Source organism: Dermacentor silvarum, chromosome 10, assembly GCF_013339745.2.
Source record: "Dermacentor silvarum isolate Dsil-2018 chromosome 10, BIME_Dsil_1.4, whole genome shotgun sequence".
In the NCBI taxonomy this organism is placed as follows: domain Eukaryota; kingdom Metazoa; phylum Arthropoda; class Arachnida; order Ixodida; family Ixodidae; genus Dermacentor; species Dermacentor silvarum.
In genome coordinates this window covers 110,584,766-110,728,944 of record NC_051163.1, presented here as the reverse complement: position 1 = coordinate 110,728,944, position 144,179 = coordinate 110,584,766, and the positions used below count along the sequence as shown (strand labels likewise).

The 144,179-nt window shown below is 46.7% G+C and overlaps 3 protein-coding genes across 5 annotated transcripts; 1 reads left to right on the top strand and 2 right to left on the bottom strand.

Annotated features, from left to right (window-relative positions):
- Positions 1 to 16,270: 16,270 nt before the first annotated feature.
- LOC119466476 (RPII140-upstream gene protein) lies at positions 16,271 to 44,288 on the bottom strand. Its single transcript, XM_037726990.2, has 7 exons — positions 43,903 to 44,288; positions 41,755 to 41,914; positions 39,200 to 39,288; positions 34,090 to 34,157; positions 27,016 to 27,094; positions 21,015 to 21,116; positions 16,271 to 16,409 (listed from the first exon to the last, which is right to left on the bottom strand). The coding sequence occupies exons 1-7, from the start codon at positions 44,043 to 44,045 to the stop codon at positions 16,352 to 16,354; spliced, it is 699 nt and encodes a 232-aa protein (XP_037582918.1). The 5' UTR covers positions 44,046 to 44,288; the 3' UTR covers positions 16,271 to 16,351.
- A 6,800-nt stretch (positions 44,289 to 51,088) lies between these two features.
- LOC119466475 (RNA-binding protein 5-B) lies at positions 51,089 to 114,805 on the top strand. Of its 3 annotated transcripts, none has more exons than XM_049656955.1 (21): positions 51,089 to 51,286; positions 51,445 to 51,616; positions 51,717 to 51,849; positions 51,919 to 52,221; positions 56,279 to 56,348; positions 63,445 to 63,518; positions 71,550 to 71,669; positions 71,865 to 71,925; positions 72,465 to 72,524; positions 72,981 to 73,208; positions 75,511 to 75,550; positions 75,879 to 75,936; positions 82,936 to 83,052; positions 89,879 to 90,146; positions 93,978 to 94,093; positions 98,953 to 99,169; positions 101,093 to 101,277; positions 103,438 to 103,491; positions 106,913 to 107,019; positions 113,063 to 113,192; positions 114,584 to 114,805. In XM_049656955.1, exons 2-21 carry the CDS (start codon positions 51,489 to 51,491, stop codon positions 114,707 to 114,709), a joined length of 2,595 nt encoding a protein of 864 aa, XP_049512912.1. In that variant the 5' UTR covers positions 51,089 to 51,286; positions 51,445 to 51,488; the 3' UTR covers positions 114,710 to 114,805. The 3 variants fall into 3 exon arrangements, with proteins under 3 accessions (XP_049512912.1, XP_049512911.1, XP_037582917.1); XM_049656954.1 differs by adding an exon at positions 78,754 to 78,780 and having other exon boundaries at positions 51,089 to 51,616; positions 82,963 to 83,052; XM_037726989.2 differs by lacking the exon at positions 82,936 to 83,052 and adding an exon at positions 78,754 to 78,780 and having other exon boundaries at positions 51,090 to 51,616.
- A 13,827-nt stretch (positions 114,806 to 128,632) lies between these two features.
- LOC119466469 (uncharacterized) lies at positions 128,633 to 135,705 on the bottom strand. The gene is made up of 2 exons (XM_037726982.2): positions 135,395 to 135,705; positions 128,633 to 129,462 (listed from the first exon to the last, which is right to left on the bottom strand). Exons 1-2 carry the CDS (start codon positions 135,470 to 135,472, stop codon positions 129,181 to 129,183), a joined length of 360 nt encoding a protein of 119 aa, XP_037582910.1. The 5' UTR covers positions 135,473 to 135,705; the 3' UTR covers positions 128,633 to 129,180.
- Positions 135,706 to 144,179: the final 8,474 nt, after the last annotated feature.

The window sequence follows — 144,179 nt, the reverse complement described above, 5'->3', positions numbered from 1 at the left end:
TCCATAACTCACACCGGCGGTCGGCGCCACTCGAACCTGCCGAGCTGCCCACGCCGTCTCGCTCCCGACCCAAATACTCCCGAAAAACTCCCTTCTCCAGATGCCTCTATAGCGGCGCGCCGTGCGATTTATGGCGCTCGCAAGACCCATTGCGCGAGAAATCCTGCCGCTCCCTTTTTCGCCGAACCCCGTCCGGCCACCGCCGCTCTGCAGGCGCCCTCGGGAAGCGACTCCGGTCGCGAGCTAGCCGCACAACATCGCAAGGAAACAAATACACAAACACAGAGACCCCAGAGAAGGCGAGCGACCACGCATTCCAACTAAACACAAAGACTGCATACATGAGTCAACTAAGGCGCATATTCACAACGACCTTACAGGAGGTTTTATCACCGTCATTGCAATGTTGCACCATACCAAGTGATTGGAATGTGGGGAGTGGTTCATTTGCATAAATCAGGTGTTTCTCATTCTCCACTAAACTACAGACCGATATCATTAACCTGTATACCTTGAAGCTCATGGAACACGTCATCTATTCATAGGTGGCATGTTTTATGGAATCTAACTCATTTTTCTCTACATGCCAACATGGTTTTAGAAGATGTTTTTCTTGTGAAACGCAGCTTTTGTTATTTACAAACGACTTATTTAACGGTCTTGATAACGGTTTCGTTGTCGACTGTGTTTTTCTAGATTTCGCTAAGGCATTTGATTCCGTCTCACATCAGCTACTCTTTCTTAAACTTGATATGTTGAAGCGCAATGCCAATGTCCTAGGTTGATTTAAATGCTTCCTTTTTAACGGCTGTCAATATATTTCGCCTAACGCTCATGGTTCTTCTTTCGCTTCAGTAACATGAGCCTCCGGGTTCGTTTTTAGGACCATTATTTTTTCTCATATACTTCAACGATCCTCCTACCAAAGTTTATTCTTCTATAAAACTGTTCGCTGATTATTGTGTAATATACCGCATAAATTCTAACCCCTGTGACCATACTGCATTACAGACCAACCTCGATATTATTTCCCGCTGGTGTTCCGATTGGCTAATGAAACTTGCGCGGAAATGGAAAATCATGCGCGTGTCCCGAATGCCTTACTCAACTAATCCTGCTGATTACAGTCTTAATAACACTCCCCTAACCACTGTGACTTCTTACAAATATCTCGGCGTCATTATAGCCCAGAATCTGTCGAGGACTTCGCATGTAAACTATCTTAACAACGCTAATCGCATGCGAGATTTCTTGCGTCTGAACTTCTCACGTGCCAATACAGTAAAGCTCACACTTTACAAGACCTTTGTCAGACCAAAACTTGAGTATGCTTGCTCAATTTGGGATCCTGGCCAGGTAACACTGACAAACCCTTTAGAACTTGTCCAGAATCGCAGCACCCGGTTTATACTTTCCAACTACAGTCGCTATTCTAGTGTCTCCTCAATGAAACTAACCCTTGACCTACCAGACCTCGCTGTGCGCCGAACGTCTTCTCGACTGTGTCTCTTCCATAAAATATTTTACTCCTTGCTCCGGCAACGCTCCTCCGCCGCCACTCCAGCGATGATGTCACTGCGCGTTGCATAGCGCAGCTTGCAACACCGACACCGCATCCAATGCCGACACCGCGTTCCAGCAGACCCGCTCCGTCAATGCGCTCACCTAGCAATCACTTACCCAGCTTCGCTCAGCCATTTCATAGCTTCGCGCCGCAATTCTTGCTTTGTTTAGTCATTACAGCGCTTTGTGAAGTTTGGTCATGATGTCACACTGATTATAAAGATCATGTCACCGCGACGTCTACACACACAACTCTCGTAGACTTCGCACTGAGTAAATGTAACATGGGACAGCCGAAGAAGTACAAGACTTCCGAAGAAGAAGCCGCTCAGATGGAAGCTCGTCGTGCCGCCAGCCGAGAACGAATGCGACGATTGCGTGCTCACCCGGAGTATCATCCAGAGTCTAGCAAAACTTAGCCGAGCCTAGCGACACTGGAAGAAGCTGTGTGATCACCAGCTCCGCTGTTTCTCCAGCCTTGCACAACTTAGCGCAAGCTGCACTAATTTTTTACGGCGTGATTCCTTCGCTATAACCAGCTATTTTCAAATGGATCACTACATCGGAGCTTAACGCTTTTATATTGTGTTGTATAGGCTGATTCACACTACGCCGACACAAAACAATTTTAGTCTGCCGGCTGATGACGCGAGCAGTTTACAGGACGGAAAACGCTGTGGCCAATGGTTTAAAGGAAGGAAAACGCTGTCGCCAACAGTCGGCAGACCAAAGTAGGTGCCGTGTCGGGCTAGTATGAATCCGCCTTATGCGACGCACATCTCCGCGCAGCCGTACAGCTGAGAGTTCCGATGGCCTGTACAGGGGTGCGTTGCTGGCTGTGAGCTCAATGACGCCGGCTACGTGTTCTAACAAATTCCTTGGCCATGTACGGCCGCTTCGGGGCTTCGAGGCAGGTTGCGTCGTTGGCTGTTCTATGACTGAAATCTGATACCATTCAGGAGGTAATGGTGGACTAGTCGATTGGCCATTATCACTACAAAAACGCAGCGCACTTGTTGATCCCTGAAAGCACACGAACCCCCGTATGAATAAATTCATGTCAACTTGAAGCCCCTACTCGACTTGTAGGAGTGTTCTGCAAGTGTCCACCTAGTGCACATGTTGATTTCGTCTGAGGCTGAAGTTCGGATTGGCTGGGCTGGATTACTCATCAGAATTATACAGCCGCTCGATCAAAGCCAATCAGCACTTGAGCAGCAGGCGAAATGGACATGTCCACTAAGGGAAGGGGAACACTTACAGAATACCCTCCCCCCCCTCCCCCACCACTCCTGGTCTATGACCTGGGGTGCTATAACGTAAAATGATTCCAAACTGTTTTGATTCCAAACTCCTGACGTCAAATTTACGTAACCACCGACGCAAGCATCAGGCGGTGACCCGCAGCGTTGTCTGAACAACCCAATCAAACACTCTCCTCGTTTATAGGAGGTCACCTTTGTTCGCTTTTAAAACCAATAACATTGTCTGCACTCAAAGGTTTTTCTTATCTCATTGGCTGACAAGAGGCGAGGAGCCCGCTCTAGTGGAGAGGGTTTCGATGGGGCCGAGCCAGCACAGTGAAAATAGATAACCGCATGAAGAGGGTCGTGCCTGCTTCTCCGATTGGTCCGCTTCGCCTTACTTAGCTTGCGGGGGCTGGTCGAAAATCGCGGCGGCGTGCAACGGAAGGATAAGAATGCCGCTAAAACGGATCCTCAGTGAGGAAGAGTTGGCAGAGCGATGTATGCATGCCGAAAGCGCTCGATAACGTTTTGCTGCCACGCAAAAAGGTTTATCATGCGCAAATAAATACATGCTCATCGGCAGGTGCGAGTAGCGAGGGCCTGAGCGATCGGCGGGCAGCCATCTTGTATTCCTTTCGAAACGGGGCAGTCTGTGGCTATTCAGAAAAAAATTTCAGTTTTGTTCGGCATATTAATGCGTTTTTTTCGCGTACACGTCACTTTGGCGTGGTGAGTTTTCGCGGTGTTGTGAGGTCGCGTGACAGACATGCGAAGTAGGCGTAGCCAGAAAACATTAGACCAATAGCAGAGGGCTAATGGTGAAAAGGCGTCGAATCAGGAATGATTATTTTTTGTGCGGTTTAATCATGCACAATCAGTGTGTACAGTCTATATCAGATGGGGAGCTATCGCGGTTTTCGTGACGTCGCGTGACAGACAGGCGAAGTTGGGAGTGGCCCGAAAATGTTTTGACCAATCGTGGAGGCTGATTTCAGAAATTTGAATCAAAACAGTCTTGAATCATTTTACGTTATAGCGCCACTGATCTAAATGGCGTGAACGTGCGCAGGACGCTCATTGCGTTTACTTAGGCGCGTTTAATCCGGACGTCAATTAAAACAAATCAAGCACGGGCTCCAATTTAAGATGCTTTTCTAAATATGGTGGTAAATAACACAAAAACGGGACTTTACCTGATACAGTGTTGTGCGGTTTAGTGATTTAATGATAATCTGACACCTACAACACCACTGCCGGCATCCGCCACCACCACACAAGAACCGTTGCGGAAGTCGCCTTAACAGCTACGCTATAAATGGTAGTTCACACGAGTGCGTATTGACGATGGCAATGACTTCGCAGGAAAGAATGGTAATGTAATTTATTTACCATAATATGTGAAACAGCTTAACAAAATAAGAAATTTCACAAAATTCAGCAAAATACTCTTGCTTGTTCAATCCCTAGGAAGGCGTAGCTTCGCCGTCTACGCCGCGGTGTTCATTTTCCAAGACGAGGGACACTGCAGTTTCTTATGTGCCACGGGGCGCCCGTATCCAGTCGGGCGTGAATCCTGGCGAACTGTTCGCACACCAGACTAACCGTGTCCCGGAGCGCGTCGCGGTCGTTCGGCCCCGCCGAGGCCACAGCCTGCTCAAGCTTCTCGCATGCGGCGCCCAGGTTGTCAAGCAGGGAGCGAGCGTCCGAGGTGCGGAGAAAGACTCCCGGTCTGCCGCTGCATGCAGGGTAATATGGCTCCGCATGTCCTTGTGGACAACGGTGCCTCCGCACTTTCAGCACGTCGTCGGGTACAGGGCGCAGCTCTCCCGCAGGTGTTCGTCCAAGGCGCTCAGAGGTCCAACTAAGTGGCAGCCACTGTCCGCGTTAACGCATCGTACTCGTTTGTCACCAGGGTGCCCGGCTTCCAGTTAAAGCTGAGGAGAGTCCATATGCCGTCCACAGCATTCAATCCAGTATGACCGGCTGGTACAATTATACGAGACATGCTTGCTTTTGCAGAGTTCACATATGACGGGCTGACATTTCAGCCGAAAGTTCCCGAAACATTTCTAAACACACACAGCCACACCAGCTGCAAAACTGCCCACACACTAGTTTGTCCATAAACTCCACTGTCTTCATTTCCACGTGTCTTCCGAAGCCGTGTACGCTGTGCCTCCACCTCTGCATCGAGCCGGCCATCTTTGCCCAGCGGTGAGCTGCTTCGCAGAGGGTGACTTCAGGTCAACTCGGGTCTTCGCAGAACGAGCTGCTGCAGTCGAAACGGTCCACCACGCGGCAGCCTGCAGGAAACCTGACGATGTCTTCGCAGTAGACGCCGCAATGAGCAGCATCAAAATCCAGCTGGCCCACGCTGCTCGATGGCGGTTGCAATATCAGCGACTGATGGCGGCTATATAAGCTGCGTCGTAGTGGCGCCTGCGCCGTACCGCAGTCTTCGCAGCAATGTTTTTGCTCCACAACGACGACCGCTTTACGCGCAGAAAAGTAGCAAAAGTTGCTTGTGCGACCAAATGCAGTCAAATGAGTGACACTGCGGGCCGAAAGAGTTTACAACGATCTTATATTTTCCCAAGCAAGCGTAAAGCGATCGAGGCGCCTGAAACACGGATGATGCTAGTTTTATCAGCGGTGACGCTTGTGGAGAAGAGAATATGCCGAACACAGATAACTTTGCAAGCGGAACCGCTTATCAGTCTCTTGGTTCTGATAACGGCATCAGCGCTTTGTGGCCTCTTGAGGCCGATCGCTATTCTCCTGACGCCTACGCTGTGGCTACATTATAGACTATGGCGTTTCGGGAAACCGACCATACAGCTCGGTGAGAGGCGCGGCGGACACCCAGCATGGACGACGCCCGGCAGAAATTTCGCTACCGCGTGTGTGGCTTCGGCGACCACACTGAATGGAAGACTGTCGAGTTCATGGAGGAAATCGACGACGAGCAACGTTGCAATTGGTGCGGCGTGGTGTCGGCGAAATTAGTCATACTGCCGTGCTTACACGTGGTCTGCGAGGAATGTCACACAGTTGCGTACAAAGCCGCCCTTCCCGTGTGCTGGATCGACAAGCAAGAACTAAGTTCGGACGCCAAAGACATCAGCAGTGTACTGAAGGACAGGCTGCGATGCAGGACCGTGCGCTGTGTGAACGTCGGCAGTGGCTGCGTCTCTACCACTTCCCTCATTGATATGAACGAACATTTGCTCAGTATCTGCGCTTTCTACCTAAAGGAGTGTCCGAAGTGTGAAGAGGCTGTGGCCTACAAGGACTTAGTCAACCACTCTAAGAAGTGCAAAGGCGTGGCAGGCGTCTTTCTGCGGTCCGCAGACGCACAGTCTCTCCTGGAGGAAATGGGAAACGCCCGCAACGAGCTGCAGCAGACGTTACCCTCAACAAGTTTGAACGTTCGAGACGCCGTCGGCTTGCTGACGGAACAGCTCGAACTACTTCGATGTCAGTTGACAGCGAGCTCGCAAGGTAAATCGGATGATGTGATGTTGAACGACTGTAAGCAGTGACGCGGTGCCAAGCAAGAACGCTGACAGAACCGTGAGCCTCTTGTGTGCTTTTGCGAACTGCTCTCTCTTCGTGGAATATCAGCGAGCTCATTATTTCCATTGCATAGTTCTGGTTATTTCATGTTTGTTTGTTTGTTTTTCTAGCATTCCTTTCTTAATATAACCACTTTAATGAACTGCTGGATGTTCATCTTCTTTTGTCATCCGCGTTGTTAAGGAGGGGGGGAGGGGTAGTTTTTTGTTGTATTGTTTTCCGATGAGCAACCTTTACACAGCACCTTAGCAGACAACGCATGTATCTGGTGGGTATCGTATCCGACGTTAAGCCCGAGCACGTCGCCTCAGAGATTTTACAAAGCACCCGCCGTGGTTGCTCAGTGGCTATGGTGTTGGGCTGCTGAGCACGAGGTCGCGGGATCGAATCCCGGCCACGGCGGCCGCATTTCGATGGGGGCGAAATGCGAAAACACCCGTGTACTTAGATTTAGGTGCACGTTAAAGAACCCCAGGTGGTCCAAATTTCCGGAGTCCCCCACTACGGCGTGCCTCATAATCAGAACTGGTTTTGGCACGTAAAACCCCATAATTTAGATTTTACAAAGCGCCGTACGAAGGCCGCGGGCATTGCCCAATGTCAAAAGTCATGCCGAGCAACCACGCGTCTTCTCCCATGCGTCAAATTTGGCGAGCCGTAATGGCGGTGTATTTTTTTTTTTTTTTTTTTTTTTTTGCAGTTTCAGTAGCAAAAGCGTCTATAGATGCAAACTCTTCGTAACGCATCCGCTCTTGTTTAAAACGTAAGATTTGGAAAGGACGCTGCTCTACATCCACGCTATCTGAAGCAAGTCTTTCTACGCGCTCACAATTTTGTTGCAGTTGGCCCTTAACATACAAAGTATGTTAAGCAGTGTCTACATGGCATCACGCCAATTTATTTTATTTAGTTCCAATACTGCTACCATGTCAGCCTCCTAGAGGAGTGTGGAAAACAATGCGCGAGAACGTACAGTACAGTATATAAAGTGAAACACAAGAATAATATTGTTACGCGAACGAAGGATTAAGTACTGGAGACTATTTACAAGTATATTTACAAAGGATAGCTGCAGCGCTGGCCAGATCAGCCGACAGCTCGAGAGCCAAGAGCAGTTCTTCGTCTGCGCGCCCGCGCGCATCGTCCAGAAGAAACACGCAATATGCATGTATCATTATCCCCGGCGGCGGAAGCACCATCCCGGTGCGTCTAAATATCAGTGGGAACAGGAGGGTAATATGGTTTTGGGCCTGCGACATGCACAACGTCAGTGGAAGGCGGGGCAGACGAGGACTGGTACTGACTGAGGCGATTTCATACGTTACTGGAGTCACGGCACGCAGCACTCGATATGGGCCTGTGTACCGAGGCAGGAGTTTTTCAGACAGGCCAACGTGACGAGTCGGTGACCACAGGAGTACCAGAGATCCAGGCGAAAAGTGAACCTCTCTGTGATGTAGATCGTACAAACGCCCTTGGTTCTCTTGGGAGGTCAGGAGGCGAGCGCGGGCAATTTCGCGGGCTTGGGCTAGAGCACTGCACGGGCCCGAGCTGACCCGAAAGCCCGGGCCGGGCTTGAGGCCGCGGGCCCGGGCCGGACTCAGGCTTGAAGCCACGGGCCCGGGCCAGACTCGATCCCGCTCATTGAAGGGTCTAAGTAAGCCTTCGAGCACACGCGACCATTATGCATTGCATGGTTCAATGCATTCTGTGCCAAGCTGAAGTGATACGTGCAAGGTGATTGTATATTTTATCAAAGAAAATAGCAAAACAGATGAAGTGCTCATGTTTAACAGCGGAGCTGTTTCAGCCGGGCGTAATGTGTCTGCTGAATCCAAAAAAGTGGGCCGATCCTGACAGCAGTGCAGAAAGGGTCCAAGCGCAATGGCACATACACCTGTGAACTAGCGAAGCTGAGCCTGGATAAGTCTAGCTAAGAATGGTGGGGACTACTTAAACTTAATCTGTTATCGATAGGCAATTGATAGCCAATCAATAGCTAGTCTATAATCAATCAATAATCAATAAATTCCAGGAAATGCTGGGGATGACTTGGTAGTGCTTAGCCTAGCCCAAATACGTGGCCAATATCTTGCGATAGACAATCGATAGCCAATCAAAAGCTAATCGATAACTGATCAATAATAAATAAATTATAAATAAATTCCGGGAAATGCTTGGGATGACGTGGTAGTGCTTAGCCTAGCCCCCAAGCTAGGACTAGCTAGGTGCCCATCAGCTCCGCTGTCTCTTTAGCATTGCGCCGCCAGTATACGCTGCGCTAATTATTTTTTTCTTTTCCACAAAAACGAACATTGTTTCTGCGTAAGGAAAAATAAATTATACAAAGAACCGCTCCTCAAACCATTTCCATGTTACCGTTTTTGCGATTGCACTATTACCAGTGTCGATAATATTGCATTATTTTAACGCTAGGGCCAGTTACTTTTGTGCTTCAATGCATAAAAGAGCGTTTTCCTCAAAAAGTAACTGGAACGCCCGTGCATTTCGTCGGACACTTTGAAAATTAATATCTCGAAACTGGTTCGGTCCTGAGAATTCGTTCCAAGTGGATATGCCTTGCGAACTCAGCGGCTACAATTGGTAGATTGAAAGATGTGCCGTAAAATAATAAATAAGAGGTTAATTAGCGGAATTACGTTAATTCTTCAATTAGGCGTTTTGATTTCTCTTGGAAGTAATGGCGGCCTCATCGAGTAGTTTAGATCAAGGATTATGATTGTGCATTCTGCCACAGGTAATTTAAAAAATTTCGTTCAGCTAAAATGAAACACCCTGTATATACACCGTGGACAATTTCTCTGGCAAGCAAAATAAGCCTTTATACGAAAGTTCTACAGATAGTCTAACGAACAGCTTGCCAAGACTTTGCATGCTAAATGACATCATAGAACCATATCGTACAAATCAAGGTTAGTGCATGCGCACCAGCGGAAAAATAGCAGCACAGGCAACAGGCCGCATTACTGATGTTCCCGTGGGAGAAACAAAGATTTCGGTCTTTTATTGCCACATCTCTTCGCTAGTCTTCGTGGGGAAGATGTGGAGGACTGGCTGGATGACTACGAGCGCGTAAGTTCCGCTAATCATTGGGACGACCCCCACAAGCTCCGCCACGTCTCTTTCTATACCTCACGGGTGTGGCGAAGACATGGTTCTTCAACCACGAGGTAGACTTTACTGACTGGGCTGCCTTCAAGCAGCAGATCCGCCAAGTATTTGGTACACCGGCTGTTCGTTCTACCATCGCAAAGAAAACCTTCGATACTCGCCTACAGCAGCCAGGCGAGTCTTACACATCGTATATCGAGGATGTTCTTGCGCTTTGCCGCCGTGTGAGTTCATCTGTCAGAGTCAGACAAAGTGCGCCACGTTCTCAAAGGCATATTAGATCAGTCGCCTTCAACGCCCTTGCCATCAAGAACCCCGCTACAATCACTGACATCGTCACAACGAGTCAGTGCCTGGACGAACTTGAGTCTGTTCGCCTTCAGCCGGACGTTGGCGACTATTCTTCTACGGCGGACCCACATCTGCGTGTCATGATACGAGCTATGATACGCGAAGAATTACAATCCATGGGCTTGTCATCACCATCGGGGTGCCCTAGTGCGCCTTCTAGCACGGCCTTGCGTGACATCATCAGGGATGAACTGGCATCCTTGACCTGCTCCACGCGCGTGCAACCCTCCGTCTTTCGTCCCCTCCCAACGTACGCGGAAGTTGCTGCCACGCCTCCAGGCAACGCCAACTCCACGGTGCCGCTACCCACGTACGCGTCGGTTGCTGCCGCGCCTCCAGTAAACATCTCGTCGGTGCCGCCCGAGCTTTCATCGGCCCATTTGAGTGCACTGACTCCCGGAGCACCTAGCCCCCTGTACTATCCGCCATGGCGTCTGTCACGTCCCACGTGCTATTACTGCGGCTATCGCGGCCATATTTCACGTTTCTGCCGCAAGCGCCAGCAGGACGAGCGTCGGGGATACGACATCTCCGAACGCAACTTTTCCAATGAAGCCTCTTCCCAAAGCCGGCGTTTCTCTTCACCTCCGCTCCGCTCTACTTCTCCGCCCGCATCGAATGAAGACCGCAGCACTTGCCGTTCAGCCAGGCGCCGCTCCCCTTTGCCATTCCGCCGCTCCACGTCACCACTACGGCCCGTCTCCCTCAACTCTAACATTCGTCCGGAAAACTAAGCGATGCAGTTTTTGGAGGACAAACTGCATACGACACCAGGACTGAATTTCCTCCAGCGCGCCCGTCCAATAGGCTCTCGGTGTTTGTCCAAGGAGTGCCCGTCGATGCTTTGGTGGACACAGGCGCGACAATTTCCGTTATTTACGCAGATTTATGTTCCCGTCTCAGGAAAGTCACGACGCCATACGATGGACCGACACTAGTTGCAGCCCAAGGGGACACTTTTCGACCTTCCGCTCTTTGTACTGCCCGCGTCGTGATTGGTGATATTCGGCACCATATAATTAGCTGTGCTGTCACCGTGCGCTCATCCACTTATTTTAGGGTGGGATTTTCTGTCTTCTGCTTCCGCGGCTATTTGTTGTGGTCAGCGCGCGTCGTGCATCTTACGGACACCGACTACTTACTTGGGGAAGACACGTACACGGCGTTGCACCTGATCGCTGCGGAAGATAACGAACTGCCTCCCGGCCGACAGCGCATTATTACCATTATGTCGACCGATACCGACCATGGTGACGTCTTGGTCTTGCCCTCTTCCCGTTGTCTTCATAAAGGCATCGCTTTTGCACCAGGTGTAGTTCGATTTTACAATGGCTCGGCGCTTGTCCCCGCCACGAACGCGAACGCGACATCGGAGAAAATTCTCCTTCCGCAAAACAGCACAGTGGCTTGCGCGGCCGACCCAGGACCTGTATGCGTCGTGCCCCTTGCAACTATGTCTTCCAAAGACTCTTCTACTTGTGCTACTGCTTCTCCCTCTGCCCTTACTGCAGCCATCAGCGGTGACTTGCCACCTTCACAGACGCAGCAGCTGCTTGCTTTGTTGAACAAACACGCAAATTTATTTGATGTCCATTCGTCGACTCTGGGTCAAACCACAGCTGCAGCGCATCGCATTCAGACAGACGACGCGTCCAGAGTGCACCGACGCCCGTACCGTGTGTCCCTAGCCGAGCGGAAAATCATAGAAGAAAATTTCGCGGACATGCTACAGCAGAAGGTCATCCGGCCCTCAGCTAGCCCTTCGTCATCTCTAGTTGTTTTGGTGCGAAAAAAAGACGGTTCCGTGCGCTTTTGCGTCGATTACCGGGCCCTCAATAAGATCACTCGAAAGGACGTATACCCTATGCCTCGCATTGACGACGCCCTTGATTTACTACAAGGTGCAGAATAGTTTTCAAGCCTCGATCTGCGCTCCAGCTATTGGCAAATCCCAATGCACGAAGACGATAAAGAAAAAACAGCGTTTGCCACCCCTGATAGACTTTATGAATTCAACGTCATGGCCTGAAATGGAAAACTTGCCTCTGCTACCTGGATGACATTGTCGTCTTTTCATCAACATAATTACATTTTCTCAGCACGCTCAGATGAAGCTTAGATGCAACGCTTAGATGAAGTTCTGACGTGCCTTGCCGACGCTGATCTTCAGCTCAACACGAAGAAATGCCGTTTCGCCAGTAGATCTATTAAGGTCCTGGGGCATGTCGTGAGCAAGGAGGGCATATGTCGTGACCCTGACAAGATTGATGCTGTCCTTCGCTTCCCTCGCCCAGAAAGGCCTAAAGACTTGCGAAGCTTCCTTGGCCTCGCTTCTTATTTCCGTCGCTTTATACGGAACTTTGCCTCCATCGCTGCGCCGCTACACAAGCTCCTTGCTTCCAGTGTACCCTTTCTCTGGTCTCAAGAATGTGAAGCAGCCTTTGACATGCTGAAGGGCGCCCTCACGTCTGAACCTATGCTTTGCCATTTTGATGAGACTGCAGTGCACCGACTCTCTTGCACACAGACGCTAGCGGCCACGGCATCGGTGCCATTCTTCTGCAACGCGACAACTCTTCACGCGAGAGAGTCGTTGCATACGCCAGCCGTGTAATCACCGATGCCGAGAAGAATTATACGATAACTTACTGCCTATTCCGTGTCCCACCGCACCATTTGAGGTTGTTGGCATCGACCATTACGGGCCCCTTCCTGTTACTGCAGCTGGCAATCGGAGGATAGTGACCGCCATCGATTACCTGACGCGCTACGCTGAGACAACATCAGTGATCACTGGCTCAGCTCCGGAGGTTGCCGACTTCGTCCTTCAAGCTATAATTCTGCGCCATAGTGCTTCTCGGCTACTGCTAAGCGACCGTGGAAAGGTCTTCCTTTCGCAACTTTTAAATGAAGTCTTGCGCGCCTCTGGTACCACCCACAAAACAGCGTCGAGTAACCATCCACAAACTAACGGCTTGACAGAGCGGTTTCATCGCACGCTTGCCGACATGCTCTCCATATATATTCAGCCTGATCACAAGAATTGGGACAAGCTTCTACCATTCGTAACTTTCGCTTACAACACGGCCGTTCAGCGTACCACCGGCTACTCGCCATTTTACCTAGTTTATGGACGGTCGCCTACTTCCCTTCTAGACGTTTCTTTCTTCGATTCTCCTATCAACCAATCTGCATCGTCTAGCGAAGAATTCGTTTCACGACTTGCCCAGTGTCGCCAGCGTTCTCGCGTAAACACGGCGGCCTGACAACAAGACCGGAAGATCATTTACGACACCTTCCATCGTGTTGTGTCTTTCCGACCTGGCGAGGAAATACTTCTATTGATGCCCCTTCTCACGCCTGGTTTGTGCGACAAGTTCCAGCCGCGATTCATCGGGCCCTACATAGTCCTGGAGCAGACATCGCCCATCAATTATCGCGTGACTCCTGTTGTCGCCGCAACAGACCGCCGTTGTCGCAGCACCGAGGTCGTTCATGTCTCCCGCATGAAACCCTTCACGCAGCGTTCTTCGTCACCTTGACCTGCGGCCAGGATGGCCGCTTCCACGTGGGGGGGAAATTAGTCTGGGCGTTTATTACGCACGTCTTCTTCATCTGTATAATTATCATCATCATTCTACGTTGCTCTATCCTCATCTTCAGTTATGTGTGATCATCATCATCGGGTGTGTGCCTTTGCTGGTTCGCTCCCGAGTACTCGGGCTGAATAAACGTCGTGCCAACAGAGACTTCATAATATCATCATCATCATCAGCCTATATTTAAGTCCACTGCAGGACGAAGGCCTCTCCCTGCGATCTCCAATTACCCCTGTCTTGCGCTAGCGTATTCCAACTTGCGCCTGCAAATTTCCTAACTTCATCATCCCACCTGGTTTTCTGCCGTCCTCGACTGCACTTCCCTTCTCTTGGTATCCATTCTGTAACCCTAATCGTCCACCGGTTATCCATCCTACGCATTACATGGCCTGCCCAGCTCCATTTCTTCCGCTTAATGTCAACTAGAATATCCGCTATCCCCGTTTGGTCTCTGATCCACACTGCTCTCTTCCTGTCTCTTAATGTTACTCTTAAGATTTTTCGTTCCTTCGCTCTTTGTGCAGTCCTTAACTTGTTCTCAAGCTTCTTTGTTAACCGCCAAGTTTCTGCCCCATATGTAAGCACCGGTAGAATGCAATGATTGTACACTTTTCTTCTCAACGACAGTGGTAAGCTCCCAGTCAGGATTTGGCAATGCCTGCCGTATGCACTCCAACCCAATTTTATTCTTCTGCAAATTTCTTTCTCATGATCAGGGTCCCCTGTGAGTAATTGACCTAGATAAACGTACTCCTTTACAGACTCTAGAGGCTGACTGGCGATCCTGAATTCTTGTTCCCTTGCCAGGCTATTGAACATTATCTTTGTATTGCTTATATACTGCAGCTCGAGAAGGTGAGGCTGACAGATTCGGTACAATCTGTAAGTAAAAAAAGATTTTTTTTTCTTATAGGTCGAGCCTGGTCCGGGTCGGGCCCGGGCTCAGTAACATGGGCCCGGGTCGGGCCCGGGCTTGGAACCACGGGCCCGGGCCGGGCCCGAGCTGGTCTCAGTCATGTACACTCGTGCCCGGGTCGGTCTCGGGCTTTGTATTACGGGCCTGGGCCGGGCTCGGGCCAAAAAATCAGGCCCGTGCAGTGCTCTAGTCAGAATTATTCGCGCGACATAATGGCATTGGTGTGGCGCTGCTAAGCTCGCGGGCACGTATTTCGATGGACACGAAATGCAAACAAAGTGCCCGTGTATCTGCATTGGGTGCATGTTAAAAGAACCCCAAGTGGTCAAAATTAACCCGAAGTCCTACACTACCGCATGCCTCATAATCATATCATGGTTTTTGCACGTAAAACCACAGAACTTAATTTTAATGCATTCACATTCTTTGAGTACTTCACGCACGTTCCCGAGGCTGTGTATTTATGCACCGCGCCGAAAAAAATCTACAGCAGACCACGACCCAACTGAACAGTCCCGGTCTAAGGGGACGGTCGCTGTACACGGGTTCTCTTTAAGCAAAAGCAAGCCTTTCCAGGGACCTGATTTCGGCAGGGTGACGAATGCTATAGACGAATTGACATTGCTCCTAAATAGTTTCCCTTTTTAATCCTTTCTTTTATGTTCTCGCTCCATGTTGTCTGTGAGCTAGGGTTGTTCATTGTTCAAACGCAATCATCTTTACGATAACCTTTCCCTCTTGAGTATTGTCAACATTGATTCGCACGGTAGGAATGATTCTGGCGCGCCTTGGAATTCAGCCATGATGTCCGTCACCACAAGGTGCGCTCAAAGATGGTGGTTGCCGACCGGTCGCATCCACTCCCAGATCATAGATGGCCAGATGTGGGTCGCAGCTTGTGCAACTGAGTGGATCGTGCTTTTGCGAAAGCCAGAAGAGCCACACTTGCTCTGGATGTTCAGTGTCTATCAGCGTCAGGCAGTGGCATCTTGTGCATTGTCAGTAGGCTGCCATGTGGACCATTCTGCAGGTCAGTTCTGCTGTTGCTGGAAGCATGCTGGTGCTCACATGTGGAGAACAGCAAAGCATGGAGGCATGAGGGCAGTGTTGGTCTGCACTCTCCAAACACCCGCAACCGCGCAAGGTAGAGTCCTTTCCTTTTGGAATAAAGGCGCGCATATCAGCTTTCCAGCACGCTTTGACCAGAAGCCCGGCTTCTTTGTGGTCGTATTCTCTCTCACTGCTGCAATCGACAACACTGGTATATATGCTGCAGGTGCTCTACAAAATGCCTACAAGCCATCAAAAGTTTTCGTAGCATGGACGAATGTTACTAAGTGTAGCTTAACGCTGCACTCATGGGAACGATGATGAGTTGCTTATCAATGTCACAAAAAGCCACTTCATATTCACGGCTTTTGGCAGATGCAATATGACTTCGTAAAATTGCTCCAGAAGAAGATCCGTGAGGCACTGACCTCTTAGAAGAAGTCTCAGAGCCCCTTTAAATAGCTTGGTCAGTCATCAACGCAGTCAATCTTTCCAAGATAAGAATTAAGACCTGAGTGAGCTTAACAGCCAACTCTGCCAGAAGCACTAAAGATGCGTGTGGCACCCTACACCTAATCCGCACCACCAAGTCTGTGAGAAGTAATGCTATTGTGTAGCTTATTTGAAGACCTCTGTATTGTTTCCCTTCTGCAGGAAAGCAAAGTCGAGGAAAAGGCAGGCTACACAGCAGCCCCACCAATACCCCTAGTATGTGAAGCAAAGTTATGTGCATCGTGCTCAGGCTCGAGGTTACACCGATTGCTTGTGACACATCATGACAATGCAGTTTCAGCAGTTCCTGCTATGCCACTTCATGCCACATGAAAAAGCACACGTATGGGTACAATAACCTTTAATACACAATTCTAACTAAACAACTATACAAGGTCTTCTGCTTGAAGCTTTCTGCACTGGACTTAAGATGACTTCGAGCCTTTTGCTGCTTGTTCTTTCTGCCATAACGCCTTCTTTTCACTGCAAAGTTCAAAAATAACACTTTTTCAGCATATCTTCAACATAGACTTGTTCACAAGCCAAGGTTAAGGGCCAGTACTAGATCACAACGACAAAAAAAAAATGCAAGCGAAACACTGAAGGCATCAGACGTCAAATGCTCCAAGCAAGTACAGTCAACTTCTGTTACTTCAACCCCAACGGGACCAACAAAAGTGATCAAATTATCCGGTGGGTTGAATTAAACAAGATGCAGAAAAAACGACAAAACACTTTTTTGGTAGCATTTGCCTGATTCTAACATGCCCACTTTAGAAAGTGAGCGGCATGTTAGAATTACCCGTCAGATTTTAAATGCATGCCCGCTTTCAATGTGTCCAGAGTAGAAAACTAACATAGAAATAACGGTAAAGCTCCTAAACAAAGTAAAACTCTAATGCACACCCGATTTTTGAACAAAGTAATATGCAAGGGTCTAATATGTGTTGCACAATGAAGGCCGGTTTTCTAAGTTCAGCTTCGCCACAATACATGTTATGTGGTAAAGCATACAAATACTGTGAAGGTGGTTTTGGTTTCATATTCGATTGCACCACGCAAACAATTCCCGGCCCAATTTTCTTAGAAGAAAAAAGAAAAAAAAAGGCACACATTAGAATCAGATAAATATCGTAATGAGACAATGTGAGCTACGGTTATTGATAAAAAAATCTTGTAAGAGCAGGCTGAACATAGGCGTTTTAAACAGGAAAGATGACATGTGTTCAACGCATTCACTAAGCTCCCCTAAGCTCCACCAAGACAGACGCTGCCACTAAAGGGGTCACCATAGGGTTGAGGCTCGTGCGTGCTGACTATTCAAGTTGGAACTATCAGGTGAAAGCCAACGTTAGGATCGAAATAACGAAACCTTGGTCCAATCAAAATGCATGGGCACCAGCCAAGACCTTCAGTCGGGATCCATTTAATCGAAAAATCAAGTTAACCGGAGTAAAATTAACAGAAGTCTATTGTATTTTTAAAAAGGATTAGGACAGCGATTTTGACAATTCCTGCCCACTGCCTTCTTGCTGATGGCCCACTCTAGTATGGGCACATGATGTACCAAGGAAAGCATAGTTGATTCACTCGCATACATGAGTGTCAACCACACTTTGCAAACAAAAAGCTCTCGTAGCATGGTGACAAGTTTTAGCACCTCAGGAAGGCAATAGCAGGGGCACAGGTACTTGGAAATGAGGCAGGATTGAACACAGTATGAACGAGTGCATTTGTTTACTTTGAGAGACACTTGCCACTGCATTTATTACCTGTCACCAAGTACTACAGCTATGTTCACTTAGCTGAAACCCACAATAACTTTGCCCATGAGGCATACTAAATTGTCTCTCCTTGAAATCATAAGCATTATATTTCACGAACTGCTTTGTAATGGTTCCAGGCAAGCTTCAATCTGAATAAAAACAAACAAAGAAATGTTAAGCTGTATCAAATAACAACAATTATACTAGATTTAAATGAAGTATGCTAATTAATGACCCTATAAGTCTAAGCAACAGTTTGTACTAGCAATGTGCTGAATGCATGTGTACGTTGTATGATTCTGTAGTTTGTGTAAAGTAGGAATTTTATGTAGTTGTGCAGCAAACAAGACCATAAGACGGCACTGCAATCGAAATCCTATGAGACTCCGATATTTTACAAAATATTTATTTCAACTTATTTCAGCATTTTTATGCGACATAAACCATCTTACAGGAGTTGCTGAGGAATCTAAAACAACCACTTCTCAGACCAGATGAAAAAAAGACTCACTAGGTTCGCCCTTTAACATGGTAACCTTTGTGAAGTACAGCGCTGATTGCCTATAGCATAAGTTGCCGGAGTTGCGAATATCCGTACTATGAGCGGTACTGCACTACAACCAAAACAACATTTTTCAAAGGCTGCACACGTGCAAACCATGTAGATCAAGCAGTGGCGTGTATCTGAGAAACGAAGCATGTGACCAGGATGTTTTCATCCATTTAAATTTACGAATGTGGAAAGGTTAATGTCTGAGGACCCGCAGCTGCGCATGAAGCAGACAAAGTAACAAAAAAAGGACAACATAGCGGCAAGTAAGTCACTGACCAAATTTTCAGACCTGCTCGATTATTTGAAATTCCCTGCGGCACCACCACCAACTCCACAGAACAACCGAAATTTTGAACACCGCACAGTCTCTCGTTCAATTTCTCGGACTGATTCGTGAGCCCGCAGTTACAAAAACATGGCGACCGCAAGCCAAGCTGACGCCATTCGAGTGTTGCTCGTGCCCCCTGTGCCCTCATTTCCATTTTTGAGGTGGTTCCTCCGCTCTTCAGGTGCCGTATAGCCACTGCGACATGTTTCATTGACTCGGCCCCAAACTGCAACTTTGGTCGCCGACTCCCGACAAGGAGTGCTGGTTAGGCCTAGCTTGCGGCAGTTGATATGTTTGTACCCACAGATGATTACATAAAGATGGCGCATGCGATCATGTGCACGGGTTGAACTGACAGTACTGCGTATGAAGGGGAGTTTGATTCTTAAGCGATCAGCCACGGCAACACAGCGAACGCCTACCAAGTTGCCTACTTGTGCACGTACTGGTAGGAACAGTGGAAGCTCACACGTGGGCATAAAGCCTAAAGGCTCCGAACTAAACTTGCAGAGCACCGTTTAAACTGACCGAAGTCAAGGTCGCGTGGGCGTTACCTGCACTTCACAATGATGGACATAGCAGCAGGCACACACAGACTGAAGAGCTAAAGCGCGCCAAAGAGCGACAATGCCCAAGCGTTAAGTGCGAAGGGCGAGCCACTGATAAGCGGCCGAGCAAAGGCTTATCCGTCACCTAGGCAACCCTCGCACGCCCGCATCGCGCTGCAGTTTTTTTTCCCTGTTCTTGTACTTTTTTTCTTGTTTTCTCGCTCCGCATCACCTTCGTCGCTGTCCCCTCCTATCAGCGGGCGCGCTCGTTACCATGCTTGTGTTCGCGCTTTTCCTGCAGAAGCCGCATTATAACTGGTATTTCGTCTCACACGACTACACTTAAAGTGGTATGCATATAGTAGTACATGGAGTCCTATGGGAGGGTAAATGCGAGTCAGAAAAGGTTGCGTTATAGCCGCGTCTGCACTATAGGCAGTTATGTTATAAGTGATCTAAGCTGTACTGCGAAAAGTGTTATAGTATTTATATAGTAATCAGGGAAGAATGCCTGCAGAAGGGATGTGCTTGCTATATTTACAGAAACATAGAAAAATGCTTTAAGAACAACTTGATGGTTTTCAGGAATGCTAAGCTTGTGTGCGAAAAAGAAAGGCCATGAGGACTAAAATTACAATTACCATATAACTGCCTAGGTCAACCATGAATGCATTTTTTACAATAGGCAGCATGCATGCTACAGTTTTTTGCAAGGTCACTTAAAGGTGCTGTCCAGATAACCAGATTGCCACAGATAGCCGATAAAGGTAAGTCCCTCTATCGAAATGCTGGCTGCTGGCCACAATTTTCTTTGTTTGCCCACTGCTCATCAATTCGAGTTTTTGCTTTCCTAAGATGACTACCTTGTTTCACTTTTATTAATGAAAATACAAGTATAGGAACAAGGCTATTAGCCAGTATGTATGGGGCGCCAGGGCCATAATGCAGCTTGCAATGAATAGCCTGTCAACCTAGAACAGCACTCTAGCACTCCACTGTCACCTAATAATAACACTTGCACAAAACTTTCGCCCTCAATGTCATTTGTAATCGCAAAACTTAACTGGACAGTTTGAAGGTCACACTTTCATCCAGCTCCATCCTAAACTTTACTTCTACACTGCTATAAGTTGTGAAAGTGCCGAAAGAAAAGAATAAGAACCATTCACTTATGACAACAGAGAGACATTCTCTTTTGTTCCCATTTTTCATCAGGAAGGTCAACTTTGCCATTCCTGTCAGCCAGACAAGTGATGCTTATTGTTCTGCGTGGCGCATTTAATTAAGTCATTATGCCCGAGTGTACTTGTAAGCTGCCGATGCAGATCTCCGGCAGTGACCAAGATAATTCGTGATCGTGAAACATCCTCAGACTAGTTAGCACCATAAACTCAGAAGTTGGGTAAACTAAAATTATGTGGTAAGTTCTTGTTTTCGTACAACACGTGATGCGACAAAACTTCTCTTTTTTTTCATTTTCCAACACAGTTTATTGGCACAGAAAGCTCGCGCATTTTTGAACAGCGCAAACATTCAAGAGCTTTGAAAGACGTAGAAATTGAAGAATTTCGTAAGAACTTTGATTCAAAGGACTTCGATATTGATTGTGAGGTGTCTCTAAGGGACCATGACAAGACAATGAAGGCATGTTGCCTGAGGAACACTAATTATCCTGATGAAGATCATTAACGAGCACAAGTCACAATTTCTTATTAAATTTTTCAGATTTCAAGTCCTACTTAAACAACGCAACATTTCACCAATAAGTAGCACTTGAGTTTAAAGCCTGCTAACGTGTTAATTAGAAATTAAAATTGTTGCACTGCGGAAGAACACTTGACACCCAAAGGGTTAATATACTGATGCCACCAAACATGCCTCTCCCGGTCCTACCTGTATTCCTGCATCCAGTAGTCATGCTGCCAATACCGAAACTCTGGCACTGTAACCCCCATCACCTTGGTGGTCACACTCAGCGTCGCACCCGATAAAAACCTGCAAAAATAAAAATAAGTTAAAATTACACCAAAGAGAAACACATAATAAGTATAGACTGACTAGGTATTTTACAAAAACTCTACTTTCGTTCATTTCACAATAATATAGCATGTTATTAGAAGAGAAAACGAAGGTCAACATTACATTTCCTGAACTTTGCGCTGAGACACTAGCTCCGACATGTCAGTGTGACATCCCAGATTTCATGGTATCTTTTTTTTATTTGGGCCGTGTTGGCTCAGTAGCAGTTTCCAAAATTTGCCATGTTCAATGTTTGGCTCAAGTAGCAAGAACTGGACGAGTTGGAATGCGTTCATGATCTGTCAGCGCAACAATTAGGCAAGGACAAAAAAGAAGAGACGATCACAGGCGCTAGTCATCTGTTCTTTTTCATTTTTTTCCAGTTGCACTGACAGATCATGAATATTTGGTTCCTCTAGAGCACAATGTAGTCTATTTTTAGAGATAAACGATTAGGCAGGCCCTATTAGACACAGTCAAAATGCATGACATCACAGTAAGCTAGTGCAGGAACTTTGAGGCAGCGTTGCCCCCCCCCCCCCCCCACCTTCCCGTCCTTCTCTATTGCATCTCCTCTAGCTTACCAAGCGTCTTCTCGTGGTAAGAGTGAATTTTTAAGTATTGTAGAAGGGTAATTTACTAATACTACAGGTGAAATAATTTTCCTTGTAGTGACCCTTTAAAATGTGGTGCAATCTCTTCACTGCTGAAACGTCATGGGCTTTCAGGGCGTCAAACTCTGCTAACTCAGCATCTGCCTGGTCCAGCACTGTCCAATGAAATGGGTGAGGCATGGCCTCCATACAAACACTGATTACATGTCCGCCAATACTGTAAAACCGTAATACTGCAAAATCTTTGCGTACCCTTAATCTCCACGAATTTTGCGGTCGAAAATTGTTGGAAAATAAGGGCACGCAAAATTTTCAGGGAAAAAATGTGGACATTATGCTAAAAACTAAACATTTACTTTGCCAGCTGGTCTGGATGTCTGTACCCGTGAAAAAATGGCACACTCGATTTACGTGGCTACGCAAGCTTGCACTGTGCCAGAAAACAAGAATGTGTGCAAAGGAAACAAGAAATGACACTACTTTGTGCATGTTGTAAATAAATCTTGACTTGAATGTGCATGCGAGCATGCCAATTGATTTTGCACTAGCAAGCCAATGCATCTCTCAGGCCAACAGTGATGTATTAGAAATCATGCCTGAAGAAAATGTCCGAATCACATAGAAGCCTAAACAGACCCCACTGTTTTGGAAAGGAAGAAATGGTGAAAAAAAAAAAATAACACAAGGAGCTTTCCTGGCCCTAAGTGAGCCGTATGGCTAAAACCCCATATCGCAATGTTTAGTAGCCGCAACTATGCCCAAATTCCTCGCTTCAAGAACAAGTGAGGCCACGAAATTATTGGGTTGTACAGTATTGAGCATACTAGCCCACATTGTACAGCTTTTAACTGCCAATAGTCTTGAAATTTTCGAACCTTCCCGTCCCGTCATCTTTTCTGTCTTAATCTGAAGTGTCTCCTAAAGCGCTGAATGTCTCGGATGTCAAAGTTCCAATTAGCCCAATCTTCTACCTTAAAGGTGCTATATCTTTTCTCTCAAAGACCTGCACCTATATTCAGAAATGTTTATGCAGAAACCATTAAAGCTGATTACATAAATAAGCAAATAGCTTGCTGAACCCGCTTAATTATCCATGCAACTTTATGGATCGCTGAAATGCATTTTATGAACCGGCAGGGCCATGAAGATGGCATGCTTAACACTTTAATGACGTTTTGATGATTAAAGCATCGTTTAGTGATGTGTAATGCTTTTGGACTAGTAAAGGCGAATCTATGCATTTTTTTTTCACATCTATAGAAGCTTTTCTTTTATTGGGCTTTAGAGGTTGTGGGAATCCTCGGGTCCCATGACCGCCGCACGCGCGGCTGAACATCACGTTGGGCGCATGCAAGACAGCGAGGGTGGGGAGAGGGGAAGCTTTCCTTTCGCGGGCAGCGCACGGGAATCGCAAGCGCTTATCAGCGCCACCGGGTGGGTCACGTGAGGTCCCGCTGACATCGCCCGGGTCTCTTTGGTCCCCAGCAAGCGGCGACGGCGGAAGTCTCCGCCGCCGCTCCCGTATTCCTGCACGTGGTTAGTCAACCGCGTTCTTGCCGCGGCAAACGCCGCAGCCGCCCGTATTCCACAGTTGGTAAGTCGGAAACCCTTCTTTGCCTAGTGTATTATTCTCTTCGAGGGAACCCTCAGCGATGTCAACTATGGCTAGCTGGCCTGCTCGAAGTGTTAGCTGCAGTCGTAATAAATGCTTTCCGAGTGTACACGTAGTTGTCGTCTATTGTTTCCTCGAGCTTGTACCGGACCGCGGTTGATGCGCAGGCATGCGCCAACCGCGGGGCTCGGTGTGTTGAGGCAGAGGGCCGTGGGCATCCCCCTTATCCCGACATTTTGGCGCCCAACGTGGGGCAAGCTCTTGGGAAAACGGGACGACGATCGGTTCGGTGCGAGGAAGACTTTATCCGGACCAACGTTAGGCCTCACCTAAAGGCGTGATTGCTAGCTAGATTGGGCGTGGGCTTTCTTGAGTGCGAGTTAACGCTGCGCCAGTGTCGCCGAACTCGTGTAGATGCTGAGATTTGCAGCGAGTTTTATCCTAAGAGTACGCCCGAAGTGAGTGAGTGCAGCAGCCGACGCGGTGGTCGATTTTCCTTGTAAATATGTAAATAGCCTCCTTTCTGTATGTTTGGCTCTGGGAGCGGGCACCGGAAACGCTGGCTAGGACGTCAGTGGGGCGCAGTCCCAGGAGTCGGCTCGGAAGCTGCGTGTTGAGCAGCGAGCGGGGACCACTTAGCTAGGCCTGCATCTCCTCACAGCGGCGCATTGGAACCTTTTATGGATCTTTTGTGGCATTGGTATCCTTCATGGACGCGATTAGGCCTAAGGCTCTGCGGAGCTGCCGGTCGCATGTTCGATGACGACCATGCCGTGACATTTAGCGGGTGCAAACGGATTCGCTAGTTTTACTATACTCGCCCGAGCGGAGAAACCTTGTTCGAAATAGGAAGCTAATTTTGTTCAGATGGACTCAATATTTTGCGGGCGGAATAACAGAAATCTCGGGGGATGATAGAGCGCTTTGTTCATACGAGCATCGTCCACTTTCACGCTAGATCGGACCGGAAAAATTCGGTCGAAGCGAATAACTTCATTCAAACGAACTGGATTGTTTTTGTTTTTTTTTCGTTGCCGCGTAAAGCTATGCGGTAGACGGGTAGTTCAGCATCGTGTCAGACGGCTGACACTGCGGCGGCCTCTACTGCCTTAATTCTAAGTGTTTGTGGAGTGCATTTGAGCGACTTTGCAGAACAAGTGAAGCCGCCTGGACTTATTGCTGCCATCGTCCACGTCCCTGCCTGCTGTCTCGGCCCCTCCCTGTTCGCGGTCCGATGCAGCAGCACATGGCAGCCACGCTGAGGGAGGCCCACCATCATACACTCCCACGAGGATGCGTCGGTGCGAGGTTCATCGTGCCGGCGCGCACGCCGCTTCGAGAAAGTCTTGACCCGCCGTTTCCAGGAGGACATTGCGGCGCGCATCTTGAGGGCAAGCCATCTTCAGCGTGGTTGACATCTGGGCGGCCACCACACAGGACCGTGCTGCCTATCGACGCGGACGCTGCCATTTCTTGCGAGTTTACCATCGCATCTGCCCGGACACTTCGTCAACGCCGTCCTCCCAGCCATTTCTCCGCCGTAGGGGAACATTTAAGGGTGGTGGGATGTGGGAATCCTTGGGTCCCATGACTGCCGCATGCGCGGCGAACATCGCGTCGGGCGCATGCGAGCCAGCGAGGGTGGGGAGAGGGGAAGCTTTCCTTTCGCGGGCGGCGCACGGGAATCGCAAGCGCTATCAGCGCCACCGGGTGGGTCACGTGAGGTCCCGCTGACATCGTTGGGGTCTCTGGTCCCCAGCAAGCGGCGACGGCGGAAGTCTCCGCCGCCGCTCCAGTATTCCCGCACGTGGTTAGTCAACCGCGTTCTTGCCGCGTTCTTGCCGCGACAAACGCCGCGGCCGCCCGTATTCCACAGTTGGTAAGTCAGAAACCCTTCTTTGCCTAGTGTATTATTCTCTTCGAGGGAACCCTCAAAGAAGTCAACTATAGCTAGCTGTTAGCTGCAGTCGTAATAAATGCTTTCCGAGTGTACACGTGGTTGTCGTTTATTGTTTCCTCGAGCTTGTACCGGACTGCAGTTGATGCGCAGGCATGTGCCAACCGCGGGGCTCAGTGCGCCGAGGCAGAGGGCCGTGGGCATCCCCCTTATCCCGACAAGGTCATCAAAAGCACAAAATTCCAGTGCACAGCTTGTGTTTTTTTCCACTAATGTGGAACCCACACGAGACCTCTATCTATACGTGATGCAAGATGAACACTGGCAATGCCGGAGACTGGACGTGAGAAGGAACGCCATCATTGTTTCCCAGTGATGAACCATCCAAAGAATGCGTAGCTTCCTCGTAGCTCATCGTGCAGCTACACAGCCAGCCCACCATACACAAACTGGAATTCCCGAGTATGCATGCATTTGGCCAGACACAAAAAAGAAAATAGGCATTCAGGGGGACTTTCAAAGAACGCTAGTGGTCACTTTAAAACCAAATGTAGTGTTTCGCTAAAGCCATCGTGTTAGTAGACACCAGCAGTCAATATACTGTATTTACTCCCATAATGAATGCACTCGCGTTATGAACGCAAACACCCTTTTCCAATCAAGAAGTGGATTTTTCTTTTCCTCGCATAATGATCGCACCATGAAATTGCTGCCGTGAAGTAGGAGAGACACGGCACGATTCGGCATCCGATATGGCATTCAGTGGGTACAATTGTATCAGACGTCGTATCAGACGCCGAATCATACCGTGTCTCCTACTTTGATTAAGATAGGAATTATATGGACACTCCAGGCACATTTTGCCATCAGGGCCAACGATCTTGCCTCAATCTCCTGCGTTCGAGGAAGGAAAGCGGGGAGGAAACGTGCCATATTCCGTCGTGCACGTGGCACCGGGGGGAGGGGAGGGAGGTGGGCGGCGCAGCAACTGCACATTTGGCGAAAATGCGCAGCTTATGTTGAAAGCGATCTCCGTCGGGGGCCGAGTCTAGGTGCGACGACGGCTTATACCTTCGTTCACGCTCCGTTCTCGCCACTCAGTTTGCGTTGAAGCAATACACAGCACGAAGGTCACTTCACTCGCTGTTGCTGCTGCGCTTCCTCATGCCAACGTTTTGACAGCGAGTGTCTGCAGTCATCGAGTGTGATGTGTTCATGTTTGCCTGTGCGCGCTGACACCTTGCTTGTTAATTTACATAGTTAGCGAATGCCTGCAAATTTAAACGGCCAACAAAAATTATATGCCTGCAAATTTAAACTGCCAACATGTAGCTGTCTATGCATTTGCTATCGCATTCGATGCTTCGCCTTTCAGGCGAAACTGCAACATTTTTAGAGGTGGTCATGGAAGGAAAATTGCTCAAAATTTTACCCTGCATAATGAACGCACCCCCTAACGATGTGCATATTTTTGGGGGAAAAAGTGTGCTCATTATGCAAGTAAATACGGCATACTGTTTATCAGGCTGGCTGTTTGCGTTTTGTTTCTTTGTCGGGATTGTCAACATAGCATCAGCTGCTGACCAAAGCAACACGTCGAGAAATGCCACCACCGTATGATGATGCTTTATGGACAGATGGATTTTGTGAGTGTCCTCACTGAACTGGAAAGGTGGTTGGCATCGCCAAACCCATTCTTTCAACCAACTTGCTGCACTTGCTGCAAATGGCTGCACTGTGAACATGACTCACCCAAGTAGGCTTCCAAGCCCAGCGCCTACAAGTGAGCCACGAACACCCATGTTGAGTTTGTAGACGAAGCCTGCGAGTGCTGCGTAAGAGGACGCCACAGTTGAGACACACAACGCCACAATCATTTTAAAGCCAACAGACACTGAAGTCAAGGAAAGCATAAGGGGCTTTAATTGTTATGTTTAATTGAAATGTATAAATCATAACAAAAACGAAATGAAATTGCAGTGTAACCTCGATGATACGATTCTGCGTAATACATTTTTGGGATGATATGGTTTTTTTTTTCTTTTCACGATAATACAATTTGGTTGGATATTACGTTGGATGATACGATTTTCGGATAATACGCTTTATTTTCCAGTTCCCGTGAAGATCGTATCAACGCGATTCCACTGCAGATGAAAAGAAAATTTACTCCCTCCGGCATATCAAATACACTAGTATGGGCTCTACATTTGGTTTTAAATCAGTGCTTAAATCAGAGTTTTTAAGCATCAAATGCAGTGGATCAAAAATGATGCGTAGGGCTTTGTGGGGTTAACCACGTTCATGTAACACCATGGGAACGGCATCAAACTTTAAGGCATTAAGTAGTTAAGGTCATTTTTTTTTGGACGCATGAGGCACAGGTATGAGCAATTAATTTCAATTTCTTACAAATAAAAGCTTCATTTAGTGCACACATCCTGTTGATCACTAACCACAGCACTGAAAATGCATCTAGCATTGACATCCATGCCGGACATTTACAATAGTCTCACACCCAGCAAATATCAATTTCGGTAAAATTTTGATATTGATACGATCTCGTCAAAAAAATTTTTCAAATTCGCTGTTTATCAAGACTGGCCTTATTTTTGTGTTTCAGTCTCTCAAAGTTTGGCAATCAAGATAGCTGAATAAAAGGCCTCAAACCCTTTCAAGCCATGTTTTGTGGATTTTCGTTCTAAGGTCCATTTCTGTGTATTCTTATGAGAATAAACTCCATTGTCATTGTCAAAAAGACCTCACAGGCAATTAAACAACAGCCGGCATCTATTAATGACTTCTAACATTGCTGAGGACATGTGTTGTTACTAAACAGGCACCAGGGTCTGCCCAGTTCCTGAAAGAAAAATAAACTCAGCAGTTCTCATGATTCACATGTACAACTGTAATGCACTCGCATTATGAGATCCTATCATTGAATGGTTACCTATCAACATTCAAATGATTCTTTTCCTATGCCACGATCCCTGTGAGTTATGATATAATCGACTGCTACTGTCTACGAGTCTACATCACCGATGACCAATGGAAATGCAACAGCACGACTAGTGCTTTTTGTTTGTTCCTCTTACACTCGCCAACCGGTAAGTCAGATTGCTGGACGCGCATGAATTTGGGTGCGACCTGGTCAGTCTGCATTTCAACTGCTATCGTGCTGTCGCTACAGATCAAAGAAAGCACAGCCGATGCATGCACCGCATTTCAGTTCCCTGACAACTTAAATGCCAGCTGCAAAAAAATTTTACTTATGCTACTTCGGTTATAAATGAGCAGTATATACTGCTGAAGCAATCTTGGCGAATTGCTGGGCTGGTTGGTAATTGTCTAATTTCCTTTAGGCCTTTACATATGATGCCTTTACATAGCACTGAAGCAGACGACACATGCAGCTGGTGAGTGGCAGGTATGATGTTAAGTTCCAGCATATTGCCTCTGAGATTTTTAGCGCATAGGGGGAGCTCAAAGGCAACAGCCAATCTTGGAGGTCAAGCTTGGGAGCACGTTTTTAGTCGTGCGTCACTTCCAGCGAGCGGTAATGGCGATGTTTTTTTTTTTTCTTTCTTTTCAGTTTCGGTATAGAAGACATCTATACCAAGCCTTTCGTGACCAAGCCTTTCGTGACACATCCACTAGCATTTCAAACATAATACTATTTTGCACTGAGGCAGCTCTATATATACGTTATCTGAAACTGAACTTTTTGTGCAGACCAAAATTTTGCCGCAGGTGGCCTTTAAACAGAGATCGAACATGCTCCAATAGCTGAATGGTTGTGCGATTCTCTGCGACGATCACTGTCTGTCACTTCCCTCGCTTTATAGCTGCCACTGTTGGTGCAGACATTGAGAGTGGAGTTGGCACCACTCGAAGCTGCACGGTGATTCTGAGCTAAAAAAATTTGTAGTACAGTCAAACCCACTTATAACGTTTACGATATAACGATCTATCGGTTATAAGACCTGCATTTCAGTGCGTTCATGATATTTTGACCCTGCCTATTGAAACGGCTTTCAGATATAACGAATGATTTTCTTTTTTAATCACCGTACTGTTACGGTGAACGCATCAAACCCGGTCACTGTAAAAAGAGGGCGCCCGTGAAGTAGCAAAGCACGGAAGTGTGCCCACCGCTCCAGTCCAAATGCGACAATGATACGGCCTTCGATATGAGCGAGCGACCGCCGCGCGTGGGTTTCAGAAGCTGCAAAGAAGGTCACTCACTTTCAACGCACACCTCTAGAGAGGAGGCGAACAGCATAAACAGCAGTAAAGGGCTATTGGAGTTTTGGTGGCAGAAAAGTAGGGAGACCAATAACATCAGAGGCGTACAAAAACAAAATTCCCAATAACGGTTCAGAAATTTTGATGCTAAGGTTTTTTTTTGCTGTAAAAAAAAGGGGGAGGGGGAGGGATACGTAATAAATTAGGCACAATAAGAAAAAAAGCTTGGTGGTGCAACCCACTGCCCCGTTTTTAAGGGGACGCTCATACTATCCATCCAAACAGCATATCGCATGCGCCAGTGCGATACTGGATGCCACGACAGCGGCGCTTTCATTTTTGTGCAACTGTCCGTCCGGCACCACATGCATTACGCCTATTTCAACGATTTGGAACAATCATCTATGTCCTTCCATTATGGGAGTGGCCACTCAAGCGTTCCTGTCGTTACTGTCGATATTCACGTAGTCCAAGTCGGCGAGAACGCTGGACCACAGGCCGCCGCCATGCAATGTTGCAAAGGATCGGTAGTTACTACACTGTTATCAGGAGATCACGGTTCGATGACGCTTTGTTTCCACATTGCCGATTGCTGATAACTGTCCGCAGTGACGTTCTACTATTCGAACAACGCATTTTTTCCCCACCCGAAGCGATACCGTAATTTTACGGCTCTTGTGTGGCTGACGTGCAGTCGTAATGCCGAGACCACGATGTTCGAGGCCTTCGCAGGATGGCGGCATGCCACCGTAGTTGCCGAAGTTCGGGCTTCCTGCCAACTAGAATGCTTCGCTCTCTTTTGCAGAATACAGCCGTGTCAACTGGCAGTAAAACTTATCACAAGCTCTCGAATAAAAAATGGCAGCTGCGCTTACAGTTTCAAAATGACAGAGGATTGGAACAGGGCGCCATTTTGAAAGAGCTATACGGCGATGCCTTTTGTTCTTTTGCAGCGAGGTGTGGAAACGCACTGAGAACAAAAATGACACTGAAAACTTGGTTTTTGAACCAAAATGCTGCCGAATTGTAATTGCTGATGCCTGCTTCAGTGTGCTTAATTTTTTAGCATTTTTAAGGACGAATCAATATAAACCAACTACTGCTATGACAACCATTTTTCGGGGAATTATCGAGTTCATTATAAACGGGTTAGACTGTAGTAGTAATAAATGAAGTCTACCTGGACCGTGCCGCTATTTCAAATATTAACAAGCACTGGACACACAGAACCTGCAGAACAAACCACAAACACAGCCTTTACAACTTAGCAGCTTCATTCTTCTTGCATTTTGGGTGCATCGGTAAGTACTGGCTTGACTAACCTTCTCTAGTTACGGATTCCAGGAGGCGCCAGCAACGTGGCCAATGACTATGCAGGTGATGTATCAAAACCAAAACATAACTATTTCTGCTCGACTCTGTGGCCAAATCACATATGGTCGTGCAGGCAGAGTTCAAATTATTAAACAGTGTGCTGTAAGGTGTCCAAAATTCAGATCGTCCTTGTACACTACAGCTTTGGGACAAGTGACAGTGCCGCAAAGCTGTCCAAATAATTGCTTATGTCCAAACTATCAGTGAGCAACTGCATACCACAAACATGCACCCACTACTATGAACACACCACAAAATTAACATATCAGGGTGTCTACTATGTTGGCATTTTCAAGCTCCCTGATTGTTCCAAGCTTTCCTTCACTGTTTATGAAAATTCCCTGGCAGTCTATGACACTAGCGCTTTAGGTGCAAGAAAAGAAAAATGGTGGTGCCAGCTGCAAATTTTGAACTACTACCAGAAGGCTGTAAGTCAGTTCAAATGCACTATCAGAGTCAATTAAATCTTATGCAGCCACTGTAAGTACCAAATTTCCCTGACTCAAAGCAATCGAGGTGAAAATTCCCTGTTTTCCCCCTGAAAATTCCAGGCTTTCCCTAATGGCAGACACCCCCCATACCTACTGATACACACATACATGTAATTTAAGCAAACCACAGATAGAGGCTTATTACAACCCCTTTAACATAACAAAGTAGCCGAAGAGCAATGCCCAATCCAGCGTGGCCATCGCACACCCGTTGCCACTTTTTAGGTCACCTGCCCCTTTATGTTGCACCATTCCACTGCTCCTACTTCGGTGCTCCATCGCTTCGCCAGTTGCTCCACCAAGGATATACAAGGGTGTACCCGAAAACAACCGAAAAGTTTTCAAGCTGAATAAATTGTTTCAGGTTTGTCAATCACATGAACTGTTGCGACTTTCCCTGAATGTGCGCCAGGCAGTGTGTCTCAGTTTTTAATTATTGATTTATTATTTCTGATAGCTTACATGTACCCATTAAATGTGTGGTCATTTTTATTAGTCTTTCCTTTTGTTGGCTTCTTCCTCGCTTCTTTTCTACATGTATTTTTTCGTAAAAGTCTCAGCATTTTATGGTGACTTTATGTAATAACGATTTCAGTGGTCATGTGGCCACAAACTGACACTAAGTGTCAATCTCTGATCCAGTAAGTGTCCAACAAAGGTACCTTTCTTTGCTGACAAATCCACAAACATTCGGTAACTCGACCACCATTACAACACTATGCTTTATCGGTTGATTCCATACAGGGTTTGTCTTAGAGTTAGCACTATTTTTTCTTATAAGTCAACAACATGTTAGTTTGTTTTGTGACAAAATTTCACCTCATTTGGCATACACAAAAGGACATGTACAATAGGAATCAGAATTTTTCTCTGGCCATGTTGACACATATAAACTACTTCAGGTTAGGTTTAGGGTTAATCACAAAACATATTTGCTGGTACACATCCAGAAATTTATCACATTATTGCCAAACATGGCTTGTACGCTTAGACTAAATGTCGACCACAAGATGGCCATCTTGTTCTAAATCTGCTGCACTCCTGAAACTTCTGCAGAATGTCCTACACTAACAGCGGGTACTGTTTTGTTGAAGGAACAAAGCATCCTTGTACAAGAAAAACATTCCAGTTATTTTCAGGTACACATCTCCCTCATACCTCCCTACATCACCAAATGCCAAGTTTCCATTTGTATAATGCTACTGTATTAAAACACCTGTAAGAACACATACTGTTCACCAATGTTCACAATCAGCTTAACCATATTAAAGCTTCTTACAAGGATTCATGTTCTTCAGTGGTAGCGTAATAGGCCCACCCACACTGGAGCCCTTGCAAGCATTAAGTTTTCTACAAAAAAAAAATCACCAGCTCTTCTCCTGTTGAGTAAATGGGGGTAAGCAAAGCCTGTCGTATGTGTACCTGACCTACTACTTTTCCTTCCTTTTCGTGCAACTTTTCCTTCTGTTGCGTTGTTCGATTCTCTGCTCGTCGCCGCTGTCACTTGCGTTCGATGTCTCGAGTTTGCTCAACATCGTGGTTAGCAGCATTCGCCTTCCATTGCTGCTTGAAATTCTTCGAAATTAAATTACTTCAAAATTAAATATGTCCGTTACGTAAGACAGTGAATGGCTCATACCCTCTAAAGCAATGGCTCATACCCCCGTAAATGGGGCTTCGCCATTATGACGACAGAAGAGAAGTGAACACTGGAATGATGAGCGGCAACGCTGCCAGCTGTGGAAGAAGACGACAATGACGAATGCAGGAGCAGTGGCACGAGCGCATGCCAAGCACAAGCCACCAAGGGGCGTCAACGAGCCAGCTGCGGAAGAAGACGACGACGCTCGAGCCAATCCTGATGGTGATACCACGTACGCGTACACCGACCCCGACACAAGTGAGCTAATACAAGCTTCGCTTAAAATCACTAGAAGAAACTGCAGTGCTAGCGTCTACGGGAACTGCAAGCATGGTGGTCCAGCCAACACAGGAATGACGGGCTTTGTACACGGATTTGCCTACTATTGGTACTTGTGGCTTCAAATGTGGCTTTGTGACTTAGCAAATTGATCACTTTCAACAAACTATTACGTTATAAATGCAACAATTCGCAGTGATTATGCGTTGGCACAGAGAATCTTGTTGCCGTCTTCATTTGGAGAAATATAATTGCTTCGAAATATATATGCCAATAAAGGCACACAAAGCACAGTAAACAAATTCCAAAAGAGTGCTTGAAGCCACAAGTAAATAAATTAGACAAGTCCACGTGCAAGCTGTCATTCCCCCGGTAGTTGATCGATCACAGAACCAGAGTTCACTCTAGTAATTTTAGTAGGAAACGCTGTGCTTTCAAGCACACATTCTGCTCTAGTACAGTCAAACCTCGATATAACGAACATGAATGTAACAAATTATGGGATATAACAAAGCAAATATACATTTTTTTCCCCCAGTATCAGTGTGTAGTGAATATATGCTTATAACGAATATTGTATATAACTAATGTATTTTCGTGTCAGACCTGAATTCATTATAATGAGGTTTAACTGTACAATGATTGGCCTACACCAACTTTACACTCCTCGTGTGATTGCCCCATGTTACCAGCCCATGTACAGTGCGGTGTTGACCTTCAAAATGCTATTGCAATAAAATGAGCTGTGACAGCTACAGCCAGCTGTGCAGATGTTCTGAGAGAGGTCCCACTTACTTCCAGCAGCAACATGCTCGGTGATGCCAAATTTATTTCTGTACGTGAACCCTGCCACTGCAACGGTCCTGCAACAGAAAAAAATTAGCAGCACATTCATGAAAGGTGCACCCAGTGCACCTATGTAACAAGTATGACAGACTAAAGAAGTTTCAAGGCACAATAAGCAACCAATGGAAGGATGTCTCTCCCAGCCTACATCACACTAAGAATACTTTTCAATCAATCAAACAGTGAGCTCACAAAAACGAAAGAATATTTACAGAAACATTTGGACGAGTTATCTGTATGTCTAGTTATTAGTCTAATGTAATACACATGCTTACCGCATATGAGATAGGTGTATGAATGTAACTGTAATAATTGGGTTACTTATATGCAGGTATAAAATACGTTACAACTATGTAACTTTATTATCAGAAGAATAATATTGCATGTTGCAGTAGAAAACATGAAATATGTGTAACCATGGATTATAATATCCAACGTACAAAAGAAACCACCAAGTGCGTATTACATTCCCCATTACAAACGAAACTACAAACATTTCAGTATTTTGGCACTACCCCTTCAAATGCTACACAACTTTATTTGAGAAATGTAAATTTGCTGAAATTCCCAGATGTGTGAAGAGAAGCAGCATGCAACTGCTCCCAACCTATAGGATTCCCTAGCTAGCACACATCCTCATACAAAGATGGTTGAAACAGAAAAAAAAAACAGTGTAAATTATAACACGTCTTAGAAGTAACAGCTACGGCATGAAATTCACAGAGCCACATAGGTATACTGTTGCAAAAGATGGTGCAGGCACCAAGTTAGTTGAAGGAGTGCTGACATATTTCTGAAGTTGTAGAACCTTTTCTACACACTTCTTGAACAAAAGAATGACACTTGGCGGGTTTAGGGAGCTTGGGGGGAACACAAGATATCTTGATTTAAAACTAAATGTGGTGTACCCAGTGTCAGTGACGCTATCGTGACACAAAACAAAATTTGCTGATGTCACGTAGCAATAAACATAGGTACGACATCGCTGATCATTACAAAGTAAAAGCATGTACTATATCCAACTTACCCTTGGAATCTAAATGACAAGAAGCTTGCTAAAGTTAGTGAAGTAGCAGCACTAGCAGATGACACGAGCACAGCCTCTTCAGCTGTTAGCTGTCTGCATCACGAGGACTAAGGCAATGTGTGACACTTGTCGAGTGATCAATGCTAATGATATGCACAGAAGTCTTTTGATGTACAAGTCCCTCAGACTGGCATACATCTATGAAAGTTTCTTTGTCCCTTTCGTTCTTAGTGCCAATCTCCTGATAAAAAAAAACTGTGGCAGACTTGTGCGACCTTGCAGAATCACAACCTGATTGCCAGCAAAGCTGTTTATTTTGTGCAATTGCAATAAGAATTTCAGTTGCCTCTAATTAAATCACATACAGTCAAACCTCGTTAATACGTACCGGCTTGATGCGTAATTGCGGTTTAAACGTAGTTGCCAAGATTCCCCCACCCAGCCCCCATTGAACCCCATGTACTGGCTGACCGCTTAAGCCGTAGTCGCTCATTGCCCACCAAACGGTTAGTGCGTACTATTTTTGTTTCTTATCTACATGCGCAGGCACAAAATCGGCAAGATCTCATGTGCGCAGACGTTCGATTCTCGAGTTGCGACACCTGGACGACAGTCGCCAGCGATAGTGAACTTAAAACATGGCCGCCAGTACGTATTTCCTGCGCATACAGCTGTTGCCACCGACTTGACCTGAGGGAGCCTTCGGCTCCCCCTGGCCAGTTTCTCAGGACCAATTAAAGTTCTTGTCACCGTCATACAGCTGTTGCCGATTGCCGCGCACAAAAGCATGGCCTTCGAGATAGGTTCCCGGTAACACGGAGAAGCTGCCGTTAGGGGGTTCGAATTCGCTGTCGGCGTCGGATCCAATTCAAGTAGTAACCGCGCAGAAGCACATTTTATTGCGAAGCGCATTTGTGCCGTCACCGTGGACGTCGCTTTGAGGTTCCGTGTAAAGTCCAAACACGGCAACACCGTATCCGCGCGCCGTACGCTGCATGTGCGAGTGAAAGCTTGCGGGGGTCAGCCGACTCCATCTCGCGCGCACGAGGAAGAAAGGCAGGGCGGAAGCGTGCTTCCGCGCGAGGCACGGCGGGGGAGGCGAGAAAGGGAGGCGTTTACTGCGGCTGCCACCGCCGTATCTTGAAAGCAATCTGCGACATGGAGAAAGTGTGCACCCGCGCGGGTTAATCTTCAAAGCGAACTGCAGACGAAGTGCAACTAGTGCCGGTAGCTTCGTATGCACTGTGCTTTCGACAGTTCGTGTTGAAGCGAGAGACGGCCTCCGCACTCCAGCGTTTTGAGAGCGAATTACCGTGATCATCGAGCGAGATGGGTTCATGTTTACCTGTGCGCGCATTACACCGTGCTTGTTCATTTAGTTAGTAAGCGGGGCCTCACGGACAAACTGGCTCGCGGCCTTATCGAGTTCGAAGATGCTGTCGTCGCGGCGAGGCCGCCACGGCGGCAAGTGAAGATTACCAATTTTTTGCTGCCTACCCGTCTGAGTGCGTGTGTTTGAGGGCATCATGACGTAGTTCTTTTCCGGCCGGTAACTAGCCGCTAAACTGGCATTGGAGGTTAATTCGTACATCGTTTAGTGCGTACCTAAACATCGTTCCCGGCCAACTACGTATTAGCGAGGTTTGACTGTACTTTAAAATGGTGCCCGTAAATGACTGGCGTGTTGACAACTTTTGGCTACATTTATTGCTTTCGAGCACTTCTTAAGGAATTTTGCAAAGGCAGTAATTCATCCGAAGAGAAAGGAATATTTTAGGGGGTGATTTGTCTGGCTGTGACAGCAGTGCGATAGCTCCACGGTTTAGCGAGAAAATGCAGTTTTCGTGGCAGCACAGCAGATGACGCGGCAGGCACGTTCCCATCGTTAACACACTCTTCTAAGGGTGTGACGCACAAACAATACGACATCGTCCCATATTTGTAAGTTTTCCCAGATTTCAATCAATAATGTTAAGAAACAGAAGCGACAGACATTTTAGCACTAGTAATCGCTACGTACTGCTCTAATTATATGCCGCGCAGCTCTGTAACGAGCTACCAGTAGTAACCCTGAGCAGACGACTGCCGGTGCCACAAATTCACTCGCTCGCATTCGGTGTGCGTGCGCCTGTAGGTGACCTTGGGAGGCAAAGGTCGGCTTAGTTAGGGCGCGATGTGCTCCAACGAACAAACTGGCGTGGTTTTCTTTGCAGTTTGTAGGCCTTCTGTCTCTCTTGTTGCGGGCTTCCGCACTGCACCGGCGGTGCTGGTTTCTCAGAACATGTGCACATGTTTTTCACGTTGTTACAAAGGCGAGTGCTTTCCATCCATTCCATTTGAGAATGTGGCGTAAATATGTTGAGCTGAACTGCAGCAGTGGCTATGCATCATGCAAGCAAAAGGTCGTAAAACTGAATTCTATATGCTTAGGAGCACCTAAATATGCAACTTGTTGTACAGGCCGCAATTACCCCCACAACTGTGAATTTTGACTACGCACAAACCCACAACATGCCCCTTATGTTAGCTAAATATGAAGTTCGTATAAAGTAGAGTTCCATTGAGACGCTGAGAAACACGGCATAACATTATCATATAATGCTTTCAAGCACTTACTAAAAGAATCTTTTACAAAAGCTGTGTTCTATCCACATGCATTTGACTTCGAACACAAATTCGTCATAGTTTCCCCCCCCTCGTTTTCGCTAAATGTGATCTCGGTAGCGTTTGTAGTTTTACCAGGGCAGCATGTTTAATTTCGCGCCGCTCGTAAAATACAATGATGACACTCTGCAGCCCTTTCATATGTATTTTATTGTAAGAACTGCAATAAACCCATGCACTCCAAATTTTTACCACACATTACCCATAACGTGTCTGTTACTTTCGCCAATTATTAACAAGGTGCCTGCTTTAATTCAGCAGGGACATCAGAGAAACCAACTACGAACCACTTAGGATGGATGAAAATAGAGAAATAAAACTGGGGTTCAGTAATTATTTACAACACTTTAATTAGGCTGCTAACATGAAAGTTTTGTCACATATTAAACTTAACATTTGCCTTATTTTTACATAATTTGAAATTGCTGTCTTGCACAGCTGTTCTAGGACTTTTGCTTTCTAAAATGTCTGTAATTAGCCTACACTGTTTAAACAATTAACATTCGCCACTCCACAACTAGTTTCCCTCTTCAACAAAATATAAACACTGCGCCTCGCATATTTCACCTAAGAGCCTGAGGAAAACAACTACACGCCTCATATAAAGCATAAAAATTGGATGCAGACCAGTATTCAGTAACAGTTTTGTACGCACATATTTAAGCTACACACTTCAAACTTACGGTACAAGTCACATATAGAGTGGTCCCTATTTCCTAAGAATATGAAATTTTTCCCATTTATGGTCCTTCCAGGAATATGAAGTAGCTTTTTAAGCATTTCTTATAGCACCTCTAAACGGGTCAAAAACGATGGTTTAGTAATTTTCATTTAAGCCCTATTTGATGCATAAACTTCAAAATTTGCCTGCATATTGTCCATATTATTACCCACATTCACTTAAAATATAAACTTTGTGAATACTAATGTATTTTTTTTTTCAGAAAACTGTGAGAACTAGCAAATCGAAACCTCAATATAACTAGAAAGAGCAACCTCTCCTAGCTATGTGAAAAATTTGCTTAAATGGTTCTGCGTAGTTCAAAGTATAAGAGCGAGACATTTTAATGTGTACAAAAATGAACAACACACAAGTACTTATTTTCAGCTGTGAACCGTTATTGCAAACGAAGCGGTACAGGCAATAGCAAGTCACGTTTTCATCGGTATTCTTATCTGTGGTGCTCTTTTTTCCTTATTCCTCAATTGTTTGTTTCCATTTCCGCAACATGTATACATTGTGTGCGGTGAAGATTCCCAGTTGAAAGTCAGCAATTTTCCTTGTATGTACTTGAGCTTTGTCCCCGTCAAAAAGTCGCGCTATTATACTTTGAACCTTTCTCGGCTTCAGAATAACATTTCACTTACATGTAGAGCGATGAAAAGACCATCATCCTCCAGCCAAGTTTCCAGGCACCCCTGCCGAATTGCAGGAACATTGTATCTTGGAGCTCCCTCTGTAGAGAAAGAAATTAACGCGAACACCTACATTTTAATGAAAAAAAAAAGCAATGCCCAGAGTAACACGAGTAACACGTTGCAGTAACCCAGAGTCAAAAACATGCCTGCATCACGAAAACCGACGAAGATGAGGGTAACTGAGAATTCTGTACACAAGGAAACCAGGATGAGGAGCAATGGGAGAGTAGCAATAACAACGGTACAGCCTTAACCCGTTTACAAACAAAACAAAAGATCCGAGGACACCTAAGCACTTCTCAGGAGTTGTGAATGCCCAATTGAACGCCGCTGAGCGGTCCTTCGAGTTATGAACCCCTTGCGGGCAAGCGAGTGCGCTGAGACACTTGGTACGTTTTGATTTTGCCTTACCGAGGCACAGATAGAACACAGGCAAGACCTTGCGCAGACAAGGAATGCGCGGATAACACAGGCTTCTGAGAGCGAGAGTGACGTGCTGCCGTGGCGATGCTCTCTCCCCTCACGCAATACCTGGCATGCTATCACCGCAGCACGGGTCCTCTTTCGCCCACTCTGCTCCGGCAAGAACTTCATAGTATATAGCGTGACAAGTGTTATTAAGGGTTTACCCTAGCAGTGTTGTGGTTTAGGAGTATTGGGCAATGACTGTTTTGTGTGCAATGGTGATCTCGACGATGTGTACAGTGCAGTGAATTAGTGAAGTGAAGTGAAGTGGTGCGCGGGAAGGTACCCAGAGGTGCAAATGACAAAAATGGTGAAAGCCATCAAGGGCTAATGCTACAATGACGTGTGAAGACGGCGGACATATCCGGTACAAGGAAGAAGCAGTTTTTCACATGGAAAAACTCTTGAAGGTGGGCATATGTTATGAGCCACAAAATGAAGAAAGAAAAAGAAAAAGCAGAAGAAGAGAACAAGAAGACACGTGCAGTCGGTGACAGAAATAAAGAAAGAAGAAGTTAGAAAATCAGAGCGTCTCAAAGGAATACAACATGAATGCAAAAGAAGAAGCGCAAAAATGCACGCGCAGCTACGTGGCCAATGGGATAAGGGACACGTAGCCGAAGAGAGCAGCCCAGCTACGCTCTGGGACGACGAGGGGCAGAAGGAGCTGGAGGCCGAACAGGACGGGTGAATCGCGGAGACGGCGGCAACCTAATGGAAGCTGTGCTTCAGCTGCCGCGGCCACGACCCGCGAGCTGAGCGAACGCCCCATCGGAAGCCGCAGCTACGGGCTGACGGCGCTGCTTCCCGGATTCCCTGCGGCTACGATCCGCAGGCTTGCGGAGTTGACCGGGCGATCCAGGCGCCTTGGTCACCCCATCATCCTGACCTCCTGACCAGCTCAACCGAGGGCCGAACGTCGGAATCAGCGACGCCGACTCTACGACGCATCAGCGGGCCCAACAACGTGTCGCCGGAAGCAGCGACGACGACGTGACGTGGCCATGTCAAGGGACTTCATGTAAATATTATGAACTGTTTATACGTCGTGTGCGAGGACTTAAGTTAGTATTTGTAATTATCCAGCTTTGTATATAGTTTGTTGTGTTAGGGTTTGAATGTTGGTTTGATAACGCGTGTTTTCTTAATATTTGTATTTTTCTTGTGATCATGCCCCATAAAGGCTTTTCTTAACTCAAACGCTCCTTGCGTCGCGTTTACCACCCTGAGACCGTGACAATGTTGAAAGTGAAATTTCCAAATTGAATCAAATACGAAATTTAAAAAAAGAAGGTTCTTGAATACGGAATCAAATGCTGAATATTTTCTCATTGCCAAACAAGGTGAAATATAAATTTACGTGAAGTCTGTCTGGCAAGAAAGGCTTATTTATGTCATTTTATCTGCGTACGTGATGCCATCTAGAACTGGATGTCTGGTCAACTGAGGAGCTTGTATAATTAGAAACAATTTATTTCAGCACTGCAATTCTCCAAAGACCTTCTAACCCTCCATGTGCGTGCCGCACACGTGCGTTGATACCGCAACAGCCTGGTGGCACCAGCGCACCTCAAGAGCTCATATAATTGCTATTGCAAAAATTCACAGGGTCTCTTATGTTACCCTGAGATGACTTGAAGGCAAAAGCCCAAGTGCCGACACATTAAAGACGACACATGACATACACATGCCCCTTAATTTGCTTAGTCATCCCTCTTAATTCACTTAACTCGTCCTCTTAAATCGCTTAGTCATCAATCTTAATTCTATAGCCTTTAACTCGCCTGAGTCATCCACTTAATTCACTTAGTATGAGCCATGGAGGTATGAGCCATTGAAGATGATAGTTTTTGCACCTTTCATGTCATCAATGTGTTTTCGCTCAAGGACTTTGGAGGTCGACTGAACGATGACACATACAAGGCTTTCGCCTTAATAATGATCAAAATAATATGCATATTCTCACGGTGCATAACAAAACAATATATCTGCTCGATGTCACTACACTCACTGGGAACATGCACTGCTGGTACACCCACCGTTGCCTGTTTAGGGTTGAGGAAGGTGGTTCCTTGGTTCTTGCGTATGTAGTTTTCCCTTGCAGTCCTGGCATAGTTCCATCCACCGATAAGGGCCCCTGTGCACGCAGTGTATATACATGCCGACTGCACCAGGGACAGCTCTGGTCCAAAGCCACGACTGCACAAAAAATAAGTAAATGTGAACCCCTTGCACTTAAGCAGGAGGCTGTACTCCGTTTCATACACAGCAAGCAACATTACAAATGTTATATTCGCAGACAACTTTCTGTGGCAATGAAGCAAGAGCTTTGGAGGCAAAGCACGCACACAGAAGAGCACTCCTGAAAATAGTTCCTCGTTCTCACCTGCTTCAGTTTAAGCTGGGGAATCGAAAAAAAAATACTTACTTTTACAACAGCAAAATAAGAGAGTACACCACCGAGTGTTAAATTTGACCTCTTTTTTTTTTTTTCTGCTTTGTTCCTCCGCGTTTTGGCAAATGTGCAGGTGGAAGCTACACTGATTCAGTGTCTGCTCCCAGAATCCAGAAGCAATGTCAAGCTATGCAAGACTACTTTGCGCAGTAACACACGTGCAGACAGTTTCGCTTAATCACCACAGAAGGCAGTAGTCCGCGAGTATAGAGACTCCCTTTTGCAATAGTGCGTCAGATACTAAAGGTATGCGTCATGTAATATCGACGCAATATTATATTCTCGTACCTTTACATAGCAAGGTACTTTTTTTTTTTTTTTGTGGAAGATGCCACAGATACGAAATTATTGACCAGAAATGAAGGGTTTCAGCAACCAACGGCCACAGCACATCGCTTGTGCTTGTGACCATAAACATAGTATGTCACATACCGAATGCACATTGGTGCAAAAATAATGCTTGATTCGAAGTAACCTTACGTCCCTAAGTTGTACTTTCAATATATGATGTAGTTCTGTCGTCGAAATTGTTGCAGATAAAAAGAAAAAAGAAAATGCAATGTGAAACCCACTAAGTGAGACTTCTTTGACTGCACCATTTGCATTGCCTGCCAAGTATGAAATGGAGCATAAAGCAGTGAACGTTTTGCCAAGTTGGTGGTCATGATGGATTTTCTTACTTTGGCATGAAACATGGGACAATTACCTACAGATTAAATGTCTGTGGCGTGCATTGCATCGGTTGATCGCCATTTGTTCTTATTATCTGGTTTATATTACTAACTTCCTGGGTGCTTTTTATTTGTTGAGTGAGCAATGGTTGAACTCGTTTCATTTTTGAAAGCATGTGTGCATTGTTTCTTGTCCCGTGTTTGGAACTAAGGTAACACAAGTTATTATACAATGCAAGCTGGCACCCATGAAGCAGAAATAACTTCACAAAGCAAAGAGAAAAAAAAAAGAAAGAAAGAAACTGGGAAAACAAAGTATATCTGTAACGCTTATCACTTCTAAATAAATGGCTTTCCAAGGCATATTATGAAGTGTGAATTTCTTTAAACAGTAAGTAAAGTTACATTGTATAAAATAACAGTGCACATGTACTACAAGATTAGGAAAACGGCGGTGCATGCAAAACACTGCACGCCGAGACTGTTTCAGAGAAAGCAAGCAGACCAACACGTAATTATAACTATTTCTCAATAATATCACTTTGCTAGTCATCGGATTCACCGATTTCATGCTGTTGCACCCAATAACTCGATACACCACATTCAGTGACGTAAAGCCTACTGGGTACGCGTTCTGCTCCGGCTTGTTTCCGACCTCAGTATGATACTACGGAGCTCTGATCTGCATTACAGGCAGGAAGCACCGTCAAGAACTTAATCTAATATGTAGTGGTAATTAAAACGCAGCGCGTGGACGACAGTCGTGCAACTATGATGCCGAGCATCGAGAATTTGTGCACACGATTTCGTGCTGTCGAGTGTACGAAATCACAGAAGAGTTGAAAATTGAGCTAGTTGGTACACTTTGAAACTTCTTCGGAGTTTGAAAAAGTACGAAATCAATAAAGTACGAAATCAATAAACGAGCTGTGATCACTGCTGCATCCATCGCTGGCATCACTTGGTTCTCGCACACGTAAGTGATCATCGCAAAGTGTTTTCGCAAAGTGTTTTAACCGAAGAAGGCCCCCGTTTAAATAAACGTGTCCCAGCCTCCGCACCTCATATCGAACATCGCCTTCAAGCGGTCCATGCCGGTTTCGTTCGCCAGAATTCTGCTCTCTTGAAACGCCTCCGGACGAAACATCTCACTCCGGAGGCCCTCGGGAGCGCTGCTAATTTTCGAGTCGTCTCGGAGATTCATCGCGGTGACTGCTCAACCACAACACTCGGGATCAGCGGGCGCCCCTTCGGACAACGTCCACACAACAGTAACGCAAAGCACAGAAGTCAGCAGCTCTCGCGTACAAATCCAACACCGGTGCACGTAAGGTCGCTCTTCTGTAGCTGCGAGAAAAGTCACGGAGAAACGCTTATGAACTTGTGCATGACTTCGCCGGCGCCTCGTGTTATGTTAGCAGACGGCCGTTTAAATAGCACGGCCATAGAACAATGCCTCCTAAAAATAACTATGCCTGGGACGTGAGCCGGAGACGCGGCGCCCTACCCTTTCCGTTTTCCTCCTCTCCACATAGTACAACCCCTAGAGCCTCTCGCGGCGAACGCTTGCAACACACCTGCGGCGGCGGCGGCGGCGGCGGCGGCGCGTCGCCGTGCCATGGTAACTCGAGCAGACGACGCACGCCCGCCCTTGCCTACCGTGACCTTTGCTTCACCAGACGACATTCATGCTGCATATTGTCGCGTTGAAGTGACGGTCTTTGTCAGTTGGCAAAGAGAGGAGGTGAATTGGGATAACAGTAGCCTTTATTTGGACGAACTTGTGCCCATAAGCGAGCTTCTGGCGAAACTGTTCGGCAGCGAAGAACACAGCATGCACGGTTGACCGTCGGCAGAAAGAATGCCAGCGTTCTTCAAACGCATCTCCAACGCGCTAGCGACGTGGCGCTGTACACGAGTTAAAGAAGAGTTAAATTTTGAGCGTAGCTCTCTTCGCCACGCATTTTTTTTTACCACGATTTCGCCATGCATTTTTTTTACCACGATTTTACCAATCTTGACAAAATTTTAACTCTTCTTCGAAAATCCGCCAAGTGACTGTAATGCTCAAAACTTCAAAACTCATTACACGGCATTGTCAAAGACGGTCGAAAAAAGCTTATAAAAAAGCTAGGACTTGGACTCGGCCGGCATCTTCTGCCGGACGGCCCAGAGCTGGTCTTCCTTCGAAGAAAAATTTTGTCACGCAGCAGGCGCGCGCTCTACGCCGCACCTCAAATGCACGCCACGAGCGCGCAAGCAACCGCCTGCACAACGCGTAGTTACAGTGATTCTGGCCACTGTAGCGTACTTTCTGTAGCGTAGTCAGCTGCGCCGACACAGCGTTGCCGACAGCGTCACTCCGGCAGTACAGTCGCTAGCGCCAACACGCGGCGCTCGCTCGCAACGCACGGCAGCGCACCTCCAATGGCAAAGCAAGCGACGTTCCAGGCATTGTTTTTTAGGAGGAGGCATTGCAAAGAATAACGGCCATGGCCTGCAACTATTTTCACGTCTCATTTATTCTCGTTTATTTCAGAAATTTAATAGAAAACTAGACATTACTAGTGCCATAGATTTTCGTGCGATACCTGTAAAGTTAACTCTTTGTGAGTGAAGTATTAAATTTTAAGGAGTAGTGAGTGCTCTGCTGTGACGCTACTCGAAGCTCACTCCTAGAGTGAACTAGATAGGGGTAGTGGGTCGAGGGAGAGCGGATAGGGGCAGCGCCGGCGAGGCGAAACACACGGAAATATTCGCGCGCCGTGTGGTGGCGCCACTGCGCCTTTCACCTGAAGCCGCATCCCCGCCGCGCCTTTATTCTATGGCCGCGCGCGTTCGGACCCGCAAACACAGGCCCCGACGTGTTTACCGATTGTAGTTGAACGTGCGTGGTTTTGTTGGTGGCGTGTGCGCGTTGAGTTGGCTGATTTACTGAGTTATGAGATAGGGAGACCTCGGCGAAAGAACTATTGCTTTGCGCCTGGTTGTAAGACTGGGTACATCAGAGTGAAAGATGCCCCGAAGTTGTCTCTGTTCAGTGTCCCCGAGGATGAAGAAATGCGCCTGACATGGGAGCGGAATCTACACCGCAAAGACAAGCCGCTGTATGCCACTGACGCCGTATGCGAGCTTCATTTTGAAGGAAAGTATGTACTGAGAGATTACGTACACGTGATAGAAGGCAAAGAGGTACGTACACCACGCGGAAAGCTCTCTCTCTCTCGACAGACGCCGTGCCCACGATTTTGCCTGATCTCCCCATGTACCTTTCGAAAAATTCATCGCGCGAACAGCCCACAAGGAAAAGGGCTGCCTTACATCTCCATGGCGGCCAGACAATAAGGCGGTGCCTGCAAGAGGACGACCTGCAGACCAGTGAAACTGTGGACATAGGTGACGGCGCTGAAAATCGTGCCTTTGTGCTGAGTGAAATTCCCAAACTCCATGGCGACAGAGCTGAGAGTCACTGAACAACATGGCAAGGAGTGTGGACGGTGCAAATGGCACCCCTTATATCATAAATGCACTTCTTAGCGTGAACGACAAAACTCCCAACATTTCTCCAAACAGTGTTGATGAGCTGCCCGCCCAAGGGAGGTTAGAAGAAGCTGAAGAGTCTCTAGCCATAGTAGAAGCTACCCGTGCTAGCCACTCATCATATATAGTAATGGAGAGGAGTGACTCGCGGCTAGTATATTACGTAGCTGGCAACGTAGCAAGAACGTGCGTCCTAAAACTTGACTGTTGTTTATGTGAGCACATCCTCCACGTCAGGCGAACAGAAGTCACACCTGTTAGCCTCAGAGTACACTGAGCAGTGTGACTGGTGTGGACTTTTGTATCCGTCGCAAGATTTGTATTCATTTATTGAAGCTCTTGAGAACATATTCACAGAATGCTTCAGCATTTTAGAACAGCATCTGCGATGTTGTGGCTCTTGTAAAAAAGAGTAAGTTCTTCTGCTCAAATGGTGTTGGATGCGACGCTCACAAGGAAGAAGCATGAGAATTGTTTCTTTCTATGTTCTCGCGCTACTCCACTTCTTAGTCAAAGGTATTGACAGCTCGAGAAGCGCAAAGCCACGGAGAGCTAAGCACCTTAAGCTGAGCAGGACGACCTAGGGGCCTGGTTTTGTTTTGACGCTGGTATTGTGATCTGAGCGTTAGTCCTGAATAAAATGGTTTCATACCTTCCTTCAGAGCATCTCTCTCTCTCTCTCTTTTTCTTATTTTTTGCAATCACGACGCCGGAAACGCGCCCCGGTGGTCCCCTTTCGATGTACTGGTACACCCGCGGATTTGTACCTAAAATCCCATGGCTGGGAGCTTTTGAGACAAAAATATTTATTTACACAAAGGTGGTTGCTTGGGCTAGTTTGTAATCTATGGTAACAAAACGATACCAAGCGCGAAGGACAGGAACTCAGAGAGACGAAACGCACTGCGCTGCGTGTGTGTCGTCTCTCAGCCCTTGTCATTCGCACTGTACATCGTTTTTTACTGTTTATTCACTATAGACAACACTATAGAAATATATTTATTCTCCTTTTGCTGACATTGTGAGCAATGTAAGCATTCAGGAGTGAAGCATGAGCTTCAGATCTATCGTACTCTTCCGATGAGTCCGCGGCGAATAAGCGCGCACGGCCGGGCGGTTCAGGTGAAAGGCGCGGCAGCGCCGCCTGCGGTTTCCGTGCAAACGACCTCGTCTCCCGGATCGCCCTCGTCCCACTACCCCTATCTAGTTCACTATACTCACTCCGAACGGAACCGAAACCACGGAATGAAACGCGGCTTGGCATGTGGTCGATTGTGCCGCGGGCACTTCTGTGTGCTGCCGCTCTGTGAAGACGCGGGCGACGCCTCGATCGACCCTCTTTCAGGCCGATCTGGGCGATAGAACTTCAAAAAAAGTCGCAGCTGCGCCTGAAAAAACTGCTGTTTCGCCTGAAAGGCGAAACATCAATTGCGATAGCAAATTAGTAGAGAGCTATTCGGAGTAGTGATAGTAGTTTTATTGGCTGCATAAACTTGGACAAATTCGCTTACTAACTGAATTAACAAGCGTGGTGTCAGCGCGCACAGGCAAACACGAATAGATCACACTGAATGACCGCAGACGACTGTCAAAACGCTGGCAGCAAGCGCAGCCACCGCAGCGGGCGAAGGTTCGTGCGGTCTATCGCTTCAACGGAAACTTAGCGGCGAATGCACAGCGCATGCAAAGATCAAAGCCATGTGGAGATAAGAGACGGTGCGGGCGACCGCCACAAGCGGGCAAAGTACAAGCCCAGTTGTTGGCAGAGAAGCTGCCCCCCCCCTCCCGCGCTGCCTTCCCGCTTTCTTGCTTTCGCGTTGGAGATTGAGTCGCCAGTTCCCCTTGCGCCCGGTTGCAAGATACGCATTTGGTGCCTCAGCACAGCGTCGCCCCACCTCCCTCCCTCCCATACTCCCACGGCCTTTCGCGCGACGGTCGCGTTTGCTTTCCGCCGTGCGTTCGCTCTCCGTGATAGCGCGCGTCCCCCGCGCTCTTTCACTCGCGCATACGGCGCGCGGCGACGATTTATCGCCCTTGGACTTTATACAGAACCTCACGGTGACGGCGAAGGCAGAAATCCGGTTGAAGTGTCCATATAATTGCTATCGCAATAAAAAAACATTCGCTTACTACCATGTGTCACGCAGGGCACAGGTAAACATGAACATGTCTCGCTCGATGACCGCAGAAACTGGCTGATGAAAACGTCAGAGTGAGAAAGCACGCCAGCAGTAGCGGGCAAATTAACCTTCGCGCTGTCTCTCGTCTCACTTCAACGCTAACCAACCGTCGAAAGCATAGCGCATACGAAACTACCGGCCTAACTGAAAAAACGACTTCGGCCATATGCTGGCCCAACGTGAATGGACGACCTGGACCACTTTGACCCAAGCTTGGTCAACGAGGGCGGGCCCAGTCTGGGTTGGTTACTGGTTACTGGCCGTACACCGGCCGAATTATGGCTGCCAACATAGGCCCAAGGCCGTAGGCCGACCTTGCAGACTTCATTTCGTTCGACATTAATTTCCGCCTATATATTTCACTCGACTTGCGGCTGGCTCTGCGGCTTGCGACTTGCGGTCAGCCGACGGCCGTAGTTGCTCGGCAACCGGTATTCTCGGCCAACCAATGACGGCCCAAGGTGGGGCCCTGGGTGGCTGCCAATTAAGTTGGTGAATGGTTGGTCAAGGACGTTCAGCCAGCGGTCGACTAATGATAGGGGATTAGTCGGCACCCAATGCTCAGGCGACCGAACGTGGTCCTCTGTAGCATAGAGTTTCTCACTATAAGAAACTCTATGCTACAGAGGAGGAGGAGGGCTCTGTAGGGCCATGGCTAGCTACCCACCAGGTTGGCCAGGTACTTTGAGCCAGCCGCAAGTCGTGCGAAATATATAGGCGGAAATTAATGTCGGACAAGATGATGTCTGCAAGGTCGGCCTACAGCCCTGGGCTACTTACTGTACCTGGGCCTATGTTGGCAACCATAAGTCGGCCGGCGGAAGCCAATAACCAATCCTCACCTGGGGCCAACCTTGTTGACCAAGCTTGGGCCAAGGTCGGCCAGGTCGCCCATCCATGTTGGGCCAGCGGCCGAGGTCGATTTTAAAAGCGAAGCATTTCTTGGCAAACATTTGCTACTTTGGCAGTATCTATCTATCTATCTATCTATCTATCTATCTATCTATCTATCTAGCCGCCTACGACTTTATGCTCTCATGGTCCTTTCGTTAACTTCGTATATACAAAAATATTAGCATACTATGACAATAGTGTATGACGAACATAAGTGATAGGTCATGATATAAATGACATGCGTGTCATGTAGGTAATGAAACAGCCGCCTACGTCTTGGTGCTCTCATGGTCCTTTCGTTAACTTGGCAGGTACCATAATTGCCATAGTATGACAACAGTGACAACATGATAGGTCATGACATAAATGTCAAGGCATGCGTGGCATGAAGGTCACGACAATGACGCAGCGAAAAAGATTACCCTTCAAAAACCACTGAAATGGGTTCTGACGTGGGTACTAAGTGAAGGAAACACTAAAGAATGCTGGTAGAAGTCATAGTAATGAGCGTGACTCAGCAAAAATGACAATGACTCGCGAAAAAAAATTAACACAGAGAAGCCACTAGAATGGGTTCCGACGTCGGCACTAAGTGAAGGAAACACTATTGTGGTAGAAGTCATAGTCATCACCATGACTCAGCAAAAATGACAGTGACTCTGCGAAAAATTATTGACACTCAAAAACCACTGTAATGGGTTCGGACGTGGGTACTAAGTGAAGGAAACACTTAAGGATGGTGGTAGAAGTCATATGGTCGGACGTGGGTACTAAGTGAAGGAAACGCTAAAGGATCATGGTAGAAATCATATTCATGAGCATGACTAAGCAAAAAGGACAATGACTCAGCGAAAAAAAGATTAACACTCAAAAACCACTGTAATGGGTTCGGACGTAAGTACTAAGTGAAGGAAACACTAAAGGATTGTGCTGGAAGTCATGCTACGCATATTCATGAGCATGACTGAGGCTTTTGCCTTATGATTTCTTAGGTGTAGCTAAAGGGACTCCTGAGGACTCATGACATGAATGTCATGACATGCGTGTCATGTAGGTCATGAAAGAGCCGCCTACGTCTTGGTGCTCGCGTGGTCGTTTCGTTACCATGGTAGGCTCCCCGCGCACTGCTTCGCATAACATCGATTCCCACAGGGCGTGGGATCTGCCGGCTTTCTTGAGTTGGGATTATGTAGACCACCGTGATGTAGACCATTATATTGTATGTCATTGAGTTTTTCTGTTGTCTTCCTTGTGCCACATGCAAGGCTTGCAGAAAACATCTATATATTACAACCAACTGATCTTTTAAGCTAAGCCTTGCTAAATCATTGTTTTGATTAGAGCACCGTGGTTAGAGCACGGTGCTCTGAAGGTGGTACTAAAGTCACAGAACTCCTACAATCAACTTCTAAAGCTACTGGATGTGCTTTCTTCCTTTTTAAATATACACGGATTTTAAGCGGTATCACTCAACTATAGTTTACTAGGGCATTATTCTAGTACACTAGTACACTACACTCAACGTTACGTATCACTATAATACTACGAATTATATAGACTTATATGGCTAGTGGCGCCACCCTACGGCCACGGTCTAGAGCTTTCCGCGTGAGTGGCTGCTGTTGGCTCGTGCGCGCCTGCGGCTTCCTTTCGTTGGCTTTTCGCCGTATTCGCCATTTTGGTCAATGCTGTGGCGTTTATCATTTCGCGGCAAACACCAAAACGACGCCCAGACGAACTAAAGGTGTTGCGCCTGTGCTTAATTGCCGGCGCTAAACCTGTAAAGCGAGTCTATTCAAGAAGGAAACTATCCGGCAGCATTTTCATCAAGGTGAGCCTTGCTTTCGGGGATTCCGCACCCCAGGAACCGAAGCAGCGGTGGCATAGGAGACGTTTACTAGGCACACTGATCGTCGAGATGGTCGATGCTGGGTTCTGTACGTTGCGGGATACATTATGAGCGTCTCAACCCTGGCCCGTCATCTTCAGTGCTTTAAGGAGGAGCTCAGCAGCAGCCCGCCGCCGCCGCAGCGATGAGCATTGAGTACCTGCGCGAGTACGGAGACATGGAGCCCGGCGACTACGACGGCACCGCGATGCCTGGCCCTCCGCCGCCGCCGCCGCCACCTCCACGGGACGAGCGGCAAAGGGACCGCGACAGGTGCAACGTTTTCGACAAAACTAATCTGCACGAACGTACAGGCTGTAGTGAGTCTGGCGCACCAAACAATCACGCTGCCTTGCGTTCCGCTGCGTTGCAGGGACCGACGGGGCGAGCGAAGCAGGGGCCGAGACCGCGACTACCGGGGCAGCGACCGCGGCGGTCGCGACCGGGACCGGGACCGCGACCGGATGATGGACCGGGACTACTACGATCGCCGGGACTACGATGCGGTACGTACAGTTTTCTGGTTTTGCAGTTCTGCGCCCGCCCGGTCCCCTATAACGCCCCTGAATCCACAGTCGCCGGCCAGCCGCGACATGGCAGCCCGCGATGTGGACTACCGCGATTTGGACGAGCCGCCGGACCGGTACCGGCGGAGAGACTACGACGATGTGGACCGCGAGCGGCCCCGGCGCCGCGAGCGTGACCGAGACCGGGACCGGCCGTACCGCGACCACTCGTGGGACCGCGACCGTGGTCGGGACCGAGACCGTGACAGGGACCGGGACCGGGACCGCGATCGAGTCCTGGACCGCCGGGACGAGATACCAAACAGCACCATCATGGTTCGGGGCATGCCGGTGGAGACGACGGACGCCGAGGTAAATGCTTCATTTCGCGAAACTTGCATGTTGGTGGACTGAGCCGTGGATTCTGTCAGCCGTGATCAGTAATGGCGCAGGCAATTACTCATAGAATTTAACGTTTTTATATATCTTTAGTGCGCTTACGTTTATCTAAAAGGCCGCTAACCAAACTGCTTTAGGTGACTGCAATCTCACCGCATAGGGCCATGCAATATCGTCTACGTAGATGCAGGCATTTCTTTGAGGTGTATTGTAGGTGTCATAACTACTAATGATCATTGGCTCTTAATTGTTGCTATTACAGAATATGCAAGATACTGTGTGCACTATCGATAGCAGCAACTGTAAAGTTATGAGCATAGCCCACTACCAAATTGATCTAGGTAAGACAAACAAGTGAGGGAAATTGTGCATCTCTTCAATGATTTAGCACTCTTTGCAGCTGCACTTGTTATGGCGATTAGAAGCCATTGTAGCCACTTTGAAGGTCATTATGACTTCGCAAAATACCTGTTCGTGTTGTACAAAAACCTTCTGTAGTATGTTGCATAGGTGTAGAGACAGCAGTGGTGTTTGCAAAACTGTGAGTATTTTTTTTTCTTCTTGGCACACGTGTGTCTTCTGAAAGCCGTGTATTGTGCAGAAAGCTATACACGTTACCAACCCCCGTCTGTCGCTAATGTCACGGTGTGTTGCAAATTTCATTTGCGCAGCACAAGCAACATCAACGCATCAGTTGGAGTTGGAGTTGGGATGCTTCTATACAGAATTCAGCAGGATCGTGAATTGAGTAAAATTGGAAACCATTGCCTGATAGATTCAAAGAGTAAATACTTGTACTGTGGTCAGTGGCAAGTCGAGAATGCAGCGAAGGCTGTTCCCAGCGAAGTGCTCTGTGCAGGGTGGCCGCACTCCAGAAAAAGTTTCCTAAACATTGGCCTGTGTTCTTATTCTTGATAGTTATTCTTCTTAGCTTTGTTTTTTTTTTTTCAGGTTTCTCAGTGAGTTGTGATTTCTTGGTCCACATTCAGTGAAGCACTTGGCCGCATCTTTTGTTGCCTTTTTTATGCAGAAGAAAAATGGAGGACCATGGGCATTTAATCATATTACAAATGTTTGCTATATACCTTTTACATTGGCATTTGTTCGTCTTCCTAGTGGAAGAACAAGCTGCTGCAGAGATGGGGTTTGGTTTTGTTACCTGTTAGCAGTTTGCCTCACGAGCAAAGCAGACATTGAGGCCAGCTGTTTTATTGAAAAATTTGGACCATAAAAATGCAGTCTTGTTGCGAAATTTGTGTGAGAACAAAGCAAGAAATCTTTTTTAATATATGTTGCAATAAAGATGCGTATAGACAGTGATGCACATGTTTACGATGGATGCATCGTCGTAAATAAGCAATGACGCACCCAAATGCATATCATTGTAGACTGGAGGCACCCCAGCAGCTGGGCAAAAGTATTTTGCAGTCACGTGCCATGCATACGAACTGCCAAGGTCATGTATGAGGATGCAGATGATCATATATTATGCAAATTCGTGCAAAATATACCAAGTGGATGGTACAACCCTATCAGCCAGTCTGGCTTTTGATTCTGCTACGTCAAAGTGTGCTGCAGTACGAACACACATATCGAACAGCCATTAGGACAGGGATTATCCTGACTTGCCTTCTTAAAAACCTTTTCTTCGTCATTAGCTGGGAGTGTGGGGAAGTGTTAGCACATTTCAGTCTAGAAGGTGAGCCAGAGAATGCTGACTTAATTTCTCCCCACGCATTGCAGGGAAGAAATCTTTAGATTTTAGAGGCTCTCCCGATTTTAGAACTGCAACTAAATTCTAATATGGCTAAATCGGTAATAAATCAGTAGCATACACATACGAGGGACATTGCAGAATTCAGCATTCAAGCTTGGTTACTAAGATTAAAAAAAAAAAAAATGGACCATTCGTAAAAATTAAAGAAAAATTAAATAATGCCACTGATGCCTTTGCCCACCCCCTTGGTCGTGGTCTGTCCGGATAGTATATTTTATTTCTATTTATTTCTGAATCTGTATTTCGTATTACTTACTCATTCATTCTTTAAATCTTTATATTATTTACCTATTTTTACTATTTATCCCTTTCTTTAAACTCTTGTTATATTTGGTTTTACAGGAAGGGGTCCTTTCTTTTATGAATATTTTATTTATTATATTACTCCACTTGATGATTGTCAGTGTAAATTGAAATGCGAGCAATTCCGAAGCTACTCCAATGCTTTGTTCTGTTTGCAGGTTCACCTGCATTTGCAACAGTGGCCTAATTCAGACTTCAAAAAAAACTTATACTTCGAACTACTCCTTGCCTAGAAATACTTCAAAAAAAACTTGTACTTCGGACTACTTTTTGCCTAGAAATCGGCTACACAGCAATTGCACCTCACACTTTCGTTGGGCGTAACAGGTGTTCGGATCAGTTATTTCTTGTCGACGTTTCCATTTATGCTGATTGTACACACCGAAGCAATCTTGGCAGAGCCTGCATGGGTAGTAATTGCGTTATTCTCTTATTAACAGCCTTTAAATTACACTTTAGCAGATGACGCGAGCACCCGGTAGTTAGCAGATGTGATTGAAATTCCAGAGCATGGCCTCCGAGATTTTGTGAGGCCACCCAATTTCGGAGGCCAGTAATGGGGCATTTGCCGCTGCATTCTGAACACGTCACTGCCTGCAGTGCATGTGTGCTGGGTGTTAACCTGTCTTGTCGGTATCTCGTCGTCTGCCTCGTGCTTGCTTAGTGGGCACCACAGGTAATTAGGGCATGCATTTTCTCAGTAAATGGGGGGGGGGGGTCTGTGGCATTCTGTGCCCCACTATGGGGAATGTCGGCCTTTGTAATGCTATCATACCCTGTTTCATACGTGGCAGGCAACGCTACTAACTCCAGAGGGACTGCTCGCATCCACGACCTGAAAGTAACATGTCACATATAGAAAAGATAGGCATGTGTCACCTGATTCGATGTAGCAAGTCTACCACACAGACGTCGCAAAGTGTGACATATTTATTACTTGGGAGGTGTCGCAGATCTGAACCTATTTACCACCAAGTGAGCAGTGTGGCATGTTTCTGCGACCAGCGGTTGTACCACACCGCTTGCGCTTGCAATCAAAACATTGTATATCACACACTGGAAGCACGAGGCTGCACATGTAATAAATAATTTGGCGTGGCCTTATGCCCACAAATTGTAGTTGTTATACAATAGAACCCTGTTGATATGTCTCTCAAGGGAGCGCAGAGAAAAACTGTAACAGCCAGGAAAACATAACAGTGAGGAAGGCCCCCAGATCACCACAGCAACGTCAGAAACAGCTCTGCGCGTGTGTGTAATTAAGAGGCATGTACTATGTTCCGTGGCAGTGGCCCCTTTCCACTTTTAATCTGTTTCACCTCATAACGCGTCTGTACTGCCGCGAAGTTGACTTTTAGGGAGCCGGTAAAAACTACAATCGTGCGGTGACACGCTTATCGGGACTGATACTTCCGTCATTTCGTACTTTCAGGTTTGCATCTGCACTGCGAAATTTACTTGACCACCGCATTTAAAAGCAATGCAAGATGTGTGAACGTTACAGAATGGCAAAGTATCAAATGAGAACACAATAAGGGGCTAATAGGCTTTAGGTCGGGACCGCAAAAACGCGATGTAGCAGCCGGGAAAATGCGACACCAAACATATCAGTGTGGTTTCACTGTATATGGAGTGGACCATACTACCTGCATAGCTTCCACAGCTTTGCCTTCTACGTATGAAAAGGAGTATATGGTAGTTTCAAGCCTTATATTATAATCTGTAAAATAGGTCTGGGCTTCCTTTCTTTGTCGGTTGGTTAACACCTTTGCCGTGCATACAAAATCATCTTTTTGTTTTCCCATAGATGGTTACTTTAGCATTTAACTTTGATAGTGCCTAGAGTGGATAAATGTGATGTTTTTGCTGTTTGGCCAAGGGGCAGACATGCTCTTTGGCCAAAGCAAGTTTGCAGGCAACTTTTGTTAATTCAACCTTTTGTGTCTGCAGCTTCGAAATGAAGTGGTTCGCTATGGCCTTGAGCCTAAGGACATCAGGCTTATGAAGCGCAAGGATACAGGTGGGCATCCTTTGTTATTCTTCCTTTCTTTTTGTGTGTGTTGCAAATCTGTTTGTGACAATTGATTTCGCTGTGATTGAGTGCTACTGTTTTGTTTTACAATGTTGCCATGCATTTGTACTTTTGTTGTTTCGACTTGTTTGTATTCTTGGCTCACTTTCTGAAATGACCAGTTGTAGTACCTGCTCACAGTATTACGAACTTATGGCTTGGACAAAACTGAAAATAATTTGTTAGTCAAGGGGGCAATTTGTTATGTGCACCCGACAATTGCAGTTCTGCCGGCTGTGACACATTTCTTGTCATCACACATTCCCGTCTGTTGTACCCACTGTAAACAGAGCTTAGCTTCACAGAAAACGGTGCATCGGATGTATGTTTCTAGTTTGGAGATTACGTTTGGACAAGTATTGACAAATTAAAGTACCTATTAAGGTACTTAGACATTAGAAAGGTACCTTCCTTATGTGAAGGTAATGAGGTAACATATTAAGGGCCTTCACATCTTGCATTCAAAGTCAATAATCAATCCTTGTACAGACGTAATCTCAAAAGAGTTTCATTGGGAATGTGTCTGTGTTGTGCCATTACTGCGAAGAGAGTGCAAAGTGTTTGGTCTCGCTGCTCATCGAAAGCGCATGTTTGCCCTACAGAATGAATGCCAACATTTAATAAATTTTTTTTGTAGCCTAGGGGCACTAGAGGAAAATATTAAGTCGAGCTGGATTTAAAGAATAGGTCTTCAGTAATGATGAATTCATAGCGAGAACAGAGCTTTTGTAATCGAGAAAATGATGAAACTTGAAAATGGAGTGGCTGTAGTATGGTACCTCTCTCATGGGACGTCGGCGTCCTGGATGTCTGGCACCGCCCGGAAGACTGAGGCAAGATGTGAGAGCAGGCGAGAGAGGGAGTGAGGAGGCAAGTGGGAGGCAAAATGTTTTACAGTGAGGTGGGTGGTTCGAGGAGCGACGCCGATGCGAGTTGAGAGAGCAGTGGCGATTCCCAGAAAGCGGCAGAGGAGAAGGTGATGGGGATAATACGTCTTGTCCTTGGTTTTCGTGCGGGCGTTCCAAATTGCGGAGCGAACCTGCGGTGGCAATTCGCTATGCAGCAAGTCGGATATTGGCACGCAGACAATGATAGACCTCAAGACAGATAAGTTATCTAACTTCGTTTAATATTTTCCTTTAGTGCTCTCAAAATGTCAGAATCATTACACACAAAAAGCCCTCATGTATTGTTCTGAAGTCTCACTTCTCGTAGGTCTTGTAATAGATGGGTGATAACTATAAAGGGGGTTGCACAGATTAGACATTTGTTTTGAGTTCATGTATCAGTTCCACAAACTGTCGTACAGCATAGACAGCTTATAACGTAAGTCACTGGAGTCGTGAATTTCTGCACTATAAGCGGTACTGCACTATAACCCAAAACAACATTTTTCAAAGGCTATGCATGTGCAAAACATGTAGACCAAGCAGCCGCGTGTGTCCAGGAATCGAAGCATACGACTGGGATCTACCCTCGCTTTCGTTGGCTAGGTATTTCAACTTACACGGCTGCACTATAAGCAGTATAGGTATATATTGAGTTCTTTGGGAAAGTGAAAGTGAGTCAGAAAAGACCGCATTACAGCTAGTCCGGCACTGTAAGTGGTTACGTTATGAGTGGTCTGAGCTGTACACTGCTTACAGTTGTGTCATCCGGACTTGAGATATTGCAGGTTGCTTTCGGAAAGGGCAAATAAAATAGCAACTTCTCTAACTTCATTGGAAACTTCGAGGTGCCATCATAATGACACCTTAGGTTTTACAACACTACTATAGTCGCGTTTTTAACTAGGAGTGTGCAATTATTTTAACCAAATGTTATTGGACAAATAGTTTGATTTTGTTTTTAAATATCTGGTATTTAAAAAGCATAATTAGTGCCATCAAATGTACTCATCCTGCCAGAGGGGGCTCTGGAGATTTGCATGTGACTGTGAAACAAATTGCGAACCTACATTCAATGACTGATTTTTCGGATGTGTCCGATAATTCGGATGCCTTCGCAGCATTGCCAGGTACCCCATAGAGCCAATGTATCAGAACGTCTAAAATTGCGGACGCAAAACACCTTCGCCATCTGAATTTTCGGACTTTTTGCCATGACCGCAGGTCCGAAATGGCATCAGCTGAAGCCACCGCTGTTGCCATTTTGATTATCTCACCGCCTCGTACTGGCACTCTTGCACGCAGATTCGCTGGCAGCCGTAGCCACCACCCTGGCAACGCTAGGCCTAGCTACTTCGACGTTCGCTACCAAGCGTCTCCCTGTTCAATGCCGTGTTTTTCATTGAAACAGTTGGCCGCTGTTAGTAAATGGCGCCTGTTCGTAATGGCCACCTTTGTAATCCTCGCCAATGGCTTTGAAGCTCAGAAAGCACGACGTGTTGCATAATGCTGGTTCCCGAATGTCAGCTTCTCTTCAATACATCAGTGTTACGCGGTGAAGCATACCAAGAGTGGGAAGGGGCAATTGCCACAGGACACGGTATGCATTCCTTAATTATACACGCGTGCACCTGCCTTCTCACAGTACGAGCACCGATGCGCCTAATAGTTTACTGGCAGGCCTTCAGAGCTATTTCGGACGTGCCTGGTTCGATTTACAGCCCTTGGGGGCAGCAAAAGGCAGGCATTCATTTTTTCGGCCGTACGTCCCCCAGGGAGTCCGAAAAATCAGACGTTGACTGTAGCACCATTGTGCGCTGCACTGTCAGCATCGGTGCCACATGCAAAACACTAATGCGGAGTTTCTGTAGCAGTTCATGTCAAGGTCAACCCTTGTTGCAGCAAGGTTGCTCTACTCAAAGTATTAGCATGCAGAGCAAACCGGCAAAAGCTCAGGATCAGTGTAGTACGTGAGGCAGGAGCCTTGCACCAGACTGGCATAGAGTAAGGATTCCTTCCACTCGATTCTATGCCACTCTTATCGTTCACTGTTAACGGCGGCCGGCTGATCGCATTGACAGTGTTGGCGGAGCACCTGTCTGACCACTGGCGAAGCACAAGGAATCGCATTGGCACATACTCATTACACAATCCCGACCTTGTGCGCTGACCTTTTCGCTGAGAAAAACGGAGAGAGCTGTGCATGCATGCCACTCTGCACTCCTCAATCACCAGATGAGAACCCGATGCAGCACCAGCATTGTCTGAGGTTGGATCATTACCACTTTGTATTGGGCATGCAGTTGGCTCTGTTTTCTGAGCCACTAAGGAACTGGCCTACCGATGGAGCTCGCACTGCTAAGGCTTCGGCTAGAAACAATGCGGCGTGCCAGCCCCCTATGTAAGCCAAGGCCTTCGAGATAATGTGTGCTTCCGATCTTGGAGGCTATCGGAAAGTGAACATGACAGCCGAGTAAGCAGAGTAAGGCGGGAGCAACTTTTGGAAGCCCCGCAAGCAGTGCTGCATGCATGCGCTGTTTGCAGAGCAATATTTACTGTGCGAATGCTTGTGCGTGGTATGCCTCTCCAAACTGTAGGCTACTCTATTTTAGCTGGTATGCTATTGTCACAACACTTATGGCATGTCCACCTTTATCAAGTTATCACACATAGAGCGGATTTTTTTCCACTGTTCTGTACACTTTACATGAAATGGAATGACACAACATGTAGGTGCAGGTGCACAATTATTCAAAAGAAACTAGGGGTGTGCGATTATCCAAATTTTTTAATACAAATCGAATATGTAGCTTCGAATATTGAATCGAATATCAAATAATGATATGCACATGTGGTTGGGTTAATTTGTTATGTTGGAACATTTCAATTACATTGTCAATGTTAAAAAACTAGGCTAGTGAGCCGTTATACTAAAACATTGTGTATTTGGCTCGTGTTAACTTGGAAAATTTTGTAATTCCCAGTAGCTGTCCTAGCCGGCCTGTGCCTTATTATACCGCATCAAATGCCCGTAAACTCGAGGCATCGCACTTGCTGTCAAGCAGTTAGCTCAGAATTGGTGGTGGTGCTGCAAAAAAAAGTGCACCTTCGCTGTCCACAAAACTGTGCCCCCTGCTACTGAGAGGCTGGCTTTCCCGCAATGTTTATAAGTTTAGTGGCCAAGTGTACTTTACAGGTGAAATTTCGGTAGCAGCACAAAATCAATATTCTTAGATTAGATAGAAACAAATGCTAAGAACCTTGTTTGCTCCCGCACAGCCAGCAATCTATTCGATTTAATTCGAACATGTTTGAATATCTAGTTTTTGATTTGAATATGTTTATTAAATATATAATATTCAAACTTTTCGAATATTCGCACACTCCTAAAAAGCATGACATGTTGGTTGTCTTTTTTTTTTAATTGTTTCATCATTCATTATGTTCTTTCTACTAGTTGCTATCAGTAATGCAAATAAATTTACTGATTTGTGTTTGCAGAATGTGTGTTTTCTATGCAATCTATAAAAGGCCACTCTTTCTCTAACTTCGTCCCCTATTTGTGCGGCATTTAGCCCTCTGTGTTTGTTTGTTTCTATGGGATAAGCTATGGGTTATAAAACTCATCATAACACTGCATCATAAGCACTGTTCAATTTGAGTTGAAATTTCACAATTTGCACACTCCTAGTGTTGACCCATTCACTACCAAAGCTGGCCTGAATTAGCCTTTAATATTTTGGGGGCCATATCTGGGTTGCTAGCTTGTTTTTAACCCCACAAAACAAATATTTCATTACATCGTATTCTCTGCCTCCTGTATACTCATAAGGAAGATAGTTGTCTGATAAACTTCTGGTGGCATCAACGACACTGTCATAGAACACCTTTGTACGCACTTATTGGTGCACTGTACAGTCTGCTGTTGAGGGGAACATGTAACGGGTAATAAAGCCAATATAGCTCAGGCATTTCTCTACTTCAATCACTAAGAAGCTGCCCATATCCATTGATTGTACATTTAGGCATCGCATATTAGTTTGTGGGCCTTTTGTGTCATTTTTTGGAGATAATCGACAAAGTATTAAATACGTGTTTGCTTTAATGGCGCACCGTACTGTACAGTAAAGAACTACAGATTATTCAGGTTGGCCTGTAGCCCTCTATTGCAGCATCCCTGATAGCACACCTATATCACTGGAGCGAACAACTGCATTAGTTAGTACTTACTCCAGTAGCTAAGATCAAAATGTCCAGGTTCAATTTGCAATGGATGTGTAATGCGTCTCATTCTTTATGCGTTTTTGGTGTTATGTAGGAGACTTACTTGCCATGTAGGTGTGATTGCTACGTCTTTTCAGTTAGTAATAGAGATAAAAAATTGAGCACAAATAAAATGCAATCTGTTGGAAGTCATGGAGACAACTACACATTTTTGCTTAGTGTTAAGGACAAAAAAAAAATATATATATATATATTTGAGTCATTGTTTTGGCAGTCGTGCGCAAAAGTTGGAGGGGGGTAATGGCTACGTGGTCCACGTGCACTCAATAGAACTTGCACACCAACAAGAAACTTAAGTGGCCGAGTATGCGAGAGCGAGCAATGGAACAAAAGATTATAGGCATAATGCTAGGTGTCTGGATGATGGCAGGATGGATTAGAGCAAAAAGGGGGCATTAAGGGGAAAAAATGCAGTTGTGCAGTCCTATTTAGGTGCAGAGCAGAGAGTCATAGGTCTGTTTGTGGAGCAGAATGCTTGCCAAGGGAAGGGAAGTGCATTCAAGGAAGGCAGAGGGTTAGGTGCTGCGATAAGCCATAAGACAAAGTCGACTGATGCAAAGCAGGATGGAGATCGCCTGCAGTAGACATAAAAATAGGCTCATGATCTGACACCTTTTATTATGGCGACAGACAGGCACAGTTCTAACTGTGACTTACTGTTATGAAATGCGAGCTAAGGTGCATATGCTAGGCTGTCCCACTATGGGAGTGTGTGCCATGCAAAGTAGTGAATGGGTCAAAAATAGATTCTTTCTTGGATGCCAAAAGTGGTGAGCAGAACATGTTTGCTAGATGCCATGTAGTGCCGTCTTATGTTATGTGAACAAATGTTTTGCAATTTTGGTGTAACATTTTCTCTGTACAGGAGCGCCTACTTATTTCTGAAAAGTAGAAGACTCTGCATATCATTTCCGAGTCTGACAGTTGTGAGAGGCACTGAAATTGTCAACATACGGCGCTACGTGCCTTGTGGCCATGCAGAATGAAAAGTTACAGGACACCAGCCATTGTTGGAAACCCCTGTTAAACACGCAAAGTCCATTCGATTCGATTCGCCCTGCACTTTGTGAGCTGGTTTGCTGTAGTTTCAATGCAAGTTCTGTGCTAGTACAGAGCAGGCCTGGCACTCACTGTAGAAACCTGCGCAGGATGAAACAGACTGTAAAGTGCATCCACTGGCATGTTGCACTTGTGAAACGCACAGCAATAATCAGCACCTACCATACTGCAAACATTTGGCTTAACCCAACCAATGCTTGGGCGATACACACACGGCACCTTATATGTGTTGCTCTTGTGTGCTAAGCCTAAGTTTTGGTGGTTCAGCAGGTGTTTTGTCCCGTGTGTGTGCATCCATGTTGCTCTTGCATCATGATGTTGGGTTTGGTATGCTTGATCTCTGTAGCAAGATGTAACAGTCGGCCGCTGCACAGCATTAGTGAATTCCTGAGCTAGTTCAGGAAGTGCAGGCAAATCGAATGGACCCGCGACAAAAGCAACGGACAAGCCAGACAGAGAAGCCATGCATCCCAGAGCTGTCGCATCTTGCACAGCTCGGGTTAAACTCTCTCGGGCCAAGCCTTGCCAGCAGTGTCCCACCAGCATCTGGGTTGATGACAGTGAAACAATCACTCTAGCTTCTCGTGCGGGACGAGGAAGGACAACAGACTTTGCCGTCGTACCACCAGGGGGAGAGCCGAGCACCCTGTCGGAAGCGCACACTTTGTCGTTGTTGTGGTGTTCATCCGCGGTGGTGTGGTGCTTCTCTCTCTCACTCACTCGCTCTGTTACTTTTTTTTATTATTATTTTGGTGCCCGAGTGGCAAAAGTACTAATGGTGCGCTCCCTTGGCTTCTGTGACCACCCCTTTGTAGGTGCCTCCAGGGGGTTTGCATTTGTGGAGTTTCGCTATCTCTCCGAAGCGGTTCGGTGGAAGGAACTTACAAAGGTGTCGTCCCCTCGTTGCGCCGCTTCGGCCACTTGCAAGAGTGGCCGCCCTCCGGCCATTTTCTTCGTTCCCACCACCTCCTCCTCTTCCTCGCCAACCCACTCCGTTCCCGGTTTCTCTGTGTCGGTGCCGGGAACAGGGTCTCTTTACTGAAAGCGCGCGTGCGCGTGCTTTGCGGCTTCGGCTGTGCCAGCTGAAGTGCTCTTGCCCAGGCTGCGTGTGCTATGCAGATGTCTTGCAGCGATGCTGTCGGGGGGCCGCTGTGTTGGAAAAACCCGTAGAGTTACGTACAGACTTGTACTCCGTTTCGCCAACTTTGTGCAGTGTGCAGTGCAGTGAAACACTACGGGATGTAACAGCCAACTGGAATAAAGAACCAAAAGAATGGCTCCTCCATTGTTTGCTTCTGATGGAAACTTCTCAGAAGGATCGGTTGCGCACAGCTGAAAAATGAGCTCTAGCCTTTTGCTGCACTGCACAGAATTGTTGAGACAGAGTAGAAAAGGAAAACTAGCATGGCAAGTGTTCGACTGCACTGGGAATGATGGAAAGCATAGGCTTTGTATTGAAATTGGCTTGACCACCCATCTTACTACGATGCCTGCCTAGCTGCGCTAAAACTACAGGGATCACGCAGAGCTTGCTGCATTCGCAGATGCTCGCTGCAGGTCAGACACACAGCGTGGTTAGGATGAGAGCAGCCTTTTTTTTTTTTTCTGACGCTTGTCGCAGCTGCCAGTTAAGTTGAATGTAGAAAAGGTGGAGTGGGAACCCAAGTGCAAATGTGGTGCGTATATGTACAGAAAGCTACTCTCAGCTTAAACTTTATATTGCGGTTTTAGCCTCCAGCTCTCTGAATTTTTTTAGCTTACCTTACCTTTTCTGTTTCGTACTTCAGTAGTGTTGCCCCATTGCCATAAAGGGGCTCTTCACTTTTTATTTTAAGCACCTTTACACATAATTATATCATATTGTTGCAGTGATGCTCTCTGCCATTAATGAAATGACCTTTATTGTATGAGTAGTGGAACAGCTGGTATTTTCTATTTGTTGTCCTGGATTGCCTGAGGCGCTGCTTTCAGCTGATTGTTGATGTATGCAGCTTTTTGGAAAGTTCTGGCCTTTCGAGGACAACAAGTCGAAGACATCCGATGTTTCGAAGCAAAAAAATCTTAACCCTTCAGTTAGGCTGCATTGCCATGGCATGTGTAGTGCTTCTAGAGATAACTTCTGTTCTTAACATATATAATAGAGTGCTCAAGCAGCGAGTCAGGACTGTTTTTATCGCCGCAAAGGGAACTTGGGCTGCCTTAGTTGCATTATGCTTCAATCTATTAGCCAAAATGAGCGAGTGCTTTCCATCATTTTCCTGCTTAATGAACTGCAGCTATGAAAAATGTACTTAGGCACTGGTGCCCTGCTGCCCTCAGAATAAGTTTGTATGAAACTCCATGCTGAAAGGCTGTGTTTTATTTGCCCAGTTCCACCACAGCTGTTTAAAGCTATGTTGGGTAGTGCTCTGATTTGCACCTGTGATGCCACGTGCAAGACATCTGCGGCACAGGTCACTAGTTAGAACCAATTTGGCGCCATCAAAGTCGAGTGCTTTACACTGCATTGAATTTCTCCTTGTTAACCAACAAAGTGCAAGTAGTTTAGCATATTGTTAACAGTCCTAAAGGCTGATTCATTTGCCAGTAATCTCTGGCAGCCAGTCAGTGCTTGTGAACAATGCTAGCTTTCTCTGTAAAGTGTGTTGCACTTCTAAGCATTCTTGTAATGTATACGACAGAAGCTTGTATTGGAGTGTATTTTTAAAAAAGTATTATGCACTTTGAGCCATAGATTATTGTAGGAGTTAAGAAGAGTGTTCACGTTGCAAGTGAAACAGCTGTAGTTGGCACGCAAATTTGTTTGAGGAAGAATTAATTTCAGCCTTTTTTGCACGACTGCAGTTGCAGCTGTTGCTGCTTATGTTTGCTGCCAAACAGACTTTATCAGCACAATAAAGCGACCTACAGTGGGGTAAGGAAGAGGTTTAGGAACTGTGAAAAAATAAAGCCAATTAGTGTCATCACCGTAAGTCATTGGGCCAATGAAGGTCCAGCTAGCTTACCATGCTTGCTTTCCGTTCAGACCTCTTGCCAGCTTTTTGTTAATTAAGTGCTACAGCAGACTTCTATTAATTCGCTCCTGTTAATTAGATCTTTCGGTTAATTAGATTACAGTCGAAGGTCTCGGGACTGTGCCCATGCATTTCTATAGGCTAGAATTTTGTTATTTTGGTCCTAAAATTGGTGTTTATCCGATAATTCTAACTTTACCAGTCAGCATTGCTCGCGCCTCAACCCTATGGTGAGCCCAATAATGACCCTTTTAGTGGCAGCATGTCTCGACGAAGCTTAAAGGGCAGTGAAAACGTGTCATCTCGCGTCGAAAATGCCTATTTTCGACCTGGTCTAGGAACTTTCAAGCAATAATGGTAGCTCACAATTCCTCATTTCAGTGTTTACTCAATCCTAATACACAACTTTTTTCCAATGAAAATTGGGCTAAAAGTTACCTGCGTGATACAATAGCTAGTGTGCAAAACAAGAACAGAGTTCGCGGCGTTTGCTTTACCGCATAACACGGCTGTACTGCGGCAAAGCTGACTTTTAAGATTATGCGGCGAAGCTCACCTTAGAAAACTGGCTGCCATTGTGCAACGCACATTAGACCATTTCCCATCTTTCTTGCTGAAAAATTGGGTGCTCGTTAGATTTCTACTTTGTTTAGGAGCTTTCATGTCAATTCTAGATTTGTCTTCTAGTTTAAACCTACATAAAGCGGGCTTGCGTTTGATTTGGGGTCCTGTTAGAATCGGTCAAATACTGCCAAAAGTATCAGCGGTGTCAATTGATATTCTTTCTGCATTTTGTTTAATTCGACCCGCAGGATAATTTAATCAATTTAATTGGTCCCATCAGGGTTGAATAATGGAAGTTGACTATTTCAAATGATCATGCTTAGATTGAGCGACATTTTAGTCAGGCAGGACCTTAGTTTGGAAGATGCAGAAGCTGAGGCTACTGCCCGAGTGCACTCTTCTTTAAGCAGCTCAAGTTTTTGCAAGTTACATGTTTGCTGCACGAGACTGACAAAAAAAAAGTGTTAGGCTTGCTCACTGGGCAGCATTTCTGGCACAGCCGAATGGCCCCGGAATGATGCATTAAGGCCTGTTCAAGTTTCTCACAAGTCTTGTCAAGATAGTGCTGAATGCAGGGGGTTGAAACTAGGAAAGATGTTCGTGCAGCGTACGTCAAGAATTATGGCCGATACCTCACCTGCTTGTCGGCGCCTCTGCTGTTTACTGTTCAGATGACGGCCTCTAAACATTCAATCCCTTTTCTCGTAAAAGGCCAAGCTTTATCAGGCGAATGGGTACGGGGGATCCTTGACATTCTTAAGAGATCCTTGACAGGCCTTTGAATGCATCAGTTTGGAGCCTTGCCCATCATATGCAGTGTCTCTAGTTGAACCAGCACATTATGTAGCACTCTGGCCGGAGCCTTCCTTGCCGCCTTGCTACCAGCTGTTGGCACTACAACATGCCCATTGTGGTTCTGCTCTAGGCAGAAGGCCTTGTACTTTATTCGTTTTAACTTGTGCCGCACACACTCTAAAGCCACAGCTGAAGCATGCTAGAGCTATATGCACGACGGAAGACTTTCTGTCTTCATTATCTTTGTCTGCACAGCAACTTGAGCAACAGTGGGAGAGGCTGTGTAACATACCATATTTATTCGAGTATAAGGCGAGGTTTTTTTTCCCAGAATTTTCAGCCTCGAAGTCACCGCCCACTTTATACGCAAATTTTGCTTTTAGGTGTGGCTTCACGCAATCGCAAATTTCGCCTTACAGTGTGGCTCTACAGCAGCGCGCACTGTGGTGCGGTGAAGCCACACTCAGAGGACAAATTCTTGCTGCCGTGAAGCCACTCCTAAGGCAAAATTTGCATATAACCCGCTCTCCGCGTGTTGAATCTCCCTTCCCCCCCTATTTCATGGTTGCCATTTTCTATTTTGGCTGTGTTAATAATTCATTATTTCAGGCTATCCACGTCGAATTTCGATGACAATTCGTCAGCTACTCTGTATCGCCTTATATTGGTGTGCATACTAAGTTTCTCTTCTAAGGTCCCCCCCAATTGCATCCTCGCCTTATAATCGTGACCGCCTTATAATTCAATAAATACAGTATGCAGGCTTTGGTGTGGATCTGAAGGCTGTTTCACATGCTGTGGTTTCCACCCAGCCATGTTGAGATTTCTATTGCAGAGTTACTGCTGAAGGAGTGATTGTATCTGTCAGCTCTTGAGCTTTTGAAAGGGACCCGGTGACACTTTGTGAACGTGTTAAATAAGCCTACCTAGTTCCTACTTAGGCAATGCTCTCTAGAACATTTGAGCCTCTTCTGTCACTTAATTAAGCTTCCTAATGTGCTAATAAAGTTGTGACATCATAGATATGCTAATAATGCTTTTGGCATCACAATTTGTTTTTTAGGTTAGCTTTAAAAGGACTCTTGGTGCTTCCACGGAAGCCATGCTGATTTTTGCTGACTCATCACTCCGCATTGGCACAGTGACAAAAATGGAATGTAGGAAAAAAAAGAATTGACTGTGAAGCTTTGTCTTGGGCAGCATTTTATTGCTCATAACTTGTCTCAAAACGAGACACATTCAGAAACGTATTAGAAGAAAATATTTTGAGGTCATGTCCTTAGTTTGCCAGATGCACTAAATACCTTTCATAAAAGATTTTTTTTTTTTACACTGCAGAATATGAAACAGCCTTGAGGGTAGCTTGTGTTGGGATTGGTTTCCTCCGCACGAAAACCCGTTCTAGGGGGCAGGAGAAAATGCCATGTATTTCTGCACAAATGACCACGTAAGGCGGTAACGGTCTTTTGTGGCAACACAGCATTAGAGGCAGCTGACATAGCAAATTGTGGGGATCATTCACTCATTGATGTTGATTAATTATTTCACAGAAGGTATCGTATTTATGCCAGTGAAGACGTGTTTTTGAGACCCGACCACTCTTCAATATCTCCGGCTCTACAAGCACTTGAGCTCATCAATACCCCATGCTGAAAAGTAAAAAAAAACTTAATGCTTGCTCAACTGTGTAGGGCTATTCTGGCATACATCCTGCTTAATGAGAAGCCTAGTGGAAAGTTGCGATAACTTGCGCTAGGAACACTTTATAGACTTGTTATTTATTACCCGCATTAGTGCGTTCACTGTAGTGAAACTGTGAATGCCAGAATCAGATAATGTTTGTGACAGCACTGCTTTGAATGATATTAGGTTTATCGAATACAGCAGTCACAAAGCAAATACTTGCAGTGAATTGGCACGTTTGAATACTTAAGGATAGGCCAACCTTGCTAATGAGCAAATAAAGTAGTTAGGCACAGTGTTATAGGGCACAAGTCTGAGATAGTTGTTGGCCTTTTTTCTTGCAATAATTTTGTACTCGCAAAAACAACCTTATCACGTCAAGTTAGCCATTCGGTCGTGCGAACACAGGGTGAGACGTGGTGCGTTGAAGGCCGTTGCTAAGGCCAGCGTTTACACTTGTAATCAGCACAGCCTTATCATGTCAAGTTCGCCATTCGTTCGTGCGAACACACAGTGAGGTGAGGCGTGGTGCGTTGAAGGCCGTTGCTAAGGCCAGCGTTTACAATTCTCATCAGCACAGGATCAGGCCAGAATAGTTTGTTGTACTACTGCTTGCTTTGGTTGCTTACCAAATTAGCGTCATTGAAGTAGTGCGGTACCGCTGAAAAGAACACTTGTTGAGCTTCAGTATTAGACACCGAAACACGTTTAATAGAGGGAACATGAAAACAAGACAGCAGTCTGTCCATTGTAGTCTTGCTAGCAAGCACTGGTCGTGCGCGCCCCAGTTTTTGTTGAGCAAACTGCAATGATGCTGTAGTGAGGCCACTAGCAACAATGCACTCATTGCTATCTACTACCTGACAAGGTGCTACGGTGAGGCAAGACGTACAACACATGGATACGAGGACGACGAGAAGGACAACACAAACGCAGTCTTTCTCGTTCTTATCGTATTGGTGCTTTGTATGCCTGCCTATCCTTACCACGAATTCCTACTAACTTACTCAGCTGTCTGCCATCCTTGACAAGTTGCTCTAGAGTCCGTGATCCGAGAAACCGCATTTGAATTGCTATGCAGTGGCACCTACATGGAATGCATTTCAGACTGTAATTTCAGCATGACGTATGGCATGGCTGTTTCTGTTGTATGCTGTGAGGCATAGTTTTCATCCTCGCCAGAGTGTGTGTCACATGGTTAATTAAAGCAAGAAGCCATGTGATGTGCACTTCGACCACATTATGGTGCTGCTAAAGCATGGTGCGAAATCGGCAGGCCAATGGCACTCAGAAAATGTGCTGGAAATGCGTTCCTTGGAGTTGCTGTTCGCGAGATTGTCCAGATGGCATTTATGGCGGCTGCCTTGCTGGAGTACACGGGGCGTCACTTCCTTGCAATCATGTTACACCTTATGGTGTTTGCTCATAAAGTTGAATCAAATTGCTGTTTATTGAGCAACGTCTCAGAGCCGATTTGGAAGGCATGCCTTCAAGTGATTGTAAGCATGTCAGCACCAGCTCTCACTAGACAGTCACGAGAAGCCAATTTGCTCTGTGCCGCTTATTTTGAGAAGATGCAGTGAGCAACATCGGGCATTAAAAACATGGTGCTGAGGGCAAAGAAATGACAGAGACCAGATGATCACAAATGCATACCTGCCAAGTCTTGCAAATTTTTTGAAAGTTTACGAATCAGGGCTTGTTTTACTAAGTTACAAATGTTGCGTCAAGTTTAAAAAAAGAAATCCCATTTGCAAAAAATGTTAAAAAAGGTGTGGAGAGATCGGGCGGTGCAAGGTTGCAATACAAAAACAATGCACAACAACAAAAGTTGTGATGGTACCTGCGCCACCCTCTTGTGGTAGCACGAGACACCATAAGGTAGAGAGGTACTTGCCTTGAACAAGATTATTTAGACAGAATCGCGACAGCACTGTCACCGAAATAGTCACTGAGATTTAAAAGTAATGTGTTGTCTGTCACTCTGCTGTTGCAAGTTTGCTGCAACTGTTGTCTGCGTCTAGAGATAAATCATCATTAAGTGCATATTTATCCTGCAAAAGTTGTATTTGCAGGGAAAAGTTAAAGAAATGCACGCTGTTTCCCACCCTTCCCCGCTTCCCTCATCCTGTCTACCTGATTTGTACAAATTTTAAAGTTCGCAGGTTGGCAGGTATGCAAATGAAATTGGTAGTGGACCTTGCTGGAAAACAGGCAGTTGAAACCATTTTGCCTTTAGAGTGTGAAGTCCGAGGGGCTGTCATTCTTGTCCTCAGCATTGTTTCCATCGTGCCAAAACTTTGAGTGTGAAATTGCATGTGACCAGAAGCAGATGCATTAGAGTTGGTTATTTGGGCAAGCTTGTTGAAATACAATGGGCTGAAAAAAATGTCAAGGTCTAGAAGAGGCTTACTTGTCTGCAACCTAAGCAAGGAAGAGGCTCACCTCGGGATTGACAAAGCAAGGCAGCCTGTGAGAGGCCATCTTGCATAATTTTCTATACATCGTGAACCAGAGCTGAACAGCAGCATCCTCCGACTTCAAGCTAAGGTGGGCTAGGAAGGCAATGATGGCAACATGTGCTAGTGTTACGGAAGGCTTTGGCTTGTGTGTTATTGCATGTGGGGAAACGAAAATTCTAGGGGGGGAAAAAAAGCACACAAAAAAAAAACTCCGTACTGGACTGAGCCAAGACGATTGAGGCGCCACCTCTCCTACAAGGGGTCCCCCCTATGACCGGGTGTTCGGTCCACCGCGGCGGCGGCAGCCACTGTTGGGAGCGAAAATGGACGGACGAGTGTGTGTCCCACCACAGCCCCTTTTGCTGACCTCTGGCGGTGTGCCCGTCTGCTCTTCCTTTGCAGGGGGTCATTCAGCTGGGTGACATGCGCTGCACGCTTCACTACAGCATACCCAAGGACGGATTTGGTGGAGGCATGGAACGGGGCGGTATGATGGCCCGCACCGACTGGAATTGCAGCAAGGTGGGGGTCCCCCTACTCGGACTGTTTGACGGTGGCTGATAAATTTGGGTATTCCCGAAAATAAAAGTGACCGTTACTTAGTGCAAACACCTCTGCAGATCCCGAGGTGACAATAAACAGCCTTGCCAAAGTCATGTTCTAATCTTCTCCAGCAACACCGTGCCACAAAGTCTAATGCTGTGCCTTCTTTTTCAGTGTGGGGTCAATAACTTCAGGCGCCGAGACAGTTGCTTCAAGTGCAGTGCTACCAGGGAAGGTGAGTGTGTGTAAGACAGCTTGTTGGTTTTGAAAATTAATGAATGAATGAAGCTTTATTTCAAGTTGAAAAATTCAGTACTCCAATCCAACCCACATGTCACTACAGCTATAGGAACTGCGGTACCTTTGTGCCCACTGTGCAAGTTTGATATATTATAGTACATTTAAGATGGTATAGTTAGGTTGCCATGGCCTGGCTATGAAAATCGGGTGTGCATTATAATTGAGTGTGGTATATGAGACACAACGGTGTTTAGGTTGAAACTGTAAACATGAGCAGCTTAACAGCTGGGAAAAATTGTTGTGATGAGGCAGCATATTGATGGGATGCTAGTTCATATAGTGATGTATAGTAGGAACTTGCTGGTATGCTCTGGGGAAATGCATAATCCAAATCATTTTATCTGAATGAAGTATTTGCACTGTTCTCCATCATAAATGCTTGTACAAATCGGTGGTGAATCTGTGACATTATATTGATGCATCATTACTGAAATTATTTGCCTCAAATGACGTTTTCTTGGTTCCATTTTGCAGAGGCAGAAGCTTCGGGGACTGGCGACGGCTACGACGAGATTAGCTCTGTGCCAACCAACAGTAAGTAGACTGCTCAATTGACAGCATTGTACCTCGACAAGCTTTGTTAGAGTAGATGTGGGTCCGGTGTCATATAGTTCTTATCAAATAACTTATCATATAGTTCTTCGAGAATTCATCAAAATTTCTACGGGTTTTGTTGTGTAGACAGGCAGTTTGCAAACCTTCCAGTTTGCTGTGAGATCCTTCCAGTTGCTGCGAGATTGTTGCCGTTTCTTATCAGTGTTCCTTGGCTGGGTTGAAATGTGGGTTGAAAGCTTATTTTTCAGATTGCCACAAACATGGGAAATTTTCTTTATCTTGCCAGCGGAATTGCAACTTGCGTTTCTACCCGATTCACTTGCATTGTTTGCATTTCAATACTTTGACCTTGGGTGCCTTTTTAGAAGCCAGTGTAGCCTGTTTCCTGCTTGCGAAAGAATTGGAATGCGTGCAATGTGCTCTTGTCTGTTGCAGCGCTGCTGTTGCGCAACTTGGACGTACTGACGACAGAGGAGCGCGTCCTGGCCGTGCTGGGCCAGACGACCAACGTACCCATCAAGAGCCTTAAAGTGGCACGCGACACCGTTACGGGTGTGTCGCGTGGCTTCTGCTACGTCGAGCTGCACACGGTTGCGGAGGCTGCCCAGCTGGATGACCTCTTGCTTAACCTGGGTGGCCAGTTCTACATTGACGGTCGGCAGGGTGAGTGACCTGCACGTACAGCAGAAGGCAGCGTGATCAGTCTGTAAGCTAGTTAAGCTGTAAGCATAGCTGTGGTTGTGTTTCAATTCTTGCCAGCATTGGAGACAGACTACGTTGAGAGCTGGAAAGACAGCTTCAAGCCCAAGTGATGGAACGCATCTAAAACAATCAGGAAGATTTCTCTGCGACGTGACGCCATCTCGCGTAGACAAGGAAAAGCTGCAAAGAGCACATGTCATAGCTGTTTTTTAACACTTTACTTGTGTAAACCTATGAAAAATGCAATGCAGCTTATACTAAGAAAAATTTACTGTTTTCCTGTGTGTAGAGAACCTTCCTGCCAAGTTTCCTAGCATTCTGCTGAGCTGCCATGTTGTTTGGACAGCAATGCAGCCTGCACCATTTTTCACTTTGATGCTGTCTTCGTGAAGATGTCCCTTTTGCCGCCTTTGGCAAAATTGAAACAAGACTTAAGATGGCGGCCTTCCTATGCTGTCTATGACGAGTATTGTAACACAGCCAGTGTTGGACAAATGTGTTTGGAGTAGGGGCGTACAAAGAGTAATTTTGAGACCAAATCGAATGGTGGCAGGCGCAATTCAAATTGAATATAGAATATGTACGAATTATTTTTGAATTATGAGCACCAGTTTTACAATTAGTACTATAACATGATGTTCACGTCCTAGTATTCATGAGGTTCCACTTTTTTCTCATTACATTGCATTCTATAGGGAATTGCTTTTAAAAGCACTAATGGACCATTAGGAGCAAGTAAGCACTTAGTTCGCACATGCACGGAGAGTGTGAGTCTTGCTCCCGGAGCAATGTAGTCAGATCAGTCAATAAATTTTGATAAATCACATGCCAATTTCTTTTTACTTAATGGCTATATACTGGTTGCGAAAATCATAAGAAAAAGCTTATTGGTCCCTGCAGTCTATACACATTGTGTGGACTGCTGTATTTTGATAGCAAAAATGTTACAAACTAGGCAAGAGCAACTTGAAGTGAGTGTGCATTTTGGACAGTCGTTAAGCTTGGCTGGCCCATAGCTGGCAACCTAGTACTCATATCTCTTTATTAATGACAATGCAAAGTGTGTGTTTGTAATTTGGGATCATTGTCGTGCCATTTGGTAGCACGGTAAGCCACTAACGGGCCGCCAAAATTGGCAGGAGACGTCTTGCTGGCATTTCTTTTGCATAGAGCCGGTCATTTTTTTTTTTCACGCAAATATAAGTGTATACTCTTAAAACTAATACAAGATATAACAGAAGTATTGCGGTGTCAGATGGTTTGATTGCATTTACCTCTGTTTCTCACCTAGCCTAACCTATTAATGTTTTGTGCCAGACTTTCAATATTTGTTATGGTGGACTATTAGTCATCTCTTCATTTCTTCCTTTGTCTCATTTCGGCTCTTGTGGATACTATTCTAGCTTGCATGTGTGTCGCGGTTTGGACAGCAATGCAGCCTGCACCATTTTTCACTTTAATTCTGTCTCCATGAAGCTGTCTCTTTTGCCGCCTTTGGCAAAATTGAAACAAGACTTAATATGGACGGAAACTGTTCTTCGATCAGTTTTGTTGTACTCGTGCCTTCCATGTCTCTCATTACTGTGTTTACCCTTATCTAACGCACACCTTGTTTCTGATAAAATGCATCTGATATTGAGAACTTTTTGAAGCATAATCAAAAGACGAAAACGACAGGACAAGTCACATAATTGCTGTGCGTTACAGTCGTACACGAAACCAAAAACATGTTCGCAGCATTGGCAGCAGCCTACTGTCGGAGCTGTCAGACTCAGCTCGTCACCATCACAAGATAACGACAGAGCACGTTTTCGTGAAGGTTGCTGCGGGTTTACTTTGCCCTTGCCGGCAATCTGTGTGCTTGACATCTGTACCTACGAATGGTGACAATGATGCACCACTTTCACTATGAAAGCTTATTTGGAGAATAATAGTTATTCTGCGTGCTGAAGCTAGTGGCAACAGGCATTGTGGACGACACACTGTCGTCAGTCAACAGCAGTGATGACGACGAGCATTGCAAATCAATTTCCCTTCTATGCAGGTAAATTCTGCATGTCTCGTCTGAAATCGAACAAGGAGGGCATGCTATATTCTCATTTTATAAAGCTGGTGCACAATACATTCAGGTGCACTTTCGTTTTGTTACTTTGAACCTGCACAAATTGGGTGCACGTTAGACTCGGGTAAATATGGTATCTCTGTGCGAGTATGAGGTGGCATTTCTTTTTTGGTGATAACCTGTCATGTGATAATCTTGCAGTCCTCGTCGCCTATGCACGCAAGCCAAGGACCACTTCCAGGTGAGCCCACTTTTTTTTTTAGCACATCTGGTTATTCTCTTGTTTTGCACTGGTGCTGCAGTCCTTGCTAGGGTGGTTCAAATATTGGAATTTTACAACTAAATTGAACATGAATATTTAGAAGTAATTAACATTGTGTTTTAGCCTCTGCCTAGATTGGCCCTGGGTAAGGGAGTCTTATTTTGTAGCTGCTTTGTTTCACGCAAAGATTTTCTCTGTGAAAGCTAGTGTTCTCTTTGAGCTGTTTATTTATTTATTATTATTTTTTTTGTCCTTTACTCCTGCCTTTTTTGCTGTTCATGGTTGTGACCCCACTTTTCTATTTCAGTGCGGTGACGGCCAACGTTGCAAGCGTTGCATTAGCGGCAGCACAGTGGACAAATCAGGTTAGTTGGGAACAGAACCAAGCTGGGTACCAAGCGTTTTGTATTTTTCTACAAAACCTGGGCTGGTATAACATCAAACTATTACAATCTGTTTTTATTCCAAATCGGCCATTAGCCCTCCATGATAGGTCAGAATGGGCCGAGTCCAGCCCATACGGGCGGGCGCCACGCCTGTATGGGCAGAGCCTGAAACATTTTGACCTATCACGGAGGGCTAATGACCGATTTGGAGTAAAAACAGATTGTAATAGTTTTACGTTGTACCGGCCCAGTAATGCTGCTGAGGTTTGTTAAGGATTACAGTGAAATCTTGTTACTGGGAATTTCATATTAATATTCATATTATTTTTTCAGAATAACTAAGATTTGAAACATTCGCAGCCAAAAACCTATTGTCTTAATGGGAAAATGTTTAATACTGCAACCTTCAAAACACTGAATATTTAAAAATACGGAGGGACATGGTATTTTCTGCGTAAGTAGCACCTCAAAATAACGAATTTGTGACCAAAGTATTGCACAAATGTACGACTTACGAGGCTGGGAAAACATCACGTGCGCCAGCTTTGTCGCCATTGCTCGCAGTAATGGATGCTCGCAGAAACACACATGAGCACTGTGAACAATGAGCAAAATTTAATAAGCAGCAAGATGGCCACATTCCTGCTGGTAGCACTGTTAAAAGCTGAGACGTGAGTTTTGAAAGCTTTGATGGTGCGGGGAACAAAAAGAGGGTGGCAGGAATGATGTATCCCCAGCCCGCATGTGGGCGTTCTCATTACAATTCTATCCCGATGTCCACCATCTTAGCTCAAACACGGTTTCTGGAGCTGTGCACTTGCAAGTTTTGCGTATTGTCTATTGGCCTGTCAACACAGCGGGAGGGGTGGGGGGGGTTACCACAACCGTCTCATCGTTTTCCCTCACGGTGGTCTTGAAGGATCTGGGAAAAAAATTACCGTCAAAAGGCTGGTTTGCAACACCGCCTAAATACGAGATCAATCAACAAGGGCCTCGGTAATGTTCGGCAACAATCGATGCGCATTCGCACAGTATGTGCCGATCTCGGAAATGCGAATAACGATGCGCTGGGGGGGGGGGGCACTTTATTGACGGCCACAGCATTTCGGTAAGCTTATGTATAGCGGGCGTGCAGGCTTGGGTCACATTATCGGCACTCTGAAGAAATGCACCGCAACATGGTTCATGTATGACAGTCGGCACATGTGCAAAAATCAGCGTATTATTATTACTGCCGCATTGCAGCATTGTGTTTTAATCCTACCGCAGATAAAACGTGGTCCTATCTGTGGTTCTAGCTGTGGTGGCTAATCGTATTAGTCACAGAATCACTGTCAGATCAGTGCCTGTACGAGCCGAGTCTTGGTTTGAATTAGTTGGGGGAACATAATTCAAAAATTCATGGCGCAAACTAGACGAGGACAAAGAACACAAATGACAGGACGGGCACCATGTACGATCTATGCGTTGTTGTGTCTGGCGGTCCTTCGGGACAAAGGAGGCCTCATCGACATACGGCGAAGCTATCAAGTGCTCTTCACGCTTGTCGGTTCTTGTGGCCGGGAAGTGTCAACTGGGACTGATGGATGAGCAGTTAGTCTCCAGGCTGCCTCATGCGTCGCTGGTGCGTTTCCGTGAAATTACCAGCACCGCCTGAACTACGACGAGGCCCGGCACCGACTGTGACGCGCCAACCTGGAGCCCTTTCAAGACAACTGCCGCCCTCCCTGGAAATGGTGGCGTCCGCAAACTGACCGCTTCGGAGAGGCGACTCTTGGCAGGAAATTGTGGCTTCCATGAACTGACCGCTACAGAGAAGCGACTCTTGACTGGAAATGGTGGCTTCTGCGAACTGATCGAGGGTGGCCATTGGCTAAAAGAACTAAAGTGTATTCCCTCGTCGAGTGAAAGAGGGAAACGAAAGGGATAAAACAGCGGTACTTGAGTGTTGTGAGAGGCTCGACCATGTAGAACGCTTGGAGATATTAACGCTACTACGTGCTAAGATGTTAGCACGTAGACGGCTCCAATATCATGGAGCCCTTCGTGTAAAATACCATATGTACATTTGTATATAAAACAGTTTTCTGATCTCACTGGACATCTCCTTCTCCCGGCACCTGGCACGGCACCATCCATGGAAACTTCGTGGCTGCACGGACCATCGGCTTTCGCTACAGCGAAAGCCGATGGTCCTTGCTCATGTGCGGTCAAACCCATTAAACTATTTATAATGAATCCGATAGCTCTGCGAGAAGTGGCTGTTGTATCAATAGTTCGTTAAATGTGAACTTGTCCTTTAAAACGCTGAAAAATTAACATTGAAGCTGGCGTCTGCAGTCACGATCCAACACCACTTTGGTCCGAAAATCATATTTACGGGTATCTTAATTTTTGTTCCCGGCACTTTCCCGCATCTAGCTGCAAGTTTGCATTTAAAACATCATCTCTAGAATGAAATGCGGCATTGTAGCTCTTTGAAAATCTGGTGTCCTGTGAAAACTGCTGTGCGCTCAGTTCAGTCACGCTTCCGCATTTTGGAACTTCACATGTGCCCTCCTTTTACCACGATAGGGTTTGCAGTGTTCATACGGTACATTTTAAAAGTTTGTTATATCTAGACGCAGCTTCAATAGGCAGGGTCGGATAACTGTAAATGTAGTTAAATGTGGCCTTTACAACTGATAAATTGTTATATCTGGGATCATTGTAAGTGGGTTCGACTGTATACAATTGCATGCATTTCTTGTGGGAAGTGGGCATTTTGTAATTTGCTGTCTTCTCTTATGCTTCCAGCCATCGACTCCCGGTGTTACTCAGCAGGCAAGTAGCCTTTCTCAGTGTGTTCCACACCATTTCTAATGTTGGCAGTGTAGCAGTTACTCGATCTGTATGTACAGTGGAGTCTCGTTGGTGTGATCTTCATGGGAACCGGAAAATAAAACCTATCATCTGAAAATCTTATTATCCGAAATACGTTGCTCCTACTATAAGACATTGGCCAGGAAAAGAACAAAAAAACGTATTATCCCGAAAAACATATCATGCAGAATCGTATCAATGAGATTCTACTGTGCGTGTGGACTTTACAATAGTGATGAGAAAGAAAATGTGGCTTATTAGGTGTGTGCAGAGCAAACCTATAAAAGCCGTGTTTATTTCATTTCCAATAAATATTGGTGCGGGTGTCCACACTTGGGTCTTTATTCTTCATGCTTGTACTTACCTTCCGTGCTGAGTTTTCTTTTTTGCTCAAAGTGAAAGTTAAAGTAATGATAGTCGAGAAAGGGGCCACATTAGCTGGTAAGAATGGCATGGCGCTTGTCAAGAAACATCTCAACTTCTCCACTAATGGTGGCATTGTTAGCAGTTTTTTGGTGCTCCCTACTATGCTTTGCGGTCAGTACACACTTTGCGGTCAGCCATGCGCTCACTCTCTGCTGCTTATGCATTGGGCATCAGTGCACTCAAGTTTGGCTTTGGCAATTTTTTCAACTGTCTTGATGCGCTTCAGATGCACGATGATTACGCATTTGCTACAAAAACAGAGATCCTCTCCCATCATTGTGTTTCCTACAGAAATTACTGGGGGTAACTGGTGCTTGTGTTCGTTGGGAGCTGTAAGTGTGGCAGTTCAGCCAGGACGAGAATGACGAGGGCAGCACATGGATTTGCCTAAACTTCATCCTTCTGACCAACTTAAAGGGCTTTGCAGCTTGGCAAATTGATCACTTTTAACGAAGTATTGCATTGTAAATGTAACAATTCCGGCATCTATGCATGTCTGCAGAGATTAATTTTCTTGCTGTGTTCAGAAAACGAGTGGTATGGAAATTCAAAAAGTGAAGTGCAGTAAGTAAAGCTACAAAAACGTTTTTAAACCACGGGCATGAAGATCAGACGAATCCTACTAACCATCACTCTCAGGATAGCTGAACGATCGCAGTGTTAGAGCTACCTCTAGTAAGTTTAATTGGAAACTCCATATCCTGTATGAGATACAGGATGTACAGATGGACTCAATCACAGGGTGGTTCTTATTGTAGTGTTCCATGTATGTGAGCTCGAACACTGGGAAAGTCTGTAGGGATAGGAGTGTACCAAGGGAGCTGTGCCTTGGCACTCTGTGCGTCGCAGTTCGCGCATGCCTGCTTGCCAACTGTGGTACAGTTCAAGCTCGAGGAAACTATGTACAACGACCACATGTGCACTTTTATTACAAACGCTTATTACTCTTGTAACCAACACTTCGAGCAGGCCAGCTAGCGGTAGTTCACATCACTGAGGGATTCTTCGAAGGGAAAATGCTAGGTAAACAGTGGTTTTAGACTTACTGGCTCAATGGTACAGGTGGCCGTGGAGTCTGCCATGGCTGAAACGTGGCTGGCTAACCATGTGCACAAAATCTAGAGCAACGGGGGAGGCATCCGCAAGCTGTGTTCACGTGATGCTCTGAATTAACGATTCAGTTCATGGACCACATTGACGCGGCTGAACTGCAACGAATTTGGTTGCCAGCAGGTCGTCTGAAGTATTCTTGAGCAATGAGCAAAGTTGCTCATCTGTAGACTGAATCGGCAATTGAATCCATCTCACACATCCAGCTAAAGTCACTGTGGTTCCTTGAAATGGGAGTGCTGAGGGTGAAAAGTGAAGAAGGGGCATGGCTGTGTAATTGTTAAGCAATATTCGTTAAAATGTTAAGCAAATATTCGAAAATTTTGAGTATTATCAAATATTATTTTTAATATTTGCATTTGATTCAAAAACTAGTTATTAAAAATGTTTTGAATATTTGGTTATATACGAATATTCGAAACAAATCGAATGTATTGCTGGCTGTGTGGGAGCAGACATTTGTACCATTTGCTTCTGTCTAATCTAAGAATGTGTGTCTCATTTTGTGCTGAAATTTGCGATATATTCTTGCTGCTTGTGCAATTTTGCCTGTAAAGCATGCTTAGCCACTGGACGTTTAAGCTTTGTGGGAAAGCCAGTCTCTCAGTAGCTAGGGGCACATTGGGTTTGCGGACGGCGAGTGTGCATTCTTTTGCAGCGCTTTTTTTTTTTGCCTCCAAGTTTATGGCCATTTGATGTTGGATAATAAGGCACAGGTTGGCAAGAACAGACAGCTGGTTGGAATTGCTAAATTTTCCAAGTTAATATGAGCCAAATACACAATTTTTTAGTATAGCAGCTCACTGGTCTTCTTTTTTACCATTGACAATGTAGTTACAATGTTCCAACATGCTAAAATAACCCAACTTGCCAATAAATGTATGTATATCATTATTCAATATTCGAAGCTAAGCATTTGTATTCGATTCATATTAAAATATTTCAATATTCTCATGCCCCTAATACAAAGGCTTTGTGCGCCGAGATGGAGCATCTGCAATTGGGATGTAAGCTTTTGGCAGCTTTCTTGATCAGTCGCTTTAAGAGGTGTCATTTCGAAAGTAACAGAACTGTTGGCTGCGTGGTTTGATTTGGCAAGTATTTGGCCTTCTCCTTTCTATTGCTTTCTTTCGTTCTTCGTGCTTCTTTCGTTTGCTGCCTGTCATGCTGCTTTCGGACACGAGTGCCAAAGAAAGGGTCACCGCAACAGCTGATGCCTTAGAACTGCTTATTTGCAAAAGGTCCCAAGCCACACAATGACTGTGTTGCCGGAAGCGGGACACACGCTGCGTTGGCCATTCTTTCAATCTGTGCTTCTCTGCACTTGACTCAGGATAACAAACTTGATCCTCTGGTGTTTTCTCAGAACATGCAGAACCCTTCATCTTGCTCATTTGCTCTCCCCTGTTATCCTCTTTAAAGCTTTTGGCAAGATGATGTGGCTTCAACTGCTGCTGCTTCAACCGCTGCACCAATTCGTGCGTCAGGGATAACCACATGACCGCCACCCCGTTTTCGAGATGTATAAAAAGGATGCCTAGTGAACATGCCTGCACCCACACTCCATTTAATGTGCATCTTAAATTTGTTGCAGGAAAAAGTGTTATACTAATTTAGGACTAGTTGCACATTCAAAGAATTGAGGCCTCGTACCATGGTTATGGAGTTGACAGCTACCTGACAAACCGAAAAAAGAGGAAAATTTTGTGTCAACATTGCTTTAAGAAACATGCATACATTATGGCAGGAGACTTTTCTCTAGGTAGTGCATATGTTTGAACTCTCCTGAATTTTTTTTAGTAATTGAGGCTGATTCTATGATTTTACGAATATTTCATAAGTGATATCAAAAATAGTTCGCAAATAAGCTTCTCTTGTTAGTCTTCGACCAGGCCTTTGGAAGTCCTTCAATTTTCAAAAGACACTAGATGGTCACCTGCTTCGAGTAAGTTTATTCGAACTAGTCCCTGAAGCAGGCGAAATCTGCAACAGCAAAGTCTGAAAAAGTCATCTAAAACTGGCGTGTATTGGCGCTCTTTTGCCATCCCTGGCCATAAAACCCCGACTAATCATCATAAATCCAGTGTGTTGCTTGCCAGTTCTGTCCCAAGTTTGACACTGCCTGTGTACTGCATCTAAAAGTAAATCGTTGCGTTTACAGAAAGTGTGTGCTCTGGGCAAACAATGTTAAAAATATGTTCTATTTGCCTGCCCTGCCCCCCCCCCCCCCCCCCCCTTCTGTGTTGGGTTTGCTGGACTTTTAATCATTTTAATGTTCATGGGTTGACAGGTATCGTAGTAACAAGGTTGAGAGCTGGACCAGTCGGTACGTGATTGAAAGTGAAGACCAGCCAAAAACACAGCATGCACTAGCAAGAACACAATTGGATGGGGCTGAAACTAACAACCGAACTGCGGTTTCCCGTAATAAAATTCAGTTGCTAGTTCCAGCCTCGTCCCGTCGTCGTCTTGGCTGTGTGTTGTGTATTTTTCACAGGTTTTCGCCTTCGAGGTATGGTAGTGCTGTGCGAAACTATGGGGTTGATATGCTCCTGGTGCAAGTGTGTGGTGCGGATGTAGACGTTGGCCATGAATGTGGGTGTGCAGGCCTCAGTGAATGTGGCGGCCGCGCCCGTGACGTACGGCCCCCATCCCCCCGACAGTGGCGTCACGTCTGCTGCTGGCACAGCAGGCCAGGTAACCCCTCCCTTCTCTCCCTCCCCCGTTCACACGCACGTGTGACGCTTTCGGAACCCGCTGCAGTGGCTGTGGCATTCTATTGCCGAGTGCAAGGCTGTGGTTTCGATTCCCAGCTGACACAGCCACGTTTCAGTGGGGGCAGAATGAAGAAATGCCTGTGTGTTTAGATTTAGACTTAGTACAATAAAGAGCCCCAGGTGGTCAAAATTAGCCCAGAGCCCTCGACTGCCGTTTCTCATAGCCATAGTGTTGCTTTGGGATGCAAACCTTGTCAGTCAGTCAGTCACTCAATCAGTCAATCAATCAGTCAGTCAATCGGTCAGTCGGTCAGTCAACACTCTTGGAGAAGGTTTACATGCTGAAGGGACAAGCCTAGTGTTACAAGACTCGTCCTTGGAACCTTTAGCTATCATAATTTTTATTTACTTATAGGGATGGGCAAATAGTGAATTTGAGGTTCGAAGCGAATTCGAAGCGAGTAATGATTTGGTCGAATAATTTCGATTTGAATAGTATATGTCACATATTACAGTAAAACCTAGTTCACGGGACCGAAAAAGAAATGTCCAAATTAACCGAATGCCAAATTATCAGGGTATCCAGAAAACAATAAGCAAATGCTTACTACGTCAGCACGATTTTATTAGTGTAAAGGTTGAGCAAATCCTTTTGCTATTTTGCACAAACGCAGTGCAGAAGCTGCAATTCTCGTCATCTCGTGACTGAGTGGCTCTCGCAGCGGCGATCGAGGCCTTGCGACTTCCTTCGCAGCACGGCCGCGGCACGCGCCATCATTTGCGAGACGCTTTGCACTACCGCGTGCACATCCCGATTATTTTTTCGCCAGTAAGCTGACCGCCAACAGATTACACGTCAATCGCGATGTAGCCGGTGCTCTTCATCCTCGACAGCTGTGAACCGAGTCAAACAGAAACAACTGTTTGTTGCAACCGCGGCCGCTCTCGACGCAATTATGAACGGTGACTTTGCAGTGCTTAAGGGTACGGCCACGCTAGCAGCAAAAACGCGCCCGTCATGGAGCGGCAACGTGTTATGCCGCGCACGGCAAAAGCGGCTGGAATCGGGTGCCGCGCGAAATGGGTCTCCCATTTCTGCGGCAAGTGCCGCGAGATGAAGAACCAATCAAGAGCGACGAGGGTGATGTCATGGAGCCGTGGCAACTGGACCTCCGTGCCGGGCTATCAATAGACGATCGTCGTGTCTCGCGGTTCTGTGGAGGAATTTCTGGATGCTGTCCGATCGCACCCGTTTCGCTCACGGTGATTTCGCGTTCCGAGAGTGCGTGAGATCATATCGCGCTGCCGCACGGCGAGACGCAATTGCCATGCTGGACTTCACGGCAAGGTGCTGACGCGTGGCATGACGCGCACGTTTTGCCGCTAGCGTGGCCGTACCAGGCACGCGGCCGACGCACGCACCGAGTCAGAACGAACTACCGTTCGCTGCAACAACTGCAGACGAAATTGCGGTCACTACCTATGCGATTATGGATGGCCACTACACAGATTTTTAGGCACGCGGCCGACGTGCGTATTGAGTCAAAACGAAACTACTTTTTGCCGCAGCCGCTGTGGAAGAAACCGTGGCAGCTATCGACGCAGTCATGGATGGCGACTATGAAATCCCGCGGCCAACACGTTCTTATGCACGGCGGTAAACGCAATAAAGACACAAATAGGCATGAAGTGTTCCATCGTTGCTGTCATTTACGTACGATTTCCGCTGATGACTATGGCGATGCCTACTCCGCAGCTTCGTTTCGGTTGTATGCTGGCGCCGTTTCTGCTCTTTTGCGTCGCACATTTCAGGCTCTTTAATGCAAAAACATATAGCCTTCGAGATTTGTGGTTGATGTATGGCAGCCATGACGTGAAACATAGCCTCCGAGATGTGTACTAGCCTTCGGTGGCTTTCGGCTGCCTATTCGGGAGTGCCGAATAATTCGAAAATATTGAATGCCTGAATTCGAATCGATGCGAATAACGAATATAGAATTATTCGATAGAATATTCAACAATACCGAATATTCGCCCATCCCTATTTATTTATTTATTTATTTGTACATACTGAAGCCAAACTTTGGCTATAGCAGGAATAGGAAACGAACAATCAATTTTACATATACATTACAACTGTGAAATAGCAGTGAGAAATTCATCTAAAGGGCACTTGCGTACATTTTCGGGCAAAGCATTCCAGCACTGAATCGTGTGAGGGAAAAAACTATACAAAAACAACTCTGAACGAGAACTATACGGAACGATATTTAGAGTATGATATTGTCGAGTATTCGAGGGGGCTGAAAATGTAATGTAATCTTGTGAAGAACAATGTGGTGAATTTACATAACTGTGGAAAAACTTCAAACCATCAAAGTGGCGATGTTTCTGAAGTGTGATTAGATTCAAGTCAGAAAGGTTGGAAGAGGGTGAAAAATATCTATCATAACGACGACAGATGAACCTAACAGCTTTTTTCTGTACTGACTCTAAAGCGTTGACGTATTTCATATGATGGGGATTCCATGTTATTGAGGCATACTTCAATATTGGACGTCTTAGGGTTATATAGGTTATCAGTCTAGTGTTGTTTGGTGCGGTACGGAGCGTGCTCTGCAAATAACCAAGGTGTCGTAGGGCTTTTTTGCATGTTCAATATGCGAGGACCAAGACATATCATGCAAAAAAAGAACCCCCAAATATTTATATTGGTTAACTCTGTTTAGGGATTGATTGTTAAAAGAGATTGAAATGAGATATAGAACGAGACCTTGAAAATGATAAAAGGACAGTTTTGCTAAAGTTGATGGTCATCTGCCACTGTTTGCACCAGCTGTAAAACCTTTCAAAACAAGTGTTAAGAGCGTCATGATCAGATTGACATTTAGTGACATGATATATGACACAATCATCGGCATATAGGCGAATTTTCGAGGAAATAGTAGAAGGAAGGTCATTTATATAAAGTAAGAACACGAGAGGGCTGAGCATAGAGCCTTGTGGTACACCTGACGATACACCTACTGTCGGGGACTTACTAGAGTTAAAAAGTACAGTCGTGAGCAAAAGTATACGGACCACAGGGTCGCTGGAAAAATAGAATTTCTTCGTAATTAACAAGCATAAACTGGAATTAATGAGTACACTGAAAAGTTCACAACGCCAAGTTTAGACTGCAGTGCTCAATTTCAAGTTGCGTTCATAGGCAGAGGAGAAAATCATTTTTTTTCGCGCAACCCCTGGCCCGTATACTTTTGCTCACGACTGTACATACTGTGACCGTTGGGAGAGAAAGCTGGATAACCAGTTTACAATACTAGAGTTATTTAAAAGGCTTTGAAGTTTATACAAGAGTTTGGTGTGAACTACTGTATCAAAACCTTTTGAGAAATCGATAAATAATGCGTCAATTTGATCACTGATATCTAGAGCTATGTCATGGGCAAATTATTTGAGCTGAGAGACTGTGCTGAGGGCCTCTTCTGAAACCATGTTGAGAAGCAGAAAATGTTTTGCTAGACTCAAGAAACCCGGCTATGTTTATAGATGATAGGCTCCAGTAACTTGTCACATTGGGACGTTAATTAAATTGGTCTATAATTTGTTAAAATGTGCTTATTACCACATTTGTATAATGGGAGAGCCTTAGCAACCTTCCATGAATTTGGGACTACACAAGTGGGCAAGGATTTTTTAAAGACAATAAAGGTACTTGCAAGTCCATAAGGAGTAACGTAAAAAAAATGAGTTTGGAATGTCATCAGGGCCTGCGCTTTTTTAATCAAGATTTAGAAAAAGATTTAAAGCACCTTCCTCGTTCACTTTGATGTCATCTATGGAAGTATCTGTAACGCGATCAAAAGGGGGAACCTCAAGATTATCTGTAGTAAAAACTGATTTGGAAATCGCTGTTAAACGTCTTTGAAATTTCAAGTGGATCACTAATGTTTTGACCATTAAATGAATTGGACAAGGAACCTGGAGGTATAATGGAAGACCAGAACTTAAGAGGATTAGTTTGGTGTGAACTACTGTATCAAAACCTTTTGAGGCAAAAAATTTGGCAAGGTGTGTCTGTAGTAAAAATCTTGGGCTGCCACTGTTTTAATTTGAAGTTTCGCTTTAAGTGATTGAAATTTCCGAAATGTATTAGTATCATCACTTCTCTTTGCACGTCAAAGTTGGGCGACGCGGCGAGGGAGATGCAGAATTTCGTGAGTTATCCAGAGCAATTTAGTGTTGTTTTCAACATCTTCAAACCTTTCAATTTCCTGAAGTGCTAAAAAAATCCTTGGATATTGTTAGCAACTAAGATCCATTGCATGCTGTTTGGTCATGAGGCTTTTAAAGGCTGCTTAGATTTAAGAAATCAATTTAGTCCAATCTGGCTAGCATCTTTGTGGTGGTTGTCTGTTATGTTACTATGCGTATTTTTCATTTTTATATTTTTGTTCATTTTTTTTTGCTAGTGTGTGATAAAGAAAAAGTTTGCTTGTTTTTGAAGACAATGTTTTATTTTCAAGTTGTCTAACAATGGTACTTCGTTCCTGCAAGTGCCTTGGGAAGTTAAAATTCTCGAATTCTTTGTTCCATGAAACTTTTTACGAATTGAGGTGTGCTGTTCAGGCTTGCATTAAGTCTTATGCAAGCCCGAATGTTATGTTATTATACAGTAGGCACTAATGGTACTCTCCATGACTGTTCACTCTTGCTACGTTTGAAACCTGAATCTTGAAGGGAAAATTATGAAAGCAGAGCTTGCCATTTTTGTGAATACTGTTACGGGCTGATGACTCGGGGGAACAAAAATTACTGGTCCTTGAGGTTGAAGAAAAAAAAAAAAAGGCCAGCCGTGTACAGAGTGGCTAAGTGTAATTCTTCAGTATAGAGGCAAATGACTTAGCTTCAACATTGTAGGTCTCACTTTAGGCTATTTTTTATGGCCTCATCACGGGAACCCAAAGGCAAATACGAAAGCGGTTTACACTGTTAGAGCATCCTCAGAAACGTGTATATTTTATTGCCGAAAAATGTTTGTTATGCCTTAGCATAGGAGAGGAAGGCCGTACAGTTTCCCCTTTGAACCTAGCACCAAAGCAGTGAGCCTACAATGTCTGTCTGACATAGTGGATGTCGTGGTATTGTCACATAGGCTATAATTATGCAGGAGCATGTTACAAAAGTTGCTAGGTTCAGCCTTGGGTTAATTTCATATGCATTGTCATGGTTATTTATTGCCAAGGTAGGTAATTAATTGGCCACTGGCAGACATCAAAATTTCGTATCCTTTAGAAGTTTCTCTTTGATCCACAAATAGCCCTGCTATTGATACTGGAGGGGTGATAAGAATTGTGCTCGATGCCATAGCTCTGGTGTTACCCGGTGTGTGGGTGAAACATTGTTCTTTTTGCCTTTGGTTGTTCGAGCTTGGCTCAGGCAATCGCCAAAAAAGAGGAAGCTGTTGGGAAATCTTTTCTTGCTTTTGTTTGTACTAGCGTATCCACACGACAGAACCATTCTGTATTTTCCGTGCCCAAATGCACTTCACCTGGCGACGCGTTATGGACAACTGTTGTGCGGGCCTAGCCTGCGGGCCGCACGGACAGAAAATGCCAAGCTATTTCTAACGTCCACATTCCGGTAGTTCAATGCTGTGGATTTAGCCTAGAGTGCTTTGTAAGTCTGGCAAGAAATGCTCTCTCTATTCCAGCAAGATCGCTTTTGAGGCATCAAATACTCGTTATTCGTCCAGTTCGGATAAAATGACAGCCATCGTGGCCAGTGGTCGTTTCTTCTCAACCTCCATCTTGGCACTGCCCTTTAGCGAGAAGCAATAAGCATTGTATTGGCTGTTTCATTACAATTTCAAGAAATTTCAGGCACTTTATGTCGCCTGAAATTTCAACACTTTCAACATCATGTCATTTAGTAAGTGACTGTTTATTAGAAGCCTTTGTAAAGCATAACAACCTAAAAGCTGCCGTCGCTAAGTAGTGTCATCACTTCGTAAAGCAATGCCGCAAGCAGGTATTGCTGTGTTGCGAAAGGCTTTGTAGAACTGAAAGTTTTTTTCAACCGAACCTTTTTGTTTCTTTATTTAACATAATGTTCAATGCAATCAATGCCTGCAGAGGGCATCACATGACTTTATTGAAGTTGCGTTCGCGTGTTGCATTCTGTTGCAGCATTTTGTGGCTGATTAAGAGATTGTGGGTTTGATTCTCAACTACGGCAGCCACACTTCATGGGGGGTGAAATGCAAAAATAATTGATTACTCAGGTTTAGGTGTGTGTTGAAGAGCCCTATGTGTTTAGATTTAATCTGTATCGCTCCATGACATCCTTTGTAGTGTTGCTTTATGAGGTTAACCCTTTGCATGCTGGTTTATTATCCTGAATTCTGACCAAAATGGCCACAAAGCATTATTTATGCAACAACTCAACCATTTATTGCAGGAGTAATGTTTAGCACCATTATACAAGATAATTTAAGAAAAGGAAGTGCTATTGTTGGTCAACATTAAAATTGACAAAATGAAAAGTATCGTCAATGAGCTCAGGTTGTCTGGCCATTTTGATGGGAAGCGCACGGACGAACCCAGCTATTCCAGGGCATGGAAGGGGTTAGATCTTGTAAATCAATCAATCAAGTGAAGTCCATTACAGTGATGCTTTGACTGCATTAGCATGCTATGCTGTAGAATAGTGAGCACACATGTTTTACGCACTCGTTGCGGGTATATCTAGAAACTGAAAGTTATCTGGCACTGGTAGTGCAACTTGAGTGTGGTGCTCCTGTGCAGACCGTGTCAAGCCTGGGCACGGTGGTTGTGGATGGCGTGAGCTACCCGCGCTACCCTGTGCCCGACACCTCCACCTACCGGTACGATGAGAAGTCCGGCTACTACTATGACGCCTCGACGGGCCTATACTACGACGCCAACTCGCACTACTACTACAACCCAGAGGCACAGCAGTACATGTACTGGAACAATGAGAAGCAGACCTACCTGCCAGCACCCACGTCCACAGCCACTGCTGTCGGTGCCAATGCCACTGATCATGCTGCAGGTAGTTATCTCTCCTTTTTCTTTAAAGGGGGACCTTGTGCTTCAACCATTTTTTTTTTTAATTTCGGAGTAGATTTTGATGAAACTTGTTGAGCTTATGTATTCAATGTGCTAATTTAGTATATAGAACCCCGCTGTTACATTCCCGGGTGCTGCGTTTTCCCGGCTGTTACGTCGTTTTTGGCCAGTCCCAGCATAGCTCCCATAGGACCCAATGCATTGGTAACCCCGCTGTTGCGTCGTAACTGTGACACAATTCCCGCATCATGCGTTACGAACTGCCATCCAGCGCCAGCTCGAGCAGCTGGTTGAATTTTCAGGTCGCTTGGCTTGGTGGCTTGACGATGGGATTGGCCGCCCAAAGTGCCGGGGGCGACACCTATAACACATTTTCGGTTTCTGCCAGTAAAAGCATGGCCTTTGAGATCTGTATTTGCTATCTAAAGATGGTGTGTTTGATTCGTCGGGGCCCTAAAATTAGTTATAAAGTCCAAGGGTGATAACGCCGTCGGCGCGCACCGTATGCTGTATGTGTGAGTGAAAGCATGTGAGGGTCAGCCGACGATTGCGGCTCTCAATGTCACACGCGCGAAGCAGAAAGGCAGGGTGGAAGCGCGGGCGCCGTATCTTGAAAGTGATCTGCGTTGGGGGCAGAGTCTAGGCAGCGTAGGTGCATCGGCGGCTCGTAGCTTTGTGCGCTGTGTGTTCTCGGCGCTCAGTTTGCGCTGAGTTAGACGGCACGAAAGTCGCATTGCTCGCTGCTGCTGTGGCGCGCTTCCACACGCCAGCGTTTCCATAGCGAGTGTCTGCACTCATCGAGTGTGATGTGTTCACATTTGCCTGTGCGCGCTGACAGTGTGCTTGTTAATATAGTAATAAGGGAATGTTAACAAGTTTATACAGTCGATAAAACTACTATTCTTTGTATAGCTGTCTACTAATTTGCTATCGCAATCGATGCTTCGGCTTTCGGGCGAAACTGCGACTTTTTTAAAACGTAAGAATTAAAATAAAATTCTGTGCAGTTCACCACTGCTCTCATTTCTCAATTTTTCCTTTTTCTCGGCTGTTGTGTTTCGCGGCTTTTATGCTTTTTTTTTTTACCTTCCGGTGAAAAACCTATCAGCGGGTTTCTATTGTATACATTCAGTTTTCTTGCAGAGTAAATAAATTTTTAGAGATAAAACAAATTCAATTCCTTGCACAACTTGCTTGGAGGTGAGTTATTTGCTAAACTATATATGATGTGATAAAGATTGACATACAAAAATGATATTGAATGAGCAGAGTTTGCAGTGCTACAAGAATGAATGCTCTAGACTGATTTGAGGCAAAGTTATGGCATGGGTCAAACTTTTTAAATATAAGAACGCATAGCAACACCCAGGACAAATTATTACTTTTTGAAAATTACTGTAATTGATTTTGTTAATACTTAGGCCTACTGCTCTATCTGATATTGTACCTGTCTGACAAGAAAGTTATTGTGATAGGACAAGTAATACCAGAGATATCGTCACTTCAAAGCTGTGACATTACCAGGAATGCATTGTTGAGAACATAAGGAAAATCACTTCACACCATGTTCATGGTGATTATGGCTAGGGCTAAATGAATCAAGGGTACAAGTCTCAAGCAAATATAAATGCTCTACGCCAACCTGGAACGAAGGGACACGAAAAAATGTTTTAGGCTACTTTAGGCTACAAAGAGCTGTGTCTCCCCTTTAAAAGGATACTTTGGAGAAACACTGAATCAGTTTAGATTGATTTTGTATTCTTGAATAACTAGTTTTCTGGATTTTTCATTAATAGATGGATTATTGGAAGAGAAAATAAAGGTAAAAGTTTCATTTTTGAATTGTGGGCAGGAACCGTAGGATCGCTCGCCACCGTGATGGCTAGGATTGCAACATACTTTTCAGGATTTCGTTCATTGTGGTTGAGTAAATGTTCTTGAAACTTCCCATGTTCAGTCTTTTGCTCATTTAGGATACATTTCATTGAATTTTTGCCTATAAAAATTTAACTGTGCTCAAGCTAAAGAGAAACTCTGAATCAATTTAGACTGACAAAATATCTTTCAAACATTTCTTTTTTTTAAATTGCCATGACGGGTAGATTATTATTAGTAAAAATAACGGTTGATGTTTAATTTGTCAAAATTTTCGTGCTGAAACCTTAGTGCTGCATTCTTGGTGTGACATCATTGATTTCGAAGCATTTTTTTTTTTCATGTTGAAGCCATTGTGGCTCTGTGAAAGTTCTTTAAATTGTCATGTTCAGTCTTTGGCTCTTTTAAAATACAGTGTGGTCCATCTTTACCGATAACTAATTAGCTAGGTCCAATCAGACACCTTCAAAATTGAGTTAGTGCGGGAACTTAACAGTAATGACTTTTAAAAGGCAAGGTACGGAGTGGGCCTGTTAGCAGTTATTAAGCTAGGTTAGGCAAGTTATCTTTTCTTCCATGTTGATGTATCGATTTCTTATTAATTCTGTTTGGATTAACAGCATAGTTAAATTTCTATGCTTCCCTTGATTTCATTGTCTCCTGACATTTATGGTGGTTGCCTCACATTTAATTATTGTGCTGGATGCACGAGGTGTTTGAGAACACGGTTTCAAATTGCCCTAGACGCTAGTATTCTCATTCTATTTGTCCATCCGCCTAACTTCGTTTTCACCAAACTCCTCTGTCACCCATCTGCATACTTATTCCAGGGTATCAGCTTCTAATCTGATGTAGATGACGCCGTACGTTATCCTATTTGCCTTGCCCGCCATCCACAGAAACTTCGACATTGCTACCTTCTTAATATCGCCAAATACGTGGTGTCCAGCCGAGCTTTAATGATCTGGAGAAGGCTAATTAACTGAAAAATCAAATTAACCGGAGTCAATTCAACTCCTTCACTACCATGGGGAAAATGTGTTTTTTGCAGTTTTCGTGAGATATTTTTGTTTTGGTGGAACTACTGCACTCAATATTTTATCTAATACGTAAACAAAATGCAGAATCAATGCACTTTACACGCATAAAGGTCTTATTAACGAGATATATGTAATAAAAAATATTAATTGCCAAAATCAAGATGGCAGGATAAAATTGAACAAAGTTTGTAAAGACACGCTTGTATCTACTAAGAAAAACTTGTCACTAAAATTGTGAGATATACAAAATGTATTGCCGTCTAATAGGCACTATCTCCGAAAAAATAAAAATTTTTAATTGAACAGGTATTTCGCTACAAAAATTTAACTGCAAGCACTACATTTGGGTGTGCCGGGCTGCGGCCGCCGATGTTCCGGGCTAGTTTGCGTCGTCGTCGCTCTCAGATTCAAAGTTCAACGAAAGAGCAGCATCCTCAGACTCGCTGCTGCTCGATCCATCGATAAAATCAGATGCAGACGCAGCGGAATCACAAGATTCGTTCGAAGCACGCGCGTTGCTCTTGGAGGCGGCCATTTTTGCTTTCTACTTTGACGATTGCGAAACTTCGGAGCGCGTTCAACAATTACCGCTGGCAGTGAAAAAGCAAACTACTTAAAAAAAAACAAAAATATACTTCTCCTCCTTCACGTCCGATGGCGTAGTGCGTCTGTGAGCGGCGCGGAAGGTCTTGAAAGCGGCATTTAAAACGATCGATAGCGGGCTAACGATGCCCAATGGGTGCAGTACAGGAAATAGTTAATGCTGTGGTAATGTCATTTTCCTTCAGCCTTTTACAGTTGCCTTGTCATGTTTCCTTATGCAGTGTACATATGCTCACAATCTAAGCGCCATTTGGTTTACACTGTGTCTGAAGATATTTTTTTTAATGTGTTTTCAGCTGCCAATGCGGCTGGGGCTGCAGCAGCAGCTGAAGCGGCCGAGGCCAATGACAAGAACAAGGGCAAAGGCAAAGACAAGGAGGACAAGGTCAAGATTGCCAAGAAAATTGCCAAGGTAAGTGGGCACCCGCAGAATTTACTCCTGCTTGAGCAGAAAGATTCTTCGTGGATCTTTCAATAGTACCTAGCATTGCTGTCTTGACAAAGATGCCTTTATCTCCGCTTTCCGGCTCACAGTGATTACGGAGTGTTTCCTTCATAGGTCACTGCTTCCTAACCTTGTAAAAAAAAAATTTGCCGGTTGAGTTTTGTGCTAAGAGTTTTGAGAAGAAGTACGGGCTCCAAATGTGCCGTGGGATTGGATGCATTCGTGTTTCTGTTAACAGTCCTCAGTGCTGCGTTTTTTCCCACACTGCAGAAACATACCAATAACAGGAACAGCAAAGCGTTTTGTAGCAAAATTTGAGTACTCATTTCTCGAAACTGTAAAACTTCGTTTCATAATAGCAGGCAACACTATGGAAGCTACGCAATTACTGCGGTCAAAGAAGTCTCACTACGCACGTTTCTTCGGTGCAGCGTTTTGTCTGCAACACTTTCTAAAGCAGGGGTTCTCAGGTACGTTCATCCCAGGGAACCCTGCTAAGCTCCATAAAGTGCCAAGGAACCCCCCCGATTTAACCAAATTATCAAGGGTATCAAGAAAACAAACAAATGCTGCACTACGTCAACACGCTTTTATTTACTCAATGAATCGTCAAATCTTGTTTCTATTTAGCACAAGACCAGTGCGGAAGCTGAAATTCTCTTCATCTCATGACTGATTAGCGCTAGCAGAAGGCCTCGCGACATCCTTCGCGGCGCGCGTTTTCATCTGAGACGCGCTTTGCACCAACGGGTGCACATCCCGATTATTTTTTCGCCACTCAGCTGCTCGCCAACAAATTGTCCGTCCATCGCGATGTAGCCGGTGCTTTTTATCTTTGACAGCTTTGCACTGAGTAAAAGCGAAACTACTGCTTGCCGCAACCGCTGTCGACGAAACCGCGGCCGCTATCGACGCGATCATGGACGGCGATCTTGCGGTTCAGAAGGCAGGCGGCAGACAGACGCACCCCAAGTCAAAACGAAGCTACCTTTCGCTGCAAGAAGTGTGGACGAAACTGCGGTCACTATCGACGCTGCCACGGGAGGCGACTACGCAGTTGTGAAGGCACGCAGCCGACGCGCGCATGGAGTGAAAACAAAACTACTATTTGCCGCAATCGCTGCGGACGAAACTGCAGTGGTTATCGACGCGATCACAGATAGCGACTACGCACTTACGGAGGCACGCGGCTAGCCGCCAACGCGGTGTTACGCGCGGCGATAAACGCAAGAATAAAGGCTTTAAAGGCACAATTAGGCACGAAGCGCTTCGGCGTTGCTGTCAGTCACGTGCCGCGTACGATTGCCGCTGAGGACCACAGCGATGCGAACTGCGCCGCTTCGTTTCGGTTGGACGCTACGCCGTTCTTGCTCTTCTGCGGCGCGCATTTGCGGTGCTCCGCGTTTTTTTTTTTTTTCCGTTTTTTTTCCCCCCTTCAACGTATAGGTCAGTGCGCACGCTATCGGCACCTACCCTATCTACAAATAGGAGAAAGGCGCATGGTGGTAAGCTACGGCCTCCGAGATTCAAGTGCGAAAGCTTAGGCACGCTGCCCGTTCTCAGAGGTTGGGTGGCTACAAGCTGCTTGCGTATTTATTGCGCAGTTCGCGCGTTGCTGTTACGCACTGTGATGTGCTTTTTGACACTCGGGCATGGGTAATGGAGGTTCTTTGGATCAAGCGCACCTCGTGTTCGCCGTTTTAGACACTTGTCGGGAGCGGGACCAGGGAAAAGTTATCAGTGGCTCACGGAACCCCGAGCAGGGGCCTGCGGAACCCGTAGGTTCCGCGGAACCCACTTTGAGAACCCATGTTCTAAAGAATGACTATTTTATATATTACAGCTATAACATGTGGATGTACGCTTACGTGAAATCACATATTGTTTGTGTGCCTGTGGGCTTCTACAGTGTGCGACCTAAGCTATGTCTTTGTTGTGAGTGCAGGCATTTTCGCCGTGGCCACTGGTTGCAGAAATGGGTCACCCCGCTCATTTGGTGCTAAATTGGTTTTGTGGCACCTTTCATGTAATAGTTCTTTATTCAAAGATTACCAGACAGCACTGTAAGGCGTACAGCATGGGGGTTGCAGCATCTAATAAAATATATCTTCATTTACACAATGTACTTACTTTTCAGTCGGTCTGTTGCACTGGTTTACTGTTTGGACAAAAAAAAATTAGCATGCATGTTTGTCTTGGTTTGGTACTCCACAATTTTGCTGTCATGTTCACTGCGCCTCAAGATATAGTGAGGTTTCTTTATGCAAGTTTGCTTGTTTATTTTGGTTTTATTATGGTAAATTAAATACAGAAGTTTCAGTCTCAGCTTTCTGCGATGAGTGTAAAGGGATTCCCAACCAAGCTCATCTTTCATTGCCGTGCAACTTTCACCCCATTGATACCACCCCAAGACGCACCGGGCAGCTCGGTTTTGCATTTGCTAGAGAGCAGTAATGAGGGTAACTTCGGCGGGACCCCACACGACACAGCCATACTCCCAAATTGGGCGAATACAAGTAACATAGCCCGTGCTTTTTAAATTCACATGTGAACAACGCAAGTTTCGTTAAATAAAGTTCAATGCTTTACCCCCTTTAGCTATGACACTGATTACATAAGGTTTCCATGAGAATTCAGATGACAGTATTGCACCTAGGTACCGTATTTATTCGAATCTAGGCCGATAGTTTTTTTCAAATAATCACACACGAAACTCTAGGGTCGGCTTAGATTCGAGGATTTTAAAAAACGCGCCAGTTTTTAACTGAAACTGATAAATATGGTGCATAGTTAGCGCCATCTAGAAATGTCAGTATCGCAGCCGCTACTAGCCGCGCCAGTAGCCAGCTGGCGAGCGACGTCGCCATTTTGACCTGCGTCGTATCGGTAGTATCGGTATGGTGCAGCATCGGCACGCCGTGTGGCGTTATCGTAATGGCACCAAATGGGCGGTGCCGCTTTCTAAACGAATACTGTATTTACTCGAATCTAACGAGCACTTTCAACACGACCCTAAATCTGCGTCGGCATTTCAAAATGGCCGCCTCGCACGCGCGTCGTGCCTAGCTACCGTAGCATGCGGAAGCTTCCTCCGTGTGCTGCAGTACACGTGCTTAGGCAATAGTCTACCGTCTGTCTTCACGTTCTCAGCGTCTGCTCTATCTATCAGCATGAAGTACCGAGTTCATCATGATGCCGCATTTAAAAGGAAAGTGATCATCTGTGCGGAGACGGACGGAAATCGGGCCGCATCACGGGCGTTTGGAGAATCCGAAACTTGCGAGCGGGACTGGCGCAAACAGAAGGAGAGGATTTTCGCCAGCAAAGCAATGCGGAACGGTTTCAGTGGACCGAAGCAGGACGTAATCTGCAACGATCCACTCCGGCGATACGATCAGGCTTGGCCCTATCTTGAAAGCAATCTGCGACTGGTAAAGTCCGCCGCGCACCGTGTTTTCGCCGCGTTGAAGCGAGAGGCATGCTAGCACGAAGGCGCGCTTCGTCTCCATCATTTTGACAGTTCGTTTCCGCGGTCAACGAGCGAGGTGTGTTCATGTTTGCTTGAGCGCGCGTGACACCGTGCTTATTAATAGCGGTCTACTAATTTGCTACCGAATTCGATGCATCGCCTTTCGGGCGAAACTGCGACTTTTTTTATTCATCGCAACATCAGTGCATCGGGAGGAAATCTATTTTTCCAAATTTTTCCTCACGGAAAACGGGTGCGCGTTACAATCGAGGAAGCGTGAGAATCGAGTAAATGCGGTAGTTGTGCTAGCCCTAGAGGCATCGTCAAACGTTCAAACCGGGCGGAACTTCGGCATCGGTCTGTCGTTGGAGGGGGCCACGGGAGATGGTTTTTGCGTGCGCCGCAACGTGCGCTCTTTCCAAAAATGCAGCATCTCTAATGCGCTGGGTGGTATTAAATATAGCGCACTGTTTGAAGATGTCAGCAGTAAGCAAGATAGCGACGAGAATGAGCTCGGCATGTTCAAATTTAATAAATGCTGTTTCATTTTGCGAATGCTGTCCTCGCTTTTTCGTTCGGCCTACATTCGAGGTAAGTTTTTTTTTTTTCGGACTTCGAACTTTTGGGGGGTCGGCTTAGAATCGGAGTCGGCCTAGATTCGAGTAAATACGGTACTTGTATGTACTGTCCTGCTTCATTACAACACCGTTTAAGTAGTACGGTGATGGGATTGGCTTACGCTTTAGGTAAAGGAAAGATGTGCACACTTTTGTACAGTCAAATCTCGTTAATTCAAACACGCTTAATTCGAACTGCCGGTTTATTAGAACTGACGCTGTGGTCCTGTCAAAGTTATGTGTATTTCACATTTCTCGGTAATTCGAACGCAAAAGCATTTGCGACGGTTAATTCAAACATACCGCGGACTGACAATGCTCTCAGCAGCGCGCCAAATAACGCCGCAGCGCCTCCGACCGGCATTGCTCCGACACCGCCATAGAGCAAAAGCTTAGTAGAGACCCCTTAACACCGCGCGGAGAAATAAAAAAAAGGAAAAAAAAATACCGCGGCGAAAATTTCACTCTCTCTGAAATGGCAAGGTCGCCGTTTCAGGACCCGATACGGAAACTTGGCACTCACTCGCCAAGGAAGACATTGTCTTGTCTTCAAAATTAAGTGTCCATTGGGAAGATAGAACGCTCAGTGCAACAGCTCAAAGCTCTACCCATTGCATAACATTTCTTCCACGTTGAAGAACTAACTGTCCCTTTCATGACCTTTCATTAGTTTGTTAATTTTAGACTCTGCAACAGCTGAGCATGTGTGTGTATGTCTCTGTCCTCTCTCTGAATTGCAGGACATGGAGCGTTGGGCCAAGACGCTTAACCAGAAGAAGGAGAACGCCAAGCAGGGCCTGGTGGCCTCCGCGCAGAGCTTGGCCGACGAACGGCAGTCGGCGGCGGCCGATGCGGGCTTTGCCATCCTCGAGAAGCACCAGACCGCCACGGTGGACCGGTTGGCCTTTGGCGGAAGCCTGCTGCAACCCAGTGTACCCGAGAGCCCCCTGGCTGCCGGTGAGTTCCGACTCTTTGTGTTCTAATACAGTCGACGTCCGATGATCCAAACTCCCTAGGGGCTGTCAAAATGTCCAAAAAATCAGGCAGTCCAAAAAAAATGAATGCATACCATTTACTGCCCCCAAGGGTTGAAATCGCTACAGGCACGTCCGAAATAGCTCTGAAGGCCAGCCAGTACGGGGCTCGTATAGTGATAGAAGACGGCGGGTGCATGCGTGTACAGTTAAGAAATAATGCCGTGTCCCGTGACAATTGCCCCTTCCCACTTTTGGTGTGCTTCACCGCGTAACACTGCTGTATTGAGGCGAAGCTGACTTTCGGGAAGCGGCATTATGCAACGCACTGTGCTTTCCGAGCTTCCAAGACATTGGCAAAGATTACAAAGGCGGAGTCGGTGCCATTGCTAACAGCAGCATATTCTTTCAATGAAATACAGGGCACTGAACAGCAAGAAGCTTGGTAGCAAAATGTCGGAAGTAGCTAGGCCTAGTGGTGGTGGGTACGGCTGCCAGCAGATATGCGTGCGAGAGCACCAGTTCGAGGCGGCAAGATAATCAAAATGGTGGTGGTGGTGGCTTTGACTAATGCTGTTTCGGACCTACGGTGACGGCAAAAAGTCCGGAAAATTGGGCACCGAAGGTTTTTTGCATCTGAAATTTCAGATGTTCTTATACATTGACGCTCTATAGAGTACGTGACGGTGCCACGAAGGCGTCTGAATTATTGGGCAGGTGCGAAAAATCGGCTGTCCGGAAAATCGGTCGTTAACTGTACTTGCTGTAGTCGGAAAAGTAGACAGTGGCCATCTTAAGTATCGTGCCAGTAGGTGGTGTCTAAAACATGGCGTCTATGATGTGTTTCTGGCTCCCAATTTGATTCTGGCGCCTGCAGCCAGCAAAAGCACAGCCTTCAAGATCTTACTGTTATCTAGAGAGAGCCATTGCTAGGGCATGGGTTTGGACACAACCTATTCTAATAAATTCCAGGAGCTCGAAATGCTCATGGCTCCTATTCGACATTTTGTTTTTGCATGTGCGTCTTGGCACATCTGTGGTTTGGTACTGCTTTTTATCGCGCGAGTGAAGGAATTGCAGGCACAAGTCAGCAGCGACGCCATTGAGTGCTAGAGCGTGCGTAGAAAGACGTCCGATGTGGTCTCGAACTGTTTCAAAGCAGACTACACAGAGGTGGCCCCTCAGTTGCTGACGTCAAATAGCCTTGCCATTGGTGTCAGTAGGAGGAGTTGAGAGGCAGCGATTTCAAATGAAAATTTTGTGTTACAATCTGCGCTGAGAGCCCAGTTTTCGTGTGTGGATAACCGTATTGGGCCCTCTATTCAGTTACAAACATACTGAGAACTGTTGTACGACCGTGTCATGGCCCTTTTAAACTCACAGCTGGATAGAAAACTTGAAGCTGCATGAATGTGTGTGCGAACACAAAACATGCGTATATGATACGATCTGCTTGCCTTCTGGCAGCTAATTGGCCCAATCATCGCAAATGCTTTCTCGCTTTTTGAAATTCGGGCTGTTTTTGTCGCCGTTCATTATCGTTTCGATCGGTCCTGCCGACCAACAAGCCTTGTACCGACTGAGACCGCGTGTCGTAAAAAGGCTGCGCATGTTACGGCACCAATCACTTACAATGATGCAGCAAATGTGCAGAATATTAAAAAAATCTAGTATTAGATATTCAATTTGGTGATATTTGAGTATTTGCAGACCCCTAATTGTTGCACCAAAAGAAGTAAGGGTTCACAGACAGCTTTCTGCTCAGCCGCCTCGCAGCCTTTTGTTGTTTTCCTTTTTCTTTTGTTATTCTCTAATTATCATTTGTTTTCACGCTTCCCCCTTTTGAAGCGATGCCACGTCAAGCATGGATGTTGACAATCTTGCCCTGTGTTTTGCCTTGCCACAGCCGGTGTGACCAGTGCGACCCTGGTGCCAGAATATGGGGGCGGCTCAGACTCCGACTCCGAGGCGGAAGGGAATGACGAGAGCCACCTGCTGGACTGGACCAAGCTGGCCTGCCTGCTCTGCAAGCGCCAGTTCCCCTCTCGTGAAGTCCTCTCAAAGCACGTCCAGCTCTCGGGACTCCACAAGGTGAGAGAGCGACGAACCTGTCGTGGAATCTTAGTGGCTGTGACGTCGCGCTGCTGAGCTCAAAGTTGTTGGTTCGACCTCTTCTGAGGCAGCCACACTTCGATGGAGGCTGTTACACTGAGATTTAGGTACATGTTAAGGAACTTGTATGGCATGCCTCATAATGAGGTCATAATTTTGGCACCTAAAATCCCTGAATTTATTTTAGAGTGACGACGTGCCACCCAACCTCGTCAGTCTTTAACAAAGACAAGCAAGCTAGTTTCATGTGTTGTTTCAAATGCATTGTTTATTCAGTGCAAAAGCACACAGCGAATCGCAGACACTAACTACAGTAGAACCCCGCTGTTACGTTCCCGGGTGCTGCGTTTTCCTGGCTGTTACGTCGTTTTCGGCCGATCCCGGCACAGCTCCCATAGAACCCAATGCATTGGTAACCCCGCTGTTACGTCGCAACTGTGGGACCGTTCCCGCATCATACGTTGCGAACTGCCCTACCGCGCCGGCCCGAGCGGCCATTTTGATTTTTCATGTTGCTTGGCTTGGTTGCTTGACGATGGCATTGGCCGCCCAAAGTGTCGGGGGCGACAGTTATTACGTATTTTCGGTTTCCGTCAGCAAAAGTATGGCCCTTGAGATCCGTGTTTGCTATCTAAAGATGGTGTCTATGACGCGTTGCGGCCATAAAATTGGTTTTGGCTCATAGATGTTCCGCATAAAGTCCAAGGGCGATAACGCCGTCGCCGCGCGCCGCATGCTGTAGGAGTGAAAGCGTGCGAGGTGAGCCGACGATTGCGGCGCGCCTTCTTCCGTTGCGCTCAAGGCACCGGCGAGGGAGCGAGGGGGGAGTGATACCTGGCAGCGTTGTGCTCTGGCTTCAACTGCGTACTACGCGGCGGCGCGCGTGCCGTATCTTGAAAGCGATCTGCGTTGGGGGCAGTCTACGCAGTGTAGGTGCGTCGGCGGCTCGTAGCATTGTGCGTGCTGTGTGTTCTCTTTGCGTTGAAGTGATAGACAACAGCACGAAGGTCACTTCGCTCGCTTCTGCAGCGGCGCTTAAATTCCTCACCCCAGCGTTTGACAGCGCGTGTCCGCGCTCATCGAGTGAGATGTGTTCATGTTTGCCTGTGGGCGCTGACACCATGTTTGTTAATTAGTTAATAAGCGAATGTTTACAAGTTTATACGGATGATAAAACTACTATTCTTACTTTGTATAGCTCATCGCAATCGATAGATACTTCGGCTGTCGGGCGAAACTACTTTTTGGCACACGTAAGAATTAAAATAATATTGTGTGCAGTTCAACACTACTCCCATTTCTCAATTTTTCCTGTTTCCCGGCGCTTGCGTTTCCCGGCTCTTACGTTCTTTTTTTACGGTCCCGTGAAAAACGTAACAGCGGGGTTCTACTGTATTTATGGAGGTTAACGCCACGGAGACATTTTGCTTTTGCCCATCACACCCCCCTGAGGTGCATTGCATATGATTGAGATGACGCAAAGTGCAAATGTAGCATGCAATCTTGAACATGTGTTTTGACTGTTTTGTACTATACTGAATATCAGAGCATCTACCAGTTGTTTCTTGTGGATATGTATCCACCAGTAATAACTTAGGAGGCTGAAACTTGTAGGTTAGCAAGGAAGCTTGGGAAGAAGTTGAGGCCTATGCAACATGCAATGGAACGAAAAATGTTGGGCGTAACATTAAGAGACAGGAAGACAGCAGTTTGGATTAAAGAGTGAACAGGGGTAGCCAATATTCTAGTTGACATGAAGTGGAACAAATAGAGCTGGGGAGGCCAGATAATGAATGCATAGAGTTACATAATGAGTGCCAAGGAAAGGGAGGCACAGTCAAGGATGGCAGAGAATTAGGTGAGTTGATGCAATTAGGAAATTTGCAGCCATAAGCAGGGGTCAGCTTGTGCAAGACGGCGGTAATTGGAGATTGCTGAGAAAGGCGTTTGTCCTGTAATGCACATGCTATCGCGCTTAGTATGAGCTACTACGTGCAGTGGCTTTGCCATTCGCTCTTGTGTTGTAGCTCATACTCAGCGCGATAGTACAACAGGCCTGTGATGAGGTGGGACGTATAACGACTCTCTGCTTGTGTGCCCTCAGTTGACGTGGCTTCTGCTTTTCATCTTTTGTTGCAGCAAAACCTGGAAACTCTGCGGTTGTCAAAAGGCGCGGGTGGTGCAGAGGGTCAGGTAAGTCTGCTGCATGTCCTTGCTTCTGTCTCATGTTGCCATTTAAATTGGTGTTCAAAAAGCGATGGCCACGACGTTTGTCCAGCGCCTTTTGCAGTACATAAAAAGCATGTCCTTTGAGATCAGTTTCTATTAGACTGAAGGAGCCATTGCTGGGAAGTGCAGTGAGCATAAAACGTGCAAAACCCAGTGCAGAAAGTTTACATTGATAATTTCTGAACAAAATAAAAAGTTGAAATTATCTTTGGCATTCTTAGTACGAGATACCTGAATGAAGTGCTTGGCTGTTCGCTGTGCTGCGCTTAGAATCATCAAACAGCTTCAAGTGGCGCTAACTGCACCCCCTATGTTTGACGCTAAGACTGCGATTAAGTAAGGGCACTTTCTCCGAAGCTGAGCAGTGACAGCTTCGGAGAAAGCCGTAATCATTCGGCTGTCAGAGCAAGGTTGACCATAGAAATTCAGTGTACGTATTGACTGCACTTTCGTGTATCTGTGGTGACAGGCAAGTGTGCACGCAGCAGTGCTTTGACACGCTTTCTTGGACACGTGTGGAATAAATTCACTCATTTTCTGGCGAATCCAATTTTTCAGGCTTCTCATTATTTGGACTTTTAGGCGATCCTGGCTCAGTCAGAATTATTGGTCGATGTCTGCATTAGGTTGACACACAGTCAATTTTAATGCTTTTTTCTTTCCTTCAGAGTAAAGGAGATGTTAAACTGAAATGAATACAGTATCTTATTGTTATTTTCTGATGCAGCCATCACAATTATGACATTTTGCTTGGAGGTAGGTGATATATTCCAAATTATACTGAGGGAAGAAAGTTCTTGATTCATTGTACTAAATTCACAGTAGGTGGATCGGCAGCAGATGCTGAATAAAGCTATGGAAAGCCGACACACGAAAAGCATAGAACTGCACAGGATACGCGCTGACTGACAAGAATTATAATTAGGACTGTTCTGTGTGATCCTGTGCCCCTGGCCTCTTGTCTGTTGCACTGATTACAGTAGACCGCTTATAACGTCAGTTGCCGAAGTCGTGAATATCCGCACTATAAGCGGTACCACACTATAACCAAAGCAACAATTTTCAAGGCCCACACAAATGCAAAACATGTGCACCGAGCCGCCACGCGTATGCGACAGTCAAGGAATGCGGCTACAACGTTTGCATTCAATTTACAGTCAAATCTCGTTGATTCGAACCAAATCACGCGGCGGCGCCTCCGACCGGCATTGCTGCGGCACCGCCATAGAGTAAAAGCTTAGGGGAGACCCCTCAATGTCGCGCATGAACAAAACAAAGAAAAAAAAATGCGGCGGAAATTTCGCCCTCTCTCAAATGGCAAGGTCGCCGATTCTGCGTTGCGCCGGAACATGCGTGTACGTGCCGATGTCTCAGCCACGCGTCCGTAGCCACGCGTAGAAAATTGCGGAGAACCCTTCTTTCTTCTTTATGCTTCCTCTACTTTCTACTCACGTGTTGACCTTGCACGCTGCGGCTACGGCACAGAGGGAAGCAGCGGCGCTGTCCTAGGCCGGTCAACGAAACTGCCCCACGCCGGCAAACGCCCGCTTTCCGATAACGGCAGAAAACGAAACTTCGGGGAGCTGGTTGGTGCCTGGCCGTCTGTAGCGGCGGCGCATGCATGGCGGTGGGCGCGCACGGTGATGACAGTCGAAAGTGAGGGAGCTACGAGGGAGGGCGAGGGGAGGCACGGAAGCGGCGGAGGTGAAATTCGCTTCCCTGCCGCCCTCCTCCCTCACATTCCACGGTCTCCGCGTGCGCCCTTCGCCGTGCCGGCGCCGCCCGCTCCCTGAAGTTTCGTTTACTGCCGTTATCGTGAAGAGAGTGTTTGCCGGCGTTGGCAGTTTCGTGGCCCTCGCTCGCTATGCGCGCCATGATATTTCACGACTCGCACTTAAGATTCTGGTTTCAGCCTCACTGGCTGTTCGTTCGCACCACGTGCCCTTCTCCTCCACTTTGTCTCTCTTTCTTCCTCGAGCACTCCTTGGGGCGCCCGTTTGAGGGGAGCGTTCGCCGTCTCCGCTGACTTCCGTACTCCCAGGCAGCCGCACTGTAACCGGTATTTCGTTTCCCGCAACTGCACTATAAACCATACGTGTATACATGGAGTGATAAGGGAAAATTAACGGGAGTCTGAAAAGACCGCACTATATCCGGTCCTGCACTATAAGCGGTTACATTGTAAGTGGTCTATACTGTATAACCGAAAAGAACAATTTTCAAGCCCTGCACGTATGCAAAACATGTAGACCAAGCAGCCGTGCGTATCCAAGAATCGAAGCGTGTGACTGGGAGTCTTGCATCCGTTTAAATTTACGAACATTGAAAGGTTAATGTCCAAGTACCCACGATCATCGCATGTAACAGACAAAGTAATAATAAAAAAAAAATTATCAGTTTAGCCCGAAAGGCAAAGCATCAATTGCGATAGCAAATTAGTAGAGAGCTATAAGGAGTAGGGACAGTAGTTTTATTGGCTGCATAAACTTGACACATTCGCTTACTAGCTGAATTAGAAAGCGTGGTGTCAATGCGCACAAGCAAACATGAATAGACTCGATGACCGCAGCCAACCACTGTCAGAACACAGGCATGGGGAAATGCGGCCGCCGCAGTGAGCGAAGGTTCGTGCGGTCTATCGCTTCAACGGAAACTGAGCGGCGTAAGCACAGCGCATATAAAGGTCAGAGCCATGTGGAGATCGCTTTCAAGATACAGTACGCGCGGCTACACCAACAGCCGGCACAGGCGCGAACACATTTGTTGGCAGAGCAGAAGCCACCCCCCCCCCCCCTCCCTCCCTCCCGCGCTGCCTTCCCGCTTTGCTCCTTTCGCATGGGAGATTGCGTCGCCAGTTCCCCTTGCGCCTAGTTGCAAGATACGCATTTGGTGCCGCAGCACAGCGTCGCTCCCCCCCTCCCTCGCTCCCATACCCCCACGGCCTTTCGCGCTATGGAAGTCGCGTTTGCTCTCAGCTGTGGGTTCGCTCTCCACGCGTCCCCCGCTCGCTTTCACTCACACATGCAGCATGCGGTGACGATTTTATCGCCCTTGGACTCATGCTCCTCCTCCACGTCGCCCTTGTTGATCTCCTTTCCCATTGGTGGGCGCACCTCGTTGAGAAGCGTGCTCGCTACCGCCCTTGTCAGCGAGATTTTCCCGCGGAAGCCGCATTATAACCGGTATTTCGTCTCACACAGCTGCACTGTAAGCGGTATGCATATACATAGAGTGCTATGGGAAAATTAATGGGAGTCTGAAAAGACCGTACTATATCCGGTCCTGCACTATAAGCGGTTACGTTATAAGTGGTCTATACTGTATCTGTTTTAAACTGCAAAACACTACGGAGAAGGCAGTGAGGTTTACCGCCTTGTTGTTGCAGGCGTACAGGGACAGAGCCCGGGAACGGCGGTTGAAGTACGGCCAGCCAGAACCACCGGCGGCTGGTACCATGCGGGAGAAGACAGCCAGGCCAACACCAGCCATCCAGTGAGTCAACAACGGTTTCATTCGTGCTAGTTTCTTCGTTATTATTTCGTTGATTTACAGGTTGGAAAGAACAGGTCAGCCACATGTCGGTTTTTTCTTTTTAAGGGGGGACGCGGCTTTCGCATGGCGAAAAATGGCAAAAAAATCGATTTTTTGAAAATCACATTTTCAGTTTCTGTAACTCTTATTCTATCTGATTCCGAAATATCATCACTGAAAACCAAGTAGAAGTGCTCTAAAAAAATTTTTGTATCAGCCAAGGTGCCGAAAAATTCCGCCGAAATCGCCAAAAAACAGCGTTCTTCAAGCCACGATATCTTCGGAACGGCGCAGCCGAGCGCCGCCATCTTGGTCTCGTTGGAAAGCGCATTTCTCCATCTTCAAATCTGCCGCTTCAGCTATCTCCTCCATACAGAAACAAGCACACAAAAAGCAAATGATTGAAGGTCGTGCCGGAGCCGCCGATTGGCCGCGCCCGCCACGTGACTCCAGCGCGGTTCGCCATTGGTTCGGTGCTCGCTCCGTGATGGCGTCGTCTGCTCCGCTTGTTGCGGTGTCCTCGCGAGCTCCGGACAGTTTTCGTAATTTCGACGAGTGTTAAAGCGGGCGCTACGTGACATAGCAGTAGTGTGGCCGATCCCCCTTTTTGTGGACGTCTCAGACCCGCGGCTAAGCATTCCGAGCATCGGTGACGCGGACTTCGCGACCGAGCTTCGGGCACGGAATGCTCGGACACGCGGCTAAGCCTCTCGCGCGTAGGCGTCTCCGACTCGGCGATGAAGCACATCGCGCGCGGACTTCTCGGATCCTTGCCTAAGCATTTCGTGCGTTGGCGCCTCCGACTGCGCGACTAAGCAAATCGATCGTCGACTTCTCGAGCCCGCGGCTACGCATTTCGCGCGTCGGCACATCGCTCATCGAGTGTCGACTCGGACCCGCGACTAGGCACTTCGCGCGTCGGCACCTCGAGCGTCGACTCCTCGAGCCCGCGGCTAGGCATTTCGCGTGTCGGCACATCGCTCATGGAGTGTCGACACCTCGAGCGTCTATTCCTCGGACCCGCGGCTAGGCATTTTGCGCGTCGGCACCTCGGACTGCGCGATTGAGCTTACCGAGCGTTTGGACCCGCGACCAGGCATTTCGCGCATCGGCACCTCGGACTGCGCGACTAAGCTCGTCGAGCGTCTATTCCGCGGACCCGCGACCAGGCATTTCGCACATCGGCACCTCGGATCGACCCGCGACTTAGCACATCGCGCGCCGACTCTGTTATCGTAATGCCACGATATCTAGTAATAATACCTATCATACCACCCCTTCATAAAGAGAACCTTATCATGAGCTCTGTTCACTAGGCCACTTGGGCTGGCACAGACACCTGGCTGTAGAAGTGAGGCATGATACAAAAAGTACAGGCTAGAAAGCACCTAGCAGCTGCATTGCTGCCTATCTATCAGTGGCTCTCCTAACCTCCATAGCCATTGTCAATGGAAGATGATTCAGAAGGCTGCTGAGAGCCTTCATTCAGTAACATGGTCGATTCTACCAAAAGAAAACAATGCCTCACTGACTGCACTATAGGCTGCTATCAATGAGGCAGTCTGCAGATACAACGCTAGAACTACTGTATATTTATGCCCACATAGTTCTGCACCTTACTTGGTTTGAAACCCAGGCACCATGCTCTTTGTAGAGCAGCAGTAAAGAATGCCATACAAACATGAAAAAGGCAGAACGAAGGCTCAGCAGACCAGAGGCCATATGTCCAAGAAGCCCCACACTATAGGCTGCTATCAATGAGGCAGTCTGCAGATACAACGCTAGAACTACTGTATATTTATGCCCACATAGTTCTGCACCTTACTTGGTTTGAAACCCAGGCACCATGCTCTTTGTAGAGCAGCAGTAAAGAATGCCATACAAACATGAAAAAGGCAGAACGAAGGCTCAGCAGACCAGAGGCCATATGTCCAAGAAGCCCCACGTCACAAAACACATCAAAGATTACAACTTTGGTGCGTTTTAGAGAACTGAAGAGAAGGTGCAACTTTGAGAGCCGTTTTCTCAAAACTGTTTTTTCGCCTTTCTGTTCAGTTTCTGGAGCTGATTTCTTCGTTACCGTTTAGCCTATTTTGATTCTGTTTTTTTTTGTCACGTTCCTTGGACTACAGTGCAGGTCGAGACAGTCTCGCATTTTTACCTTGACATTTTATAAATTTATGGCGTGGCTATTCGTTCACCCCAAAAGTGTGCTTGGTACGAAGGTAACTTGAAAAATGACTATCTAAAAAATTTGTGTTGCGAAAAAAAAAAGTAAGACTGTCACGACCTTCAGCACGCATTGAGCTATGCAGTCAATACTCAACGAGCCTTCCATCATGTTTTTTAAGCTCTCCAGGCCCTCCAGAAAGTTCAAGAGAGAAAAATTCTGCTCAATAAAATGTTCTTAAGGTATCACTCTGAAACTTTTATGGAAGTATCAGGAAGACATTCTAAACATTTATGCCAATTTTCATCAAAATCCATGAAGAAATCAGGAAGTTGATTTTCAAAGCCACGTCCCCCCTTAATTGATAGCTTTCTTTGGTCCTTCTTCACACCTTGTGGTTTGTAGGCAGTTTCTGGCTGTTCGTGACCTTGAGACGTGCCCTGGAGTGAATGTGTCAATAAATAAAAATGTCCGATGGTTGGCCTCCAACCTGGTCCTTCCAGCACAACAGCCCAATGCTCTAACCGTTAGGCATGGACGCATTTCTAAAAGGGCACAAGAAAACACATGTATGATATTCCCTTGTGCAAGCCAGCACTTTGAGACACTTGGCGCATTAGCCGTGCCATATACAGTCTAACCCCCTTACAACGATACCGGTTTTAACGATATATCGCTTATAACAATGACAAGCTGCTGCACTGTCAACTTTTGTATGTTTTCTATAGTGAAATAACCCACTTATTACAATGGCTGCATGCCGCATTATCGGTTATATCGATGAAGTCTGGCTACAGGGTGTCCGTTCGAAAAGGGAATGGAATGTGAACTCCCTAAAAATAAAAAAGAAATTTGAGCCATTGCACGCGCCACCGTGCGCTATTTTCCATCCTTCTCCGCATCGCCAGCCTCGCACGCCTCTGTCCCATTTCCCTTCCACCCCTCCGAACATGAATGGGCTGTGCCCATAGCTCTGCACCGCGCCACGCTCCGAAACACGAATGAACCGTGGCAACTGCGCTGATAGCGCTGGGCTGGCGGAGCGCCACGAATGTGCGACGCAATCGAGCCCAAAACTGCGTTGGCGCGCACCAAAACACTAACCGAAATGCAGCGACGGCGTTCGCATTGCCATAGTCATCAGTGAAAATCGTACTGGAATGAAAGCCAGGCCGGAACGCTTCGTGCCTATTTGTGCCTTTAAAGACTTTATTATTCTTGAGTTCACCGCTGCGCATAGCACCGCGTAGGCCGCGATTTCGTCGGCAGCGGTTGCGGCAAACAGTAGTTTCGTTTTGACTCGGTACGCGCGTCGGCCGCATGCCTTCATTACTGAGTAGTCGCCATCCATGATCGCGTCGATAGCGACCGCGGTTTCGTCTGCAGTTTTAGTAAACGGTAGCTTCGTTTCGACTCACTGCTTGTATCGGCTGCGCGCCTTCAGTAGGTTGCGGCAAACAATAGTTTTGTTTTTGCTCACTGCGTAGCTGTCGAGGATGAAGAGTTCCGTTTTCATCACGGTAGGTGGCGACATGGTGACACAGGCAAAAAAATAAGCGGCATGTGTGCGCGGTAGTGAAAAGCATGTCCCAGATGAAGACGCGCGCCGCGGCCGCGCTGTGACAGAAGTCGCAAGGCTATCGCCGCTGCGAGCGCTAATCAGTCACGAGATCACGAGAATTGCAGCTTCTGCACTGCTTTTGTGCTAAATAGAAACAGGATCCTGCTGATTCATTCAGTAAATAAAAGCGTATTGATGTAGAAAGCATTTGTTTATTGTTTAAATCGGAAATTTTTTCGGTCCCGGGAAATCCGAATTAACGAGGTTTTACTATAGCAGTGCCGTTGAACGCCAACAGCCGCGACTTGTTACACGTGATCAGAGCGCGCTGGAAGCAGAGCAGTTAAACGAGTCAACACAGTCAGCAACCGGATGGAAGAAGGTGGTGGGGAGGGGCACTGGCCTCCCCGCCACTGTAGTTTTCTCACACCAGCTCTGCCATTCCCTTATTTTGGTTTTTTTTATGCAACCCGGTAATAACAATTATCAGTTATAACAATGGAATTTTCGTGGCACCTGAATATTGTTATAAGTGGGTTCAACTGTACAGTAAAACCTCGTTAATTCGGATGCGTTCTCTGGTCCTAGCAGGCATATGCATCATTTAATGCAACTCTTGTAATTCGGACGTATTTGGCTGCACAGCGGTTAATTCAAACAGCTCTTGAAGCTTGGCGAGCGGTGCTGCAAATGTGCGACGCAAGAGAGCAAAAACTGAGCTAGCGTCCAACCGAAACGAAGCCGCGGAGTCCGCATCGCCATAGTCATCAGCGGAAATCACATGAATGACAGCAATGCAATAACGCTTCGTGTATTTGTGCCTTTAAAGCCTTTATTCTTGCATTTACCGCCGCGCATAACATCATGTTGGCCGCGTGCCTTCATAAATGCACAGTTGCCATCCATGATCGCGTCATAACCACTTCGGTTGCGGCAAACAGTTGTTTAGTTTTGACTCAGGGGACGCGTCAGCCGCGTGCCTTTCAAACTGCATATAGTCGCCATCCATGATCGCGTCAATAGCGGCCACAGTATCATGCAAAGTTGTTGCAGCAAGCTGTAGTTTTGTTTTGACTAGGTGCAAGGCTGTAAAGAATGAAGAGCACCGGCTACGTCGTGATGGATGGTCGATCTGTTGTTAACCAACTCACTGGCAAAAAAAATAATCGGGATGTGCGCACCGTAGTGAAAAGCGTGTCTCAGATGAAGGCGTGCGCCACGGCCGTGCTGCGAAGGAAGTCGCGAGGCCATCGTCGTTGTGCGAGCCAGTCACGAGATGATAAGAATTGCAGCTTCTGTCCTGCTTTTGATTCCCTCATTCATTCAGTAAATAAAAGTGTGTTGATGTAGTAAGCATTTGTTTATTGTTTTTTTTTATAACCCCGATAACTCGACATTCGGTTAATTTGGGCATTGTTTTCAGTATTGTGACATCCGAAGTAACGAGGTTTTACAGTAGCAACAACGTACTATTGTAACAGATGCCCCCATTTTCGCTCGGCGAAAGTGAGCATGACTTAGACTGGGCTGCTTTTCAGCATGAACGGCTGTTAGTGGGACGCAGATAAATGTCAGGGGTGGCGTGCTGAGACTTAATATCTTAGCGACAAGAACCAGGCGCATGCATTGTCTGCTTAGGTACTGTTTAAAAGCTGTTAAAAAAGATGATACAATTACCAGCTGCGGGGCTGTGCCAAGATTGCTTCAGTGGTGTGTACTACTTACTCATTGATAACAAATTTAGCCAAATTGAAAATTTGTTGAGTTGGCCTTTTAATATCGGATGTCCACCCCCAGCTTGGACCGCTGGTAGTGAGAGGGGCTTCTGAAACACGAGTCGCAGCACAGTTATTCGCTGTGCCACACTTACAGTCCCTGCTGCTGGAAAATAATGGCCCTTGTTGGCACTGCTCCCATTAATGAGACATCAGTCGTTGGTGTTGTTGCCGGGCTACTTTCTCCGCTGGTGCTAAAGTGGACCACTTCATGAATGCCATGTAAACCATTCTCTTAATTGTGCAACCAGTTATGAACCTCACACATCCGTTTCCCTAAATTTTCAGATTTTTGTGTTTCTAAGTTTGTAATTAAAAAGAAATTGAACATGTAAAAAAAAACCAACAGTCACTAGAATTTAAGCTTGTTTTAAATGCAGATTATTTCACACAATTCAGCCTAGCAGTTCCCTAGGAGAGCATTGAGTTTTCGGTGATGTTGCATGACTGTGGATTTGTTTGCTTATTTATTTATTTATCCTGTGTGCTTGACCATAGGAGCTATGAGGAGCCGACCAAGCAGGGCATTGGTGAGGACAACATAGGCAACAAAATGCTCAAGGCCATGGGCTGGTCTGAGGGACAGGGCCTGGGGAAGACTAACGCTGGCACAACCAACATTGTTGAGGTACGCCTCAACAGCCATTCCATTGCTGTTGATGTTTTAAAAGCTTGTTTATGCCTCACTGGAGGCATTGGGGATTTTGAAACCTCCGGCTTGTTTCACAATATCAGTGGGCATGAAGTTTAGAATGTGTGTGCTAAGACCTCAGCAACATAGACTTAGCCTCGCCTTCTGCTTAGTAACTTGCGCATTGTTTTTTTTTTTTTTGAAAATTTTCAGGTGCGTTGAGTTCTTGACCTACAGCAGACTTTAAGTCGAGAGACCTTGTGACGACTCCAGCTAAATGTGCCTGCACTGAATCTATGGGAAATTGAAGAGTTCCCTTAATATTGAATTTATCAGATATATATATATATATTCTTCATTAGGGGACAGAGATTGCGAAATGCTGCCTTTGGTTAATTTTTTTCTATCTCTCATCTATCTGCATGATGCAAGCAGGCTTGCATGTGCCAGATCAAGCTTTTGCAAGTGTTCCAGCTAATCTTTATGCGGGGTCATTGAAATTCAAAAATCTTAATTTGAGCTAGTTCATTATTGTTCAGATTTATTGATCTGCACCATCACCTTCTGTGTTGTGAAGTCATAAGTAAAGTTGTCAGAGGGCTCGCCACAAACGCCAATCTTGTGGTGCATGCGTATTTTGTTGTGAGGCTCGCATGATTTTCTGTAGTGACAAATGACAGTGTTGATTGCTTCTTACAGATAGTGCCTAGTTAATGACAATCATTCTGTGACATGCGATCGGGCATTGGTAGGGCTATATTAGTGCAAAAAATATTTTTGCATTAGATTTGGGTGCACAATGATTTGTGCTTATGAACCTTTAGAAACTGGGTGTGCATTGGATTTGGGGGCATGGTTTGGCAAATACTGCCAAATGTAGCAGTGGCGAGCTCAGATGTTTTATGTGCCTCTTATTCCAAGTCAGCCCGCTGTATAATTTGATTAGTTTTGTCTATCTCATCGAGGCTGGAATAACACAAGTCGTGTGTATGAACAACAGTATGCTGATGTTGCTGAACAGATGTTAGGGATGTAGTGACAAGACATTTCTAACTTGGTTTCCTCTTTTTTGCTTTTAAATGAATGTCTGAGACCAACTCTAATTAAATTACTATAACGCTTATTTCTACGAACATTGGCATTAAACCCTACAAATCAGTCTAACCATAGAATGTGACCAACTGCAGCAAGATGGCGAGGTTAGCTCGTTGATAGAAGTTCACAAGGAGAACATGAAAAGACAGGACGTACACTTTCCAGTCTCTCTTTTAGTTAGTCTTCCAGTCCCATATTTCATAGTGCTTTTTAGTTTCTTTGCGTGCAGCCAGCCATGTTTGTGCACTGTGTGGCATGTGTATGTTTCAAATGCTAATTATGCTGGTTTGCAGGTTCAGCGGAGGGTTGCCAGTGCTGGACTGGGCGTCAGAGGTGCCACTTACGGAGCGACGGCCGCGAACACTTACAAGGAATCGGTGAAGAAAGCCATGGCTGCACGATACAACGAGCTGAGTTAGCCTGTTGTGTGCCAGGCTGTTTGTGTAATATACGTGTATGTAGAAACTGGGTCCACACATTGGGCCCTCGGTGCCAATAAAAGCATGGGGTCCAAACTTTGCTTGTCCGTGTCTTCCTGGCACCTAGTTTAGCCCCTTTTAGTCACAAATTATGATCCACTGTTGACAAATGTATGAAATATACATAATTTTAGGTCAAAGTGCTGCAGACTTCATTAAACGTTGCGAGGCGACAAGAGGCAGCGATTTCCGGTGCTACTCGATGAGTTTCTAGTTTGTGGGGTCTCACACATGTGCTCTTGGGACAAAGGAACGACAACACATTAGTGCAGACAATCAAAAGGGCATTTATTGCACCTTTCATACACTAATACATGCTAGCCGAATTACTACCAATAGAACATTCAGATGGGCGCGCGACAAATCAAGGAAGTCCGACTCACCGCGACCCGACAGCGAGCGAATATGTTCGCCCCATGCTGTGATACCATCGCCTAGTCGTTCACGTGTACAGTCACACGAACGGTGGCGCGCTCGAACGATCCGTGTTCGTCCATACCGGTGTCCTGCTCTTAGCCTCGCGCGACGGTCGCGCGAAGCGGGCCGGCGCATGCGCGAAGCGTTCGTGCGTGTTGGTCGCCGATCCCAAGCCAAAGAGAGAGCGCCGTTGACCCCTTTCTCCCAAGTGACCCCGCCGCCCGGTGGCGCCAGCATCGCGACACTCGCGCCATCTCTCGCAATGCGCCGCAACCACCACGACCGCCGTCGGCACTTAGCTACGCGGTGAAGCCGGATTACAGGAGACGCGTGAGAGTCACGCATCCCCACATCCCCCCAACTTTAAATCACTATACATACTCCGGCGAAACATGTCACACGGTCTATCAACGCGCGCGTCGCGAACAAAAGTTAGTACAGGCGACAGTGGCCGCGCCGAGGAAATGTCAACACGTTTTCCACAACGTGCGAGCCGACATTGACTCTGGGGTTCACCGCTGGCGTCCGTTGGTCACAGCACCACGTCTGCAGATTCGATGGCACGACTCCAGCCCAGGACTCCGGAAACGGCGACGCAGAAGTCAGCAGGGCGCAAGCGTCGCTTGCGCCCTGCTGACGAGAGCCGCAGTAGCCGTTGGTGACTGCCGGCTCTTTTCCCAGCCGCCGAGGGTTGCGAGCCGGACATTGGCGGCCGCCGAAGTCGCTGCGCCGAATTGACCACAGGCATCTCCAAAGCCTGGGGTAGCTCGATTGTAGTCTGGGGCAGCAGCGCTGACGATGTGCAGGTGGCAGCAAACCAGGGGTGACTGGGGCAGCAGCGCTGACGATGTGCAGGTGGCAGCAAACCAGGGGTGACTCCGCTCACGCTGCGTACACTCAACGCACTCGACAAACACTAAAGTAGTGCAAGGGAGACGAATTCGGCATACGCATCGCCCACGTGGTACGATGTTCAATTCAGCTAGCCAAGATTCCGGGCGGCATTTCAGATGCTAAGTTCACGTGAACAAAGCTTACTTTCTTGAGTCGAACGAGTAATTTCAATTCGTGCGAGGCTAACTAGAATGAGGGAAGCAAAGTGCAACACCTCAACATCACGGTCCACCAGGTTGTGTCCCTCAACGTGCGACAGGCGGCTTTGTTAAGCCTTAGGCCTAATGCGTCGCTACTTTGACAACCGGCATCCAAAAAAAAAAAAACACCCAAAATGGGCACAAGAACAGGCAGCCGCGAGGAGACGTTAGCTCTGTGAGGTGGTCCTACTCCGCTCGGTGCACACAGCATCTGAGTTGAGGGCGCCCACCGTCCCAGACGGTGTCGGAGCGCCTGGTGCCAGGCCGCAATACCAGTCAGCCCGTAGCGGCACCCGCGGCCACCCGGCTCCCTGAGCCTCGACTTCCGAAGTCAAAGATATAGAAGAAGCTATTTACATAAGAAATTCGGACCACCCACGAGGCTTCCGTACTCGCTTCAGGCTTGCCAATGCTCCGCGGGCTCTAGGCCTCGCTCTCCCAGGATGCAGACCACGTGGCTCTCGTACCGACGAGTGTACTTCAAAACACTCGCGAAAAGGCTTAGCATGTTGAAAGTTCAAACACGCTACAGCAACCGTCGCCTCGCTCAAGAAAGCACACCGCCGACACTAGCGATCAAAATCCACGCTGGGACTACGCTTCGGTTGAAACATCTCGAACCGAGCAAAGCTGTTAAAATTATCGTCCGATGCCCCAAGAAGTCCACGTTGGGCAGCCAGATGTGGGGTCTCACACATGTGCTCTTGCGACAAAGGAACGACAACACAGCAGTGGCGCACCGACGGGGGGGGATTCGGGGGTTGTAACCCCCCCCTGAGGCCGACTTAACCCCCCCTTTTGTTTAGCCCCTTGTCTTTCCTTACTTATTTGAGTGCTGCAACTAAGATGTAAGACGCGCAATCGTCTGCACACTCGCAAAAAGCGCATTTTTTTTACAATTTCCCGTGAAGAAATCGAAATTAGTGCTGTTTAGATTGTATTGGCAAACTGTCAACCCTGGCAGAGATCCTGGGTGCGCTACTGCAACACAGTAGTGCAGACAATCAAAAGGGCATACACTAATACATGCTAGCCGAATTACTACCAATAGAACATTCAGATGGGCGCGCGACAAATCAAGGAAGTCCGACTCACCGCGACCCGACAGCGAGCAAATATGTTCGCCCCATGCTGTGACACCATCGCCTAGTTGTTCACGTGTACAGTCACGCGAACGGTGGCGCGCTCGAACGATCCGTGTTCGTCCATACCGGTGTCCTGCTCTTAGCCTCGCGCGACGGTCGCGCGAAGCGGGCCGGCGCACGCGCAAAGCGTTCGTGCGTGTTGGTCGCCGATCCCAAGTCAAAGAGAGAGCGCCGTTGACCCCATTCTCCCAAGTGACCCCGCCGCCCGGTGGCGCCAGCATCGCGACACTCGCGCCATCTCTCGCAATGCGCCGCAACCACCACGACCGCCGTCGGCACTTAGCTACGCGGTGAAGCCGTATTACAGGAGACGCGTGAGAGTCGCGCATCCCCACAAGTTCTCTGGTCGAAACCTGCCTAGCCGTCGGCAGAGGCATAGGCTGGATTCAGAGACACCGCTCGCGTTCGGCGCGAACGCGGGGAAACGCGGACGGCGTCGGCAGCAGGACTGCGCATTATCAGAAAGGGCGTGCTGCAAAGAAACACCTCTTATACCCATCGCCTCCCCCTGTCCGGCGCGGCCTCTCATTGGTCGCCTTCCGCCAGCACGCGCCCTCTCATTGATCGCCTCCTACCTCAGTGCGCCTCGCCTCCTCTGCTGGTCACGTGACCTGCCCTTCCTCAGAGCTGCTCTCATCCTCTCCTGGTCACGTGACCTGCGTGACGCCGGCGGACGGACGGATGGCGCAGCGTCAACCTACAACAGCGCCGCTGTTAAAATTGGGGACAAAGGGTTCAAACTATACTTTAGACATTGAACTCAGAATTAAATGAGTGTTTGTTAGATACTTTCTCTTGCCCGGGCCTTTTTCTTTCTTTTTAATTGAAAGTGTGCCTTTCAACCGGCCAGAGCAAACTATCGCTCAGGCCGACCTCTCTGCCTTTCCTCTAATAAACCTCTCTCTCTCTCTCTGAGCGGCATCGTGTAATTCGAGTTCGGCCCAACGCTGTTGTGGCCTCTAGTAGGGCAACTTTGACAATTTGATGCAGATAGGAGTCGAGTGAGAGGCCAATAAACCGTCTCGACTCGTTAAAATGGTCGAACTGATACCCTAATTAATGGCCTCGTTCTGACAAGTTAATTGTAAGCACAAGGTCTTGTATGTTGTCGCCTCTAGTAGGGCAACTTTGACAATTTGGTGCAGATGGAGTCGAGTAAGAAGTCAATAAACTGTCTCGATTCGCTAAAAGGGTCCATCTGATACTGTACGTAATGGTCTCGTCCTGACAAGTTAATTGTAAGCAGTACTTTCGCCCGAAAGGCGAAGCATCGACTGCGACAGCAAATTCATAGACAGCTATACAAAGTAAGGATAGTAGTTTTATCTGCCGTATAAGCTTGCAAATATTCGCTTACTAACTAAATTAACAAGCCTGGTGTCAGCGCGCACAGGCAAACATGAATAGATCACACTCGATGACTTGGATACTCGTCAAAAGGCTGGCGTGAGGGAGCGCGGCAGCAGCAGGGAGCGAAGTGACCTTCGTGCTGTCTATCGCTTCAACGCAAAGTGACCGGTGAGAATGCAGCACGCACAAAGATATATGAGCCGTCCAAGCGCCTAGACTCTCCCCTAAACGCAGATCGCTTTCAAGATATGGCACTCGCAGAATGCACAGTTGCTGCGGGGGTACAACGCCGCCCCCCCCCTCCCTCCCCTCCCTCCGGAAACTAGCGTGCGACGGAAGACGGCGCGCTTCCTTCCCGCATTCCTCCCTTACGTGCGCGAGATTGAGCCGCGATCGTCGGTTCCCCTCGCAAGCTTTCACGCGCGCACACAGCATACGGCGCGCGGCGACGATGCTATCGCCTTTGGACTTTATACGGAACATCACGGCGACGCCGACGGCAGAAATACGGCTGGAGTGTCCATGTAGTGCTATCGCAATAAAGGATGGGCGATTTTGAAAACGTCAGCTTTGTGTGCGTTTTATCATCGCGTAGGTTATCACAAAAAGAGGGTGCCATATCCGGCGTTCCGCATCAAATGCCGAAAAAAAAGTCATTCAAGGGTGGGCTGTGTACGCACAGCCAAGTTAGCACCAGATTCGCGTCATGACCGCATATAAGTGACGATGACTGGTTATTTTTGACTGCTACGAGTATACACGTCGCCGCATCGCCTGCCGATTATCTCACGTCAGTACAATGTAAAATCTAGGTTTGATGGAAGGACTTCGCAGTGCCTGATATCGCTATGAAGCCATGTTTGTACCTTATAAAGTAGCAGGCAGGCAGGCAGACGGACGGACAGACATTATGTAAGCAGGCCCTCTGGAGGCCCATCAAGGCGATAATGCGCATCGAAGCTGTAACCGGCAGTAATCGACCCGCATTATCGCCTCGATGGGCCGCCAGCGGGCCTGGTTATATAATGTCTGTCCGTCCGCCTGCCTGCCTGCTTGCCCGCTCGTCTGTCTGTCTGACACGGGGATGTTTATCATCTCTATCCATTGATGCAGAGAACGATTAGATGAGAATGAGCGAGTTGTTCCGCACACGTACGCGCAGCGCAGTGGCTTCGTGGCAAAAGATGACTTCGTTCAAGTTGTCTAATTAGAAATTGTGGGACGTCTGAGTTTCACGTAGCATATAAAAAGGGATAAAAATACCGATGCGTAATTTTCAGAAATAAAGAGATTTCAGAGCGTCCGTCTCGGTCTTTATTGACCAATCCTTATGCTAACGCTTTTCGCCACGTTGACGCTGAAACTCCAGCAGACTTTGTGCCACCGAAGAGGCTGTTTGAGAGCCAGCAGGTGGCAAACGTACATTGCTAGCAACAATTAAAAATGCGCGCCAGCAGCTGGCCAACTCACGAACTAGGGGCCACGGTACTGCGCATGCGCATACTCCTGAGTACCGTCTTGAAGCTAAACAGTTCGACAGAATTGCCTGTCTGGTTGGGAAAATTGATTAAGACTTAGAGATTGACTCTAACCAAATAAGGGAATTTATTAGCCCTCTCCCCCCTTCCTCTCCTTTCTTACGATGAACCTTTTAAAAGCGGCACACCGCCACTTCCGAAGAATACCCCCTGAAGAAGGAGCCAAATTGGCTCCGAATCGTCGGGCTAATAAATTCCCTTATTTGGTTGGAGTCAATCTCTAAGTGTTAACCTGGTGCGCGTCACAGAACACCAGGTGGTCATAATTAATCCGGAATCCCCCACTACGGTGTGCCTCGCGTGAAACTCCAGAATTGTTTTGAAAAATATTTTAGGAAGTCAATTGCATCTCTATTTAACGTTTAACACTGTCGCACATGGTGCTGTTCACCCTTGTTTGCAAATGCGGCATTTTTTTTTCTTTCTTTCTTTGAACATGCAAATAAATCAACTCATGAACATTCTCGAAGCTTTTAACATTTAGAGAACGGGGGACGCGTGAGTCAGCCAGACTTCTATTTCTATATCGGTCAAGCAATATGATTAAGTTCTTGCTTAGCACGTTTGCTTTCTTGCTCTTTTACATTGCTGATCACGGGTTGCTTTGACTTTCGTACTGTACGTGGTAATCGCTTGTACGCGTGTGTTCTTTAATAAATCCAGCAGCTGTGAGTCAGCGCCCGTCTTACGTTTCTCGTCTACGTCTGCGTCCTTTCGCGCTGCAGCGAGGTATGACGAGACGGGGCAAGGATCGCGGCAGTGATGGATGGCGTTATTTTACATTCCTGGTGCGTGGCGACACCCATTTGCTCCCCCCCCCCCTCCCCCCATTCACCGTCACTCCCCGCGTACTGTCGCTCGCCTACCACGCGCTGAACATTTGTTTTGCGCTTATTCCATTAATTCGCGCGTAATATCCGAACAAAGTATATCAGTGCAGAGACCGCTTGTAAGCGTCGGGTGATGTGAACCGCCATTGAGAGAGAGAGAGAGAGAAAGTGGGAAGCTTCCTCTTTCTGAGCAACCCGGACGCTCGTCTAGTGGACTTCCTTGTCCTTTCCTATCTTTGCTTTCTCTCTCTCAATGGCGGCTCACGTGACCCTACGCTTACAAGCGGTCTCTTCAGTAAGCGCCGGGTCATGAGCATCCATTTATGCGCATTTCTTTTCGTAGAGTAACCAGTTGGGCTTGCTTGGTTGAACATAGTAGAAGGCTACAGCGCGGAACCGACGAATACAAAGGATGCGTCTGAGTGCTTTGTGTGCCTCGTTTGTCTACGTCGGTTCCGCGTTGTCGGCTTCTATACAATGTTCTTTTCATAGTCATGCATCGAAAATTCCGCAGCTAGCTCTGATGATATGAGTAAATCTGGAATTGCATGAAATAAACTGCCAGTTGAAGTCTTCTTACCCGTGAGTCTTCTTACCCGTGAGAACACATCGTGGTAGCAAACCACGGGGATCTCTAAATGTACAAAGTTAGCCCAATTAGTGCAAAGTGTGATTCTTCGAGCCACTTCTTACACCATACTCCCACCGCAGTTCCGTTAACATTTAGCCCGCCGTCCTTGAAGGGCCCCTCACAATGTTTGAGCATATTGCAAGAACACAAGCGCAGGTCGTATAGATCACGATCGTGTCTGACGATCGACGATCACTGACGATCGTGTCTGCAAAGTATCAAACCGACGCCACGGTGCCAAAACGACTCAAATTTCAAACGAAAGCCCATGCGCTCTTCCATTCGGGGAGTGATCTGGTTCTACTCTGGACGTTGTCCGATTCCGCCATAGTGTCAAATTTTGTAATGGCGCTGTTTTGAGCCAATCAGAGAGGCGGTAGCAGTCTTCTAGGCCAATCAGAGCTGACAAGATGGCGAACTGGACAGTATGGCGGAATTTGTCAATGTCCAGAATAATACCCCCGCGGCTTCTCGCCAGAGCTCTCGGTCGACAATGCTTTGGTCACGGCCGGCATTCCTGCGACCCGGTCGCAGCAAACAAAAGGTGCCCAAAACGTTTGGTGCGACCCATGACGTCACGTCCGCAATAACCCATGATGTCACGTCCGTTTATTTTCATGGCGGCTGTTTTTTTGGTCACACACGCAAATACGCATCTACGTCTGACGTATACTGCCTGCAACGTCACCAACTGTGGCACGTGACTTCGGTAAATCATCCAATGCGGAATGTGCAAGAGCGCCACTGCAGAAAAAGCGCTGCGCAGCAAGAAAACGGACGGAAAAAAAAAAAAGGAGGCACGGCTTGCGGCGTAAACGTGGCGGGGGTCATGTCGCTTGCTGGGTTGAGTCAGGTTTAGTTGAGGTAATTGGAGAGTGTCGATGTTGGCCGTGAAGATCGCCTCCTGGCAGCATAATCGCGCGATGTTTCAATTTCGTCTATCTCCTATATTAATTAACCACTCTTTAAAATGCTCGCGGTAAAACGCTCTCTACATGACCTTTTACAACTTCTTGTGAATAACGAAAATTTCACATGTGGCTTGGTGAGGGACGCTTTAAAGATCGTTTCAGAAATACACGACAATGGAGAAATAGCTTGCTTTCTTGGCAACTATATACTGCACCGATTTTAATGAAGTTTGTTGCACATAAAAGAACAAGTTAAAATCCGGTGTATGTATAGGAAGCCGATTTTTTTATTTAGATTGTCGTTGTTTATACAGAGATTCTTGAAAATTGCAAGATCCGGAAAAAACATCAAGTACCAAGTTTTCAACTGTGTATTTATGTAATAAATAATGATACCGCATAAGCGTCACCTGTAAAAACACGAAAGCGGACAAATTTGATTTATTATTCTCCGCTCTGAACCATGTACCACTATTTGTGTGTAAGACTTTTGTAAAACATTCGTAAATATTGTAACACTTTCTCATAAGTTCGTTCGTATATCAACTTTGTCGACTTTAGATTGAGCTGATGCAGTTTACGATATCTGTTTTCGGCGCATAGCTACGGATGTGCAAACTTGGTGCTACAACTTTTTTTAAACTTGCGAATTTTCATTATTTTTTTTTGTAAACAAGTTCCGGACTCAATCTAAATCAAAATTTGTTTCCTATAGTCACTTGAATTTAACTTATTCTCTTGAATGCACTAAATTTAATTCAAATCGGTATCGCGGTTGCCTCACAAAAGCATTATAAACGCAACGTGTGAAACAAAAGTTGAGGCAACCGAAAGGTTCAAATTTCATACTTCACGAGCCCATTTTTATGTCAACTGCAGGACAAAGGCCTGTCCCTGCGATCTGCAATCACGCCTGTCTCGCGCTATATAGCTGATTCCAATTTGCACCTGCAAATTTTCTCATTTCATCACTCACATAATCTTCTGCCGTCCTCGACTGCGCTTGCCTTCCCTGGGCACCAATTTTGTAACTCCATATAATGGTCCACCGGTTATCTTCCCTACTCATTACATGGCCTGCTGCAGCTCCATTTTTTTTTTCTTTTAGTGTCAACTAGAATTTCGGCTATCCTCGTTTGCTCTCTGAACAACAGCGCTCTTTTCCTGTCTCTTAACGTTAGGCCTCACATTTTTCGTTATATCGCTCTTTGTGCGGTCCTTAAAGCCCAAACCGCATGAGAGCGATTTTGTGCGCGACGGCGACGAACGACGGCTTCGAGCGACGAAACAAGTGGTCGCGCCACCAGATCGCTCGTTCTTGTCGCTCGATAGCTCGGTCACTGTAGCTCGCTTCTGGAAATCTTGAAATTCGTCGCTCGCCGCCCGGAAGTGCTATGAGCGACTAGCCAATAGCGCGAAGCCGGAACAGGATGTACATCAGTCAAGTACTACCGATTGTCGCACGGAACGAGCAAACGACTTAATTTTGATACGTGCGAGGATAATAACGTAGTTCAAGACCTTTAGAAATATTTATGCTACTCTTTACAGTAAGACACATCAGTTTAAATTAATAAAGCACGCGTCACGCCAGTTTCGGCGCGTATTTGCTGACCTCATACCGGCAACACCGGGGAGACGTCGCTCAAAGTCTGTCGCTCGCATGCGGTACGACTGCAGGCGACGAGCGAACGCGACAGCCATCTCTATCGCGTCGCTTGTCGCTGTCGCACGCAAGATCGCGTGCATGCGGTTTATACTTAACTTGTTGTCGAGCTTCTTTGTTAACATCCAAGTTTCTGCCCCATATGTAGCACCGGTAGAATTCAATGATTGTACACTTTTCTTTCAACGACAGTGGTAAGCTCCCTGGTAATACCAGGGAGCTTACCACTGTAATATGATCTGGTAATACCTGCCGTATGCACTCCAACCCCCAATTTTATTCTTCTGTAAATATATTTGTAGACTGTAGAGGCTGACTGATGATCCTGAATTCTTGTTCCTTTGCCAGGCTATTGAACATTATCTTTGTCTTCTGCATAATAATCTCCAACCCCACTCTTACACTTTCTCGGTTAAGGTCCTCGATCATTTGTTGTAACCTGTCCCCATTGTTGCTGAATAGGATAATGCCATCTGCAAACCGAAGGTTGCTGAGATATTCGCCGTTGATCCTCACTCCTAAGCCTTCCTAGTCTAATAGCTTGAATACTTCTTCTAAGCATGCAGTAAATATAGCATTGGATAGATTGTGTCTCCTTGCCTGACCCCTTTCTTGATATGTATGCTTCTACTTTCCTTGTGGAAAACCAAAGTTGCTGTGCAATCCTTGTAGGTATTTGCCAAGATATTTACGTATGCCTCCTGTACTCCTTAATTACGCAATACCTCTATGACTGCTGGGATCTCTACTGAATCAAATGCCTTTTCCTATTCCATGAAAGCCATGTAGAGAGGTTTATTTTACTCCGCAGATTTCTGAATTACCCGATTGATGTCATGGATGTGATCCATTGCAGAATATCCCTTCCTAAAGCCAGCCTGTTCTCTTGGTTGATTAAAGTCAAGTGTTGCCCTGATTCTACTGGAAATTGCTGAATATTTTATACAATACTGAAAGCAAGCTAATGGCTCTGTAATTCTTCAATTCTTTAACACCACCCTTCTTATGGATTAGTATATTGTTAGCATTCTTCCAGCTCTCAGGTACACTTCGTACACTACGTTGGTTCCAGCACCACGAGCGCGAAGGTGCCAGCCAGTCTCCTACACGTTCGTGGTGCTGAATCCAAGGGCGACAGCCGAAGTGAACAGTCCACTAGGTGGACTCTTACAGAAGACTCTTACGTTCCATTGATAGAACCAATAGTTCTGTCAATGGAAATTGCGGTTCACTTCTGTTGCTCTGCACATGCTTTGTCGCCGACTCGAGTACACTGCAGATTTCAGTGACAAACGCGACCTCTCAGGCACCGCGGTAAACCTCGGAGAGTATAAGCAGTACCTTTAGGAGTTACATCACGATACACGACGTGCTTGACATTGTAGTAATGCGCCATAACCCCCACAGCGTACAACGAAGAGACGTGCAGCGAATGTCGGTGACGAACGCGTCCCGTAAAGATTCGTAATCTGACATGCCGCTTTCGCGGAGAACCGTTACAGGCATATAATAGGTGGTTGGAGACAGGCGCCACTAAAACCTCCGAACCCTTACCACACCAACGATCTTTGGGAGAGAGCCTCTACCAGCTCCGACCTCGAGGATCAGCAACGCCTGATCGCGAGGGCCCAGGACGCGGCCTGAGCTCAAGGAATTCTGGAATGAGAACGCCGCTCCGAAACTACATTCACATAATAAAGATGTTTATTCTCTCTCTGCGGTATGCGCCGTGACGGAATGGTTAGTGTCGGGCTTTTGGCCTGGGGTTCGAAACCAAACATCGGAAATGCAATTTCTCCTCTCTCTCTCTCTCTCTCTCTCTGTATATATATATATATATATATATATATATATATGCACGTGTCATGGTCACCTTCAAGGTCACATACAATGCAAGAAAGTGACATGGACTATTTAAATGAGGGAAAGAGCCGAAGAAAGCTTTGCTTTAATTAATGTTTATAATTACGCATACAGCATGCGTAAATGTGCAGCACTCCAGTGGCGATTGCCGAAGGGTACAGTTAATGACATTTAGGGCTATGTTGCAATTTCAGAATTGAAGTCGGCCAGTACCCAAAGCACGACGGGGGGCTGCATTACTTCCGAGAAATACGCATTGCAATAATTCCGATAAATACTCAAAAAAGTTTGCAGCGAAATGAATTGCACAGTTTTGGCTAATAAGTTCTCGCACTACATATGCGGTAAACTGGTAATTAGAACAGCAATGAACTCCACGGCGCTTTCTTTTTTAACACGAAAGTGTTTTATGCCGGGGTCCACCAAGACTTCACTGACGTATTTCCGTCACGGAAATACGTCATAGAACATAATACAAAGAAAGAAACCAGAAGTAAATGTTCCAAAAACATGCAAAATTTGGGAATCGAACCCACGACCTTTCGGTCCGCGACGATAGATCGCCGAGCGTTTAAGCCATTGCGCCACAAACGCATTTGCAGAGAGCTACACAGACGCGCCTTATATATCTAACACTCCTCCGTGTACCCGCGCTCTTGTTCGGGGCGGTGCCGCCGCCTACGAGCAGAAAAGAGAAGTACTGCATTATGACACTAACGCGCACCGACAGTGAACGCTTCGGTGGTCTCACCACTACGACGCCTCGATGCCAGCATTCGAAGGGACGCTGGCATCAAGAAGCACTACCAACGCCACCTAGGTGGCGTTGGTAGTGGCGTTCACCGTACTCAGCACAGCGGAGCGGCCTCCGCAATTAGCTCTGAAAATGTTCTGAAGTTGATCGCGGAGGCTGCAATTACGACGCGCTGTACGCGCTGATTTGACTCGGTGACGATTCAGTTACGTGCTTTGTCTTGCGCGTTGTATTAGTGTGTCAGTTACGTGCTTCGTCTTTCGCGTTGTGCTAGCGTGTGCAGCGTAGTGCAGCTTCCATATGCACGACGGTTGCTCATGGTCATCGACGTTGGTAGTCGTGATGGAGGAGACGTGCCACCAGGCGTCAGCGTGGGTGCATCAACGCCTAAGGGCGCTTTAGCCACAAAACACCAATAGACATTATATATCAATGTGCAATAAACATTACACTACTTCTGTGAAGACACGTTTCACTTTCGTGTTCTATACCGATTCCTATATAAGAGGGATCAACCACATTTTTTACTGTATTTCTCAAACCGGCTGCCTTCAAGCAAAGTATCTAGCAAAAGGTCTTGTTTTCAGTGCCGCCCGTAGTCACAAGGCCCTGACGTTATTAATGAGAAGTTGGGGCATTTTAATATTTCTACTAGCGGTTATCGCGCAGACTATTACTGCCGCTGCTACGAACCTAATTAAATATTAAAACCTCTTGAATCCACCATGTGTAATATTGAGTTGCCGCAGAAACGAGCGTGCATGCAACAGTCCATCTGTGTTGGGCTGCTAAGCACGAGATCGTGGATCGAATCCCGGCCACGGCGGTCGCATTTCGATGGGGGCGAAATGAAAACACCCGTGAACTTATATTTAGGTGCACGTTAACCCCAGGTGGTCCAAATTAATCCGGAGTCAACCTCTACGGCGTGCCACATAATCAGATCGTGGTTTTGGCACGTAAAACCACCATAATTTCATAAAAATTTTCAGCAGTACAGCGGTTCCTTTCCATTACGACTGGCGAGGACGATTGCATGCCAGGCATATTCAGGACACGATAACATCTATTGCTGTGAAACAATGTCCGTCACGCGTACGACTGCACATGGCAATTAAACTATCCTGACATCGCCGCCGCATTGTGAAGGCATTGCGATGTCTTATCGGCACGGAATGTGGCTGCCGACGGACGGCGGCGCTACATTCGAATTATCGGTAAACGAAAGCTTAATGAATCTGGTGAGATGTAGAATAGTAAAAGACGGCTGGAGTACTGGTGGCGCGGAATCAGGTTGTAACATCAAGAATAACCTTTAGGGCAATAATTTTCAGGGTCAATGACTGGTTAACGCTAACTGCGGGTCTTAAAGGACAATAACAGGTGCAGAAGAAAGGCGAAAGTGACAGACTTGGAGGCATCCGCCACCGCCCTGATTTCTCGTCGTATCCATCCATTAGACAATAGTGAGCGAGTTCCGCGCACGCGCACTGCAGCAGCACCGTTAAAGTCTACTGAAACATACCGTGGCGGCTGATTCGAACGAGTTTTCATCACAATTCGAAAAGGAGGCCGCCGCCGCGCGCATGGAGGCATTGCTGAGCGAAGGTTTGCGGGTAGCACGAGAGCTCCGTGCTAGCGCTTCAATAAAATCCTCAGACTCATTTCGTTCGCACTGTTTTATTCGCGCACTGTCCCCATGAAGAGGACGCAGGAGTCGCTGTGCGACGCCGGTTCTCTTGCAAATGACTCGTCAATAAACAAAGCACACTTTGCCGAACGGCGATGTTCTGTGCACTTTTCACACACGCGCGCACACACACTCATCACAACGGCGTTGAAAAAACAAAAAAATCACGTCGATCGTACAGCAAGCAGTCCCTACCGGAGGGTGCCTGCCGCCATAGTTCGCAGTGTGGTTTTCTTGTCGAACCAGAGCACACATTTACAGTAAGGGTCCTAGCGGGCCGTCGTCACAAATCACCGCCGAGAGATAGGTCTATCCGTTGTCAACAGCTTCTGCTGGCAGACGCTTTCACTTCGGCGGAGACTGACACGTCGTCCGATTGGCAGCACGAGTCTGTTTTTCATTCTTTCGCGTCCAGATAGTGTCACTGTCTGTCCTATCACACAGGTCATCTTTGGCATGGTCACTGGGTCGGGGTGTCGTTTGTTCCGAGCCACATACACACACACACACGCGCGCAACCCTTCAGGTGTAGTGGCGGGAGTCGTTGGGCATCTTCTCGTTGATGCAGAAGTGCAGGCACAGCATCCACAGCGTGTAGAAGATGAAGTCCTCGAACTGGTACGTGTCCAGGAAGAGGCTGCGGTAGCCGCAGAAGAACAGGCCGTACACGCACTCGGTGGCACTGTCGAACAGGTCCACGATGCGCGAGGGCTTGGCGTCATCCGGGTCCTTGTCGGCCTCGCACGACATCTCGCAGCACGACATCACCGAGTCGTCTTCCTCGTCGGCGGCCTCGGTCGAGACCTGCGCGGAAGGAATAAATCAAAAGTTGTTATACACTACACACTCGCTATCGTTCTCCTAGAATGATTGTACACTCCCCCCTCCCCAAAAAATGTTTACTCTTTTTGTGGCGTATCTTGAATTTAAACAACAATCGTCATCTGTCTTCCCTGCGTTTCGTTTCTCGAAAGTTCTGTGCTCGCTACTTTCCTGTCAAGAATGCCACGGCGTCACACTGATATCGCGCATACCATTCGAGACCTGGAGGTATCGGGTTCGCATCATTAAAAAAAAATAAAAAGGAAACGCACGCAAGACAGATGATGATACACCTAGATCGATGAACACACACGAAAGGGTGGAAAGTATGCACCGTATTGTACGCTTTCCCTTTTCCTCTTCACAATCACACACTCTCTATCTCTCTACTCGCATATTGCTATTTTCTTTACGTACATTTTCTCTGCGTACGTGCGTAGTACGTTTAACAGTACATCGACCGTGTCTGCTTAGCCGACGGTTTTTTTGTAACGGTCAATCACTACCTTTGGGCCGAATGCATACCGCAAGGGTAGCGGCGGCATGTGGCGCACTGCACGCAATTAAACTGCGGCTATTGCTCTCGGGATTGGCAAGCAGGCTGGGGCGGTCCTGGCGGTCACGAGTACGCTTCCTCGCACACGTTTCTCACATTGTTCTACCTTCTCCGTCTCTTCGCTCACTTCTCTTGTGCGGAAAAGTGTACAGCGACGGACTGTGATATCACATATAAGCGGGGCTACGTGCAACGGGTGAGCTCATGCCCTTCCCTGCTCGACGCTATAGCAAAGAATGGAGGCAAAAACGTCGCGAAAACCCGGACCGAATTTCACGTATACACCATGCGGGAAGCACATGGCTTTTTCGCTCGATTGTTGCACAGCTTCTTCTTGTAAACACCACAGAGTTTCCAGCAAAAAACACCAGAGGGAAATCTGGCACTGCAGTCGTGGCGGTTAAGCCGTCATGGGAACGGTGGTTAGTACATGGATTTGCCTGAACTTCGTTCATCTGGCTTCAAACCGCTTTGTGACTTGGCAAATTATCCGCTTTCAACAAAATATTGAGTTACGTATGCAACGATTCAGAGTAGTTATGCCAACGCGCAGAGTCACTTTGCCTTATACGTTTAGAAATGTAGGATTGCCCGGAAATTTTGGCCGATCAAGGCAGACAAAGCGCAGTAAATAAAAATGCCGCAAGAACGTCTGAATCCACAAGCACGATGATAAGAACAATCCATGTGCTAACCATCATTACCACTGTATGATGATGACGATTTATTGGCATCCCCATTGAAACGGGGCGGTATATGCACGATCGATGCGCCAGAGCTTTCTCTAGTGAGTTCTGCAGGAAACTAAGCTAAACACCACCGCCGCCGCCGCCAACCGTGCCTCTCGTTTAAAAGCTGCCCCTGGATTACGTAAATGCATACTCTACCGTGGACGAGCTGGGTTCGTCCGTGCGTTTCTGGTAAAAACGTTCAATGACGAGCTCAGCTCGTCGACGATACTTTCCGTTCATTTACAGTTTTCATTTCGTTGTCGGCAAGTGAACTTGATTTTTTTTTTGGAAATTCTGATTTTGAAATTACTCCGGTGAAATATTTTAAACAAACGCATAAGAATAGTCACCACAGCGCTTTTTTTTGTAATCAATGTCACAGTAATGACTTTAGAGACCCTTGGTGAGATTTCAGGATAACAGCGTGGCACGGAAGGTGTTTAGTCGTTTTACCGCCCCGAAGGTATACGGCTACAACGTACTCCGCGCCAATTTATCCGGATCACGTTTAACCACCTCGAGTTTATTATAATTCGACTTTATTTTCCATTTTCGTTTGGGGACGGTCGAAGAAAAAAAAAAAAAAGCCGGAATGATATATACATCGCAGCAGTTTTGCGATGTACTTGTCGCCCTACTTTTTAAATTCGGCACGGCACGACAGCGAATCAAATTTGCGACATCCGCATTCAGCGGCTGAGCCGTCGCACGGTTGTCAAGTCGCGGCGGCGGGCCATCACGTTCATCAACGATTCGGCAAACGCACTGCTTTCGCCGAAGCGACGTCCTCGTTCGCAGAAGCGTCGAGCCGCGTTTGAGCAATCTCCGCCGGCGAGGGCAGCGTAAGTTCTTGCGAGAGAGCTCGCCGCTCTCACGTTCAGTGCAACCAAAAACCCGACAGTCACTTTTCGAAACGCGGCTTGCTTCAGTGGCCGCATGATCCGTGTCTCGAACGGTTTCGGCAATGTGTGGAAGTCCCAGAAACGTTTATTAGGTAGCAAATTTCAATAAATGTGGCACAGACTGTCAAAAAAAAAAAAAAATGCAGACGAAAGACGAAACGCTCAGCCATGGTGCTGCTGCTGCACTTTGCATCGTGCTGCAGTGGTGGTCCGTTTACACAATCTCCGAGCGCCTTGGAACTAAGGAGGTGATTTATTCGCAATGTTATGCGCACTCTTTCGAGCCGATCATTAGCGTAACAAGCTTCGATTACCTACATGGAGCCAACGCACCATTATTTATCCTCTTATGGCTGCCGAACGTCGGTGATGAATACAACACGCAAGGCTATTAAAAAAAAAGAACAATCTAATTAGCAAACAATTATGTCCATGCATTCTCTTCTCCATTGGCCAGCCGCATACGCTATAGTACATCCGAGATCCGCATTATGGGGCATTGCTCTAACAAACAATTCTAGCGTAAGGACTTCACCTTTTTCTCGTGCCTTTTTTTTTTTTTTTTTTTTTTTTTTACCTTTAGCTCGCCAAAGCACGTCGTATTGCGCGCAGCGGTCACAAGACTCCAGCGCTGACGCGTATAAACAAACCATGCGTCTACGGCTGCACAAACGTCGCAGGATTTCCCCAAGCATAATTCTCATGCGCACCAAGATTACGATGGAACAACCAAGCCCAACTGCGGATGAATGTGTTTAGAACCGTTGGCAACTCGTTTGGGTACGACAAACTTCAGCTACTTATTGTGTTTCCTTCTCGAGGAAACAAGCCGATTTCCTCTATCGCACTTTGTCGCAAAGAGGGAAGAGTGTTTTTATTGACGAAATCTCCTCAGATATGCAGATTTACTGCCGGCCGCGGTACCTTACAGTAGCTATGGCATTGCCATAGCTGCTGGGCTCGAGGTCACGAGTTCGAACCCTTCCGCGTTACAGTGGAGGGCGAAATGCAAACACGCTCGTGAACTTAGGTTTAGGTGAACGTTAAAGAAACCCAGGTGATCAAATTTTTATCCGGGAGGCCTCGTAAATTAAATTTATACGGCGTGCCTCATAAACCGTATCGTGGTTCTGGCTCGTAAAACTCCGGAATTAAATCTGTTTACGCAGATTTCCGCACGATCGCAACCGGGGGAAGTATTCGATCACTTTCCGCGATGCCATCGCCTCGGCCAACAGGCGCACGCCGATTGGCTGGTCGAGCAAAATCGGATGACCTGATTGGCTGGTTGAGCACTACGTCGCGCGAACTCACGGCATATAGCAATAGAGAGCTACAACAGCGTTGTATGTAAGCTCTCTATATAGCAAGCGCATCGCGCGCCCTCACGGATGCTGCTCTGCGCGGCCGGCGACTTGTCAGCAATGAGTCATCGCGGCAGCAGAGCCGGTTTTAGCGCCGGCGCGTTTTCGCAGCGCGAACTGCCCTTCTTCTAAAGAAATCTAAAAGAGCATTTACTAGGGCACCGTCACTATTATGAGTGGCAGCTGTCGGTCGATGATAATTGGCACAGACTGCGTAACCATCAACCCTCTAATTCCCCCCGCTTGCTTATTTGTTTCATTTTTCGGCGACAAGTTTTGATTACGAAGAAAGCTAAATTCTTGTGACGCATTGCCCGAGTCACATTTCCCTATGCACCCGGCCGTGTGATTAATTCATTTCTCTCATTTTTTTTGGTACACGAACAGCGCCACCGGCATCTACATCATATATATCATTTGACAGCTCCGAGTCGATAACTGCGCTAAGCAACTCTACTGCAGTACCCTTCGCACGACCTACCAAGCTCAGACGAACGACCGATCATATATAGAAGCTGAATTACTATACTGACCTGGCCAATAGCAATGAGCGGCTTTCTTTTTTTTTTTTTTTTTTTCTACCCCTTCGCTTTCAAAAACTTAAGCCCGGCGCGTCTAATGTTGCGACGCACAAAGGCACCATCGATTCTTCACCATGCTGGAACGGTGCCCGATCGATATCGGAGTGTAAAAATGTACGCACACCGGCTACGATAAAACCTCTCACATTGCGGTCGCGACTCGGAGTCGCTGCGAAGAGCTTCTCTTTAGATGCCTTTAGTTTTTCTACAGCGCGAGAGAAGTTTTGGTGCAATAACAGCAGTGTTCACTTTCTTTGCTAAACCTGTCATCATTTTCGCCGATCGCATCACAGCGCTGTTATCCACGCAAGACATGTCCTCGCAAAGACGGTCATTCGATCGTAACACGTTGCGCAGTGGAACCTTCTCTCAGCGGGTCAATAGGCGTTGCGTCAGTTTACTCGCAGCAGACTACGGCGCGTTTGTTGCAGGCTGAAATGACGGCATCGAAAAAAAAAAAAAAAAAGGCGTCATAAAACAAAGCCTCTGAGACAAAACAGAGACAATCACTAGTGATTTCCTGTATTGCAAATTTATCCACGCTGTTTTTACGCATCTCTAGAGTGTATGTTCATGGTAACCCAGCAATGTGTTGCGTGCTCAGCTGTTGTATTTTTATTTATTGATTTACTTTTTGTTGACGCCTTAGTTGGCTTCTCGCAGAGGTACTCCCCGGGGATGCCGCGATAAAACCGATTTTCTTCTCTGCCTACGAATGTCAATTGAAATCGAAGACTGTAGACCAAACTCGGCATTCCGAATTTTCTTGTTCGCTCCTCAACTTCAGTTTGAGTAATCGAATCACGAATAAATTCGGCTTTTTTTCAGACAGCGCGTTGCGGATGACGCAACGCGCTGTGCACGCTCGCGTTAGTCATAACGCGAGTGCCTCGTCCCGCTAAATGTCAAGCGCCGCGTCGCCCCATTGTTCGAGCGTCTCAAGAAGGAGGCCGGCCGCAATTACCTACTCTCTTCATCCCTGCCTTCCCGCACGCTTTGTCGCGCGACGCCTCATACCACCGACGTCCCCAGCTACCCCAGCGAAGGACCGAACGAGTTGCCGGCGGCACAGCTTTTCTTTTTGAGGGGCCGCTCGCTCAGCAACTTTCGGAGCTTCCCAACCCTATCGTGCGGGCTGCGCCCTTTACACTACTACCGGCGTCTACTCGTCGAGATCGGAGTAGCATCGCGGCGTCCGACTAGCTAGATTCGCCTACAAAGGGTTGAACCCGAACAGCAAACACGGAGACCGGTTCCTTGCCGAGCAAGTAAAGCAAAGCCAAGTGTCTCGCCACAAACGCGAGCCTACGCATATACACAAGAGTCGACGGTTGCCGAAAAAAAAAAGAGGAAAAAAAGAATAACGAGGAGGCTTGCCGAGAGCCTGGTGGCACCATACACACGGGCGTCACCGCGCGTTGCAACCAACCCAGCCAGCAAGCCGCACGACGACAACGACTCTTTGTTTTGTAACGAAAGTGTCTCGCCGACGCGCACGTAGCTGATCCGCAACGCAGATGTCGTCCGGCGCGCTCCCATCGGTTTAGCGAAATAAGCCGGCGACTCGTTGTCGCGACGACCTTCCTTTCGAAAGCTACGGTCGACATCGCACGAGCAAAAGTAACCCATGACAGACTACTCTCCGTAGCCGACGCACCACAGCGTACTACGCTTTGGGGCTAGCGACTGCAGCGAAACCGTCTACCTGCGCCGGTAGTGCAGCCGTCTCGACCGAGTAGTCTTTTCGATACGAAAGGTCCAACAACGTATGCGGACTCACCGTGTCCTGCTGTTTCTTCTCTTCGCACGATGATTCCGGTGCTTCGCACGAGCTGAACACGGCCGCTTCGGGTGCCATGACTACGGAGGGCGGCTTTGCCCGAACGGCGACGGCAAAGCGAGCACTGCGAACGAGTCCGCTTCCAGGGCGTCTTGCGACGAGTGGTGCGTTCGGCACGGACGTTGACTGCGGAGTGGCTGTGGCGACGGGGCGAGCGCTCTATCGCGGCGAGCCAGTTCGCTTTCTCTCTTACGTAACCGCCTGTGACAGCGTCGGCTGGGCGTCTGACGAGCTTTGCCGAGGCCACCACTACTCGCTTCGTCTAGCGGGCTGGCGAAGGAGAGGGAGTTCGCCTCTCCCCTCCTCTCGACGCGGTTTTCTCCTCTCTTCCTAATTTTGCTTATCTTTTGCGTTTTCCTCCGTTCGGGCCGGTTTCCTCTCCCCTTTTTCTTTCTTTTGCGCGGGCGGCGCGTGCCCGTGTCTGGTGCCACTTCTACTCGTCGCGTTCTCGAGAAGACCGGACGACGACGTTCTGTGGTTTCACGTCTTCGCTAGTGTGCGTTTCCAATTATGCACGCAGCTGTGACGGAAGTTTCCCCCGCATGTGGTCAAAGTTCACGGTCATGATGGTGCCTCGACGACGGGCAAAAAAAAAAAAAAAAAAAAAAAAAAAAAATGGTGCCCATAGCGACAGACACCGCGACGAAAGGGGTGTAATTTCCAGTTTGCTTAATTCCCGGGTGTGTATATTACCGACCTCCACAATCAAAGCACTGTACGTGCCGTCGTACATTGCTGCCTAGGGTGATTGCATTCCTTTGTTCTGGTGCAGTTATTGGACGATTCGGCGTTCTATCACGGTAATCGAAAGTTTGAAGTTAAAAGGTATTTGGCCTCTCGCTAATTCCTTCATCGATGTTTTAAATCGAAACTGCTCGTTGAGGTTTCCAAAGTGCACCTATGTACAAATTACAAACATGGCGGAGTTTAATAACGGAGGAGATCTTTATGCATACTTCACTTACGCGTCTTCACTAGCGAGTAAAGTTGTAGTCACTGAAGAGATTGTCGATGCCGAATAAACATTTGTTCTTCACTCTGAATCGTAACTGTCATAACCGGGAAAAATGCACTCTTTCGGTTCAGGTTGGTCACCGTCTCTGGAGCAATACATACGCACAATTCCTGCATTTGTGACTCAACCGTGCTATACCTCCTGTGGTTATTACACGTGAGATCGCTGTCCCTTCAGAAGTGCATTTTTCGACGTGTCACTTCGGGACTCGGGAGACTGGTATTTGCTAGTGTTACAGTTGTGAGCGTTTGAAATTCCTGACCGTCAAATAGTCCTCCGGTGTAAACAGAAAAAGGCGTAATACATATGGCGTGTTGCTTTGGCTTAATTATACAGCGTGGCCCAACTATCATGCTCCAATATTGAAAAATACACAGATGCTGCGTAGCTCGACAGAACCAAGGTAATGTTGTTTCGCGTAGCTTGGAGATATATTATTTTTTGCATTCCGCCTAATTAGATTTAATTAATTATTCAACTTCTCGTTTATTAGAATCAGATGAAAAGTGTCAATGAGAATATTGTAGAGAAACATGAAAAACTCCCGAGACAGCTTTCTGTTGCTCAATACGTGCTACATAAACGTGTTTTTCCGAGCGTGAAAGAAGCCCGCGAATACACGCCGCTCGAGGTACTTTGCGTGTATTCGCGGGCACCTTTCATGCTTGGAAAAACACTTTTATGTAGCACGTGTTGAGCAACAGAAAGCTGTATCGGGAGTTTCTCATGCTGCCCTACCATTTTCTCATTGCCACTTTTCACCTAATTATATTATTTGCAAAGTTGATCAATTATTTACATGAAAAATGTAATTAGGCGGAATGCAAAAAAATAATCTGAGTATCTCCAAGTGACAGCAAACAACATTACCTTGGTTCTGTCCAGCTACGTTGAATTTGCATATTTTAAAAGTTTGGCCAAAGTGAACTGAAACACTCTGTATATATATGCCGTGTGTCCCAGCTAACGCTAGCCACGCCGCTTAACGAAAAAAAAAAAATATTGTTTAGCGAACACGGTGCAAGACACCATTTTAGGACCTATGGTGTTCGGTTGCCAGGGCGCTGATGACCGAACACCTCAGGTCTTAAAATCGTGTCTTGCACCATGTTTTTTTTACCGATCTTTTTTTCGCTTATTAACTACACTAACTTTAGCTTGGACACACGGTATATAAGATTGAAAACTTGATGCGCTTCTTAAATACAACTGTTTATTGCGTCGACGTTTCGGCCGTAGACCGACCTCTCTCAAGAGTCTCGAGAAAGGTAGGTAGGAGAGCACATGCAGGAGTGGCGGTTCTCAAAGGAGACATGCGCCCCGTCAAGCACGGCTACGGATAGAGGGGTGGGGGGGGGGGGGGGGGGGCAGGAGGAGGGACCGTTGGGGAGCCAATTTGGGGGCAGCGGAACCGTGGTTTACGGAGAGCGCGGTAGCGGGTGGAGGCGGGACTTCCGCCATTAGGTTCGCGGAAGCAGTGTGCCGGTGCTTCTGAAGTCGACCCATGGCCACTTGACCGCACCCCTGCCGAAGCATTCCACGAACGGACCAGATGCCCCAACGGGCGTGGGAGTGTTTTCCTTTGTTCGGAGTCGCCAAACGGTCAGACAAGAGGTTGCCTGCACAGCGAGGATTTACAGCAGTGACCTTGAGTGAGAGAAAAGGCAAAAAAAAAAAAAGTGGGTGGAGCCCCTTGTCCAGAGTCCCTCTGGCTTGAGCAGCTCGCTGGGCTTGGTCCAGGAGAGCCAGCTGGCTGCCCTGTTCCTCGTCCGCAAGCCGGCATTCCCACTGCCCCAAAAAGTCTTGTTTTGTAAATTTTTGTGTGTTCGCTCATGGAGGTCTTCTGGCGCATGTGTGACAGTGATGTGTATTACAATGTAGGCTTTTCACCACACCCCGGACATTTGTTTGCGTACGCTTCGCCATGTATTTGTGTTAGCTGGTGTAGCAATGACCTCGAGACATTGGAACTCCCGACAGTGTCACCCCTGGAGCACGGTTGTGTTCACCCTGATCGGCCCGCCACGGTGCGATTGGACAAACGATGGGGCGAGATGCAGGGTTGCCAGATCCAAAAAGTGAAAAGTAGCCAGGAAATCGCAAAAAGTAGCCAAAAAAGTCGCCAGGCTGCCGTCATGGCCAATCGCTTAAGAAAAAGAACATTGCGGTAGCTGATTATGAACTGCTCCTTTTGGAGCTGTTATGTTTAGTGGCCTTCCACTTACTTAAAACGTGATTTTGGGTATCAAATTAGAACTGCCAGTTCCGTATTCGTATTCAGGAATTGTTATCCCTGTATAAATGACTAAGTAAACGCAAGTAGTTGTCACTGAGCTCTAGTACCAGCGAATATGTTGTGTTCAAAGTTCTCGTTCTTTAATCATTCGTCAATTTATATCTGTACAATATCTAAACTTTGCAAGCGAATATCATATACTAGTCAGCATTTCTTATCACTTACGATAAGTGATTTTCTAGTAGTTTTTATAGCCATATATGGATGTGTTCTCAGGTGCCTTTACTCAAATCCATCATGGAACCGTAATAAAATTTATGTTACCACCTTATAATTTTCTGACCAATCAATCTTCCATGAAATGAGACATCAGGTTGAATAAATTTGGTCGGTTGCAAGGTGGAAGTTGTGTCGTCCCTTCCAAATACACATGATGAGGGTGGTCTTTGCCACATCGTGTGTGTCATAAGAGACGTAGTGCAGCGAATCATACCATTGATTTGTAATATTTTGTCTGGTTTGTTTGTAGTTCCTATAAAATAATGTTGATTTTAAAAGTAGCCAGAAACTAGCCAAGTAGCCAACCCGAAAATTTTCCCGCCGCAAGCCTTAAAATGTAGCCAATTTGGGGCAAAGTAGCCAAACCAGGCAACCCTGGATGTCGGGAGCTTTTTGCGGGGCCGTTGGAAGGAGATTCGTCGAAGAAGACCAAAATTGTGAGATCATTGGAACTTTCTCACTCGTAGCATTTAGATGTCTTTCTAAATAGTTTTCATTCCATTGCTTGTATGCTCCATCTTAATAAACAGTTAAGTCCTTGTAATCAGCGTCATAGTGTCACTGGATAACAGAGGGGTTGCTGTGACAGCAATCTACAGAGTGCACCACGGCACGCCAAGAACAACCTGGGGAGACAGTCTAGGTGGCGGAGACACGAGTGGTCAAGGTAGGGCACTTATCTGTTGACTCTCGGTCCACCATGTCGGGCTAGCGCCTGAGTGATTTTGTCTAGTTATAAAGGAAATTTATGGAGAACGACATGGCTGCCGCAGAGATCTGCCAGGAAAAGGTAAAAGTACCGATTGGACTTGCTTTCAGTATTGTATAAAGATAATTTCCAATAGAATCAGGGCAACACTTGACTTCAGCCAACCAGGAAGGCTGGCTTCAGGAAGGGGTATTCTACGATGGATCATATCCATGTCATAAATGAGGTAATCGAGAAATCTGCGGAGTACAATCAACCTCTCTACATGGCTTTCATAGATTATGAAAAGGCATTTGATTCAGTAGAGATACCAGCAGTCATAGAGGCATTGCGTAATCAAGGAGTACAGCAGGCATACGTGAATATCTTAGCAAATATCTACAAGGATTCCACCGCTACCTTGGTTCTCCACAAGAAAAGTAGAAAGTTACCTATCAAGAAAGGGGTCAGGCAAGGAGACACAATCTCTCCAATGCTATTCACTGCATGCTTAGAAGAAGTATTTAAGCTCTTAGACTGGGAAGGCTTAGGAGTGAGGATCAACGGCGAATATCTCAGCAACCTTCGGTTTGCAGATGACGTTGTCCTGTTCAGCAACAATGGAGACAAATTACAGCAAATGATTGAGGACCTTAATCGACCAAGTGTAAGAATTGGATTGAAGATGAATATGCAGAAGACAAAGATAATGCTCAATAGCCTGGCAAGGGAACAAGAATTCAGGATCGCCAGTCAGCCTCTAGAATCTGTAAAGGAGTAGGTTTATCTAGGTCAATTACTCACAGGGGACCCTGATCATGAGAAATTTACAGAAGAATAAAATTGGGTTGGAGTGCATACGGCAGGCATCGCCAAATCCTGACTGGGAGCTTACCACTGTCGTTGAAAAGAAAAGTGTACAATCATTGCATTCTACCGGTGCTAACATATGGGGCAGAAACTTGGAGGTTAACAAATAAGCTCGAGAACAAGTTAAGGACCGCACAAAGAGCGATGGAACGAAAAATCTTAGGACTAACGTTAAGAGACAGGAAGAGAGCGGTGTGGATCAGAGAGCAAACGGGGATAGCCGATATTCTAGTTGACATTAAGCGGAAGAAATGGAGCTGGGCAGGCCATGTACTGCGTAGGATAGATAACTGGTGGACCATTAGGGTCACAGAATGGATACCAAGAGAAGGGAAGCGCAGTCGAGGTCGGCAGAAAACCAGATGGCATGATGAAGTTAGGAAATTTGCAGGCGCAAGTTGGAATACGCTAGCGCAAGACAGGGGTAATTGGAGATCGCAAGGAGAGGACCTTCGTCCTGCAGTGGACATAAAATATAGGCTGATGATGACGATGATGATGATGATGATGATGATAATGACCGATTGGACAGCGTGGGCAGTTGCCCACAGAAGAAGACTCAGGTCTGAGACTGAGAAGCTCACGCTCACGCTAGAGATGAAAAAAGAAAAAGAAAAAATCCAACTCGCTCAAACGCAGCTTCAGCCTCTGGGGGATGCACAGTGCGGGCAACGACAGTTGTAGTTATTTTCCTTTCCCTTTATCCTCTGCTAGCTTCAATACTAGTTATGGAGGGAAGGTGTTTGAGCTCCGAAGTCTACGCCGCTCGATGACTCGATTGCAAGGTGGCAGCGTGAAGGAAGAGCTGTTGTCCGGTAAAGGGAGGCTTTACTCTAACAGCCCAGGTGTCAGTCCGGGTCCAAGCCGGAACCTCCGCTCGCTCTCGCACAGCCCAAACACCACTCTTTAAACCCTCAGTTGCATAAAGAGTCACAAACCAGCCAATCACACATCGGGGTTCACACCATTGCAACTAATAGCACCAAAACTTTCGTGACGGACAAGACATTGGTCAAAACATTGACACAATCTACAACACTTAAGGCGATAGGTTGTCGAAAGACACGTGTCCTTTCACTCTTCCCTATGTTAGACCCCGAGTATTGGCCTTGATGTCCTCCGCCGCAGGCCAGGCTCGAGCTCGCACTTGCAGCCATAAATATCTCGGGTGGTTCCCCTTTGTCTACGCACCAGCCCGCGGGCTAAACATCTGCTACAAGAAGCAGCCACGCCAGCTGTGAGAACGTTCCCACGAAGCCAAGGTATTGACGATATGTGTGCCTGACTATATAGAATAGCCTGACAGTGGGCTGCGCAGCTAGCTGTGGGCCGGGTCGCTTGAACGCCCCAAACACCGTAATTGTGTCCCGATGGCGAACGATCGCACACCAAAGCACCCATCGGTCGCAGCCGGCTAAGTGGTCGTAAAAGTATTTCCGCTTTCGCAAGGCAGTTTCAAAAAGCGCGCGCGGATGCCAAACAGTGACACTGAAACCGGGTGCCCGTTTGTCGCGTCGCCCAATTTTCCTGACTACGCTTCCTCGAACGCCGGCGAGGCCCATAAACAAACCGCAGTAGCAGAATGTCAACGTGACATCTGGGATGCCCGGGGCGTCTACTGGCAGCGGTGGCTTCAAGCACACCCTCTCCTCTTCTCTTCACAGCCGTCTCCCCGAAGGCTTCACATTCAGCTCCAGCCTCTTCCCTTTTGTTCCGAGCGGGGGTGCGCATTTGGCGGCTCTTCTGCGGCACAAACACTAATTTTTTCCATGCGTGGGTCTCCCTCGCGTCCTCTCCTCGCGGGGCCGACCCGCGTCCTTCGTTTGCGATAAATGGACGATACAGCAGCGTGTGAAATCGTCCTGCGCTTTGCAGTATACTCGCATAAACTGGGCCACACAGCAACACCAAATCCGTATACCGCGTACTGACTGTTATCGAGTACCAAACATGGGGGAACATGCGAAATAACTGAGAGCAGTTCATGCTCCAATGTCAGAGGCGGATCGCGCAGTGCCCGCATGGTTTAAAAGTGTGGACGCCCTCTTTGAAACATTGCAAATCCATGAGTAAATTCGTGGAGTTATCTTCCCCACATTCCTGAATGAGGAGGTGAGAGTATTTCTAGCGAGCGAGTCGGACGGTAGCGTGTTGCAATACCCTCAACTGAAAGACGAAACTCTAAAGGAACATAAAATGACTCCTAAAATAAGCATCGGCGTTTATTCCCGTCTGTGAAGAAATAACATGACGATTTGTGGCATCAGACGGCGATCAGGTTAGAGACATTGTTCTCGTGTATACCTAAATACTAGGGGTGTCACTGCCTTGAAGGACATAAAATATCTGGTTATCGCCGACAGGTTTAGACAGATATTATCACAAGAAGCAAGCACATATGCAAAATGAAGCAAAGGGCTAGCTTGTCGCTAGTGAAATTGCTGAGCTAGCTGAGACATACGAGGAAATCAGACGTGTGGGCGTAGCCCGAGAGCATTCGGATGTGCCACTCCACGAAGGAGATAGACAAGCGGATGGGACGAGTGGACAAGCAGGGAATGCAAGCAAGAAAAAAATTATTCGAATCCCACGCACTGTGGGAATCGATGTAAGCGAAGCTTTCTGCATGTGCTGTTTGCTTTGATTGACAATAATTAGCGGTGACGTTGACGGTGAATGTTTTATTTATTCAACGTTTATTGCAACACGAGAGCGGTGAGTTGATATTAAACGTTACCTTGCGCACACCACTGCTGTTTGTCTGCGTAGTACACAGAACACACGGGGATACGTGTTTGCTTGAAGCGTTGTTGTGCGCCACACTTCATAACTTCTGAGAGGGTTGAGCATATTCATTGCATCACATGGCGCATCGCATCGGGGCACAGATAATAAATTTTACCATATCAATGGGGCTGTACGGGCCAAAGCCACATTCGGATGATGAGGCACGTCGTAGTGGTGGACTCCGGAATTATTTTGGCAGCGGGGCGTTCGTTAACGAGTCCATAAATCTCGTGTTATCATTAACGCGTCCCTAATTGCACGAGCGTTTTTTTTGTATATCGCCCCCGTCGAAATGCGGCTGCCGCGGTCGGGATCAAACCCGCGACGTCGAGCATTGCCATAGCCGCAGAGTTGATTTGACGTGTGACCGCTTCCGTAGTGGCGCCTATACACCCTGCGGTGCACTTTAATTAATGCGCCTCTGCTTCGGCACGCCCTGTGTAAGTTGTCCGCTAGACATATTTGCATGGTGTTTATCCTTTCCCACCTAATCCCCAACAGCGGCCTAGAGCCGTCCCCTTCCTTAAAATAAAGGCTTTATTCATTTTTCAGCAATAGCAGGAACGTACCGCCCCGTACCTTTAAGTTAAATTCATCCAGTTTTCCAGCAAAGCGCTTACGTGCCTTCTCGCGTCACCTTTTCTCCACCACCCCTATCTCCTGCCCACCCCCCGTTTCTTGTATGGGGGGGCGGGAGATAGGGGTGGCAAGGCGAGCGAAGAGTGGCAAGGCTGTAATTTTCACTCGCTCCGCGACTACTTCGGTTCCACCCATTCTCTGATTCCTCTCCCACGTCCTCTCTACCGTTCTATCTACGTCCCCTCTGGACTTGCATGTTAGCACATAGGTA

What these genes read in the sequence shown, in the direction of transcription:
- LOC119466476 (XM_037726990.2), bottom strand. Translation starts at nt 44,045, where the DNA reads ATGAATCTCCGAGACGACTCGAAAATTAGCAGCGCTCCCGAGGGCCTC. An exon ending in CGAGCATGTTGCTGCTGGAA is followed by an intron (nt 27,095 to 34,089) that starts GTAAGTGGGACC and finishes CCTCTTACGCAG; the next exon opens with CACTCGCAGGCTTCGTCTAC. An exon ending in GGGCTTGGAAGCCTACTTGG is followed by an intron (nt 21,117 to 27,015) that starts GTGAGTCATGTT and finishes TTATTTTTGCAG; the next exon opens with GTTTTTATCGGGTGCGACGC.
- LOC119466475 (XM_049656955.1), top strand. Translation starts at nt 51,489, where the DNA reads ATGAGCATTGAGTACCTGCGCGAGTACGGAGACATGGAGCCCGGCGAC. An exon ending in TAGCTCTGTGCCAACCAACA is followed by an intron (nt 72,525 to 72,980) that starts GTAAGTAGACTG and finishes TGTCTGTTGCAG; the next exon opens with CGCTGCTGTTGCGCAACTTG. An exon ending in AGGCCAACACCAGCCATCCA is followed by an intron (nt 107,020 to 113,062) that starts GTGAGTCAACAA and finishes GCTTGACCATAG; the next exon opens with GAGCTATGAGGAGCCGACCA.
- LOC119466469 (XM_037726982.2), bottom strand. Translation starts at nt 135,472, where the DNA reads ATGGCACCCGAAGCGGCCGTGTTCAGCTCGTGCGAAGCACCGGAATCA. An exon ending in AGAAGAAACAGCAGGACACG is followed by an intron (nt 129,463 to 135,394) that starts GTGAGTCCGCAT and finishes CCTTCCGCGCAG; the next exon opens with GTCTCGACCGAGGCCGCCGA.